Source organism: Pseudophryne corroboree, chromosome 3, assembly GCF_028390025.1.
Source record: "Pseudophryne corroboree isolate aPseCor3 chromosome 3, aPseCor3.hap2, whole genome shotgun sequence".
In the NCBI taxonomy this organism is placed as follows: domain Eukaryota; kingdom Metazoa; phylum Chordata; class Amphibia; order Anura; family Myobatrachidae; genus Pseudophryne; species Pseudophryne corroboree.
In genome coordinates, this window is record NC_086446.1 from 334,563,380 (window position 1) to 334,678,796 (window position 115,417).

The window sequence follows — 115,417 nt, forward strand, 5'->3', positions numbered from 1 at the left end:
ACTATGCTTTATAGCTTCACATTGAAAACACCCTGACCCTCCCTCCCTTCAAATGGTTATTAACACAATTTGTCATGCAGTATAGCCAATATGGAAAAGAGAAAACTTATCTCCATAATAAATCATCCAGATTTATTCTACTATGTAGCCCTTAGTTTGCCCTAAGCCAGCCCCCCTCCATGGCACCGCTCCTAGGAATATTTTGGATTTACACCTTTGTGCCTGGTTAGAGCTCTGTCCTCTCTCTCCCTTTTATACACCTTCCCTCCCTCACCCTTTTAATTTTCTATACTAGCATTCTTCTTTGCCTGAATTTGTTTACTTGCTTGGGTTGGGTCTGACATGCCGGCGGTCATAATACCAACCATCCTGATGGTGAGAATCCTGAAAGGGGCCAGGTTAGTATACCTACCTTTCACCAATGCCCCCCTAGCCCTAACCCTCCCAGTTGGTGCCTAAACCTAAGCCTCCCCCCCTCGCAACCTAAAGCCAACCCTCCCCGGTGGTGCCTTAACTTAAACCCCCTCCCCATAGCCTAGACCTATCTCTCCCCCCTCAGCAGCCTAACCCTAAACCTCCCCGGGGGTGTCTAAACCTAACCCCTCTCCCCTATGCCTAACCCTATCCCGGTGGTCGGGAATCTGGTGCCGGGTTTGTGATCCTAGTCGGGGTGCTGTTGCCGACATTCCGAGCTGTGCCAGGATTCCAGTGTCGATATTTGCATGCTGGGGTCTGCCCGGCTCAGGGCAAGACCACCCAGCATGCAAATGCTCTATAGCGATGTGATCACAACTCTATTGGCAGGCGCAGAATGGGCATTTTTTGGATCACAGTGTGTGATGTCATACAGTAACCCTGAACCTGTCCCCATTTTCGACATCACATGCCCCAATGCCATGTCGCTGCCCCCATAATGCCGTGTCACTGCCCCCAACAGCCTGGCGAGTGCCTCTGCCTGTCATTCAGGCAGAGGCGTTCATATAAGTGAGATGCAATCGCATCTCACTGTGTGCACACACTCAGTACAGCTCCTGCGTGCACACACTAGGTATAAATTGCGCTATCTTGGCGTAATCCTTGACTCCTCCCTCTCCTTCAAACCACACATTCAGCACCTCTCACAAACCTGTCATTTTCATCTCAAAAATATTTCCAGAATCAGACCTTTTCTCCCCCAGGATGCCACTAAGATCATTATTCACTCACTGATTATTTCCAGACTGGACTACTGTAATCTCCTCCTAACTGGCCTCCCTGACAATTACCTCTCTCCACTCCAATCTATCCTCAATGCTGCTGCCCGGCTCATCTTCCTCACCAAATGCACTACGTCTACCTCCCCTCTCCTACAGGCCCTTCACTGGCTTCCCTTCCCTTTCAGAATCCAATTCAAACTTCTCACACTCACTTACAAAGCACTCACCCACCCCTCTCCCATTTACATCTCTGACCTAATCTCCATTTACTCTCCCACCCGTCCTCTTCGCTCTGCTAATGCACGCCGACTCTCCTGTCTTCTGATTACTTCCACTCCTATCTCCAAGATTTTTCACGTGCTGCTCCCTTTCTCTGGAATTCTTTACCTCTCCCCCTCAAACTCTCCACCTCTCTACAAAACTTCAAACGGGATTTTAAGACCAATTTCTTTACCAAACCTAGCCAAATCTCATCCTAACCCTCTGTCCCATGCTCTCTATGTACCCCATCTGTGTCACCCCTGTCTGTCTACCCTCCCCTTAGAATGTAAGCTCTCACGAGTAGGGCCCTCTTCCCTCATGTGCTTATACGTTTCTTACTTTAATAATCCTCTACTGCCCAGATCCCGCAGTTTTTTGGTCACCTGGAACTTATCTCTATGTTTACTGGTGTAGATATGCTTAGTTACCCTGTACTTGTCCTATATTGTCTTCAACTGTAAGTCACTGTTTTCCTGTTTCGATTATGTGCATATGTACTCTGTAATTGGGCGCTGCAGAACCCTTGTGGCGCCATATAAATAAAGGATAATAATAATAATAATAATAATATAAATACTTCAGTATGCGATCGCATCTCACTGTGTGCACATGCGCAGTACAGCTCCTGCGTGCTCACACTAGGTATAAATACTTCAGTATGCGATCGCATCTCACTGTGTGCACATGCGCAGTACAGCTCCTGCATGCTCACACTGGGCATAAATACTTCAGTATGCGATCGCATCTCACTGTGTGCACATGCGCAGTACAGCTCCTGCGTGCTCACACTAGGTATAAATACTTCAGTATGCGATCGCATCTCACTGTGTGCACATGCGCAGTACAGCTCCTGCGTGCTCACACTGGGTATAAATACTTCAGTATGCGATCGCATCTCACTGTGTGCACATGCGCAGTACAGCTCCTGCGTGCTCACACTGGGCATAAATACTTCAGTATGCGATCGCATCTCACTGTGTGCACATGCGCAGTACAGCTCCTGCGTGCTCACACTAGGTATAAATACTTCAGTATGCGATCGCATCTCACTGTGTGCACATGCGCAGTACAGCTCCTGCGTGCTCACACTGGGCATAAATACTTCAGTATGCGATCGCATCTCACTGTGTGCACATGCGCAGTACAGCTCCTGCGTGCTCACACTGGGCATAAATACTTCAGTATGCGATCGCATCTCACTGTGTGCACATGCGCAGTACAGCTCCTGCGTGCTCACACTGGGCATAAATACTTCAGTATGCGATCGCATCTCACTGTGTGCACATGCGCAGTACAGCTCCTGCATGCTCACACTAGGTATAAATACTTCAGTATGCGATCGCATCTCACTGTGTGCACATGCGCAGTACAGCTCCTGCGTGCTCACACTGGGCATAAATACTTCAGTATGCGATCGCATCTCACTGTGTGCACATGCGCAGTACAGCTCCTGCATGCTCACACTGGGCATAAATACTTCAGTATGCGATCGCATCTCACTGTGTGCACATGCGCAGTACAGCTCCTGCGTGCTCACACTGGGCATAAATACTTCAGTATGCGATCGCATCTCACTGTGTGCACATGCGCAGTACAGCTCCTGCATGCTCACACTGGGCATAAATACTTCAGTATGCGATCGCATCTCACTGTGTGCACATGCGCAGTACAGCTCCTGCATGCTCACACTGGGCATAAATACTTCAGTATGCGATCGCATCTCACTGTGTGCACATGCGCAGTACAGCTCCTGCATGCTCACACTGGGCATAAATACTTCAGTATGCGATCGCATCTCACTGTGTGCACATGCGCAGTACAGCTCCTGCATGCTCACACTGGGCATAAATACTTCAGTATGCGATCGCATCTCACTGTGTGCACATGCGCAGTACAGCTCCTGCATGCTCACACTGGGCATAAATACTTCAGTATGCGATCGCATAGCTGATGCGATCTATACTGAATAAGGCCCAATATGTTCTAATTTGTTTTGGTTTGTTTCTACTCCTCTGTATCGTTACATTTGTCCTGCAGAAAATTTAAATTAAAAATCCATCTTAAAATATCAGGATGCTGATTTGCAGTGTTTCTGGTTTGAAAATACCTGTTTGGCAGCGATATTCTAACAGTTCTGTATTTCATACTGTATATACTGTAAGAAGGTAAACCAAACCATTACACCAGTGGTTCTCAAACTGTGTGCCTTGGCACCCTGGGGTGCCTCGGGACAGTTGCAGGGGTGCCCTGGGTTGGTGGTCCGGGACCAATCCAAATTATTTATAGTCATTGTAATAGACAAAACCAGTGCTAGTGGCTGTCAATCATAAAGTATGCGGACAAACATAAGTGAATCTTGTCCCTCATCACATAATTGAACCTAAGGATGACATATTACACAATTTACTTAATTTAATATTATATTCTAAATTTCTCAATAAGAAACTTTTACCCTAGGGGTGCCATGAAAAAACTTCTGGGCTCCATGATTCAAAAAAGTTTGGGAACCCCTGCACTACACAATACATTTACCCCCTGGATACAGAAAGGGATCTCAATCATGTCAGACAGAATCCTTATATTTAACTATTGGTGTAATGTTTTACTGTTCCAAGATACTGTGGCTGTGTTGATATCAGCTACAAGGTAAAATCTGCTAACAGAATCTGCTGGTGTCTCGGCCTCAGAGATGACATAATGACGCCAGTAACTAGTAAAATCAGGGCCTGAATAGTCTAATGAAAGCTTCTTAAAATATTTTCATGTACCTTACCTAACTAGATGTCCTAAATTGTTGTTAATGGGATATATAGCATGTTTCCATTACGGAGCAACAGGACTGTTTGGTCAAGAAACATATGAAATGACAACACTTATTTTCCCACAGATTAGCAAGAAGGATTAAGTTGCCAAAATACTTTTCCTAATGTGAGCATACAGGGATGGAGCATTTTATCCAAAATATTTCTCTGGATAATGGTTTTTTATGTCACTTGGAGCACCATGAAGAAAAAATCTGCTGTATTTCCAGGCACTTTATTCTCCTCCTTCTTACCTTGTCTAACCGGGAGTGCAGTAAGAGGACACCATCACCGGGCCAAAAGAAATAGCTCTCAGATCAGTCTTTACAATGGGGGTCATGCCGAGTTGATCGCTCGATAGCTAGTTTTAGCAGCCATGCAAACGCTATGCCGCCGCCCACTGGGGAGTGTATTTTAGCTTAGCAGAAGTGCGAACGCATGTGCAGCCGAGCTCTGCAAAAACAGTTTGTGCTGTTTCTGAGTAGCTCTGAACCTACTCAGCGCTTGCGATCACTTCAGCCTACTCGTGTCCGGATTTGAAGTCATACACCCGCCCAGCGAACGTCCAGCCACGCCTGCGTTTTTGCAAACATTCCCTGAAAATGGTCAGTTGACACCCAGAAACGCCGCCTTCCTGTCAAACTTCTTGCAGCCGTCAGTGCAACTGAAAACTTTGCTAGAACCTGTGCAAAACAACAAATGCCTTTGTACCCGTACGTCGCATACGAATGCACAGAAATGCAGATTTTTAGCCTGATCGCTGCACTGTGAACAACGGCAGCTAGCGATCAACTCGGAATGACCCCCAATATGTCTCATTTCATTTTGTAGTAACAGATCACAATGCAGCAATTTATAATATGGCTGTGCTCCTTAATCCACTATGATTGTACCTCTGCTGGATCACTGGATCATCCTGAAAAAGAAGTATGCATGTAGTCCTCTGGTGTAAAGTGAGTTATGATGTGCAAGGTTGGTGTAGTGGTTAGTATTACTGTCTCACAGCCATGAGAGCTTGAGTTCAGATCCTGACCAAGCCACTAACTGTGTGGAGGTTTTATGTTGTACATGTTTCCACCAGGTACTCTGGTTTCCTTCCACATTCCAAAAACAACTGGTAGGTTTACTGGCTATTAACAACTAAGGGGGACATCCAATTTACCAGGGCTAATTGTCCCACAGGGGGCTATCTGATTAGCCCCGATAAGCCTGCACGTGCCGGCTTATCGGGATTTTGTTTCACCTACCTCCGGCAGGCGAAGCAGTATCCCCTGAAACAGCCCCGTTCTCATCCGAAAACGGGGCTGTTTCACATGAAAACACACAGGTTTCACTGAACCTGTGTGTTTTCGGGAGAAAGGGTTTTTTTTTACAGGCGATCCATCTGGATAGCCTGTAAAAAAAAATCGGTGAAACATCGGAAAAAAGCCAGAAAAATTGCTGTTTTTTTAACCCGATGTTTTAACGGGGATAATTGCCCCTAATTTCCCTAGTGTGTATGTGTGTATCCATGTGGGGAATATAGATTGTGAGCACCTCTGGGGCAGGGACTGATGTGGATGTCTAAAACTTCTATGTGTACGCTATATGAATAACCGTTAAAAAATGTAACACCATAAAAAAATATAAACACCAACAGCCAATATCACGTTACAGTTGGTAAATGATGATGACCTATAAATACACATGTAACTTGAATAAGCAAGAGAAAATAAGAGATCATTATTTTCTCTCACTATACACAGCCAAATCTGTAAAAATGTATGTACAGTATTAAGCTAAATCACTCCACGCCATAAATCAGCAAGAGAATAGTGTCAGTAGAACTATATGTCATGATGTGTTTGTATTTATAATATACAGTTTTCTACTCTTACTCCAGAATAGAACCTCTGGGTTGCTACAACTCAGTGCCCTGTGTTATTGACGTACTCATCAATTCATGAATCTTTTGTGAATGGTTAAAAAATGTTGCATGAAAACATTTTAACAAATGAGAAACTTTTGAACTGTAAATTTTGTTTGTTGGATTTATTACTCAAACACATTTTTTTTTGCACAGCTACAGTACAGGCTTTCTATTCTTAAATACACTTACACCGCACTTGTCTACTCTCCCCCAAGTTGCCTGATTTTGGGGGTAATCCCCCGCACCTACAGAAGAATGGGCAGATCTTCCGCATCCTACTTGCTTTCAAGTGAACCGGGCAGGATGAGGAGATCATCCAGGGCATATCAATGCTGTATGGAGGGGATGGGGCTAAATGACGTGGATTTGCATCCTTTAGCCCCTCCCCATGGACCCGCGAATAACTTCAGTTTGAGAGTGGGGTCTAGTAATGTGACAGCCCCCTAAATAATAAGTTCTGTTTCCTCTCCGATGCTTCTCCCGGTGAGGAGACTTAGGGCCTAATTCAGACCTGGTCGCATGCAGGTTATTTTTTGCACTGCTGCGACCAGGTAATCACCGCCCACAGGGGAAGGAGGATTCGCTGTGCAGGGCTGCAAACACTTGTGCAGAGAGCTGCACAAACAAAAGTTTGTGCAATCTCTGCACAGCTCAGGACTTACTCACCCGCTGCAATGAACCAGGATGGAGCTAACGTCAGGATCCCTCCCTGGAAACAGCCAGACACGCCTGAGTTCGCAAGGGCACTCTCTCAAAACGGTCAGTTGACGCCCACGAATGGCCTCTTCCTGTCAATCTTCTAGCGATCGCCGGTGCGATCGCTTTCTTTGTTAGATCTGTTGCTCCCATGCGCAGGTGCACTTCAGACCTGATCGCACCACTGCGAAAAATGTCTGACTGACCCCCTTAATAAGTAGGAAACTATGACTTGTTACACTAGAAAAAACATTGACCTTTTATTACTTGTGCACGTGTTTATATTCAATAGTAAGCATACAAAGCTGGAATGGCAATAAAAGTTTCATCATTTGCCCCTATACTTACAGTAAGGAGATCTGGCATACAGAAATGTCTTTCAGGATCACAAGCTCAACTTCAGTTCTGATATACTCTTACATTACAGATACAGGCACATTTGGTAGCAGCAGCTCTTCAGTTCTTTAGGGGCTGCTATTACTCTCTCAGGGGTGAAACTACACTGAGGAGATCATTCAGACCTGGCCGCATTAGTGGTCCGCAGCGCATGCACCGGCTGCATTGCGGCTGCGCGGCCACACACATTGCGGTCACATTCTGCAGTGGGTGGATGCAACGGCAATGTGATTGACAGTGGTGGGCGTTTTACAGGGCAGTGGAACAGCATTGGGGGGGCTGGCCGAACGGAGGCGGACCGGGACCGTTTTTGGGGTGGCTGCATGATGTCACACGCAGCCACTTCAATCAAAAAAATGGCAGCTGATTGCCTGACAGCACAGCTGGGCTGCACTGACAGGGGTCAACCTTAGTTCCCATGCATCCACAATCTAATTGCTGACACATCGGAAGGCAGCCTCACACATGCGGGAGCGCGCATCAATAACGACATTGAGTGTACACAATAGACGAGATTGTAAAAGATCTTGCTCAGATTGGCTCTACTAAGCGATATCTTTTACTTTCTCGTCTAGTGTGTGTGGGCCTTAAGATTTCTGCCAAAGCACAAAGTGTTTATGAAGCATAAGATAAAGAAAGTGGACAATTAAGGGGCTCAGTGGAAAAGAGGCACATGCCACAAAATTACATGGACCCCTTTTCAATTAGTCTTGTCTTGAAATATAATACCAGGGATTTGAGTTTTGCTGCGGGTGAGAATTAGGCACATTAGAAGTTAGTGGAGTAGACGCTAGATGGCAGAAGCTACCTGATGGTAGCAAAAATGCAAAATCCATGTAGATGTGTAACATCCACGTATATGGAGTGAGTGCAGTGTTTGATGAATTTACCTTTTTAGGCCTACTTGATTTGTTAAAGATGATTGTCTCTTCAGAGTTTTTCATACAGATGCAACATTGTTTCATGTAACATGAAATTCCTTTTCCAACAACTCTCATGGAACACGGATACATTAAACATTGCAGTTTGATTCCTATGTAAAAGGATCTTAGTTATAACCCTACATTAACACAATTATAACACTGCAATGTTCCCTTTAATAGAGTCTATCCCTTTTGGCCAATTTATCTTTCATCGTGCGCATATTGGGGGCCAGGGGCGGATTGGGAACAAAAAGCGGCCCTGGAAAATTTTGTTCTAGTGACCCCACATGGGCAGCACCAGAGGTGTAAGTTCTAGCCATGGGCCATGGCAGCAGCACCCTCCCCCCAAGACTTTCCAGATAGTGGGCATGTCCTGCATCAAGGGGGGAGTTAAAAAGAAATAAAATTAAATATTATGAGCACATTATATGATACATCTTCAGAATTTAGGAAACTATATCATTCTTTAGAAATATATATTTTCTTGCTTATTACACCAACCGTATCCCAATCACTATTCACTCAATCTTATATGTCAGCCAAACAGGCAGACAGAGCATACACTAGATCACCTGCAATCACAGGCTAAGTGGCAAAGTCATTTTCATATATGCAAAATATTTTGCATCTTATTCATTATGTCTATAAAAATGACCACATGTCCTCAAACAAAACAGGCCCCACTGGTGCATCGGCCCACCAGGAATCTTCCCTGTAGACCCTATGGCCAATCCGCCTCTGTTGGGGGCTAATTCAGACCTGATCGCTGCTGTGCCTTTTTGCACAGCAGGCAATGAGGTCTGAACTGCGCATGCGTATGCACCGCAATGCGCAGGCTCGTCAGACTGCAGCACCGGGGAGCGCTCAGATGGTGCGACAAATCTGATCGCACCGGCGATCGCAAGAAGATTTACAGGAAGAGGGCATTTGTGGGTGGCAACTGACCATTTTCAGGGAGTGTCCGGAAAAACGCAGGAGGGTCCAGTCATTTGGAGGGAGGATTCGTGACATCAGCTCCGTCCCCAATCATCGCAGCAGCTGAGTAAGTCCTGAGCTGTGCAGAGACTGCACAAACTGCTGTTTGCACTGCTCTCCTGCACATGCGATCGCACACCTGCACAGCAAATTCTCCCTCCCCCTGTAGGCGGTGTTTACCTGATCACAGGGAAGCAAAAATCGCTGCCCAGCAATCAGGTCTGAATTACCCCCATTGTTTACATATGTTCCTCAGAGAAATTAGGATATGCCCGGTTACAGGAATTGAGTTAGACTGAAGATTTACAGGCTTTTAATGGAACCTACAAAAGAGCTGAAACCTGCTGGTAAAATATATTCTTTCTGGTTATGCTCACTGACTGAAAAGGCTAATCTTTCTTAGACAGTCTCCTCTAATGTCTTATATGCTGAATTATATATTTGAAGCAGTCTATTGTTCCATTTATTTCACCCAGAAGCCCAATCTCTACAGTACCTGTGGTTTGCCTAATTTGTATCCTTTGCTGCTGAGGGTTTTCCCAAACCTGCCTGAGGCTATTTTTCCATCTTTCTGTTCTTCACATTCTATTATCAGTATCAATGATTTGTTTTTCTAATAAATTGCCCTCAGAAATTATATCTACTTTTTCCAGATGTCTTTTTCCTCATTATAACACATCAATTAAAACGTACCTAAAGCTTTGTTGTTGTTGTTGTTGTTGTTGTTGTTGTTGTTGTTGGTTTATTTTTTATAGAAACTTCAAGAGACTACCACAAACAAACATCATTTATTTATTTTTTAAACACCACAAAAAAATTGTGGTTTTTGCTTTGGCATTAATTCACTGCTCCGAAATTGCTGCTTGTAGGCTTTCACACACCATGGCCCTCATTCCGAGTTGTTCGCTCGCTAGCTGCTTTTAGCAGCATTGCACACGCTAAGCCGCCGCCTACTTGGAGTGTATCTTAGCTTAGCAAAATTGCGAACGAAAGATTCTCAAAATTGCGAATAGAAATTTCTAAGCAGTTTCTGAGTAGCTCGAGACTTACTCTGCCACTGCGATCAGTTCAGTCATATTTCATTCCTGGTTTGACGTCACAAACACACCCAGCGTTCGCCCAGACACTCCCCCGTTTCTCCAGCCACTCCCGCGTTTTTCCCAGAAACGGCAGCGTTTTTTCACACACTCCCATAAAACGGCCAGTTTCTGCCCAGAAACACCCACCTCCTGTCAATCACACAACGATCACCAGAACGAAGAAAAAACCTCGTAATGCCGTGAGTAAAATACCAGACTTCTTAGCAAATTTACTTGGCGCAGTCGCAGTGCGAACATTGCGCATGCGCAGTTTGCGGAAAATCGCTGCGATGCGATGAAAAAGAACGAGCGAACAACTCGGAATGAGGGCCCATGTTTTTTGCTAATCTTTGCTGTCTCAATTTAAACAATAACCAGTTGTAAGAATAAGATTACAGCCCAGAAAGGCGTACATTTTTTTAAACAAGGAAACATACAGTACCACATAGATTTAGGAGACCCTTTATATTATTTGACATAATGGACTGGATACTATGGTAATTTACCCTATTGGGAAAAGGATGGTAGCCTCAGACTGTAAAGCCCAGAGCTATTCAATTACAGCCCCTTTTCCTCATGCAGGAAATTAGCTGCTAATATGAATTAATCTATAGAATCTGGGAGTTCCTGGTGCTGGGATCCAGTTAGCATACCAGCAGTCAGTCGGAATGCCGACGCCAGAATCTCAACACCGGTCAGAAGACCAGTGCGGGGATCCCAACATCACTCACAATGCTGGCAATAGATCCCGATTGTCGGCATCCCGATTGTAAGTATGCTGTGGAGAGTTAGGCTGCAGTGGGGGTTAGAGTCAAGCTGTGGGGGGTGGTTAGGGTTAGGCACTAAGGGGGTCATTCAGACCTGATCGCTAGGCTGCGTTTTCGTACAGTGGACGATCAGGTCTAAACTGCGCATGCGTATGCACCACAATGCACAGGCGCGTCGCATGGGTACAAAGCGGATCACCGCTCAGCAATGGGTTTGTTCGAAGGATCCATTTGCACCGGCGTTCGCAAGGAGATTGACAGGGAGAAGGCGTTTGTGGGTGGCAACTGACCGTTTTCTGGGAGTGTTTGGAAAAATGCAGGAGTGTCCAAGCATTTGCAGGGCGGGTGTCTGACGTCAATTCCAGCCCCGGACAGGCTGAAGTGATCGCAGCGGCTGAGTAAGTCCTGGGCTGTGCATACACTGCACAAAATCTGTTTGTATAGTTCTGCTACACATGCATTCACACACTGGCACAGCTAAAATACACTCCCCATATAGGTGGCGACTATCTGATCGCAGCAGTGCAAAAATTGCCTGCAAGCGATCATGTCTGAATTAGGCCCTAAGAAGGGAGGGTAAGGGTAAGGCACTAATGGGGTATGTATTAGGCTTAGGCTGCAGGGGGAGGGTTAGGTTTAGGCACTAAGGGGGGAGGGTTAGGGTCGGCTGCGGGTGGAGGGTTAGGCTGCAGGTAGGGAATACTAGGGTTAGGGCGGTAGGGGGGAGGGATTAGCATATGTACCTAGGTGTTGGGATCCTGACTATCGGGATGCAGCTGTTGGTCTTCAGACTGCTGGCATCCCAAGCGCTGGGATCCTGATACCATCCCCTGGAGCTATGGGGTTACATGTTTGCGGCAACTGCGATCAGGGCATTTAACATAGATTTCCCTCAGATGCAAACAAAAATCTGCATTAAGTGTAGCCTGTGGGCTGATAGCGGGCTGCCATGGGCTCTCACGGAATAGCCTGAGCAGAACAATTAGTCTGTGGTAACTAACTACAGCTAATTGAATCAAGCCCAATATGGGAGAGATCTGCACTTTAGATTCCTTTTGTGTATGGGCCAGTATGAGGGAGATAAGAAAGAATGGGGTAAATGTATTACAGTGGCACACATTGTGCTGCTGTAACACTTCCTGCTTCACCCTATTACCGAGACGAAGCAGGAAGGGACATCGACAAGATGTAAGAACATCTTGTCTGCCGAAGCCCTCCGGTGATGTCCCACTGAGCACACAGCACATTAGCTTAGTGCTGATGCGCTGTGTCTCCTTCCCAGTTGGCTCATCTGCAAGGGACCTCACTACACACACGAGATCCCCAGCACAGTCCAGAGTCAGCACCTGCCACAGCCAAAGACAGCTCTGTCCCTGCTGTGGTGTCTGGGCATCGACACCATGCAGCTATTGAAATCGACAGCTGCAGGTGTCGGAACATCAGCGATGCTGACCATTCATACATTGTCCACGCATATCGGCTTTCTATCTTTTATGAACAAGAAAATGTAGACATCACCTCTGCGCTCATCAAATCTCTAAAAAAATGAAATGTGCCCAATATGATGAATAGGTATGAAGTAAAAAGAAATCTGTGTATAATAAAAAAAAAAAAGTAATCTGTATATAATGGAAAAAGTCTATTGTCCAAAATCTTTGAAACAGTTCTGGTGCACTTTCTCCTTTTCTTAAATGGTTTTCTTAAGGGAACATGACGAAAAGTGATGGAGTGCGTACCGTACTCACGTGACAAAGTGACGTTTTCCTCATGTAAAGGTATCTTTCATTACTATGTTCTGTGATCCACGGTATTTCTTTCCTTCTCTAAACGGAAGATGGTGAGCTCTTCTTCTCAAAAATTAAACAGAAGGAGGGGAAACAGGAGGCCGACTAATAGTGTAGTATGTATATATCACAGATGTGAATTTATATCGTCAGACTCTTGCTCCCTTTATTTTCTTAAATCAATAATTTTCCTTTAAGGATGACATACGTATAACACAATTTACAAAATGTAATATCTCTTTTAAAATTTCTCAATAAGAAACTTTTGGCCTAGGGGTGCCGTGAAAAAAAATCTGATTCTCTATGGCGCCGTAAATGCTATATTAAAATCTCTCACATTAGGGCAAATGTATCAAGCCTTGGAGAGAGATAAAGGGCCTTGGTGAGATGTGAAGATGAGTAGTTCCCCAAAGCAACTGATCAGCCTCTGTCATTTCAAAGATTATGGGACCGATTTATCACAATCTGCATCTGAGGATGCAGATGTGTTGTGATAAAATTGGCCCAATTTGCAATGTGATTATTGATTATATTGCATGGATGTATCAATAATTGCATGCAGGAACAGATCTTGTGAGAAAACTCTGTCCCTGTGATGCCACTCCACAGACATATGGGGTATTTTTTGTGAAAAGTACCCTAAGTATGTGCTTCACATGCACAACCGCCATCGCTGCTACCACCGATACCATCGCCGGGTCTCCCCCCATTGCGACTTATTGAGAGCAACCCTCAGGGGTGCCAAAAGGTTAATATGATAAGCACTGGTCTCGGGCTTACTGGAGTTCCAAACTGGCATCGGCATGACTCACATATATAGCCACTGCTACATCCCGTTGCCCACACCCCTTCACCAGCAGTAGGGTCCACAAGAACTCTTAACAGTCCAGGTCACCCGAAGCTACATGTGTAGCTTTATCAACTTTGAGTACTGAACACGCAAACTAGGAGTGGTCTGAACATTCGGGCCAGTAGGACACTATGGGTGGAATTCAAATGTTTGTAAAGTCGGTTGAGTTTCTGTTCTTTCCTATCTAATAGACAGGATAAAACAGACACCCAACTGACTTTTGAAACATTTGAATCTCCCCCTATCAGTCTGCACAGTCACTTTTCCCTACATACAATCTGTCACAGATGGAGTGATCAATAGGATGTACTGAAATCTATAAGATTATACAGAAACATGATAATGTGGTTTAAATTGGAAATCTGGACATGTGCTATATATTTTCAATTTAGTTTCTTATACGTTATGTTTATAACTGAAATGTGAATGTATTTGTATTTCCTAACTTATTGGATACTTTTCTTCAGTGCTAACTAGAGTAATAGGTTAAGTTATTAGCAGTAATATTTATTGATGGCTCAAAGAGACAAAACAACTACAATGGTGACAATGGTTCATATCCTATTCAATGGATATCTGGTGGTTTCAAATTAATTTATGGACCAAATCACAAGGCATGATTACACAAGTATTTCTTTAGTTGATTTTTAGGGGTATATTTCAAAGCTTCTAAAATAGACAAGAGGTGATATTGCTCATAGCAGCCAATTAGATTCTAGTTATCATTTCTCTTTTACATTGTAAAAAAAAAGACAATGGGGGTCATTCCGAGTTGATCGGTAGCTGAATTTGTTCGCAGCGCAGCGATCATGCTAAAAAACGGCAGTTCTGTGCATGCGTATGCGGCGCAATGCGCACGCACGACATACGGGCACAACGAACTATGATATTTTGCACAGGGTCTAGCGATGCATTTCAGTCGCACTGCTTGCCGCATAGTGATTGACATGAAGTGGGCGTTTCTGGGTGGCATCTGACTGTTTTCAGGGAGTGTGTGGAAAAACGCAGGCGTGCCAGGAAAAACGCAGGCGTGGCTGGGTGGGTTTGTGACATCAAATCCGGAACTGAATAGTCTGAAGTGATCGCAAGCGCTGAGTAGGTTTTGAGCTACTCTGAAACTACACAAAAAATTTTTGCAGGCACTCTGCGATATAACCTTTCGCACTTCTGCTAAGCTAAAATACACTCCCAGTGGGCGGCGGCATAGCGTTTGCACGGCTGATAAAAACTGCTAGCGAGCCATCAACTCGGAATGACCCCCAGAATCTGATAAGTTGCTATGGACAACATCATCACTTAAATATTTTAGAAGCTTTAGTTAATAAACCGCTCAGTGTAAACTTGTGTATGTGAACTATAAGCTGTACAATAAGTCCACGAACTACATGGAAAAATGTGTATCATAAACAGTTTTTCTTTTCATCTTTTTAATTAACTTTGTGTTTGAAAAAGCATTAAGAATCATCCCAGAAATTCAAGCTGCAGACCAAAATCAATTCTAAAGCACATATAACTAAATTGTTGTTGTTGTTGCTGTTGTTGTTGTTGTTAGTAGTAGTAGTAGTAGTAATAATAATAATAATAATAATATCATAACTACCCTATTGTTATTTTTTCATTTGTAATATAGACATAGCAGTTCCAAATCTATAGGCAACTAACTTTAAATGAATGGCTTTAAGTTTGAATATAACATCTATGAACAGTATGTTAGGGCTCTGACTGACTCCCTCTACAGTGTAACAGTAAATGTGCTATTTCCAAGCAAGAAAACTCCTGTGCAACTGAACCGGGACAACTTTAATGCTAATCTGTGTTGTTCTTTAGGCTTTACTGCAGCAGTTCCAATTTCAAGATGGGAGGGGCTCTTTTTGCCTCCCTGAATTAAAAATCTGCACAGTTCTCAGTACTCTTCAAACCAGGGATAGAAAAGAGAAGGTGGACAGGTCTACAGTAAGGAACTTATATATTTATGTACACTTAAATGCTGATTTCTCTTTAAGACTTGAAAATAACCTATTTTTAATTTATTATGCAGAAACCTGGAGTAGAATACATAGGATAGTGTTGGTTTCAAATATTTCATATAAGTTTTTTTTTTTTTTGCTTAAAACATATTTTAATTATTTTTAGGAAACTGGTGTTATATTAATATTATAAAGTAAAAGCAAGTACAAGTTTAAGGGCAAAAATGCATATTGTACCAAAGGTATAATCAGGTACATAGTAGCTAGACTGTGAATTGGGAGATGGGGTACAAAGTGTGCAGTCTGTCCCAGCAGGATGCAACTGTTCTGGCTACACTTTCATTGGTCAAGGCATACTAAGGGCTCAGGAAGCATTTTTAAACACATGTAGTTGCTTTGGAAACACTACTTCATTAAAGCTGCTTTGATCACTCATTCATGGCAGACAGTCTGTGCTAATTTCTTATAATGGCTGTTTTCATTGTATTGCGAAAAAACTACTCACTTTCTACATTGCATACATGTGGTATTTAGAATGTGTGTTTGTAATATGCATAAGTGGTTCTTGCCTTTTACTGCTGTAAATTAACAACCAGGAATTGGAATTGTGAGACATTGGAAACCCATGACTTTCTACATGAATATATGTATGTATGTATCTGTCTATCTGTCTATCTATCTATCTATCTATCTATCTATCTATCTATCTATCTATCTATCTGTCTGTCTGTCTGTCTGTCTGTCTGTCTGTCGGTCTGTCTGTCTGTCTGTCGGTCTGTCTATCTATCTGGTTGAACTATAGTTCCCAGCATGCATTGCCAGATGATGTGAAACTGGGAAATCCAGAAGATGACTGCAATTAGGTCTACATGCATCAGTGGTAGCTAGTGTTCTAGCTGAACTACAAGTTCCAGCAGACACACTGAGATTTGCACTTTAGCAGCCATTAAAAGAACCACAGATTGCCTTCAATCATTCAAATGTATTTAAAGCAATAGCATCATATTTATATAGGAAACACTATTACACACTATCTGAAAAGTATAATAAATAATGACAAAATGTCATACACCTAAATTATTACCACTGTTAAGAACAGCTGCATATTACTGCTTTGCTTACATTTTCTAACCTATGGAAAGAAAAAGAAATGCAAATATTATTACAGAGCAATAACTCATAATTGAACTTTATTATACGATGATGAGGATCTCCTGTCCTTTACCTCTAGATATCTTCTATTTATTATACATAGCCATCTGTCTTTGGGCAGGCTGCTCATCAGTATTATAATTGCATTATACTTGGTATTTAAAATTGAAATGACACGTCCACTAATATGGTTTGCAACAGTGATAACGAAGTACAACAACTCCCATCATGCTTTACCAGGCACACCAGACAGAACGCGCTGTGGGTTGTAGCTACTCCTGAAATGTAGACGCCTTTGGTAACACACCCTGTTCTAAGTCTTACAAATGTTTTAGAGATTAATTAGTTACCCGCCTATAAATCTTACTTGATGCATGTCATAACTAGTGTCAATTAAGTCTTGAATGTACTGTACATTATTGCTGCAGGAATTCTTCCCATGAATCCTGTACGGCCTACTTATTCCGTGTGATGGTGATTGTATATATATATCGTGTCACTGGTTTCCTGTCTAATGCCATTATTTATTTATTTGGAATTGAGCACATATAGTGTGTGTTCTAAGAAACCTGAACCACTTGTAAGTAAATAAGATAAACAGTGCTCTGTACACTGGTGGCATTGTGTATTGTTGTTAATGAGCTATGCCTATTACACTCAGAGTATTCTGTTTTACCATTTTGCTTTAAATGCATCTTTGATACATTATATAGAGCCTTAGGGTAATTGAAAGTGACAGAAGACCTTCCATGGCCAGGAGGACATCAGAGAATGTAATAATTGTTTCCTTATGGTTTCTATATACAAACTATCCAGCTATTCATTTTCTAGGTATGCACTGTAGAGATGGGTTTTTTCATTCATATTATGTGCAATTGTCACTCATTTATTTTGTCTCGCAAGCAAGCGTATAAAGAGACATTATATTCTAACTTAAATCCTACACATTGCATTGGTTTTTTGCTATATGATTTTTTTCAGAATTTTCTTTTTTTCTGACAAAGTATAAAAGCAGTTTTCTAGTTCCTTTGGTATGTGGAAGTCTTCAGTTTTACAGACGGATTTAACACCCTCAGCTGTCTCCTAGTTGAGTATATAGACAGTGCATCTAAACGAGTGATTTATCTGCATAGGTTTGAATGGGCGCTTTTAACAGTAGGGGTCTGCAAATAGCTGGCTAAGACTGAAAGAATTTTACAGACAATATTTGGCAACTCATGTTACTATGACAACCACTAATTTACAAATTTGTGCCCATGTTGCTAAATAATAAGAGTGGACAGTATCATTAATCACAATTAGGTTCTGTTAGTCTATTGTGTACTGTTTTATATGTAGTGTTTAATATGGTCCAATACTGAATACACTTCTCCTTTAAGAGTTTCAGTATATATAGTATTATAATATATAGTATTAAAAGAAGGTACTCAGAAGGAACTTTAAAATAAAAGTTATCTATGGAACAAGACATAAGAATGAGAAAGAGTTGGTTTCTCTGATACGTCGCTGATAAGCCTGTTCCGTAATTTTAATTTTTAAAGTCCCTTTTAAATGCCTTCTTTTCTTACCATTATTAGTCACATCTGTCTGCTGTGATTGGACTGTGCACCAAGGAATGTTTATTATTCTCTCTCTCTCTCTCTCTCTCTCTCTCTCTCTCTCTCTGGGCTCTGAAGTGGAGGGAAGCGCCAGCTTTTGCTGGCGTTACCCTACAGAAGCCCGTGGGCTTCTTTTCGCATCACACTGTGTGAGGGATCCAATCCGTTCCCTCCCAGAATGCCCCGCGGCCACCTCATCCATCTGTGCATGCAGACCGACTCCCGTGGCCGATACCTGGAAGCCAAGGGACAGGAAGGCACAGCTTTGATCGCATATGCGACTTAGTGTCAGTGTGATGTGTGACTTGATGTACCACAGCAGGTTGGTACATCCCGCCCTCTCTCTCTCTCTCTCTCTCTCTCTCTCTCTCTCTCTCCCTTTCTATATATATTGGTAGTACTTGACAAAATATCAAAGAACTGTTGTCAAGCTCAGACCATATTAAGCACACCTCATCTACCAGAGCCAGCAGTACGATGGCCTCAATTGCCCTAGGAATCTCCCCATTATCTAATCCCATTTGAACCTTGTTATACATGTAGATTGTTGTATTGGAAGATACAGTGAAGCTGGATTCCAGATCAAGAGGCAAAATGACTGCAGTGCACTATTGTTTGCAACAAAATCTGTATAGGTATTAATATAGAGGTCCATCCGTCAGATATCTCCATCTTACCTTGCAGGCACGATACTGTCTGCAATCCCCATATATTAGTATGGGAACCTTCATTCATCAAACTCTGAAACTAAAAGTTTTCTGTGTTTGACAGTGCAACCTGCACATAGGGCCTAATTCAGACCCGTTCGCTCGCAAGGGTTTTTTTGCAGCGCTGCGAGCAGATTGTCGCTGCCCACAGGGGAGTGCATTTTTTGCTTTGCAAGTGTGCGAACGCATGTGCAGCTGAGCAGTACAAAAAAGTTTTGTGCAGTTTCTGAGTTGCTCAGAACTTACTCAGTCGCTGCGATCACTTCAGCCTGTGTACAGGGCCGGAATTGACGTCAGACACCCGCCTTGCAAACGCTTGGACACGCCTGCGTTTTTCCAACCACTCCCTGAAAACGGTCAGTTGCCACCCACAAATGCCTTCTTCCTGTCTATCTCCTTGCGATCGGCTGTGCGAATGGATTCTTCATAAAATCCACCGCACAGCAACGATACGCTTTGTACCCATATGACGTGCCACTGCCTGCACAATACGGTGCATACGCATGCGCAGTTCTGACCTGATCACAGCGCAGCGAAAAATCCTAGCATGCGATCTGGTCTGAATGACCCCCATGGTTCTCAGAGCCCTAATCCTCCCTGTGGGATCCCTCTGCATATAGCAACCTCATTTTAGTCCATAGTTACCTATTCGCCTGGATCAGCCAGGATGCTCCCAAAAATCGAGTGGCACTCCCAATACCACCCGGGAAAGAAAGCAAGTCTCCCGAAACTGGCCAACCCCCCACACCCCCCGATTCACACTGAATTGTGTCATCATAGCCCTGCCCCTTGCTTTACAATGCCAGACATACACACTAGCACTTCCATGTCAGACCAGGCAGCATAAAGTGGAATTTATTGTGTCCAGTAGCTGAATTCAGACATGTATTCAGAAGATTTTCAATCCAATTATCTTTAGTACAATTCTGTATTTTCACAATGTGTTCACAAATTTTGGGTAGCCATACAACTGTAATATTAACCAGTGACGTAACTAACAAAAATATAGGGGCGTGACTACATGGGGAATGGGCGTGACCACAAAATAATACAAATTCATATTACGCTGCACAGTCTTCATTATTAAAATTTCGCCACACAATAGTGCCACTTACACATTTTACACAGGTAGAGCCCCTTTCACACATTATGCCAGGTAGAGCCCCTGTTACACATTACGCCAGATAGAGTCCCTGTCACACATAACGCCAGGAAGAGCCCATTTTATACATTACTCCAGGTAGAGCTCCCTTTTACACATTATGGCAGGTAGAGCCCCCTTTTACACAGTACGGCAGGTAGAGTCACCAGATAGGGTTGGGAGGGAGAGAGGAAAAAAAGGTGGTATGTAGAGAGACATAAAATAAAGAGAGCATCACAGTAACTGCTGTTTTAATAGAGTGCTCAAAAGCAATCATACAATACAGAGTATTTCTGATACCATAAAATGTAATTGCCTCATAAGCAATTAACCCCCACTCAGAAAATTATTAACTACTACAGTATGATTATAACATAATTAATTAAGTTTAATTACTTTCTGCTTTCTTCCCATTTTTGTATGTTGTTCCTGTCATTTCTTCTTTATCTTCTCCTTCTGACCTGTCACTTCCCCATTTCCTACTCCTGAGTTCTGATCTGTCACTTCCCCATCTCCTCCTCCTGACCTATCGCTTCTTCTATATCTTCTCCTCCCCATCTGATGCTTCCCCATCTCCTCCTCCTGACTTGTTGCTACCACATCCCTTCCTCTGGACCTGTCACTTGCCCATCTCCTCCTGTGGAACCTGCTGCTTCTATGTCTTCTCCTCCCCACCTGTTGCTTTCCCATCTCCTCCTCCTCCTGACCTGTCCCTTCCCCATCTCCTCCTCTGGATCTGTCACTACCCCATCTCGTCTCCTCCCCCCCACTTGTCACTACCCCATCTCCTCCTCCTCCCCCCAAATCTGTCACTACCCATCTCCTCCTCCTCCAGACCTGTCACTACCGCATCCTCTCCTCCATAACTATCGCTTCTATATCTTCTCTTCCCCACCTGTTGCTTCCCCATCTCCTCCTCCTCCCAACCTGTCCCTTCCCCATCTCCTCCTCTGTCACTACCCCATCTTCTCTTCCTCCCCCCGACCTGTCACTACCCCATCTTCTCTTCCTCCCCCCGACCTGTCACTACCCCATCTCCTCCTCCTCCTCCCCCCAATCTGTCACTAACCCATCTCCTCCTCCTCCCGACCTGTCGCTGCCTCATCTCCTCCTCCTGACCTGTTGCTACCGCATCTTCTCCTTTAGACCTTTCGCTTCACCATCTCCTCTGGACCTGTCACTTCTATATCTTCTCCTCCCCACCTGTTGCTTCCCCATCTTCTCCTCCTCCCAAACTGTCACTTCCCCATTTCCTCCTCCTCCCCACCTGTCAGTTCCCCATCTCCCTCTCCTTTCGACCTGTCGCTACCCTATCTCCTCCTCTTCCCAACCTGTCGCTACCCTATGTCCTCTCACATCCCCATCTTTTCTTCCCAACTTCTTTTTACCCTTATACTAATAATACTATCATATCAAACGCACTCAGCACCCTCCTCCCCCTCCACAACTCTCATCACACTCACACTGACAGCTCCGTCACATGAACACCTCCACTGCTCTGCTTCAAACTCACACTGCCACACATATACAGTATATGCAAACACCTTCCTCCTCTCCCCCCTGACACTGACAACTCCTTTACACGCACACACAACCCCCCAAACTTACAGAAATCCTCTCTCCTCATCTCTCTATCCTCTGGTGTCTCAGCAGCGGCAAGCTCTGGCTCACAGCACAGTTAGCCCTGGGACTGTAACACAGCAATTACAAGGTCTTCACTATTCAGGGGCTCAGTCAGGGAAGCTGGATGCAGCGAACCGGTGTTTAAGGCCACTCCAAATGCCAAGATGTGCTGCTGCAGTGTGCTGCTGGCTGCTCAAAGCTCCTGCGGCCGTGTCTTCTCCATTCTCCCGTGGCCGCCCCCAGAATGCCATGCGCATTCCGGCCTGGGACCTTGGGAGGGAATGGCAGCGCAGCACTGCTGGGCACTCCATTTTACAAATATGGCTGTCAGCGGGCAGGTGACGGCACCTACAGGGTGAATCCTATTACCCTGCTTGCCCGCCTTTGGCTTCTTGTGTGTGCCAGCGGATGCGCCCTCAGTGCAGATGCACTGGCACACACCTAAATATGGCCCTGATATTAACTGTGTGAGATTAAGTTCAGGAATTACTTTCTTGTATTCATTAGACTAGAGGGCCAGATACACATAATGACCCCAGTAGACTGTCAGATACACATAATGACCCCAGTAGAGTGCCAGATACACATACACCCCAGCAGTGCCAGATACACATACGCACCCAGCAGTGCAAGATATACATATGCACCCAGCAGTGCCAGATACACATACATCCCCAGCAGTGCCAGATACACATACACCCCCAGCAATGCCAGATACACATATGCCCTGGCAGTGCCAGATACACATATGCCCCCAGCAGTGCCAGATACACATACGCCCGCAGCAGTGCCGAATACACATACCCCCAGTAGTGCAGTGCCAGATACATATAAGCCCCTAGTAGTGCAGTGCCAGAAACACATATGCCCACAGTAGTGCAGTGACAGATACACATACCCCCAGTAGTGCAGTGACAGATACACATACCCCCCAGTAGTGTAGTGACAGATACACATATGCCCCCTCTGTTCCAGTTACACATATTCTGCCACCACCGTGCTGCATACATATATATATATATATATATATATATATATGTATATGCAGTTGTGCTCAGAAGTTTACATACCCTAGCAGAATTTGTGATTTTCTGGCCATTTGTCATAGAATATGAATGATAACTCACAAACTTTTCTTTCACTCATGGTTAGTGGATGGGTGATGCCATTTATTGTCAAACAACTGTGTTTACTCTTTTTAAATCATAATGACAACAGAAACTACCCAAAACTCAAAAGTTTACATACCCTGGAGATTTTGGCCTGATAACATGCACACAAGTTGACACAAACGGGTTTGAATGGCTACTAAAGGTAACCATCCTCACCTGTGATCTGTTTGCTTATAATCAGTGTGTGTGTATAAAAGGTTAGTGAGTTTATGGACTCCTGAAAGACCCTTGCATCTTTCATCCAGTGCTGCACTGACGTGTCTGGATTCTGAGTCGTGGGGAAAGCAAACTAATTGTCAAAGGATCTGCGGGAAAAGGTAATTGAACTGTACAAAACAGGAAAGAGATATAAAAAGATATCCAAGCAATTGAGAATGCCAATCAGCAGTGTTCAAACTCTAATTAAGAAGTGGAAAATGAGGGATTCTGTGGAAACCAAATCACAGTCAGGTAGACCAACAAAAATTTCAGCCACAACTGCCAGGAAAATTGTTCGGGATGCAAAGAAAAATTCACAAATAACTTCAGCTGAAATACAAGACTCTCTGAAAAAAAGTGGTGTGGTTGTTTCAAGATGCACAATAAGGAGGCATTTGAAGAAAAATGGGCTGCATGGTCGAGTCGCCAGAAGAAAGCCATTACTATGCAAATGCCACAAAGCATCCCGCTTACAATACTCCAAACAGCACAGAGACAAGCCTCAAAACTTCTGGAACAAAGTCATTTGGAGTGATGAGACCAAGATTGAACTTTTTGGCCACAACCATAAACATTACATTTGGAGAGGAGTCAATAAGGCCTATGATAAAAGGTACACCATTCCTACTGTGAAACACGGAGGTGGAGCGCTGATGTTTTGGAGATGTGTGAGTTACAAAGGCACTGGAAACTTGGTCAAAATTGATGGCAAGATGAATGCAGCATGTTATCAGAAAATACTGGAGGAAAATTTGCACTCATCAGCCCGGAAGCTGCGCATGGGACGTACTTGGACGTTCCAACATGACAATGATCCAAAACACAAGGCCAAGTCGACCTGTCATTGGCTACAGCAGAATAAAGTGAAGGTTCTGGAGTGGCCATCTCAGTCTCCTGACCTCAATATCATTGAGCCACTCTGGGGAGATCTCAAACGTGCAGTTCATGCAAGACAGCCCAAGAATTTACAGGAACTGGAGGCTTTTTGCCAAGAAGAATGGGCAGCTTTACCATCTGAGAAAATAAAGAGCCTCATCCACAACTACTACAAAAGACTTCAAGCTGTCATTGATGTTAAAGGGGGCAATACACGGTATTAAGAACTGGGGTATGTAAACTTTTGATCGGGGTCATATGGGTAGTTTCTGCTGTCATTATGATTTACAAAGAGTAAACACAGTTGTTTGACAATAAATGGCTTCACCCAACCACTAACCATGAGTGAAAGAAAAGTTTGTGAGCCATCATTCATATTCTCTGACAAATGGCCAGAAAATTACAAATTCTGCTAGGGTATGTGAACTTATGAGCACAACTGTATATATATATATATATATATATATATATATATATATGGCCCGGCACTCCAATCCCATAAACAACAACTGCCACGGATGCCCTCTGTGGTATATAAACTATCAAGGAAAGATGCAGCGGCACTCCAATAGTCTCAATCATAAATCACAGTGTAATAACACATAAAGAAATTTTCCAAAGTTTCGAGGCTATTACAGCCTCTTTGTCAAGGCATGCCAGATACACGTAAGAGGTTGTCAGAGGTGTGCCTCTTACGGAAACCAATGATAAACAGCGTAGCCTGCCTAGGAACGAGCTGCATTTGTGAGATGTTGCTACTGGTGCCGCTGCTGTTGTTGCTGCGGGAGGCAATACATGTATCCAGTGGGCTGCCGCAGTCATGTAGTCCTTAGTTTGCCCTTCTCCACTTGTCCACATGTCCATGGTTAAGTGGGCACTGGGTACAACCGCATTTTTCAGGACACTGAGGACACTTTTCTTAATGTCCCTGTACAGTCCGGAAATTGCTTTCCTAGTGAAGTGGAATCTAGATGGGATTTGGTACCGGGGACACACTACCTCCATCAATTGTCTAAATCCCACTGCACCAATGCCGGATACCGGATGCACGTCTAACACCAACATAGTTGTCAAGGTCTCAGTTATCCGCTTTGCAACAGGATGACTGCTGTCATATATCATCTTCCTTGCAAAGGACTGTTGGACAGTCATTTGCTTAGTTGAAGTAGTGCAAGTGGTCTTCTGACTTCCCCTCTGGGATGACAATCGACTCCCAGCAGCAACCACAGCAGCAGCAGCAGCAGCAGTAGTAGGCGTACCACTCAAGGATGCTCCAGAGGAATCCCGGTTAGGAGAGGACTCGTCAGTCATGCCAGCGACATGGCCTGCAGAACTACTGATGTTCCTGACTGAGGACGAAATTGACATTGAGGAAGTTGGTGGTGTGGCTTGCAGGAGCTTGGGTACAAGAGGAAGAAGGGATTTAGGTGTCAGTGGACTGCTTCCGCTGTCACCCAAAGTTTCTGAACTTGACAATGACTTCTGATGAATGCGCTGCAGGTGACGTATAAGGGAGGATGTTCCTAGGTGGTTAACATCCTTACCCCTACTTATTACAGCTTGACAGATGCAACACATGGCTTGACCCCTGTTGTCCGGATTTGTGGAGAAATAATTCCACACTGAAGAGGTGGCTTTTTTGGTATTTTGCCCAGGCATGACAACAGGCTTATTCATCCCACGGACAACAACTGTCTCCCCCAGTGCCTGATTTAAACAAACCACATCACCATCAGAATCCTCCTCATCAACTTCCTCCTCAGCGCCAGCAACACCCATATCCTCATCCTGGTGTACTTCAACAGTGAAATCTTCAATTTGAATATCACAAATTTTACTGTGGGTGCTCCTTCCAGCACTTGCAGAGGGCGTGCAAATGGTGGAAGAAGCCACCTCTTCCCGTCCAGCGTTGGGAAGGTCAGGCATCACAACCGCCGACACACTTGGGCCCTCCTTGGGGATTTGTGATACCATCTTAGAACGCACAGTTCTTTGGTGTGCTTTTGCCAGCTTAACTCATCATTTTTCTAGTAAAAGTATAAGCGCGTCCATCGTCATGTGAAGCTGAACCACTAGTCATGAACATAGGCCAGGACCTTATCCGATCCTTGCCACTCCATGTCATAAATGGCAGTTTGGATTTTACATGCCCTCTACTATGACATTGGGCATCGGCCTTGGCAGGCATGGGCGGCACACTGAACAGCTCACAGTAGCTGGAGGCTGGGACTGCTGCTGACAGAGGCTCCCAATATTGACAGCACCAGTGGACCCCCTCATCTGTGTCACCAGAGGACCCCCTCAGCCCCCTCCCACTGGTGGTGCCCACTGACCGCACTCACCAGCTCAAGGGCATGCCTCCTCCTCCTGTGGACCATGGCAGGATCCACAGCGGGACTGCGCAGCGCAGTGTGACGTCATGACACTACAATCCCGCAGTGCTCCTCAGGGAACTGAGCCTGCCACCTGCCTGGCTAAGTTCCGCCCTCCTGCACACATGGGCGTGACAATCAACTGGCAGGGCCTACCGGTGGATCCCTCGGTGCCCCGGCAGGCCAGTACGAGCCTGGACACCCTGCTGCTTATTTAGGTATTATGACTGCTGATGTTTATAGGCCTGTCCATGTCTTGCAATGTTGTGCACTGTAACTCGCTTTAGTTTTAGTTTTGTTCATACTGTTTCTGTTTATCGGGGAGATTTATCGAAGCTTGGAGAGAGATATAGTGGAGAAAGATAAAGTACCAACCAATTAGCTCATGTCGTTTTTCAAATACACCCTGTAGCATGATATTATTTAAAAATAAAGGATAATATAATAATACAACATGAAATGATTGCTATTGCTTGAGCCTTTTGTTGTTTGGAACAAAAGACACAGAAATTATATAGCTGTGCTGTGGTTATTTTCAGAACATAAGAAGCTCCTGATAAAAAAAGAAAAAGAAAAAGCACAGCACTTACCTCTCAACTGTTTGAACCGAGAGTGACCATGCAATATCATGAAGCAGTGCTAACATATGATACAGTGCTGATATTTATGCAGTTCAGTGATTATCTTCCAACTGTGCATGAGTCACGGTCATACAGCGCATGCAACAAGGTACCTTAGGGATGCCACTTGCAGTGAGGATTTATTTGCAAACTGACTGACCGGGAGCGTTTGATGATCTGTCAGGGCTGTGTTCTCATATGCAGAAAACATGGCACCAGTGTCTCAGTTCTCACGGCCATTATGCACAACCATAGGGTTAATCAGATTGCTGGTTATCAAAGGGTCTGCGACCACTGCTGACTTTGGGGGTCATTCTGAGTTGATCGCTCGCTAGCTATTTTTTGCAGCGCTGCGAGCAGATAGTCGCTGCCTATGGGGGAGTGTATTTTCACTTTGCAAGTGTGCGAACGCTTGTGCAGCCGAGCGGCACAAAAAAGTTTGTGCAGTTTCTGAGTAGGTCTGAACTCAGCCGCTGCGATCACTTCAGCTTGTCCGGTCCCGGAATTGACTTCAGACACCCGCCCTCCAAACGCTTGGACACGCCTGCGTTTTTCCAACCACTCCCTGAAAACGGTCAGCTGACACCCACAAACGCCTTCTTCCTGTCAATCTTCTTGCGATCGGCAGTGCGAATGGATTATTCGTTAAATCCATTGCCCAGCACGATCCGCTTTGTACCCGTACGGCGCGCCTGCACATTGCGTTGCATACGCATGCGCAGATTTGACCTGATCGCAGCTCTGCAAAAAAAAAAAACTAGCGTGCGATCAGGTCGGAATGACCACCTTTAGCAAGAACTTGTTCTCTGTAAAAGTCCACCAGGACTCAAATGTTGGACATTGACACATTGGTCATCTGAATACTAGTGTATATGTACCCGTGAGTGCTGCCACTTCTCAAATACAGTATAATATTATTTCTATAGGTAGTATGGATGGTGTAATGGTTAGTATTACTGCCTCACAGCACTGTGGCCCTAACTGTGTGGAGTTTATATATTCTCCTCGAGTTTGTGCGATTTTAAAAAGTCTTGAAACAGGGTCAAAGCTTCCTAATAAATACGTGTGTGTGTGTGTGTGTGTGTGTGTGTGTGTGTGTGTGTGTGTGTGTGTGTGTGTGCGCATCCTCATGAGATTCTGTACCTAGCATGGGACTGGTGAAAGTTTTGATGGTGGGACCAATGTTAGTGTCTAAAGTGCACCAAGTGCTATTTCAATGTCTAAAGATGCCCAAAGCGAGTGTCTCACTCCTTGCACCTGCAATGTCATGGATGTACACCAGTGAAGGGCTTGTAGCGGTAGTCACATGTCACACATGCTACACTGGCAAAAGACGCACACATGTACACGGCAGCATACGACTCAGAGTCATCTTCATTAAGCAGCTCACTTAGGGGTAACAGACAGTATAAGGTACCCATTGCTGTACTACACATGTGCACCAAAAGTGTGTACATGTATAGCCACCATATATTGGGCCTGATTTAGAGGTGGACACAGTGGAAATGTCACACACGACAGGCAATGTTTTAAGTCTGCGCATGCGTCCAAGTTGCACTGTGCATGCTTGAAGCGTGCCGCTGACTGTGGCTGCACTTAAAGATGGAGTACTGCTCACATAGGACACCATGTACAGATGGAGACACTGCATCTGCCATGGGGCTGGTGCAAGTGTGTTGTATATCTATAGACGCATGGAGAAGGATGTGAACCACAGCCTGTGGGCGTCTCAGTAGGATCAGAATCAGTTGCGGCATTAGCATTAAGACACAGATGCGGCTGCGGCAAAGGTCACAGATGCATCTAAGCTGCGTCAGTTTGCTCAGAATCACTCACATTGCCTTTTATGTATTTTTTACTTGTGTCTCCACATATCTGGAGAAATGGAAGCGTCAGGCAAGATTAGACTGAGTACAGTAAGGGCATGTTTATGTTACTGGGACAGTTAGATCAGGCTTGGAGCTACAAGGGAGAGACTTGTACTGGGCCCTGAAGCAGCATCTCAGTGTAGCTCCACAGCCTGGCCCATATCTGCTGGGGTGGGATGGGAAGACTGCAAAAATATGAGTGTACTGGACCCCAAGATATCTATTACATCCACTGCTGCTGATACACCTACAGTATTAGGGAGTTTATCTCTGACAGTTACTAGAGGGCTTCTGCAACTATATGCAATGATGATGGTGACTATCAGTAGCTAGCACATCTAATTGGCTGATTGCATATTGTAGTCTCTAGCTGGAGTATTTTTAGTCTTTTGCATTACTTCAATGGATTAATCTGATGGTCAAGGCAAAAGTATTATGCTTTGAAAATCGTAACAAGGGGCATATTTGAATCAGGACTACCATAAGCCCCAAAGTGCTATATATTTACAAAAGAATGTTAATGCATGGTTTGATTTTTAATACCTGGTGAGTCTGTCCAGCTATCCTTCATGCAGGACAGGAAGACATGTTACTCAAGCAGGTGATTGTGCTACCATAGTGACTAACGCCTGCTTTATTTAGCACATAGCAAATATATATATTTTATGATTTTATTGGGGGGAAAAAAGAACTCTCATTCTTGTAATGTTTCTTTTAGCACCTGTCCTTTGACCACGATACTGATTTGAATTCCAGACAGAATAAGAAAAGATAGCAGAAAGTTCACCCAAAACACTTAAGGAAAAATTCTGCCAAAAAATGTGCACAAATTAGCAGTCAGATGCGGAAAGAGGCGAATGTTCCAGGGAAATGTTTTGGAGATGTAGTTAGTCTTTAATACTATCCAAAATAGAACTCTGCACACCAAACAGAAAATAACACCTTTCATTCAATGATTCATATTCATGTGAAACATTACATGCATGTACTTGCCATCTCTCCATGATTGTCAGGGAGACTCCCTCAAGTAGTAGCAATCTCCTGAGAATGACCCCTTGAAGTGTGTAGCAAGCTCCCTGATTGCACCTTCTCCCCATTATGTACTAGACGGTATCATTTAATCAGTTTTAATTATCGCCATGAAGTTATTGAGATATCCGGATGTAATTTGATCAACATAATCATTGATCCTTATGTGCATGATGTTGTAAATTACAGCTACTTAAGTCAACTTGTTTCGTTTGAGGAGCTGGTATTTGCCAATAACCTGCATGACACACAAAATCGAAGCCTGCAGTATTTTCACGTTCCTCCATTTGAAGGGTAACAGCGTCCACCAGATCCATGATGAAATGGTGGCTGTTTATGGTGATGAAAGTCTATCATTTGACACTATTGTCAAGTGGAAAAAGAACGTTCAAACTGGACACATGTTCCTCTCAGGTGAGCCTTGATCCAGGAGACCCTCAATCATGGATGATCTTGACACGCGGAAGAAAGTGGAGGCTCTTGTCCTTGAAGACAGATGACTAACCATTATAGTGATTGTGAAAGAATTGGTCTTAGTTATAGAAGTGTGTGGGAGATTATGCATGAGCAACTGCACATGTCTAAAGGGTCATCATGATGGATTTCCCACTTACGGAGCCAATTTCACAAGCGAGCTCTAAGTGAATTTCACAGCGGATGTCGGAGCAGGATGAATAGAATTTCCTTGCATGTCTCATGACTATGGTTGAATGTTGGGTCTACCTGTACTATCCAGAGATCAAAGAAAACACTCCTTCTCCCCCCCTTACAAAAAGTCTAAGGAGCGCAAATTTGCAGGGAAGGTCATGCTGTCAGCTTTTTGGAACTGTCGTGTCATACTCTTAACCGATTACCTTCTGAAGGGTCAGACCCTCACCAGCGCTTACTACTACATCCTTCTACAAAAATTGTGAGATGCCGTGAAAGAAAATACTGTGGTATGATCAGCAAAGGCATTCGTTTCCTAGACAACAATATACCCGCACATTCCACCCAAGCATCTGCTATGTAAGCTGACAGGTGTAGGTAGCTATGACATTTTGCCCCATCCCCCCTAGTCGCCTGATCTCACACGCAGCGACTTCTTTCTGTTCCCTGAGATGAAGAAGCCACATTGGGGTAGGCGATTTGACAACATAAGTGATGTCATTCTGGAAGTGGATCAGTGGTTCTCGAGGCAATCGCAGGACTTGATAATGATGGGTTGCGGAAAATTCAAGAAACACTGGCTGAAATGTGTGGCTCTACAGGGCGACTACATACAGAGAAGTTCAACATACCACATTCAGTGCCAATCTCATTCTGTTCATGGTGATAATGAAACTTTATGATACCCCCTCATAGCTGTTGTATTCTTGGGAAACAAAAGGAAATCAGAGATATATACTGTACATTAAAATGGTATCATCAGTGCCATTAACCTGCATTGGTATAAGGCAGTCATTCCAAACCTCAGTCTTCAAGGTACACTAGCAGCGCAGGTTTTAGTGATAACCAGGCTTCAGCACAGATGGTTAAATCAAAATAACTGAGGTACTAATTAAGTCATCTGTGCTCCAGCATGAATATCACTAAAACCTGGACCGAGGTTGGGAATGCCTGTGGTAGACAAATGCCTGTGGTAGACAAATGCCTGTGGTAGACAAAATAAATGAGGTAGTATTTTAGTCACCTGTTCTCAAGCATGGATATCATTAAAATCTGGACTGTTATTGTGCCTTGAGGACCGAGGTTGGGAATGCCTTGTATAAGGCACGATATCCCTATGGCTACACGCATTTTCAATAAGGTTTCTCGAGGCCACTTATATGGAGGCACTTGAAAAACACAATACATGAGCAAGACCTGATAAGTAACAGTGTATTTTGATCTACAAGTAGATCTTACTAACTGCTTTGGGGCTCATTTACATTTGAATGTAAGTCATGTTTATTACACGCCTCTCAGATGTCGCAGTACACGTCCACGCTGATAGGTGTTACTTTTACAATCTCCCTGATATGCTTTTTCAAAAGCAGGCAAGTACTGTATGCATTTAAATGTTGAATTACGTTTTATTTTAAACTAGCTGTTCTACCCATTCTTCGCACGGGAGTTTCTGATTTTCACGGTTGTATATGAGTGTTAAAAATTTGGTAAGTCTATAGAGATATAAATTTGAGACATATCAAGGTAAGTAAATATGAATCCATGGTTCTTGGCAGTACCCGAGAAGCACCCGTAGCAGATATGGTAAAAAAGTGACAGGACAATTTTTTTAGTTTATTAAATTCTAGACACTGGAGGTGCAATCCAAATTTTGATCCAGTTGTCTGTTTAGGCGTTATTGTTCATGCAACGCAAGCCACGCATGACGTCAATATGTCAATCCCCTTTCTAATTCTAATTACGTAGTTTTCCTATTTCCCCCCTGGTGAATATACATAATTTAAACTTCAGCTTCCTAACATATCGGAAAGTAAGAGAATTAGTGATGAGTGAGCGAGTGAGTGAGTGAGTGAGTGAGTGAGTGAGTGAGTGAAGGCAGGCTTTTCCATTTATATCTATAGATATGTGTATACATCAGAGTGTCCTTCTGAGTGTGCAGTATCCAACCTGTAATACAAAATGTACTACCTCCCATGAGGCAGATACAGTATGAGAGAAAAAGGACCACTTTAAAAGTAGTTTATGATGGTCCTGAATAATTAATACAGAATGGGTGGGATGTACTAAGCATCGCATCTTGAGAGCTTTTCAGAGGCGGACGCTGTTTTGCAAAAATCACAGACATCTGATTTGTGGCAGTCTGCACGTGTACCACAATCGCATTGCGCATGCGCAAGCTTTCACCATGCAATCGTATCCCAGAAAGCAGGATGTCAGGACTGCTTTGCATAATTGAAGGGGAAGGGCGCATGAAACGCAGGCAAGTCATGGCCATTTTGGGGGCAGCCGGATGACGTCGCCTGCATTTCCTCAAATAAGAAACATGGTGCCAGATCACCTGCACGCGCAGCCTGGCTACATATGCAGGGGGTCTACCTCTAATTCCTGATTCTGTGATGCAACCGCAATTGAATTGCGATCGCATTGCTGGGCGGTGCTGCACATGCTGGGTGGCCTTGCCCTGTGTAGGGTGGACCCAGCATGCGATTTTATCAGTAGCAGTTTTTGCTATTTTAGTAAAAACTGCTACAAACTCTGAATAACTCCCCCTTATGTACTGGCATAAATAATGCTAGCATGTTCCTAGCAATGCGACAGCTCTCCCGATAAGAGCTGTCCTTTGTGATAGAAGGTTCAGGACCAAAGAGTGACGTGGCAGCTGCAAGGGGTGCTGAGAGGGATCTGATTGGATCCCTTTCAAGGGGAATTGCGGAGAGAAGCCCATAGGCTTCTGTTGGGCAATGCCACATATAGATGGCCTTACCCACCTGATCCAAGCTCCGAAATTTACTGGGAAATGTGGCCAAATTCAGAAAACATTTTTGCATTTTTGGCCACATGTTCTCTTTAGTATGAGTATATTTGACCACCCTATATGAGTATATTTCAATTAATGTTTTAAAATGTAAACCTTTAGCAAAAAAAAAAAAAAAAAATCTTCCTAAATAAGTCACCATAGCAAAGACCAGAAAGACACCTAGTATATTTGTTCAGGTGGTCCTAACATGGTCTGAGCTAGTTTCTCATAAGGAAGGAGTGAGATTTAGTGAACAGTTGGATTTTATGGTCTGTGCTAAAAATATCCAGCAGTGTGTCTATGGCTAGAAAGGGTGATTGTTAGATAGGATTGGAATGTTGGTGCTGAAAACCTATTTTACTCTGAGAGCCGATGCTTGAATGCAGGTATTCAGTAGATGTCTGTGCATTGAAAGATATGTCACAGTGCTTCTACTGTTACTCATACTTGTGTGCTTTTCCTTTTCTAGAGATCCCTTGACCTGTACGCCATATTTTACTTATAAAGCTTTTCTGCAGAATGACTAGGAGTATCAGTAAACTGTATAGGATTTTATTCTTGGAAACATTACCCATTCTGCTTTTCCACTCCAAATGTAATTGCAGCATATATAATTACAGATGTAAACTGCTATAGAAGCCAATGGTGTATATAAATATTATTACTACTACTTATTTATAAGGTGGCACAAAGGTCCAAAGTGCAGAACAAAACAACAATGAATTACCCAGCACTGAGCAGGAGACGGGGGCAAGCTTGGAGTAGACCAGTGTGAGCAGTAACATAGATGCAGCATACAGCACAAGAAACGCTGTGTGAGTAGACATACTGTACAAAGTAGGCAGCATGTGCCTAGCAGGAGTGGGCCAGATGGACATGATCCCAGGAGCCGGGAAAACAAAAAGGAATAGGGTCTATGAGGGCCTATGACAGTTTACAATCTAAAGGGGAGGGACTGACACTGTCACAGAGCAGGTGAGTAGGTGGGGGGGGGGGTGATTATTTATAAAGAGGTGTGGTAGGTGTTGATTAAAAGATTAAGTTATAGGGTGGGTTGATAGCCTCTCTTGGATGGAGCTGATCCCACAGAAATGTGGGAAATTGTGGGGAGTCACAAGACCTCTCACCACAATAATACAATCTGTACAGGAAACAGAAATACCAATAATCATATTGTATATTAGAATCCCCTACCTGGAACAGTATAAATAAAGCTTCTAACTTCTGTACTAAATGACCTCCCAGTATAGACACATACATAACTTACACTGTCATAATCATGTTGTTAAGGTCTATATTCACAATAAAAATTTACTTAATTCTGTTGTTTCAATCTATAGGAAACACAGAAAAATGGCAATTATAGGATGAAGATTTGAATTTTAGTACCCAAGACACATAAATTAACCAAAACTCTAACACATACCACTAAAGTATACAGACAATAAAATATTTATATCCAAAAATTAAAAGCGGCAGTGAAATCAAGGAATAAGATCATCAGGCATTGCTCCATTACTGTAAAACTGAAAATGGTGGGGTATTTTAAAATGGGTTTTTAATTTATGTCAATTAATCATATAAACAGATTAAGTGAGTTGAGTGTATTAGGTCCTTTAGGTGCCACTGTGTCCAGTTGATTGATGTATCTACTTTGCCTCACGTTTTAATAGATTATGGTCACGATTACCTCTTCTTTATGTTTTTCTTTTAAGAAATGTGCAGACAATGGTTTGTCGGTTGTGCCATTGGCAAACACCAACCGAATGGATGACCGATGTTGGGTCGTACCTTCTTTTAATAACCATATTGTCTTCTCCATGTACATGCACCTTCCCAGTCAAATTAGGATATAAATGACATGATGAAAATGGCATGTGAGGCTATGGTGCAGAAAGAGTTTACTTCAATCATGTGGATGGCTAAAATACTGTCCTGTAATCAGAGCCGTACAGGTCATGCAGCCCAAGCACTTATATAACCATTCTGTTTATTAACTAGTTTCCTTCTGTGCTTCGCTATCGCGGCGACCGACCATTGCGGAGGCGATGCAGGGAACAGAGGTGGTTCAGCAGCATTTTTGGGGAGGCTGCAGGACGTCACATGCAGCTGCTCTGATCGAAAAAATGGCCTAACTGCGGCTACAGGGGGTCGTCCACAATTGCTGCGACCGCAATTTAAATTGCAGTCGCAGCTGGTGGCCGCCAGTTAGCATACTGGGCGGTCTTTCCCTGTGATGGGCGGCCCCAAGCATGCTACAGAAGGGATTGCAGTGTCTTATTTTTAGCAGAATCTGCAATACGTGCTCAATAACCCCCTAAGTCCTCTTTTTACACTGATAAGTAGAGGCCTTTTCCCCAGTTTCTTAAATGCTGGCTCAATAGACCAATTTTCTTTAATGGTTTTTGGTAAATTTCTGAGATTGGTGTTAATTTTTGAGGGAGTATCATACAATAAGCAATGGGGGCAGGTGGGGGGCAGAGCAGGCTGTGTTAGGGGGCATTATAGTATGTAGGGGCAGATCAGGCTGTTTGCAGGTACTACAGTTGATGGTGGCCAGAGGAGGGTGAGTTTGGAAAGCTGTAGATGGTCAGGGACAGAGCATGCTTGGTATGGGGTTGCTGCAGAAGGTCGTGGGAGCAGGCTGAGTTTCGGTTGCTGTTGGAAGTGCGCATATAAATATGGCAGACCGAGGGTAGGTCAAGAGGTGGTAGTCCCATCTCCCTAGTAGCGTTCATAGCGTTTTATATATCCTTTGCTTACAGTATATCCTTCGGGTTACCATTTATATTACAGTACAACTCCATTTTTATTTCTTTATAGAATGATGTTCTTTTAGAGTGTTGGAATATAGTATTACTGGGGGGTTTTAGCACTTTGTTCCACAACTAAGTTCACAGACAGCAAACTCTCTCAGACTGATTGTTATTGCCTTAAAAAAAATCAGTTTATTCATTATAAACAGACGTTAGCATGCCTTTGTGGCCAATGTCTTCATTGAAAAGAATCGGGCCTTTGTTTTGATGGCAAAAGCAGACATAGCTTTTAAGTGTCATATAACATTTTTCACCATTATGCCATGTAAAATAAGCTACATAACTGCTGTTGTTCTTACTCTACAGTATTCCTGGCTTTGAGAGTATAACACATTAAAACTCACAGTACTTCCATTAGTGTGCATTCTCGTAGTAAAGGATTGCATTGTGCACTGCAGACAGGAAGACACGTTTGTGGGGAAATGCATGGCTGGTGAGGTGTGACTTCTAAAATATAGTTATTTCTCAGTGAGATATAGAAAGGCAAACACAGAGCAATAGTTTACTGCTCTGCATGCCCGCAGAGCTTACGTTCTGACGGTTAACTTATTTGCAGTGTTTAATGGTCTGCGACAATAATGTTTTTGTTAGCAACATGGTGCTGGAAATGAAATGAAAAAATGTGATTTATACTTAAACCTGTGGTATAGTTAACATACAAAGAAGCTTTTATAGTTTTATGCACCACAATTACATTGACAAATCCTATAGCATATCAGAATTGGCAAATGTCCATAATTTCTCTGGACAGTGCCAGGTTTTTTAAAATGTGCACCAGGAAATATTTTAAATATTGACAAACTTCACAATGAAATTAATCTTTTTTGCATATTTGATACAATTATTGCTTCTTATTCTTATAAGGGGGTTTATATTTTACTTTTTTTTTTGGAGTATTTAAAATTAGAGATGTGTGGTTCAGATTTGGCTCGGATAATCTTTTGGCACCAAAATTAAATTTTTGTCCATTGAAGATGACATTTCCATGGATAAAAATTAAGTTTTGGCGCCAAAAGATGATGTTTTGGAATCTGAATTAGGCAGGAAAACAGCAGCCAATTTCGAACCGCACATCTCTATTTAAAATGCAATAAAATAGCCAATGAGCAATGTATTATTTATACACATGGCTGGACTGATCATATGACACTACTTGCAGAATGTCAGAAGGGCCGACAGCCTGACGAGCCGGTCCAGCCGCCCAAAAGCCTTGTTGAGTAGCTCCGTCTCCCGGTGTTCTGCTTTGCCGTTATTCAGAGTGATGGGGCATTCTGCAAAGCTATGACCCAGGGATGCCTGGGCAAAATTACAGCCCCACTCCATCCCTGCCTATACATAAACATTAAATGATGGGGACTATATTGCTCCATGTTTCAGTTGGAGCAGTAAAGGATTCGTGGAAACTTCATTTACAATGATAGTCTTTATTTATAAAATATTATATTCATATGGAGTAGAGATGGGGAATCTGAATGGTAGTGTTTAATAAGAAAGTTGCTGACTGTACACTTCTGTATTCCCCACATTCCTAGTCACTGACTTGTTTCAATAAATAAACTGCTCAGTCACAGTATTGTAATTTTTTTAATTTTTGTCTGTTTTTTTATATATCCTTTGCTTACATTGTATCCTTCGGGTTACCATTTATTTTTGGAACATATATAAGTAAATAATTAAATGCCCCTTTCATGGAGTTTTAAAGCAGTTGGAAATCCCTGTGCACTATTAAGCAGATACAAAATAAAGGTGTGTTCACAACATGCAATCCAGTGTGAGCCAATCATGTGATGCATTTTTGGTCTTATAACCAAAGATGTGTTGGTCTCATCAGTTGGTTTTTAGGCCTCTGCAGTGTCAACCAGAGGAACCTGTGACCTATAGTCATTGATTTATGCTTTGCAACCATGTTAATATTGATCTAAGTGTTAGGTTCAATTTCACATGGAATCTATCACTTTCAATACACAGTAGTGACATTCCAGGTGGAATTCGCCATATTAGAATATATTCTCCTCAAGAATGCCTGGTTTTGTTGGGATGCCCATGAATCTGCATGCCACAATGGCACGGTTTCTCACTAGTTTACACTGACAGGTTAGAGAAGTTTGGCAGAAGGAGGACTTTACTAGAGTTGTTATTAGCAGAACTAAATGTGATACAATGGGCGGGATATAATGAAGTCCGAGTTATGTGGCCGTGCGGGGTGCCGGCCGAACTCTGACTTTTTTTAAAGGGGCAATCATTTACAAGGCTAAACCATGCCTTGTAAATGAGTGCCCCTTTAAAAAAAAGTCTGAGTTCGGCCGGCATCCCACACGGCTGCTGACTTTATTACATCCCGGCCATATGTTACTACATTTCTTAAGCAGAGTGAATACAATTATTGACCATACATACAACTGTACCTTACCTTTTAACCCAGATTTCCATGAAACTATACCTCTCTTTAGTGTAACAGTGACCTTTTCATCAGTTAATATTAGTGCAAGATTTCATTCGATTAGATGCCCCTCAACATCTGAGCCTCCAGACCCTTGAAGTATTGTTGCTCTGTGGACCTTCTCATCTTGTAAATCTTAATACTGGGACTTGTGACTTGGAACCAGTCACATAAAGAGCATATTCTGACTTATGTGCTTCTACACCACTTGTTGTTTATTGACATTACAATCCCCAACATAAAGTGGAGATTATAACTGTGTGTCTAATGTAATATCCTGACAACTTTCCAGCATGAGAATGTGATACAGTATATTTCCTCTCTCAGTGGGAGCTAGCGCTGCATGTTAAATATCTCTACAGTATGAAAACAGTAGCAGATGAATGAGCTGTGCGGTACTGTAAGTCTCTTGCAGAGACGTGCCATGACCAATATTAAACATGCAGGACAGACTATTTTGTATATTTTCTTGGCAACTTTTCACGTTAACAATAATCTCAACCTCTAAACGTTTCATACAGGAACCTTGTGCTCTCATTTATTACATTAAGAATTTTTCAAAATTAAACTTAGACTTCATAAAGATCAAAGCTAAGCTTAAGCTTTGGCACTACACTGCAGTATGAGACATACAGAAAGGGCTCAGCTGCATTTGTGTTGCTACACATGCCATGCAAAGAGCTGCTGCAATTGTTTCAGCTCTCCTCTTGTTGGCAATAACGTGCGTCATTCTGGGGAGTTTCCTGTCATTTTACAGTAGCAAAAATTTTAATGGTAAAACCAAGTTGGTTTTGCTTTGAAATAGTTGCAGCTTTAAAATAAAAAGCTGTACGGGCAGACTCGCCGGGAATAGCGTCCGAGCCTCAGACTTTCACAGTACATATAGTCCAAGGTGTTCCAAAAAAGCAAATAATAAATAGGAATAAAAATGGCACATGTCCCACCCATCCTCCCGTGTGTTGTATGATATATTGACATGGACATAATATTAACATTGACCATGTCAACATTCATCATGTAGACACAGATGAAATGTTGACATGTCATTCCTGGTGGCCTAACAGGGACTTACCTGCTCCTGACAGCCGCAGTTGCTCCAGTGCCATCTTCTGGGTCCCGGTAGTCATGTAAGTGTGACCTCTAGTGCAGACGTCTGACAGAATGGCAGTTCCAGTGAATATTCTCCTCTATCCTTAATCCATACCCTTAACCCTAACCCTCCATTTATTGCAGTGGTTCTCAAACTCGGTCCTCAGGACCCCACACGGTTCATGTTTTCCATGTCACCCAGCAGGTGCACTGTGTATCACCAACTGTCACATTTTAAAAATCTACAGGTGACCTGCAAAACATGAACCGTGTGGGGTCCTGAGGACCGAGTTTGAGAACCTGTGCTCTATTGCTTAACTCTCCCCCCATCCTCCCCTTGGTGCCGTAACCCTCCTATCACACAGCCTAACCCTAATATCGACATTCAGACAATGTCGACATTTAACATGTCAATATTCTGAGAACATTCACCTGTTGAATGTCAACATTTTTAATGTTGGCCTAATGACTATGGTGGTCATTCCGAGTTGTTCGCTAGCTGTTTTCGGTCGCTGTGCAGCGATCAGGCAAAAAAAATCGGCAATTCTGCGCATGCATATGCGGTGTAATGCGCACGTGCGACGTACTTTCACAACAGCCGATGCAGTTTCACACAAGGTCTAGCGACACTTTTTAATCGCACTGCTGGCCGCAGAGTGATTGACAGGAAGTGGGTGTTTCTGGGTGTCAACTGACCGTTTTCAGGGAGTGAGTGAAAAACGCAGGCGTGCCAGATACAAACGCAGGCGTGGCTGGGGAAACGTAGGCGTGGCTGGCCGAACGCACGGCGTGTTCGTTACATCAAAACAGGAACTAAATGGTCTGCAGTGATCGCAAGCTAGGAGTAGGTCTGGAGCTACTCTGAAGCTGCACAAAATTATTTAGTAACCGCTCTGCGATCCTTTCGTTCGCACTTCTGCTAAGCTAAGATACACTCCCAGAGGGCGGCGGCTTAGCGTTTGCACGGCTGCTAAAAGCAGCTAGCGAGGGAACAACTTGGAATGAGGGCCAATATCCCCCTATTCCCTGACTGATTTGACCTGCTTACAATCTCTCCAGCTACTTGTGTTCCATGTACTGATGACAAAACCATTTCTTATTACAGTACTGGCATCTAATATTTGTCACTCATAGCTGCTAACTTCTTGGTTCTTGCTTCTGGGTGACACTGGAGGGGAAATCCCAGATTGAGCAGTGAATCGCTTCATCTTGGCCCTGTCCTTGCTCAGAGTACACCAGCGCCCACATATCCCCCCACCACCACCACCGCCAACCCACACGGATGATCAGAGCATGCCAGCACCGGCAGCCCCCCATTCTATCCTGATGGTCACATCACATTATCAATCCCCAGTCGCCAATCCCCCGTGTATCGGCTTGCTGCTACAGTGCTGTTTCCAAGACAACCGCAACAGGTCATTTGAATAACCCTGCCCATCCTGGTGACGGCAAACCTATCGCATGATCGTCGAGTTATCCATACTCACAGCATGATGCACCAGTATACTGTATCTACAGATACAGTATATTGGTCATCGGCTGTTCAGCACAGCCGATGCGATATGCCTGTAAATTATGTAGCTCACAGACATATCATTTGTACACACCTGCCGATCAGTGAAGCATATATTTTTTGTTCAATTGATCAGACGATATATCGGTCAGAGTGTACCCAGCATAAGGATAACAGGTACTGTAGGCACAATTTACTTAATATATTTTCTAAATGTATCAATAAAAAACTATTATCCTAGGGGTGCTGTGAAAAAAATGCTGATACTCTAGAGCGTCGTAATTCAAGAAAGTTTGAGTATCATTGCAATAAAAGGTTTATTAACAAAGCATCGGGTTGCAAAATCCTGGGCTTCTGATGGCAAGACACTGCTGGTAACAGAATTGCCGATTTCAATATCAGGAGTAAAAACGTTCAGAAGCGCCGAGTTGTTTCATAAATAACTCCTAAGCAATCTATTTATTATGGAGAGAAAAGAGAAAAACTTATTTGCAACGATAACTGGTGTTTTCTCCAGAGACAGGGCTTTTACCTATCTAGCACAAGTTACCGCCATGTTTTGTATGTTGTATTGGGATCCGGATTGAAAGTCGACAGTAACTAGGTCGACAATGTCTAGGTCGACCACTATTGGTCGACAGTAACTAGGTCGACAGGGTGTCTAGGTCAACAGGGTCTTTAGGTCGACGTGTTCTAGGACGACAGGTCAAAAGGTCGACATGAGTTTTTCACAATTTTTTTCTTTTTTTGAACCTTTTCATACTTAACGATCCACGTGGACTACGATTGGAACGGCAATCTGTGCCGAGCGAAGCGGTAGCGGAGCGAAGGCACCATGCCCGAAGCATGGCGAGCGAAGCGGTGCACTAATTGGGGTTCCCGGTCACTCTACGAAGAAAATGACACCAAAATAACATTAAAAACTCATGTCGACCTTTTGACCTGTCGATCTAGAACATGTCGACCTAAGGACCCTGTTGACCTAGACAGTCTGTTGACCAATAGTGGTCGACCTAGACATTGTCGACCTAGTTACTGTCGACTTTCAATACCACACCCGTTGTATTTTTCATTTTTTGGAATGGGAACAAAAAGCTCACATCAGGGCTTCCAGTTCCACTGTGCAAACACATATGCACCAATACTGGCAATGTCATTTTTCTTTAATTTTTAAGGCGTCCATGTGTTAAAGTGTTTGTTTGATGGCGTGTAATGCTGATCTTTAGGAATATGCATTCTGAGGGTCAATATAATAAAGTGTATAATCTGCCTCCCAAAGTAGAAATATAATTTGCACCTGTTTTTGCACACATTTAACAGGTATACATTTTATATGCTACATGAAATATAATGAGATCTGCATGGGTCCACCTTCTGATGGGAATAGCATAACAGTCTAGTAATGCACCAACCTGCATAAACAAACTAAGGAGCTGATGTATCAAGCAATGAAGTGGGTCAGTGGAGAAGTTGCCCATGCAACCAATCAGCTTTAAGGAAGCATTTATCAAGTACATTCTATGACATGATAGGTAGAAGATGATTGGTTACTATGGGCTGCATCTCCATTGGTCCTCTGCTTCACTCTTTTCACTGCTAGATACATCAGCCTCTAAGTTTTGTATGATGTAAGGTACCACACATAGCTTTTGCAGTGGCTACCCAATGCGGAGCTGTCACACCCCCGCCACCACCACCACCACCACTACCACCCCCTTCCCTCCCAGTATTGGTCCTGTCTGATCTGTTGGAAAGCCAGTTGCATGATATAATTAGTCAAATAAGATTAGAGGAGAGAAGGCCTATAATATTTCAAAGAAATAACCCCCAACACCTTCACTTGTTGCTAGACCTACAGCTATGCAGACAGACAAGAATGGGCTATATTACTCTCCTCATATGTATGTTTATCATTTCTGTTTCTCCATACACAGTCAATTCAGAACTTGAGGTTTTTATAACTGTTATTTGTGTGTCTGAGTTGGAGACGAAAAATGAAACCTCAGTGGTATTATATTTTGGATATTTTACACAGGATAATATTGTCTGTCATCCCATAAAATAAAAATATGTCGGACCATTCATTCACGGTTCATCTTATATACACTATCTAGGTTAAAAATGTGTTCTTCAGTTCTGTTTGTGAGACACCCGGGGCTCATTTTCAGTGTTTAGTCTCTGCTGCAATTAACCTTAGCACAATTCATTGAGATGTGTTAGACTAGGGCTACTGCACATCAGTATGTTGTCTTTGTAAGAGAGTGACTATTGGGAATTTGGCTTAATGAAAATGCAGGAAAAAAGTTCTTCTATGCTGCTGGTAACCAGGTCTTCCTTTATATCCAGCCTTTCACAGCACACATTTACAGTATCACCAAAATTAGGGGAAAGTGAAACTTTCAAAACTGTTCTGTGGAACATGCGATGGACATAAAGACTGACAGCTAGGCATAATCAGGGTTGGAAACAAACCAAATATCAGGATTGGGAGCAGAGGGGAGAGAAAGTATTGTGCAGCAGGGGGTGGGACCACAATTACTTACTTAACTGCAAATGATGGGCCCGATTCAGCATGGAATACATCTATGATGCGTTTGCATGCTGAAGCCCTTTTGCAGTGTGCGCACGCACAGAAGCAGCACTGCGCATGCGCACACAGTGGGATACGACAGCATCCCACATATGCAAATGCCTCTAACTGATTGACAGGCAGAGTCGTTCGCAGGTCGAGCGGGGTATATACTACGTGTTTTATGAGCGTCTATGCCACATTTGGGGGGTGGGGTCCGGACAATGCAGGCGTATCCGGACCATTTGTGTGATGGGCCATGGTGGCTGCGTGACGTCACACGCAGTAACTGCAACCCGAAACATGGAGGGTAGCCATCTGCCTTCGCAGCTAGGCTGCAGAGGCAGTGGGCTACCCTTATCATGCAGGAGCTTTGCTGCTGAGTGAAGCATTTGCATGTTAGCAGGGGGTAGGGAGGGTCCAGCATGCGGGGCTGACTTGCCCTGTGCTGGGCATTCTCTCTTCTGTTAGTGTATAAGGTTGTAGTTGTGCGATTTCTCGCACAACTACAACCCATGCTGACTAGGCCCTATGTCCACACATCCTCAATTCGGGAGTCTGGTCTACACTACTGGTAGTCCTAGCAAACATCCCTAAATTTGGGAGTTATTCGGGAAAGTAGGAAAATATGGTTTACAGTTGTATAGTGCCTTCTAAATTTTGGTTTTCTACATGCAAGCATGAGGCTGGCAGGTGAGCCTGTTCCTGAGTATATGTTCCTGAGAAACATCCCTTGACATCTTCAAAGAGAAAGAACAAGAAGTCTGGCAGCTTTCAACACATTGGCTATAAATGGTCACATGAGATCAGCACATACTTGCCTACTCTCACGGAATGGCTGGGAGGCTCCCAAAAATCTGTGTGGCACTCCCGGCCCTTCGGAAGGGTGGGCAAGTCTCCTGACCCACCCCGCCACCTGCCCGCAACCTCCCGCTGCCACTCACATCCTCCCACAGCCGAGGGGGGCCAATGACGTGATTTGCATAATTGTGGCCCCGCCCCCTTGCCGCACAATGCCTGTAATCTCAGCACTGAGTAGCGAGGGCAGTTCCGCTATGATGGGAATTTGTGGACTCGCCCCGTCCCTACCCAGCAGCAGCGCCCGTAGCCATGCCTCCAGTGTGCTGAGCAATGCCCCCCCCCCCCCCCCACCTTGCCAAGATGGTAGCCTCCTCCCAAAGTATGGATCAGCATCACTGCATCATTAGTCCACATGGTTGATGTATTATACAGGCACAATAAAACAGAGAGAAAGGGTCATTCTATTGTAAAGACAATAAAGCTGTACTATTGTTGTTGGATTTGCCAAATCTCAATGGTAGATACACTTGAAATAGAAGGTCGTATTTGTCTCTCTCAATACCGAAGCTTTTCCAAATAACTCTGCTTTATCTTTCTTTTATACCCTGCTGGGTCCTGCAATGTCGACAATCATAACCACAGTGTTGCTAGTTATTACAAGTTATGACGTCAACATTGTTGAAATGTCGACAGGCAACAATGTTTACATGTTCACAATATTAACATTTGACATGTTGACATGTGAAATACTGACATTGTCGCAATGTCAACATTAGGGTTAGGCTGTGGAAAGAGAGGGTTTGGGTTGGGCACTAGGGTGAGGTTATGGCTAGGCTGTTGGGGGGGAGTTAGGGATAGGCACTAGGGGTAGTGGGAGGGTTTCGGCTAGGGAAAGAATACTTAGCAGAACCGAAGCTCCGTCAGGGGTCTGCTCCACACATGACCATTTGGACCCAGAAGACAAGGCTATAGACACTGCTGGGGCCACGCCTCAAACACCAGGGATGGCTTGTCGACATTTCAGCAGTGTCCACATGATGAATGTCGACCTAATACACATACCCATCCTGCACGACAGCTATTATTAAACTAAAAGACTGGTTTAGAGGCCCTCCTTGAACTTGTAGCTCCAGAAGTAGCTGGAAAGCCACATGTGCCATGTCATATGGCTACTGCATTCATTAAATACAGGCACTGTGCTCATAAAGATTAATGCGAGGGGGAAATAATTGTCATTTCTGGTTATTCTGCACAGGGAAATCTTGTCTAAATATACAGAAGCCCCTGTGGTGTCACATTAAATAAGTCACCAAAAATATATATATATCAGCAAGACGCACATTTGCTGGTATTGAGCCAGTCAAAATGGAAAGCTGACTCCAGAGAGATTTTAACTAAAAACTGGACCAAAGTCAAAACACTATTCAATGTTGTAATGTTATTTAAGTAAGATAAGATCATGTGTATTGCATGATCTATTCATTTTGAAAGTGTAAAGGCAATAAGACTCCTATATTTACATTTTTAATACACTTTTAATAAGACTTATAGCCATCCAACATTCTGCATAAATAACTTAAATTACCGTCTCATTTTCACAAGTTTAATTAGTCAAAAAAAATTGTGTAAACATATTGACATTTTAGACTAATTCAGTTATAATGTCAAATTATAACAGAAATCTATACTTATCATAATTGAAACATTTATATGGTAAAAGTATTATAAGTGATCATGTTTGCGTTTTAGTTAAATACAAAAGTTGGATGAATCTTATAATTTGCTTATGTATATGTGTACATTTGATTTTGTTAGGAAATGCCATGTTGGGCAAGATTCAAATGTTTTATTGCGCCCGATCTCCTGTATAAAGTGATGGGAGATCGCAGGGCGATATTCTATTGTCCCCCATTATCGTGCTCATCACGCCCATAAGAGACAGGTTTAGCCACGTAAAGCAGCAGAACTTGACTAAACTCATGGGCGCGATCGCGAAAATTTCCATTTGGGCATCTAAACGGGTCACTTTCGCGCATTTCAGCTCGCCACCCCAGGGGGTCTTTATGAGGTTGCTTTTACTGTAGGCTAATATGCAATCAAACACTATACCATACTTTAGAGTAGCTTATGCAAGTGGATAACACTCAACCTTATGCAGAGAAACATACACGTTTATAGTCTCTGTGGCTCTTTAATTTTATGGAACCAAAAGCCACTTTGTAAATTGCCTCTAAATGGAAGTGCTACCCTTTCCGTCTCTAAACATTCATACTTCAAGAACCTCATCTCCACCTAGTCTTCAATGCCCCGGCGTCTCTTTGCCACTGTCAACTCCTTCCTCTGTCTACCCCCACCTCAATTTCATTCTTCACTCTCTGCCCTTGACTTTGCCACCTACTTCACATCCAAAATTGACTATATACTCCATGACATCACATCCCAACAGACCCTCAACAGCCCGCCATCTCCTTTCCTTAACCACCCATCCCCATCCATCTCACCAATTCTGACTGCTTTTTCCCCTGTATCAGGGAATAAAGTAATGGTCCTCATCTGGTCCTCCCCCTTCCACCTCTTTACTAGACCCTATCCCCTCCCACCTCCTCTGCTGCCTCTCTCCTTCTGTCTGTTCTCATCTTGCCCACCTCTCATTCTCTCTCTCTCATCAGATACTGTCCCCTCTGCCTTCAGGCATGCCCTTGTCTCCAATATTCTTAAGAAACCTACCCTTGATCCTAACACTTTCTCCAACTACCGATCTGTCTCTCTCCTCCCTTTTCCCTCCAAATTCCTTCAGCATATTGTCTACAAACTCCTTACTGCCTTTCTTTCCTCCCGTGCTCGACACACCATTGAAACTGCCCTCATGAAAGTCTGCAATGACCTCCAAACCACCAAATGCAAAGTGAGGCTCATTAGGTGAGCTCATTCACTCTTGTGACTTACAATATAATCTCCATGGTGATGATACTCAAATCTACCTTTCCTCTCTTGACCTCTCCTTCTCTCTCCCCACTCATAGCTCCAACTGTCTCTCTGCTATCTCTTCTTGGATGTCCCAGTGTTTTATTAAACTTAACATGTCTAAGATGGAGCTGATCATCTTCTCACCTTCCTGCATAACCTAATCGCCCACAATTTTATTATCTACTGATAGCACAACAATCTCATCTAGCCCCCAAGTATGCTGTCTTGGAGTTATCCTTGATTCCTCCTCTCTCTTTGAAACCACACATTTAGTACCTCTAGCAGTCATGCCACTTCCATCTCAGAAATATTTCCAGCAGTAGACCCTTTCTCACCCTGGATGCTACTAAGTCCCTCATCCATTCATTGGTCATCTCCAGATTGGACAATTGTAAACTACTTCGATCTGGCCTCCCTCACAAACACCTCTCTCCACTCCAGTCTATCCTCAATGCTGCTGACCGTCTCATCTTCCTCTCCAAATGTGCTATGTCCACCTTCCCTCTCTTACAAGACCTTCACTGGCTCCCCTTAGGAGTACAATTGAAACTTCTTACACTCACTTACAAAGCCCTCATCCATTCTTTTTACATTTACATATATGACTTTAGGTCCCTCTACACTCCCACCCTCCCTCTTCACTCCACAAATACAGATGTGTCCCCTTACATCCTTGCTGCAGTCATGCTAAAAAGCCCATCAAGTTGCGCCGTGCCGTAGCAGGACTCAGTAGTGCCAAGTGGTTTTTTTGCATCTTTTGCAGTGAAAATGCATCTTAGACGCAGTGTAATACATTAGGATGCACAAGCGTGTGTGACTGTGGCTGTATTTGTATACAAAATGCTATTCTACAGAGTTTTTCTGGAAAACACTGTAACGTTTAATTTCGGATGCAGATAGAGGCGCTATTACACACAGACTAAGGCATATTATTTTAATCAGCAGAAGCTGCTTGTATGTCCTAATACATTACATTGCGTCTAAGATGCATTTTCGCAGCAAAATACGAAAAAAAGAAGCTTAGTGCTAGGGAGTCACACGGCACTCACGCGTTATGTGTAACGCGGCTTGTAGCGCATGGAACAAAGTTGTAGGAGGACACATCTGAACATGCTGCCTCTCCTGTCACTGATTACTTGCTCCCATTCCTGCCTCCTAGAATCCTAGTGGTGCCATATAAATAAATAAATGATGATGATAATAAATAATAATAATAATAATAATAAATACAGGACATGAAAAGCATAGGAGCCTGTGGATGGGTGATCTTAGGCAACGGTTACAAATAGCACTGTTTAATTCTGTTGGCTGACAATTTTCCAAAACAAGCGATAGTTCAAAAGTACAATAATAATTTTCTTTTAATAGAGGATCCTTTGTTTATTACTGCTGTTGATGGCTTGGGGCTTAGTTCATCAAATGTCTAATGTCTATTTCCCTTCAGTTACAAATGTCCATTTTATGTCAATCCAGAATCCCTAAATTGTGTTCTATCTAGGTTTAACCTGGTACAAACAGTATTGATCAGATCGAACTTTTTCTAAAATTTTTCCTCACCAACTTGGTGTTTTGGTACTTCTTATATTGAAGTCACACCTCGCCACTTGCGGAATATATATACTGCATAAATGAAGGTGCTACGGCACCGAAACAGCTGTAGGAGCTGCCACTCATTCTGATACGCTGATATGCTGAACTGCTAAGCCTATGGCTATGCTTGCACATTGCACTTTTTAAAGATTTTTCATGGATTAAAATGAACTGAAATTGCTGCTATTCATGGTGTGCTGGTTTATGTGGAGGCTTCCACATTCTCTATGTATATATATAGATATATATAAATACATATATATATATATCTTACAGTAATCTATATGAGTTCAGTCAGTAGAGACGTTGAGTTATAGTAAAACTTAAGGATCATTATTGTTTTCAGAATTTGATTTCAAGCAAGGTTATCAGTTAGGATCCCAAAATGTGAAAGCTGTAATTCTTCTTTCAGCCACTAGACCAACATATCGCATTGAACGTCTTGCCCTTTGTCCATGCCTGCAAACATCCTACTGGGGAAAAACCTATTAAGATATCAACCTAGACCCGAAATGTGTAACATGAGCTGATAACTCCAACTTTACAGGCCACCTAAGTATTGGAAGTACTGGGAAGTATGGAATTGACTGGTAGTAAATAAAATAGAAAGGGTTTAATTCAATTAGTGAATTAAATCATGCAAGGCATTTTAACAGCAAATTAGCACCACAATTTTTATTTGCAATTCAATTCCTAATTTGCAAACCAGTTTTCCAACAAATCACATTTTTTTTTAGTGCTCAACCCCCTGAGCAAGGGAAAAGGTAGGGAAAATGTATGGATGCTAAATGGGTTTTTGAACTTGCAGATGGGAGTTACAAGTGTTTATTCCAACATTTCTCTGACGTCCTAGTGGATGCTGGGACTTCCTTAAGGACCATGGGGAATAGCGGCTCCGCAGGAGACTGGGCACAAAAGTAAAAGCTTTAGACTAGCTGGTGTGCACTGGCTCCTCCCCCTATGACCCTCCTCCAAGCCTCAGTTAGATTTTTGTGCCCGAACGAGAAGGGTGCATGCTAGGTGGCTCTCCTGAGCTGCTTAGAAGTAAAAGTTTAAATAGGTTTTTTATTTTCAGTGAGTACTGCTGGCAACAGGCTCACTGCATCGTGGGACTAAGGGGAGAAGAAGCGAACACACCTGCGTGCAGAGTGGATTGGGCTTCTTGGCTACTGGACATTAGCTCCAGAGGGACGATCACAGGTTCAGCCTGGATGGGTCCCGGAGCCGCGCCGCCGGCCCCCTTACAGAGCCAGAAGAGCGAAGAGGTCCGGAGAAAGCGGCGGCAGAAGACGTTCCTGTCTTCAAATAAGGTAGCGCACAGCACTGCAGCTGTGCGCCATTGCTCTCAGCACACTTCACACTACGGTCACTGAGGGTGCAGGGCGCTGGGGGGGAGCGCCCTGAGACGCAATAAAACACTATAAAAACCTTATATGGCTAAAGAAATGCATCACATATAGCTCCTAGGCTATATGGATGCATTTAACCCCTGCCAGTTTTCCTGAAAAAAGCGGGAGAAAAGGCCGCCGAGAAGGGGGCGGAGCCTATCTCCTCAGCACACAAGCGCCATTTTCCCTCACAGCTCCGCTGGAAGGACGGCTCCCTGACTCTCCCCTGCAGTCCTGCTACAAGAATCAGGGTAAAACAAGAGAGGGGGGGCACTATTGGCAGCTAATATATAATACAGCAGCTATAACAGGGAGTAACACTTATATAAGGTTATCCCTGCATATATATAGCGCTCTGGTGTGTGCTGGCAAACTCTCCCTCTGTCTCCCCAAAGGGCTAGTGGGGTCCTGTCCTCTATCAGAGCATTCCCTGTGTGTGTGCTGGGTGTCGGTACGATTGTGTCGACATGTATGAGGAGGAAAATGATGTGGAAGCAGAGCAATTGCCTGTGTTAGTGATTTCACCCCCTAGGGAGTCGACACCTGACTGGATGGTCGTATTTAAAGAATTACGTGACAATGTCAGCACTTTGCAAAAAACTGTTGACGACATGAGACAGCCGGCAAATCAGTTAGTGCCTGTTCAGGCGTCTCAGACACCGTCAGGGGCGCTAAAACGCCCGTTACCTCAGATGGTCGACACAGACCCAGACACGGATACTGAATCCAGTGTCGACGGTGAGGAGACAAACGTAATGTCCAGTAAGGCATTGAACATTTCTGACACTACAAGTACCACAAAAAAGGGTATTATGTGGGGTGTGAAAAACTACCAGTAGTTTTTCCTGAATCAGAGGAATTAAATGAGGTGTGTGATAAAGCGTGGGTTTCCCCCGATAAAAAACTGCTGATTTCTATCAAATTATTGGCACTATACCCTTTCCCGCCAGAGGTTAGGGCACGTTGGGAAACACCCCCTAGGGTAGATAAGGCGCTCACACGCTTATCAAAACAAGTGGCGTTACCGTCTCCTGATACGGCCGCCCTCAAGGAACCAGCTGATAGAAGGCTGGAAAATATCCTAAAAGGTATATACACACATACTGGTGTTATACTGCGACCAGCAATCGCCTCAGCCTGGATGTGCAGCGCTGGAGTGGCTTGGTCGGATTCCCTGACTGAAAACATTGATACCCTGGATAGGGACAGTATTTTATTAACTATAGAGCATTTAAAGGATGCATTACTATATATGCGTGATGCACAGAGGGATATTTGCACCCTGGCATCAAGAGTGAGTGCGATGTCCATTTCTGCCAGAAGGGCGTTATGGACGCGACAGTGGTCAGGTGATGCAGATTCCAAACGACATATGGAAGTATTGCCGTATAAAGGGGAGGAGTTATTTGGGGTCGGTCTATCAGACCTGGTGGCCACGGCAACGGCTGGAAAGTCCACCTTTTTACCCCAGGTCACCTCTCAGCAGAAAAAGACACCGTCTTTTCAAACTCAGTCCTTTCGTTCCTATAAGAACAAGCGAGCAAAAGGCCACTCATTTCTGCCCCGGGGCAGAGGAAGAGGAAAAAGACTGCACCAGGCAGCCTCTTCCCAGGAGCAGAAGCCCTCCCCCGCTTCTGCCAAGTCTTCAGCATGACGCTGGGGCTTTACAAGCGGACTCAGGCACGGTGGGGGCCCGTCTCAAAAATTTCAACGCGCAGTGGGCTCACTCGCAAGTGGACCCCTGGATCCTGCAGGTAGTATCACAGGGGTACAAATTGGAATTCGAGACGTCTCCCCCTCGCCGATTCCTGAAGTCTGCTCTTCCAACGCCTCCCTCCGACAGGGAGGCAGTATTGGAAGCTATTCACAAGCTGTATTCCCAGCAGGTGATAATCAAGGTACCCCTCCTACAACAGGGAAAGGGGTATTATTCCACGCTGTTTGTGGTACCGAAGCCGGACGGCTCGGTGAGACCAATTTTAAATCTGAAATCCTTGAACACTTACATAAAAAGGTTCAAATTCAAGATGGAATCACTCAGAGCAGTGATAGCGAACCTGGAAGAAGGGGACTATATGGTGATTCTTCTTCGAAGAGAAGGCGTCTTAATTATCCCTTACTTGGATGATCTCCTGATAAGGGCAAGATCCAGGGAACAGTTAGAGTTCGGAGTAGCACTGTCTCAGGTAGTGCTACGTCAGCACGGGTGGATTCTAAATATCCCAAAATCACAGCTGATTCCAACAACACGTCTACTGTTCCTGGAGATGATTCTGGACACAGTCCAGAAAAAGGTGTTTCTCCCGGAGGAGAAGGCCAGGGAGTTATCCGAGCTAGTCAGGAACCTCCTAAAACCAGGCCAAGTGTCAGTGCATCAATGCACGAGAGTCCTGGGAAAAATGGTGGCTTCTTACGAAGCAATTCCATTCGGAAGATTCCATGCAAGAACTTTTCAGTGGGATCTGCTGGAGTCCGCATCTTCAGATGCATCTTCAGATGCATCAGCGGATAACCCTATCTCCAAGGACAAGGGTGTCTCTCCTGTGGTGGTTACAGAGTGCTCATCTTCTAGAGGGCCGCAGATTCGGCATTCAGGATTGGATGCTGGTGACCACGGATGCCAGTCTGAGAGGCTGGGGAGCAGTCACACAGGGAAGAAATTTCCAGGGCTTGTGGTCAAGCATGGAAACGTCTCTTCACATAAATATCCTGGAACTAAGGGCCATTTACAATGCCCTAAGTCAAGCAAGGCCTCTGCTTCAGGGTCAGTCGGTATTGATCCAATCGGACAACATCACGGCAGTCGCCCACGTCAACAGACAGGGCGGCACAAGAAGCAGGAGGGCAATGGCAGAAGCTGCAAGGATTCTCCGCTAGGCGGAAAATCATGTGGTAGCACTGTCAGCAGTGTTCATTCCGGGAGTGGACAACTGGGAAGCAGACTTCCTCAGCAGACACGACCTCCACCCGGGGGAGTGGGGACTTCACCCAGAAGTCTTCCAAGTGATTGTAAACCGTTGGGAAAAACCAAAGGTGGACATGATGGCGTCCCGTTTCAACAAAAAACTGGACAGATATTGCGCCAGGTCAAGGGACCTTCAGGCAATAGCGGTGGACGCTCTGGTAACACCGTGGGTGTACCAGTCGGTGTATGTGTTCCCTCCTCTGCCTCTCATACCCAAAGTACTGAGAATCATAAGAAGGAGAGGAGTAAGAACTATACTCGTGGCTCCAGATTGGCCAAGAAGAACTTGGTACCCGGAACTGCAAGAGATGCTCACGGAGGACCCGTGGCCTCTACCTCTCAGAAAGGACCTGCTCCAGCAGGGACCTTGTCTGTTTCAAGACTTACCGCGGCTGCGTTTGACGGCATGGAGGTTGAACGCCGGATCCTGAAGGAAAAAGGCATTCCAGATGAAGTCATCCCTACCCTGGTCAAGGCCAGAAAGGATGTAACCGCAAAACATTATCACCGCATTTGGCGGAAATATGTTGCGTGGTGTGAGGCCAAGAAGGCCCCTACAGAGGAATTTCAACTGGGTCGTTTCCTGCATTTCCTGCAAACAGGACTATCTATGGGCCTAAAATTAGGGTCCATTAAGGTTCAAATTTCGGCCCTGTCAATCTTCTTCCAAAAAGAACTGGCTTCAGTGCCTGAAGTTCAGACGTTTGTCAAAGGGGTACTGCACATACAGCCTCCTTTTGTGCCTCCAGTGGCACCTTGGGATCTCAATGTAGTGTTGAGTCTCCTAAAATCACATTGGTTTGAACCACTCACCACTGTGGAATTTAAATATCTCACATGGAAAGTGGTCATGCTGTTAGCCCTGGCTTCAGCCAGGCGTGTCTCTGAATTGGCGGCTTTATCATATAAAAGCCCTTACCTAATTTTTCATTCAGACAGGGCAGAACTGAGGACTCGCCCTCAATTTCTCCCTAAGGTGGTTTCAGCGTTTCACATGAACCAGCCTATTGTGGTACCTGCGGCGACTAGGGACTTGGAGGACTCCAAGTTGCTGGACGTAGTCAGGGCCCTGAAAATATATGTTTCCAGGACGGCTGGAGTCAGAAAATCTGACTCGCTGTTTATCCTGTATGCACCCAACATGCTGGGTGCTCCTGCTTCTAAGCAGACGATTGCTCGTTGGATGTGTAATACAATTCAGCTTGCACATTCTGTGGCAGGCCTGCCACAGCCAAAATCTGTAAAAGCCCATTCCACAAGGAAAGTGGGCTCATCTTGGGCGGCTGCCCGAGGGGTCTCGGCTTTACAACTTTGCCGAGCAGCTACTTGGTCAGGGGCAAACACGTTTGCTAAATTTTACAAATTCGATACCCTGGCTGAGGAGGACCTGGAGTTCTCTCATTCGGTGCTGCAGAGTCATCCGCACTCTCCCGCCCGTTTGGGAGCTTTGGTATAATCCCCATGGTCCTTAAGGAAGTCCCAGCATCCACTAGGACGTCAGAGAAAATAAGAATTTACTTACCGATAATTCTATTTCTCGTAGTCCGTAGTGGATGCTGGGCGCCCATCCCAAGTGCGGATTGTCTGCAATACTTGTATATAGTTATTGTTACAAAAAAAATCGGGTTGTTTATTGTTGTGAGCCATCTTTTCAGAGGCTCCTACGTTTATCATACTGTTAACTGGGTTCAGATCACAGGTTGTACGGTGTGATTGGTGTGGCTGGTATGAGTCTTACCCGGGATTCAAAATCCTTCCTTATTATGTACGCTCGTCCGGGCACAGTATCCTAACTGAGGCTTGGAGGAGGGTCATAGGGGGAGGAGCCAGTGCACACCAGCTAGTCTAAAGCTTTTACTTTTGTGCCCAGTCTCCTGCGGAGCCGCTATTCCCCATGGTCCTTAAGGAAGTCCCAGCATCCACTACGGACTACGAGAAATAGAATTATCGGTAAGTAAATTCTTATTTTTACAGACATGTATAGAAACAGTGAAAAATAACAATAAGCACATTCAATGTACCCCAAAGTACTGCAAAAACTTTCATGTGCTGATTATTATTTTTTAACCATTAATAAAAAAAAATTTAAATTAACCATTTGACAACTTAAAAAAAACTCCAATACTTTGCTTGTGGCCAGTAGTAGATTTCTATATAGTCCTGCTAACAAAATTGCTGCAATTTGGGGTTTCGGAATGACTTCCCACGTTTTCATGCACTTCTGCCAGGTTGCTTCTTGTAGAGAAATCAAAGATGTATTAAGCCTGGAGAAGTGATAAAGCAGTGATAAGTGCAAGGTGATAACGCACCAGCCAATCAGCTCCTAACTGTCAATTTACATATTGGAGCTGATTGGCTGGTGTGTTATCACCTTGCACTTATCACTGCTTTATCACTTCTCCAGGCTTAATAAATCTGCATATATAGGATAATCTCGCGTTTCTCAGGTGCTGGCATTGTAACAGTGAATACTTACTGTATGGTGCAAATTTACTTTTCATACACTGACAACTCGCATCTAACTGAATTGATTCATAAAACTTTCATAGCTAAAACTTTTAGCACACTTCCTGTTAGTAATGTTTCAGTTTGAATGTTAACAGTTTTTGTATTGTTATTCCTTGCAGTAAATCTTAAAAGTATCCTGAAATTATAAGATGAAGCTGCTGTATTTCTCAACACTATTTACCATCTTTCTGATACAACTTGAAGCAAGACCACAAGTTGAAGGTAGGAATGTTGACATCTCTTAAAGAGATAATACCATAAAATCTACAGTAAGTTGTAGCCGATTCTGCGCTCCATAAACATGTAATCAAAAAAAGTACCAAACAATTTTGTGACTTCCTTCCCTAACAGTAATAAAATTACATGAAGGATTGATCTGAAGGTTATAGATTGATTACTGTAATTCCTCTATCTGACATTCATATATACCAATAGCTGTGTATTATTTAGCTGAATAATATATATTGCAAAAAATATTTATACTTACCTAAATATCTCCGTCATTCTTTCTTTCAATCCTCTCTAAAAGGCTGCAATGATTATATTACTGAGCTGGCAGAATGTGAATGACAGCTTTGCAGTATTGATCTGCAGAGAGTCACTGGGTTTATTGGTTAACTAATACATAAGGTTCAGTAACTCAATAGACTGTATTTCCAGATTTTGCATTGCACACAAATTGCATGAAGTCCTCTGTGCGTAACAGTGTGACACATGTTACAAAAAAACAGATACTGTATGCAGACTTAGGGATGTATTCGTCTTGTCGGAAAAATGGTACTTTCCGACTTTTTAGGTTGGAAACTGTTCCGACCAATTCAATTTGGCTGCCGTTTTTCCGACAAGTTAGCAAATCCGACAGGTTATAACCCTGTTTCCGACAATGTCAATACGACTTTAAAAAAAGTCAGATTAGCATTGTCGGGAACAGCCAAATCCTGTTGGAATTGGCCGCTAATTGAATACTCAAATGTCGAATCCTTTCCGTCGGAAAGAATCCGACATCAATTGAATATACCCCTGAATCAGGATTCATAAGCTATCTCCAAAATTAAGTATTACTGTCTTGAAATCCAAATGATCTTAAGCACCATGCCAATTTCACAATTTTTTTTTACAGTCACCCGCATTATACTGTTACAAACTGTGGATAAGTGTTGTATATTAAACAGTATTTGAAATCAAAGAGAAGGGTTGTTGTTGTTGTTGTTGTTGTTGTTGTTGTTGTTGTTGTTTTTTCAGGAAATTCTATCATAGTCATATTCCAAGTGTCCTAATAAGGAAGTATGAGGTCTGGCTGGTAACTTTAATAGAAGTTGGGCTAAGATCAGAATTGTCATAAAAATTCTATCATAAATTCCGCCACCAGAGATTATGATAGAATTTTGTTACAAACCTGGCACTGATTTAGTAAAGGCCAGTACTCACTGGCCGATGCGGGAGAGATGTGTGCTGAGTGAACCGCTCAGCACACATCTCTCCCGCCGCTCAGCACAGTGCGATGTGTGCTGAGCATGCGGGGGGATATGGGGAGGGCCGCTCATTTCACACAGCAGGCCAATCTAGCACTAGCGATAGCGATGCGCGGGGCTGAGCATCGCTATCGCTGTAGGGGGTACACACTGAGCGATCAGGCTTAAAATCTAAGCAATCTAGTCAGATTGCTTAGATTTTAAGCAGCGATCGCTCCGTGAGTACCCCCCTTTAGAAAGAAGACACCCTGAGGAAGTCTTCACTTAAGGCCAGTACTCACTGGCCGATGCGGGAGAGATGTGTGCTGAGCGAACCGCTTGGCAGGCCAATCTAGCACCAGCGATAGCGATGCGCGGGGCTGCGCATCGCTATCGCTGTAGGGGGTACACACGGAGCGATCAGTCTTAAAATCTAAGCAATCTAGTCAGATTGCTTAGATTTTAAGCAGTGATCGCTCCGTGAGTACCCCCCTTTACTCCATCACTTAAAATGCAATCTCGTCCTAATTTAATTAATTAAACTTAAAGTCAACAAATTTTTGCCTTAAACAATCATTGCTGACAAGTGATTTTTTTTCAGAACACAAACACAGACTTTTATTAAATGGTGTTTAATGTAAAAAGAAAGTAACAATGCTTATTGTATAAAAAATAAAATTACACAAAATAATTGCAAAACATTTTTAAATAACCAAGAATAAAAACAAAAAAGATCATATCAATTTACAAACACTGTTGAACATGAGAGTACTGGACTGCCTGGGCAATCTATCTAGGGAAAAGACTGAGCACCAAAAATTGACTACTACACATTACCTTTATAAAACCAGTTTTCCAGCTCAACCCAATGTCCTTGTGACACCAATGAAAAAGGTGTGCTGGTATACTGACTTATTTTACAACTGGTTTTATAGTCCTTTTCACACACACTTTCCTAGTGATGAATTCAATAGCTATAAAAAGTTTCCATTAAACTGGATAAGAATTTACACACATAGGTATATGAAACATCATTATGAAATTTGAATTCCTTAGGAAGATACGTCATTTCTGTGGTACTCATAAGACTTGTATTTATGGTTAATACATTTATCTTGTTTCATTGATTACAGATTGGAACAGATATCTCACAAAACATGGTTTATGAAAAATGTTTGTTTTGTTGTTTCTTCAATAGTATAAATAACATAAAGTCTAGGCAGAGATCCTCAGCCATTGTACTTTGTAGTCATAGCATCTATGCTGGCCATAAAGCATAGATGGCATGCTTATATTGTAGCTGGGTCCCAGGCATCTCAGCATATAAACATATATATAAGTATATATAGATGCTAGGCTCTGTAGTGGCCTTGTACTGTACATTATGTTTCTGTGCACATTAGCGGTAATTACAGTAATGACACTATTGATCATGTGCATGAAAGAATGACTGAAGAGCATTACCTAAACATTACAAGGAAACAAAACACATGTTACAGGACCTTGTGGCTTTATCACTTTTTCTCTATTTGACAGAGACCTTAGGATTTTTTTTTTTTAAATCAAACAACAATCCAATTGAAAAAGGAGTATCCCCTATTTGTGACAATGGCTTTATTTTCTCCCTAGAAATGCTAGGAAATAGAATAAAAGTTATTTCCCCTCTTCAATACTAATTTGTATAGTGAGCCCTTTTATCATTGGAAGCACAGGGAATATTTTGCTCCTTTATATAAAAACCTCATAGCTATTTAGTAAAGAGGGCAAACATGCGGTAACCTAATTATCAATTATCTTTGATTGATCTGAAGCAAGTTAGATCATTGTAAGTGTAAATGTTACATTCCCAAACCACATCACCATATATGAGTAAAATAAAGGGTACTTTGTGTGTGGCAGCAAATAGAATCCTCTTGATCTAGCATGAAAGGTGGTCTCTGCATAGTAACAGTTGATAGATAGATAGATAGATAGATAGATAGATAGATAGATAGATATATTCAGCTTACCAGATGTCATTTACTGTACAGTGTGAGACCCTGCAGGGAAAGGTTTGCAACCTCAAACATCTTTATTTATAGAGAACGCTTTTGTTTGTAGTCGCCACACTTAAGCTGAAAGCAAACAAAGCATCAGGCCAAGTTTGTGTCAATAATTTTTTTTTAACTTCCTTCCCTAATGCGGTTACATTTTGATGTCGGAACTAAGCTAAATTATCCAGAACTGTTCCATTAGGGAGAGGAAATAGAGTGTATTTTGTATAAGGGCGAGAGTTGTTAAATTAATATTTAGTTATTAAGAAATTAATACCTTAAATGTCTTGAAAAATTATTGTACAAATAATGGATATATATATAAACAAGGATTTAGGCCGGCACTCCCCTGCTGTATAGCAACTGCCGTGGTGCCATCCTATTATTCACAAATAGATACTGTATGGTCCAATAGAGAGGGATTGCTCTCCACTCCCACTACGAAAGAACCAGGCGGCACTCTGCGGACTTGGTGAAAATCAATTCAAAAGTTTAGTGCATATAAGAATTCAATATGGCATAGCTTGCTAACGTTTCAGTGCCGCGCAGCGTGCGGGAGCTGGCGCCGGTCCTACAATCACTTACACACTCTAACACTTATAAGGTAAGATTACAGCACTGTTCTTCTTGTTTTGTTCTACAGCATACAGCCTTGACAAAAGCGTCCTGTATGGTCCCTCTCTATTGGACCATACAGTATCTCTCTCTCTCTCTCTATATATATATATATATATATATATATATATATGTACGTTTTGTAGGTGTCCTCTTGCAGAATAAAATGTTTTTGACTGTAGTTTGCTTTTAGTTTCAACCAATACAGTAATTCCACAGCAGCAGAGGTAGAGTAGAATTTGCTGCAGTGAATTTTTTAAAATTAACTTTTGTACTCTTGATTTTAAGATGCCAATTCACAATATAATGGCTTTAAGCTGATCTGTTCAGATTTTTATAATCAGGTTAGTACACATAGCTAAGTCCTGTTTGCCTTTAAACCTATGAAAAAAATCAATTCCACAGAAAGTTGCTAATCCAAATATTTCCCTGTACACTTCATGCAAGGGTAAATCCACAAATATGCCATGCCTCTGCCATGTAGCGGCTGGTGCCAGTTTCATATTTGTGGTAACTGTCTCAATATTTGATTCAGCTTTGCAAAACTGTGAGATGAATAAGTGGGGTACAAGAAAGGTTGACTTGGAAAAGGGTTTATTCCCTTGGTTTTGACAGATGTCAGTATGGGTTAGCAAATGATTAAACAATTTGTTACTATCAATTTTATATCAAATGTGAAGTTATATAGTACTTCCATGTATTCAACATAATTGGTATTGATTTACCTGGCTGTACGGATGGAGTAATGGTTAGCATTACTGCCTCACAAACTGAGGTAATGTGATCAATTCCCACCATGGGCCTAACTGTGTGGAGTTTGTATATTCTCCCTGTGGTTTCATGGGTTTCCTCTTGGTACTCAGGATTCCTCCTACAATCCAAAAATATACTGGTAGGTTAATTGGCTCCCAACAAAATTAACCCTAGTGTGTATTTGTGTGCGTGTACATGTGCAGACTGGATGGATCAAATTCTATGTTTCTATGTGATTAGTGTGTACGTGGGCAATGAATGATCAGCAAAGTAATGTTTTAAATTCCTGGTACAGTATGCAGCAAAACACTGAACAATAGAGATTCTCTGGAGCTATAAGTCTTTATACAAAGTACAGATTGAGCTTTGCAGTATCACATTTATTATTTTATAAAATGATATGTCATGTTAATGTATGGATTTGTTTTATTTCTACTATTTTGTATATATTTGTAGTTTGATATTGTTACTTTTATCTCTTTTCCAGTGCCACAATGTAAAACTGGTCCAATGGATTTGGTCTTCATTATTGATAGCTCAAGAAGTGTTCGACCATTTGAGTTTGAAAGCATGAGAAAGTTTATGATCGATATGATTAATTCCCTTGACATTTCATCTATTCATACCAGGGTTGGAGTAGTCCAGTACTCTAGCCAAGTGCAAAATGTATTTTCTCTAAAAACATTCTCTAAAAAATCTGAGATGCATAAGGCCATCAATGATATCATTCCTCTAGCTCAAGGGACCATGACTGGCCTGGCAATACAATACGCCACGAATGTTGCGTTTACTGTTGAGGAAGGAGCTAGACCACTGTCGCAAAGAATTCCAAGAGTTGCAGTTATTGTGACTGACGGTAGACCCCAGGACCGTGTTGCAGAAGTGGCTGTACAGGCTCGGGATGCTCAAATTGAGATCTATGCTGTTGGTGTCCAAAGAGCAGATGTCAACTCTCTCCGGGCAATGGCCTCACATCCTATTGATGACCATGTCTTTTATGTGGAATCATTTGATCTCATTCAGCACTTTGCAATCCAATTTCAGGACAAACTCTGTGGTGAGTTGTGATATATTTTGTCACAGTTACTGAATAGACATCTTTTCTGGAATGTGTTTTATTGGATTCTTCTCAGTTTTCCCTATGTTTTTAAAATGATCAGGAATGGAAATGATTAGTAGATCACTTATGTGCCCTTCACTGGCTTAACTTGTGCTTGAAAAGGCACCTCCAACAGCTACCATGGTCTAGGCCCAAGTGTGCCTTATCTTAAGAAAAACTAGTTGGCTTAAAATAACCAGCACAAGTACTTTCAGGTACTTTATACCACAATATGGGAACTTTAGTTATACATCAGTGAATCCCAAACAGGATTTCAATGGTTAACTCCATGCATAGGTTATAATACTATATAATATATCTCAAAGGCACTAAATTACAACTACGCAGCAGCTGTGAGGAGGTGTGTCAGAGCCGCCTAATGGTCTCTTAGAGGAACAGGTAAATAATATGTGTTGTCTACATTTGTATAGGTTATAATATTAGCAGCAGCACTTCAGTAGGAGGGTGATAACATTGAGCATAGACAGGTTTGAAACTACTGTTTCAAATAACTTTTGCACTACTGATTGCAACCTTGCTAATATCAGATAGTAGTACTGGGGACAGCATGTGCAGATGTGATGCTTGCCCCTAAAGCAAAGATCCCACCACTGCATATAACATTAAAAACACACTGCTAAAGAATGCATCTACCCATCCACAATAGTTAGGCTTTACTTCCATTTAAATAACTGAACTTAGGACTTCCACCGATAATGCACCTTACATACCACAGCTTTAACTGTTTATAATTGCAATTTTCCTACCATAATCCTGATAATCCCAACATCATTAAGTGAATTCATATGATGCTATCTGGAAGAATACCTTTTCTTCTAAATTGAACTGGTGCCCTACTCACCTTTTCTACTAACCCTTCTTGCCAGAGGCGGCTGACCTAGTCATCCTTACCCAGGCATTGATCAGCTATAATCCTATAGTGCCATTACCAGTATGCAATCACTGCCCTATATTATATAAAACCAGTCTTACCTTTCTTTTTCAGGTGTGGACATGTGTACTGAAATGGACCATGGATGTCAGCATACCTGTGTTAGTGTGCCCAGCTCCTACTACTGCGAGTGTAACCCAGGTTACAGACTGCATGCAGATGGGAAGACGTGTTCTGGTAAGTGCAAACAACATTCAATATTCATGTTTCTTTTTTTATTTTTAAAGTGTCATGATATTCTGAAGCTAGACTAAAACAATCTACATAATATTCCACTTAGTAATCAAGTGTTTCAATTATTCAAGCAGTAATAACTTGAATGTAAAATGTTCACACTGCTTGGAGCCCATATCTCATAGTGTCCTGGTGGTTCAAAGTCCTTGTATTTCTATTTTAGAGTATTCAGCTGGTGCTCACTTGTAGTATGAATGCGTTTCCCCACCTACACAACTTGTCAGCAGCTTCCTCACAATATGCAGTATATGTATAATATCCTCACAATATATAGGATATGTACAGTATATCCCAGCTAGCTTTATTTATACCGGCACTTTCCAGTTCGCACATGTGCAATGTGGTGTTGAACCAAGTCTCTTTTCCTATTGAAGCGTATGCGCAGATAGCCGCTTTGTGTTCCACGGCTCCGGCTGTGTTTCACAGTACTTGAGATTACCACAACATCCAGTGTCAATGGAGTACTTTAACCCCAAAGTATTATAGCTTCATCCTATTCAGTATCATAGAGGCTGCATTATTATTACACTGGACACTTTGGGGGTTATTCAAAGTTGTTAGCAAACAAAAAAAGTTAGCAATTATTTATTTATTTATTACCAGTTATTTATATAGCACGCACATATTCCGCAGCGCTGTACAGAAAATATTTGCCCTTTCACATCAGAGAGATTAGATTTGGGTGGAGTGTGTTCAAACTTAAATCTAAATTGCAGTGTTTAAATTAAGCAGCCAGTATTTGCACTGTGCAGACACACAATAACCCACCCAAATCTAAATCTCTTTGCACATGTTGCATCTGCCCCACCTGCAGTGCAACATGGTTTTGCCCATTAGTGTGCTTTTTTAGTTTGCTAAAAACTCTCAATAACCCCCTTTGTTGTTACATTTGTTTGCACTGATCTTTATCTCCATGAAAATCAATGGGCTATATCTATATTTCCTTGTGCACATTTCACATATATGAAAAATGGGGCACTGCTAGACATAGGTAGTCTGTAAAGAATTTAGAATCAATAGAAAAAGGAAAAATAAACAAAAAAGATCAAATAATGCTCATATTCTAAATAAATATACTACACATATTCCAGAGAGATAAACTATATGCATGCTCAACCAAAAAAATTAAAATAGATATAGCCTCCTAAAGATAGGGGGCACCAAGGACGTAGCTACCATAGGTGCAGGGAGTACAGCTGCTATGGGGCCCAGAGCTGAGACGGGCCTACCTTCCCTGTTACAGGTACGGGTGTGGTTCATCAAATCGACAGTATCTAGGTCGACAATGTTTAGGTCGACCACTATAGGTCGACAGTCACTAGGTCGACATGGATGGAAGGTCGACAGGGTTTCTAGGTCGACATGTGCTAGGTCGACAGGTCGACATGAGGATTTTTTATTTTTTTTTGTCGTTTTCTTCGTAGAGTGACCGGGATCCCAAATTAGTGCACCGCGTCCCCTTGCATGGCTCTCTTCGCTCGCCATGCTTCGGGCATGGTGCCTTCACTCCGCTACCGCTTTGCTCGGCACAGATTACTGTTCCAATCGTAGTCCACGTGGATCATTAAATATGAAAAAATTCGAAAAAAGAAAATTTTTTTGAAAAACTCATGTCGACCTTTAGACCTGTCGACCTAGCACATGTCGACCTAGAAACCATGTCGACCTTCCACCCATGTCGACCTAGTGACTGTCGACCTATAGTGGTCGACCTAAACATTGTCGACCTAGATACTGTCGATCTTCAGACCGGATCCCACAGATACATGTGTTACATACAAATTTCACTATTGGGTGGTACATAGTGCCCCTTACAAACCTTTGCCTTGGGGACTGCAATATATATATATAGTTACGCACATGGACCGGCTCATTGTAATGTGGCATAAAATAAACTGGAGGGCATTTTAATGTTACAGAATATGTACTGGGGCACTGTAATTTGGCACAATATGAAGTGGAGGCACAATAGTGTGGCATAATGCAGTGGTTCTCAAACTGTGTGCCGTGGCACCCTGGGGTGCCTCGGGACACTTGCAGGGGTGCCTTGGATTGGTGGTCCAGGACCAATTAAAATTATTTATGGTCAATGTAATAGGCAGAACCAGTGCTGGTGGCTGCCAATCATAAAATATGTGGACAAATAGAAGCTAATCTTGTCACTCACTACACAACTGGCCCTAAGGATGATAAATAAAAACAATGTACTTAATCTAATATTTACTTTTTAATTTCTCAATAAGAACCTTTTGGCCTAGGGGTGCCGTGAAAAGAATTTTGATACTCTAGGGTGCCGTGATTCAAAAAAGTTTGAGAACCACTGGCATACTGTAATATGAACCAAGGGCATTGTATTGTGGCATAATATGAACTGAGGACACTGTATGCCATAATGGGAATTTGGGGTACTCTGTGGCATAATGTGTACAGACAGCCCTACACTGTGACCTAATGTGAATTAAGACACTGCTATTTTATTTTTCAGAAAATGACTATTATGACTATTATGACGCATAAAATGAACCAATGCTCTGGAAAGGTGTCTTTCTAGAAGCATTGGGACAGTTGGCCCCTTTTAAAAAGTTGCTATAGGGTCCATGAAGTACTGGCTATGCTCCTGAAGGGTAGTACTAAACACTAGATATTTAAATATTAATGTCTTTATGACAGGTAAGTCTATATAGACCCATATAGAGTTAGGCTGCAGGAGGGGAGGGTAGGAGTTAGGGGGTTAGGGGGAGGGTAAGTATACTTATAGAACCCCTGTCGGTATTCCCTTCATCAGGAAGCCACTATTGGTCTTGGCCCGAACATGCGTTTAACACCCCTTCACACTAGGGCAATCTATATCCCTATCTCTTGGGATTAACAAGTTCTAAAACAGCTCAGTGAGCATGTTCTTCTACAGTCTATGGGATGTTCCCACTCCCACACGATTGCAGTTTTATGTATGTTTAGAAATATCTGCTTTATAAATATATAAGTAAATAAATAAGTAGACTAAATAAAAAAAAAATATTTTTTTTCTTAGCAATAGATCTATGTGCTCAAGGAAATCACAGCTGTGAACAGATTTGTGTTAGTTCTCCTGGATCTTATTCCTGTGCCTGCCGAATGGGTTACAAACTAAACAATGATAAAAAGACATGCTCAGGTAAGTTAATATAGTTAGCACTAAACATATTTAGCACTGAAATTTGACAGCCACCAATGAACTTGCAGGGCCAAATGTAATAGCCCGCAATTTGATGGAGATGGCTCGATTTCTGCAAGGTAGCCTCCAGATCAGTGGTAACCAACCCTGGTCCCCGAGAGCTACCAACAATTCATGTTTTCCAGCTCACCTAGCAGATGCACAGGTTTAGTCATTACTAACTGACACATTTTAAAAGATCCACAGTTGGAGCTAATTACTTCACTTGTGATTCTGTGAGGAGATGTGAAAAACGTGAACTGTTGGTAGCTCTCGAGGACCAGGGTTGGCTACCCGTGCTCTAGATTTAATTAGTTGAAAGACAAAACCAACCTTGGTTTTGCATTTAAATAACTGTCGCTTCAAATCTGATAACTATCTCTATGGAATTGCACCAGACTCCCGCAAAATGCAGGCTAATACATTTAGCCCATACGCTTAGCGGACTGACAGTTGAGGAAGAGTGCACAGCCTGTAGAGTTCTAATCTAGAGGAAATGTGGGGAGTACAATCAGTACAAATGAAAGACACCAGCTATACCACAAGACATGCTGTGGTTGGCCAATAAGGATTAAAGGGAAGTAAATGACTGCTATATTTTCCAAGTTGGTAGAACTTGACAGAGACTCAGAGATTGCTTTGTTAGTTATTATTGTATAGTGTAAAGTAAACCTCACATTATAAACCATACCAATAAAGAGGAAATTGCCCAGTTTTGAAAGAGGTTATACCAACTATTTATACTCTGTCATGTATATAGATATATTTACATTTTGTATGCAGTATACTGTACAGGTATATAGCAAACATTATAATGATACTTTTTGTTTGGAAATGTCACACTGCCACGTAAAAAGGAGTACTGCTGTGCTAAATATGGGAGTGCTACATATTTTTCGATTCTCATACAGTATGTTAGTCAAGAGGGGGATTCTGAGCATCTGTAATCCTGCATTCTCAAATCTATTGCAATTTAATCAGATGGCTTTGACAATCCGGTCATGCTTTTATCATCTCTACATATGTTTGTAGCCTCTTACCTGATTGGCTGGTGATCTGGACAATGTCTCCCTACAGTATATGTGTGTGACCAAATTAGCCATATAGCTGACTGTTAGACACTCAAGAAAAAACATTTGGACATCGTATGTGTGAGTCGTATACAGGGGTACTTCAGCCAGCTAAAGGTTCCAGCAAAACGTTACTTTTAACAACAATCTCCATGTTACAAGTCCCAATTCAGTCATCACCAAAGGGATGACTTATGTCTGTTTCAATGGGCAACTTGGCTAGAAATATCTGGAGTTGGGTGGACTTCCGCTTTAATAATTGTAATAGGACTAGACAGATAATACATGAATATTATGTATTTGGTAGGAAGGCCCTTTTCACTCCAAGAGTAACGCAATTCATGATACATGTTGAAGAAAAGTTTTGAATATGGCAACACAAATGAATATAATAAGTAAAATATTACCAATACACGCATACACATTTATGTTATGATGTGTACTTAATACAATTGGTGTTTTTTTGTTTTTTTCAGCAATAGACCTGTGTGCTCAAGGAGGCCATGGCTGTGAGCAAATTTGTGTCAGCTCCCCCGGATCCTATTCCTGTGCCTGTCGTACAGGTTATAAACTAAACAATGACAAGAAGACTTGTGCAAGTGAGCTGATATTGTTATCATATGTTTAATTAACAATTCTTTCTAATTGTAGAGGAAATGTTGTTACTTTACAGTATATCTATGTTTTGAAGAGTGCATTTTGGGGGTCATTCCGAGTTGTTCGCTTGTTGCCAATTTTTGCTATGCTGCGATTTGTTACTAATTGCGCATGCGCAAGGCACGCAGGGCGCATGCGCTTAGTTATTTAACTAAAAACAGCAGTTTTGCTGTGGATCCTGCGGCGCTTTTCAGTCGCACTGCTGATCGGTGAATGATTGACAGGAAAGAGGCGTTTCTGGGTGGTAACTGAGCGTTTTCCGGGAGTGTGCTAAAAAACGCAGGCGTGTCAGGGAAAAATGCGGGAGTGTCTGGAGAAATGGGGGAGTGGCTGGCCGCACGCAGGGCGTGTTTGTGACGTCAAACCAGGAACTAAATGGACTGAGCTGATCGCAATCTGTGAGTAGGTCTGGAGCTACTCAGAAACTGCAAATAATTATTTAGTAGCAGTTCTGCTAATCTTTTGTTCGCTATTCTGCTAAGCTAAGATACACTCCCAGAGGGCGGCGGCCTAGCGTGTGCAATGCTGCTAAAAGCAGCTAGCGAGCGAACAACTCGGAATGAGGGCCTTTACCAGGTACCCTGATGCAATCAATTTCTTATACCTTAAGTAGTGCCTCCATGTATGCTTTGTCGTTAGACTAAACAAAATGAGCCTATCCCCAAGTTCCGTTTTCTTGGAAGAATTACCATATACAGTAGCTCCAATGTTTTGATTGCTGGTAGAAGACTGCCCAAGACAGAACATAGCACACTTAATAAGATGTTCTCTCCTGTGTGAACAGCGGCAGAAGGTACTTTGTAATAAAGCAAATATAAAATAACAGTCCTTATAAAGGTCCTTATAGATACAAACCAAACCAAAAAAATGTGAATGGAGAAATAGTGCATGTCCATATCATATCCAGATGTTTGAAACTATTGTAACAATCCAGATCCTTTTTAACAACAAACTCTACATTAAAACAGAGAACATACAACTTCAAATGTATTAAACGTTAATGAAAAAAGATGAATTAATGCTTATGGTAGTTATGGGAAACAGGCAGCTGGGTAGGCAGTACTTTTTAGGATGAACATAAGAATATTGGGGGTCATTCCGAGTTGATCGCACGTAGTGATCAACTAGACGCCGCCTATGGGGGAGTGTATTTTAGCATAGCAGGGCTGCGATCACTTGTGCAGCCCGGGTGTGGTATGGTATGCCGGTGGCCGGGCTCCCGGCGACCAGCATACCGGCGCCGGAAGCCCGAACGCCGGCATACCGAACGCGTGGTGAGTGCAAATGAGCCCCTTGCGGGCTCGCTGCGCTCGCCGCGCTATGCGCGCCACGCTATTTATTCTCCCTCCAGGGGGGTCGTGGACCCCCACGAGGGAGATAAACTGTTGGTATGCCGGCTGTCGGGATTCCGGCGCCGGTATACTGTGCGCCGGGATCCCGACAGTCGGCAACCTGAAGACCACCCGTGCAGCCCTGCTATGCTAAAAAAGTTTTGTGTAAAACAAGACTAGCCCTGCAGTTACTTACCCTGTGCGATGGATCCAGTGATGAAGGTCCCGGAATTGACATCAGACTTCCGCCCTCCAAACGCCTGGACACGCCTGCGTTCGGATCTTCACGGTGATGGCCATCACTAGGCAACAACACGCCTGCGCAATGCGGCCGCCACGCATGCGCAGTTCCGACCCGTTCGCACCGCTGTGATGAACAGCAGCGTGCGAACGGGTCAGAATGACCCCCATTCTGTAAACTTAAAGCGTAATAGACAAGTTATGCAACCATTAATACAGCATGTACAATATTACAGTATATGATTAATTTTCATTTGAAGCTTATGATTTAAGATTTCTCAAACATCTCCAGAGAAGGAGAGATGGAAATAATTCCTATAGTTATCACAAAAGTTTTATACTATAAAGTACTAATATATGTATATAACTAGTTACCAGCCAGTCAAAATGATGGAACAACATAACAGTAATGTCAGTGCCGGCGGCTGTGCGTGCCTAAACAGAGCAACACTTGAATTGCTCCATCGGGCTCCATCTAGTGGCTGCCAGTGCGCACAACACTTGAATTCCCCCACAGAGGTGAGGAGTAGTGTTAGCCTTTTATTATATACAGTAGTATATTATGAGAAGGCTTTGAACACACAGACAATATCTGACTGATAATGCTGATAATGTGGTAGGTAAAATGGGCTAATATTAGTGTGTGTAGACCTCTTATGATAGTCTTATGATGTTACATGTTAAGAAATATGGCTTAATTAACTTTCAAGGATATATTAGATTATCTTCCAAAACCCATGCAGTAAATTAAATAGCCTCTGAGATGCAGTCATTGACGAGATCCCGGCAAGTCTGCCAATATTTTAAAGTGGCAATCATATAAATGGAATATGCTGTTAATAAATAAATAAATAAATGGCAAAACCAGGTTCCTTTCACCTTTTCTTTTTAAACACTTTTTGTTTATCAGAAAAATACATATATAGTGCAACACGGCAGAGGTCAGAAAATAGCAACATGGACCAGACACCACTTAAGGGTAGGGGAAAATGAGACAAGAAAGAACACACAATGTCCAATTATTGGTCATAATAGCAAATACTGATAGACAACTTGAGGGTAAATTAAGTGGAAGCATCTAGTTGACAATAAATCATGTCACCTTTGAAATTATTGCAATTTAAAACATATAGCCTGTAACATGTAGACTATTACATTTGCTTGACTTGTCAGTAGTCAGTGACTCAAACTGTTCCCACACTTGAATAAGTAAACATGCTGTAATTCATTGCCTTAAGCCCCCACGAGTCTCACTCCACATTCCCGAACCAAACAGCAATATTCTCCCAAGTCTCATTTGTGCCCTGTGCTCTCTCCTTTAGCTTTATCTTCTGCTGTTTTCTCTCTGTCTCTTCCAGCTCTCCCTCTTTTTATTGTTCTCTTTCTCCTAAACAACCCGCCATTCCCTCCCACCCAGTTAAACCCTCTCTAGTCTGTCTGTAACCTCCGTGATGCCCCCCACCTGTCCATGCAAACTCTCTAACTCTCTATATATACCCCCTACTGCTCTCTTTCTCTCCCCTCAGACTCATTTTTCCTTTCCTGTACTTTTAAATTAAATGACAAAGCTGCATAGGCTAATCACAGCAGCTACATCTCATTGGCCACAGTTAGTCTGTCAGCTTATTGGTCATGCCTCTGTGACAGACTAACTGTGGCTGTTGTCAGTGGGGTGAAACAGATGCAGTTTACTCCTGTGCTGGAGTTGCAACACTGATGATGAGTGAAGGCTGCTGACAAGCCATCCTGCACCACATCTAAAACGACCCGCCTCCACTCCTCTTCTGGTCTGCCTTACCTCCACTCACATGGCCACTGGAAATTGCACTAAACTGCACAGTGCAGTGCTCTGAGCACGGGGGTGCCCTGAGAGATGGGGGTCCGAGGCATGTCCCCTACTACCAAACACACACACACACACAATCCAAATTTATAAATTTGTAACACCCATATCACTGCAAGGGGGGGGGGGGGCATTCACTATGTGGTGTTAGCTCCACCTGGGACAAGCAGAATCTCTTTGTGTAATGTGCTATCTCCAGCTCCACAGCCTGCCCGCTTGAACTGAATTACAGACAAGGCGATACATGTGGGTACGGGGCCTCCTAGTACTACTGGGCCCTTGGGGCCCACCTGATCTTCTGTAATGTAGTTATTCCCTAAATGGGGCACATGCAAGGGTGCAATGGGTTGGTTGCCCAGGACCAAATCAAATGATCAGTGTAATAGGCAAAACCAATGCTGGTGGCTGACAATCAGACTATCTGTGGACAAACAGAAGCACAGCTCTCTCCACCAACACATAACTGAAGCTAAGGATGACAAGTAAGGGACAGTTTACTTTATTTAATCATTTTTTCAGAATTTCTCAAAAAGAGTCTTTCGGCTTAGGGATGCCGTGAAACAAACATGCTGACTCTAGGGAGCCATGATTTAAGAACGTTTGGGAACCATGTTGTAATGTCATAACAATCTAAGCTCTGTCACTCCCTCTTTATGATTTACTCAAATGTTTTATTTGTAATATTTGTATGTGTTTTTCAGTGATAAACATGTGTGCTCAAGGAGGTCATGGTTGTGAACAGCTCTGTGTCAGCTCTCCCGGCTCTTATTCCTGTGCCTGCCGTACAGGCTTCCAGCTAAACAATGATAAAAAGACTTGTACAAGTAAGTTAACATGTGTATGTGTGTGCGTGTACATATATACATACATACAGTATATGTGTGTACATCTATATATATATATATTTATCTCCATGTTTATATATTTATATATAGTGTACAGTCCACATTCATATCAAATATATTAAAGCTGTGGTGTCATGCTTTAATATAGATTGAAAATAGGTGTAGCTTTATTGGCGTAACACTAGAACCCCAATAAAGATATATATATATATATATATATATATATATATATATACTGATCATCTAGCTATTTCTGCATTACTTTTGTTTCATTATGTCATGTTTGACCAAACTGGAATATCATTTATCTGGCAGGACTGTGTATGACCAGCAGAATACATCCCGTGACAATATATACACCTTAATAGCTTTCCTATAGACAACTTGTGGTTTCATTTATCCTTTTTTATTCTTTATGAAAATCTTTCTGTTATAGCTTTGTACAGTAAACTCTTTATTATTGTCGGAATACTTTGATCTGCACCTTTGATTAATAAAGGAATGTCATAGTCAAGTGACTCTTTTTAGACAACATTTTTCTGGTTTAAAGATGATCTTGTTCAAAAGCCAGAAGAACGTGAATACCATCAACAAAGAGCTTTTATTTCAATCCTGCATGAAAGATCTGTCTGATCTGGATACCAGTGTCGGTTTTAATAAAACAATAACTAGATGAACTTTCATGTTGATCTAATTTTAGGTAAAGCAGCCCAATTTACCTGACCTTTCTCTACAAAGATTTCTTTCTGAAATGTCAAATGATTGCGTTGTCTTCCATTACCTGAAATAATATAAAGAAGTTATTGAATAGATTGTGCCGCTGCAGTTTGGGTCCTGCTGTTGTTGGAGAGAGGTTCAAAATTCATAATGCTGTATTATTAATGTGCATTCTGGATTGTAGTGATTGACTATTGCTCGTACGGGAATCACAGCTGTCAGCACGAGTGTGTTGGTATCCTGAATGGGTATTATTGTCGCTGTAATGAGGGCTATACTCTTCAGAGTGATGGGAAGACATGTCTGGGTGAGTAGAATCCAAAGTGGTGTCTGAATTACTGGTATCCCCAGACAGGGCAGTCATTTGTACATGTGTCTATGATGGGTTGTTTAATGCATAAAAACAATGGTGGAAAAGAAAGGGAAGGAAAAGCTCTTGAGGAAATAGAGGAAATTGGATGTTTAACAGCTTGAGACGGGTCTTGGACACACATAATCCTGTAATCACACATGACATACAAAATTAATTTGAAATTAATTTTGTATTTTTAATTTCCAGAGACAAGATACAGTATGCTCTGCTTGCTTTTTAAACACTTTTGTGCTACAGCTAGACTAGTTGTGTTCATGAATAAATGGATATACGTACAGTATTATCTATATCCATAATACCCAGATATAATTGCTGACTATATTTGGACTTAATTATCATGATATAGGCTCATTCACTCTTATGTAATTATTTCTTAATATTTACTTACTGTATGTAGCACCAGCATACATTGTTGGGCTTTACTCTTATTTGTTTTATTATCATCCTTTGTTACATGGGTAAACCCTCTACCATGTATTAGCTCTTGTTGCATTCCATTTCTTTGACATTAAACAGAGGAGAAATAAGGTGGATCCCTATGAGAAAACTGCCTCGTGATTACAAGCTTGCTATAATAAGTTAGCTTATGGCTCATTAAAGTTTATGCAGGATAACAGTGAGATTTTCTCTTAAATGTACTGTAATATATCATGATCCTAAGCCACTGGAAATTGATGATACAATTAAATTATATATATATTAGTCTTCCTAGGTTTAGGCAGACATTTACATCCTATTTCAGTATATCCCATTTGATTTAGGAGCCCTTATGGTTATGATAAGTGCCTGATGTAATTTTTGTTGGCGAGTTTTATAGCCAAGCGTGCCTTTGGGCAGGAAATGGCAGGAAAAGCAGTTAACATAGTTCTATATTTAATTTTAAACTGGATATGGCACAAATGCTAATGCAGTCCATAAACAGAACAGCTTGCTCTGGAGATAAAAAGCCCCAATCCAAGGAATGTCATATTCGTTTCTAGTCTCTGTTTTCATCTTCCCAATTTATAAATTGTATTCTTGCATGGATTGCATTCATGGGATTTCCTGTAAGGGAATAAAAACTTCTAACGTGATATTTTAGTTGTTTTAAAGGCAACTTATGAAAACCACAATGCAATAATAATTGGTCAAGTATATTTTATCCCATTTAAATGGTAGTTTCATCACCTCTGTTTTTGGGAGGTAAAAGTAAAGCATTTTCACATATCAGAAAGTATGGTTCCCATTCCTTTACTATATTATCACACACCATTAGTAAAATGCAGAATCACACATTTTTTAATTCAGTTGGTTAGAATATGTTATCACAGTGCAATCGACTCAATACACTGTTACCATGGTAACTCCTGTAGAGAGACTGCGCAGTAATTTGACCGCTATACGCAATAATATTACAAGTTTGAAACTCAGACATTGATGTTTTTGCTCATGAACTACTGAGTATAGAGATTTGTTTATAGATATTATGTAGTACTTTGGTTCCCATATTGCATATGTTAATATTTTTTCAGTAACTGACATGTGCAATGTTGTGGATCATGGATGTGAATTTAAGTGTGTCAGTACACCTGGATCATACCACTGCATTTGCCCAGAGGGTCAAGATCTTGAAGCAAATGGAAAGACCTGCAACAGTGAGTATAAACCAAAAACCATAGACACTACTTTTTGACAAGTTGACAATTTATATATATATATATATATATATATATATATATACAGACACTCACTTTTGCAAAAGAAAAGAAAAAAAGACCAGCACTCACGTTTTGATGATGAAAAGAAAAAAGGGGTTTATTCCTTACAGAAGAAACATCTGGACATGATCCTAGTACTACAGCCCGACGGCCGTTTCACCTCTCCGTGGTTTTCGTCAGGGCCCCTGACGAAAATCACGGAGAGTTGAAACGGCCGTCGGGCTGTAGTACTAGGATCATGTCCAGATGTTTCTTCTGTAAGGAATAAACCCCTTTTTTCTTTTCATCATCAAAACGTGAGTGCTGGTCTTTTTTTCTTTTCTCTTGCAAAAGTGAGTGTCTGTATTAATTTCCAGGACCCTGCACCACCATGTCAATTTAATTTGATTTATACTGAGTACTGTCATTTTGCTATGTTTTATATATATATATATACATAGTGTGTGTGAGTGTGAGTGTGTGTGTGTGTGTGTGTGTGTGTGTGTGTGTGTGTGTGTGTGTATCTATATATATATAAATATATATATATATATATATATATATATACATATATATATATATATATATATATACACACACACACACACACACACACACACACACACACACACACACACACTCAGCCTGGGTGAAATGGAACTCCAAGCAGGACATTTTAATATGTTCTTTTTAGAGCTGACATGATATCTATGCATTGTACTGCATGGTATTTACCCCAATGAGTAGATATTTTGCTACCCAAAGTGGGTACTAAAATAGTGCTCTACTCGACCATTTTACAAACTGCCAGATATGTTTGCATTTTAGTTATGCACACTTTAAAAGATATTACAATTTACAATGTTTGCAGCATTTTCCTTCATTTCCCTGCCTCCAAACATTTGCTGCCTCAGTATAACATATTATATAAACTTCTGGTAGTGACATACCAATAAATGCAATAGTTAATAGCTGGTTTTATATATTTTTGTTACAAGCATTTACCCTAATCACTACTGTTAACATTCATTTAGATTTTAAAAAGATGTTCTTATATAAGTTTTACATTTCTTTACAAGGAGCTGTATGGGATGGTAAATGGTACATGTTAAATAATCTCTCACACTGTTGTTTAATTAAAATGTACACCCTGTATACAAAAAATATTGCCTTTATCTGAACTTTGTAAATAAAGTAGGTACACAAACAGAAATGCAAGCTTTTATTCTATATATTTATAGGCACTGTTTTACTAAAGCCACTTTTAATACTTCTGTCTATAAGAAGCCTTAGTCAACATCTACATGTACTTCAATAATGATCTCCTAGTTTATAGAAATGTACTATACACCATCAAATAAGTATTTTGCAATAAAAAAAGACCTATTTGAGGAGAGGTCAAATTGGTTTATTGTAGATGCCCCATCTGTTATCACCATTGTAGCCTAAACTGCCTACCCAACTCTTACCTAAACCCATGACCAGAACCTTATGCTTGACACCAGGAAGAGCAGTACGCTATTATTACTGATAAACTGAATCATCATCAAGAGTAGATTCTGCCAAGTCAGAATACACAAAATGAATGTGACACTTAATTGGATGGGTTAATGTGACACTTAATTGGATGGCTGCTTCTACTGTCTATTCAGGTCACACTGGCACACCTCTAGTCTTAAAATTTTCAATCGGATGCCCAGTTCTCTAGCGAAACCGGCAACTGATCTGCTCTGCCAGTTGTCAAACTCTACAGTTAAGGTCAATGTAATTGTGCAGGTACTAGGGCAGTTTTGTGACACCAAGATCAGCAAGAGGGGCTTTCCAATGATTGGTAAGTTTTGTTTAAGGCAGAATAAACTGTATCTAAATCTCCCATGAATATATAAATCAAAACAGGCCCTGTGCAGACTAAAACATAGATGAGTGAAAAAGATCTGACATTTTTATTTTTTCATCACCTATTTGCCCTATCAAAAAAATGACTGTGTGTGTTTCTATATCCCAGAATGCTCCACTGGCTACATTGATTTAGTGTTTGTCATTGATGGCTCCAAAAGTGTCCGACCCCAGAATTTTGAGCTTGTGAAGCAGTTTGTGATAAAGATTGTGGACTCCCTGGATGTCTCTGCCCATGGCACACACGTTGGACTAGTTCAGTATTCCAGCCGGGTGCGCACAGAGTTTTCCCTAAAGCAGTTTAAGACTGCAAAAGATATTAATAATGCTGTGAGGAACATAGACTACATGGAGAAAGGCACCATGACTGGACTGGCATTGAAGCATATGGTGGAGCACAGCTTCTCTCAACAGGAAGGTGCTAGACCCAATGTCCCCAAAATTGGTTTGGTCTTCACTGATGGTCGCTCTCAAGATGACATCTCAGAATGGGCTAAAAAGGCCAAGGAAGCTGGTAAGAATAATCAAACAGATGTAAGCTAGATAATACACTCCAACTTTTTAATGAAGCTCAACATTTAAAACTGCCTAATGGCGGGCATTTAGCATTGTGTCTTTTTCATTAATTTATGCAGACCTATGCAGTCATTTATAAACAGAAAGGGCTTCAGGCTGAGATCGTAGTTGTACCAGCGATCGGGTCTGAATTAGGCCCTCTATTTTACAGAATCTATATGTATACAACATATACGTAAAGTAAAAGATTAGTAAGTTAACCATTGTAATAAAAATAAGGGGGTAGAAGGAGGATACTGGAACAGTATATATTAAAGTATATTGGACTACATGGGTCTTAGACATGGGAATTTTCTTTCTCAACCTACAAACTGAAAGAATAATTCACTCTAAAGCTGAATATTCTTTTGGGAACCCTGGTCCCTATTGAGTAATTATCTAGCATATGGCGTTCAGGGTCTCCAGAGGGTCCTCAGGCATCCTTTCAGCCTGCTACTGGTGCCCATGCTTCTGTGTGCCCACTAAATGCCCAGTGGACCCTCTGGACTGTATGACCAGGGTAAGTAAACACTGTAGGAAAAAAAATTACTTAGCGCTGTAATGTAAAGATAATATTGTATATCTTTACACAGCATAACATGCAAGACACGGTAAGTGCAGTATCGCACACAACAAAACAACAAAGATTTGTAATACATGACAGTATACAAACCCTTCTGGAGCTTTCCATTTTATTTTTTGCAAACGTTACAGAGACTTACATTAATCAGACCGGAATCACACGGATTTGCTGAATTTCACACTGGTCAAGGAGCAGGTCACTGTTACAAGGCTCTCACTCTCTCATTCTTTGCATTGCAGGTATTACTATGTACGCTGTGGGCGTTGGGAAAGCAGTTGAAGATGAACTCAACGAAATTGCCTCAGATCCCGTAAACAAGCACTCCTTTTACACAGCTGATTTTACCACAATGAATCTCATTGCTGAAGATTTAAAACTTAACATTTGTCCAGGTATGATGTATTATCAGTGATGTCCATATTCTGAACAATGCCAGAATACTTTCTGCACATAATTAGATGTTTGAAAATGCGTACAGAGTAAAGTGTCTGAGAGGTTTATACATTATGCTTTTAGTGCAGCAGTTAAGCTTTTACAGGTTGAGTATCCCATATCCAAATATCCGAAATACGGAATATTCCGAAATACAGACTTTTTGGAGTGAGAGTGAGATAGTGAAACTTTTTTTTTGATGGCTCAATGTACACAAACCTTGTTTAATACACAAAGTTATTAAAAATATTGTATTAAATGACCTTCAGGCTGTGTGTATAAGGTGTATATGAAACATAAATGAATTGTGTGAATGTACACACACTTTGTTTAATGCACAAAGTTATAAAAAATATTGGCTAAAATGACCTTCAGGCTGTGTGTATAAGGTGTATATGAAACATAAATGCATTCTGTGCTTAGACTTGGGTCCCATCACCATGATATCTCATTATGGTATGCAATTATTCCAAAATACGGAAAAATCCCATATCCAAAATACCTCTGGTCCCAAGCATTTTGGATAAGGGATACTCAACCTGTATTACAATGTTGCTGCTGACGTCAATGAAGAAGAAAGTTTCTGGATAGGACAAATTGATAAGTTTAAGAGGGACCTTGGCAGGGTTGTAGGTATTTTACCATCCTTTCCATGACAAATACTATTTTTATAGGGCAAACAAAAAAAGGGTTAGTGTGTGTGTGTGTGTGTGTGTGTGTGTGTGTGTGTGTGTGTGTGTGTGTGTGTGTGTGTGTGTGTGTGTGTGTGTGTGTGTAGAGGAATGGTCAAGAGCCTGGCAATTACAGTTTAATGCCAAAAAATGCAAAATCATGCACTTGGGTCTCAAAAATCCTAAAGCTAAATACAGTATTAATGGCACTATACTGGAAACTACTGAGGAGGAAAGGGATCTAGGAGTCACTATTTCAGATGACTTAAAGGCAGGTAAGCAATGTAACAAGGCAATGAGGAAGGCTAGTCAGATGCTTGGCTGCATTGGGAGAGGAATCAGCAGCAGAAAGAAAGAAGTAATAATGCCACTGTATAGGTCATTGGTACGGCCTCATCTAGAATACTGTATTCAGTTCTGGAGGCCATATCTTCAAAAGGATATTAATACATTAGAAACTGTACAAAGGAGGGCAACTAAAATGGTGCATGGCCTACATCACAAAACATACCCAGAAAGACTAAGAAATCTCAATATGTATAGTTTGGACCAGAGAAGGAAAAGGGGGGACATGATAGAAACTTTCAAATATATCAAGGGTTTTAACAAAGTCCAGGAGGGAAACATTCTCCAAATGAAGAGAAGCAATAGGACACGAGGACATGCACTGAGACTGGAGGGGGGGAGGTTCAGGGGAAATTTGCGGAAAAATTATTTCACAGAAAGGGTAGTGGACAAGTGGAATAGCCTCCCATCAGAGGTGGTAGAGGCTAAGACAGTAGAGCAATTTAAACATGCATGGGATAGACATAAGGATATCCTTACAAAGAAATAAGGATCACATAAGGTTAGAGATAAAAATAATATAAAAAAAAAAAAAGGGGGCAGACTAGATGGGCCAAGTGGTTCTTATCTGCCGACAAATTCTATGTTTCTATGTTTCTGTGTGTGTGTGTGTGTGTGTGTGTGTGTGTGTGTGTGTGTGTGTGTGTGTGTGTGTGTGTGTGTGTGTGTGTGTGTATTTATATACATAATTTTCTGTACATTTTCAAAACAGGTTTCGAAAAAACCCAATATGTATGTTTTGGTAAAAGTAAGTGTGATACAAAAAAAATCAAACTATTATATTTTACATTTGCAGAAGAGATAATAGGTGAAACCGAGTTTAAGGACCCCTGTGACTGTGAGCATCTTGTCAGCTTTCAGACGAATACCCTAACATCATTAGGGAATCTTGCAGAAAAACATATCCTTTTTATATACTGGTAGTACTAGTACTGGTAGTATATTGTACACTGCTTTCAATTTTTGCAACCTCAAGGTAAGAATTTGGATAACAATATCATTATTGTAATTAAACTAAACTGCTTATTAACATCAACATTGGATTTCTGGTAGGAAGACCAAGAAAAGAGGATCTTTAGTATTCCATGCATTAATTAATAAATAAACAAATAAACAGGTACAATTTTATTATGACCAGACCTTAGGTAAAAGAAGATGAAATTACCCACTAGTAAAGAGAAAATCAATAAAATGAAAAAAAAAAAAAAAAAAAGTATATAATAGTATTAAAGGCAATCCATAAATTACCCATCAGCTCTCAAATAAGTGCATAAACTTTCCATAATATACATTTTAGGTAGTCCCACATATGTAGACGAAGTATCCTAACCCTCTCCTTCCCCATCCTCCCTACACAGAGTCACCTGTACAGTTTGGAGCTATAAGAATACACCAGGGGCCGGATGAACTGACACCCGAGTTCAGCAGCCGTGCGGGATGATGGCCGAACTAGGAAAAAAAATTTGATTAGGAAAATCAATTACAAGGCAAAACCATGCTTTGTGATTGCCCCTTTAAAAAAAATCCGACTTTGGGCGGCATCCCGCACAGCCGCCTAACTCGGACATCATTTCATCCGGCCCTTGGTTGCAGATTCTACATCCAATCCATGCCTACACACTTGTCCAATTTTTCAGCAGACATGCAATATGCACCTGCTGAAACAATTTGTGAAACAATGGGGGTCATTCCGAGTTGTTCGCTCTTTGCCGATTTTCGCTATACTGCGATTAGTCGCTTACTGCGCATGCGCAAGGTTCGCAGAGCGCATGCACTTAGTTATTTTACACAAAAGTTAGGTATTTTACGCACGGCCTAAAGAGGATTTTTCATCGTTCTGGTGATCGTAGTGTGATTGACAGGAAGTGGGTGTTTCTGGGCGGAAACTGGCCGTTTTCTGGGAGTGTGCGAAAAAACGCTGGCGTTTCTGGGAAATACGCGGGAGTGTCTGGGCGAACGCTGGGTGTGTTTGTGACGTCAAACCAGGAACGAAATTGACTGAACTGATCGCAATGTAGGAGTAAGTCTCGAGCTACTCAGAAACTGCTAAGAAATTTCTATTCGCAATTCTGCTAACCTTTCGTTTGCAATTCTGCTAAGCTAAGATACAGTCCCAGAGGGCGGCGGCTTAGCGTGTGCAATGCTGCTAAAAGCAGCTAGCGAGCGAACAACTCGGAATGAGGGCCAATATATTTGGCTGTTGGGGGAAGGGGGAGTTATTAATAACAATGGTAAAGGGAATTATTAACATTATGGGGAATAGGGACTGAGGATTTTAATGTACCCATATTAAAAAAAAAAGTGAAGTCCCCCCAAAAAATCAGTAACCAGCCCTGGACCCAAAACTGATTTGTTAATGAAATTAGGTTTCTTCCATTTTCCAACAACCAGCACCAGGCTGATCCAGCTAGGAGGATAATTCCATAACAGAGGGACACTCAGTGTGGAGCCCCCCTGCCATCACACTAACCATCCCCAAAACTGGGCTGGAATTCCTTGGAAAGTAGGGACCCCAAGCAATAACCAGCTGTGTGTGGGGTTCAAAGTATGTTAATATTGTTCTTCACAGGCAGCCTAGAGGTGCCAGCAAGCCAGCCCCAGCACGCCGCACTTGGAGAACCACAGCTGCCAGCATGCCCAGACATTAAGTGCCCACTGGCACCTGTAAACCACCTGTAAAGAAAATATTAAAATAAAGACAAGACACCTGATGTTGAAATAATTTATTAAACAGCACCTTCATCTGGAGGGCTACAGCCTTTAAGGACTTGCATTATCATCATCTTCTTCTGTCTTCACCTTTGGAAGGGTGGCCTGTAAGGTCTTTTGCATGGTCACCGCTTCCCCAGGGCTTCCGACGTCTTCTGTCTTCAGGAGCTCTTGCTTGCTCCTCCTCCACCATCGGACTGACACACGCTGCCTCATGCTGGCTAATATTACCCAGCAAATGAGGACAGGCCAATGACACAGTGAGACACAATTGGCTCACCACGGGCATCTTGAATTTTAAAAATGGCGCCATAGTGCCATTTTTTAAACAGGAAATCCTGCCATAGTACGCCCACTGCCGAACTTTGCAGTAATGGCTGATGGAGACTGGATACTGATGCAATGGATGCCGTCTCCATTGTTTCCCGCTTTCTCTGCCGGGTCCTGCCGCCATGTTCACCCCCTCCACCGGGTTCCACTACATTGGCGGACGGTGCCACAATCCCTCCAGATCCTGCATTGCCGCCACGCAGATAGTGTGTAAACCTGCTGGGACTGGAGATTGGTCTCCAGCTCCATTCTCAGAATCCTACACATTGCAACATTAGTCAGCTGGTCTGGTCTCCTAGTTTTTAAGCATGTTTAAAAACCAGGAGACCTGACAGGTGACCAGGAACAGGTGTGCGGGACAGTTGGTGGAAGGCACAAACTGAGTTATTTACAAACAAACAGCATAAATCGCTCCCAAAATTGATACCTGTAATTGAACAATGATTCCAAAGTGGTTTACAGTTGATACATTGTTATGTATATGTACAGTAGTGAGGGATGTTAAATTGATAGGTGCTGATAAAGCAAAACCTCTTGCATATCCATAGGTGAGGAAAGGCTAAGCAAAGGGACAATATCAATTAATAATTTTGTATTTGGAAGATGATGCTTGGTGCTCCAGAAGGCTGGATTGTTCCCTAGAAGGAACATTATTAGATTTTCCAAAAGCACTTGAAATGAGTAGAGAAAACACTATTGTTGGAAACAACATGGTGCTCTGTGATGTCCAGGGACCTACATGTACTTTGAAGGTGAGAGTGGCATAGGGCATATTGTGCCAAGTGGACAGCTATGCTATAATGCTTTAGAGTGGCTTCTTCCAGCTCATCCTTCCTCACTTGTCTCCGGAGAATATACATTCGCACTCAGGTTCCTCAACTAAATTGGATGAGCCTTTCAATCTGCTGTTGGAGTGAACTAATTTAGTTAATAGAAAAGACCTGACAAAAACAAACAACAATTTCAGTAGTAAATTCATATTTACTACATTGGCCTACCCAACCCAGGATCTCAGTAGACTCCTCTAGTTCTGGAGATATGTTTTCAGTGTATCCAGCAAAGAATGTTTAGTTTGCTTCTTTCAGTTGTTCCTATCATCTTGTTAAATGGATTAGAAAATGTTGTTGGTTAGATTACCAAAGAAATGTTAAATTAGTAGCAAATTAGCTGGTACTGTGACCTGAATGCCTACTGTACAATCTAATATCTTTTCATGGTCAGAGATGTACTTGTTGGCATGCAGCATGCTCATTATTTGCAGTACATTAAAATCACTTAACAGTTTTTACTAGCTCAGCTGACTGCAAGACTTGAAACCCTGGAAAACCAGCTGGCTGAAAAAAAATGAAGAACTGAAAATTGAAAATGAAAAGAAGCAGTGAAAAGATCTATGTGGCTTTTTATGTCACGTGGTATTATTTTGTAATCCTTTACAGAGGCATACAGCGGAATGCCAAGCAGAGTTGTAAAACTATCTATATTATAAATAAATGTGAATAGATTGTTGTTTATTATTATTATAATTATTTTACTATTTCTCACCTAGAAATTGGAAACCACGTTAGTGGTCTAGACTCTAGAATGTTAGAACATATTTTTATTTAATGATTTTTTTCCTTTTTAATAAAATTAAACAAAAACTATACAATATATTATGATGAAAGTACATATTCTAAATGCCTTCTTGGGACTTTATTTTCAGCATATTGCTTTTATTTTGGTGGTGATTCTAAGGATTAAATTTTTTCCAAAGTCATTATTTTTGTCAGTTTTCAAGTAACCCTCTTTGACACCTTAGACAGACATATCTTGGCTTAGTGTTACAAAATAAAATAAAATATCAAGCTTTTTACTTTGTTAGTTATAGCATTTTTCCTTAGCATAAATTGGGTTAAAGATGCTGTTTACAATGGGTGGATCTCTACTATTTAGCAATCAGACCATGTACCACTTTGATGAGGATCACCCCTTCCTCCCATTGTCCACCACTGTTGCCTGCACTGACAACCGGGAGAGGAGAGCATTGTTGGGGAAACTGAGGCAGGAGGTTCAAACTCCAGCTCAGAAAGTCATTTTTGTTTCTAGAGCCCATATTGTGACCAATCCTGTCCAACTTTGAACAAGTTGCATGATTTGGAGGAGCCAGCACTGTTATGAAATTCCAGCTATTAGGTGGCCACAATCACAATTGAATTCCACCAATTACATTGGTCTTTGGTGGATTAGGGGTCTTCTACAAAGGGCTAAATGGTGAGGAATGACTTTAAGTCACAGGAGTTGTCCACAGTAGGATTGCCGCTTTAAAGGTAAACTCCAGTTAAAAATTAAATTTTTACCTATCATCACTACTTTCTCCAAATAGCAGGACTATGACTGCGGCATAGCCATGTATCTACCAGTTGTCAAAGACTTGTTGTCAAAGCATTGTTGCTAGCATGGAGCCATCAGGGTTGTTGGGTAAATATTACATTTTACATTTAGTAACCCTTTTTAGAACCCTGGATCAAAGGTTCTCTGAACAATACATTATATATAAACCTGATGTACAAAGGAAATTTGAAAGGTATATTTTATTCATTGTCTTATGTTGAATGATCATTAAAACACGAGAGCCTATCATTTGTCTGCTTGTTTCTTTTCTGTTTGTTTGTTTGTTTGTGTTTGTTTTTGTTACCATAACCCATGGGGTTTATTTACTAATGGTCTTATTTAAATAAAAAAGTAACACATTTTCCAAATATTTATAAAAATAGAGCATTAGATTATAATTCTATGAATTAAGTACAAGTAAATTGAAAACTAGAAAAATGTGCTAAGGCAGACTGACACAGACCTTCATAATAATAATAATAATAATAATAAAAAAATTATAATAATAAATGATAATAATAACATGATTGGCTGAATCTGTAAATAAATAATGCAAAAATAGTGCGTCCTAATAGTGTAGTATGTTACTAAATCTTAAACCTAAGTTTAGCTAGCCTATAATTAATGTCTGCGTATCTATGAGTAAATGAGCGATGCAGACTTGCTGGAAGTGCCGAATGAGACTTCCAGGAGTCTCGCTTCCGGCAAGTCTGCAATGCAAGCTGAGAGATCCGTGGGGGGAGACTGTGACAGGATCCATCGTCACAGCATAGGGTAAGAGGGGGAAAGTGACTGCTGAAGCCTAATCAGGGTGATCCACCTCAGACTGACATCCCCACTTCTGCTTCAACCAAAATGACACAAAAAAGAGCTTAAACATTTACTGTCATTTTATTTTTATATTCATTATAATTTAAATTTTGTTTGAATAAGTATTGCTTTCTTACCTTAGCAGGTTACACACATATACACCTAGCGCTCGTTATTCCTGCTGAATTGGTTGCTAACATTTATTTATTCAACTGGGCAGCTTTACTCAATTTCCAGCAGAGCACATAATCCCCCTTTTTATATATGCATATATATTATAGATAAGCCGAGGGACCCCAATTCCAGTTTTGGATGGCAAGCTTACTCCATTGTAAACAAAGCAATATGACAACCCTGTTGCTGCTGTGAATCTGTCCAGCTGTTTCTTATGAAACTACTTTTACTCCAGGTAGCTACAGTAGTAATGTGTGTAATATCACATTTACTGTAAAATTATCCTCACTGGTATTCCTGTGTTGACTCTACGTTGCCTTGAATAACGATATATAAAGAATTTATATTACACAAACTGTCTGTCACTGGAATATTGACCTTAGCCAACCTTTTCTGTTCTTTGTGTCCTATAGTTCTGAGGAAAGTTATTAAAGTACCACAAAATGGAGCTCATGTGTCTTATAATTTAACCAGCAAGTGCAAAAGGAAGTTTGATATACTTGAGCAATGAAACGTGAATCCAATCTTTTGCCTCCGTACTGTTGTCAGACTGCCCCACAGTTACCTCATGACTGTTATTTTTAGTGTAAATTCATGACTTCATTATATTCTTGCTTAATATTATATACATGGGATATGTACATATCTATTTATTTATTTTGATGTCTTCCACTTGTACAGCATACTACTTTATTACATCTGAACTACAGTATTAGTAACATATTAAGAATAGGACTACTACTAACGTATTAAGCAATAGGCAATAGACGACATAGCAAATAATATACTCCAGATAAAAGTCAATGAATACAGACTTGATCCAATATGAAATAAAAAAATAAATATGTACTGTGGGATATAGCAATTCCTTAATTCATGTTCAGGATACCCACACTGCAGAGCTCCAAAGCTTATAGCATGGTAGAAGTTCTTCAGTAGTGGAAAAGTTCCTCCTTGCACACTGGTATGCTGACACGTAGCAAGCTCTTTATCAAGGCAGAATGAGGGTGCATTGTGGGGGACTCCTTATTTATACCTGCTGATCTGGGCATCAAATGGCGCTGGCTGGAAGTCCTCAATGCTGCTACTTCCAGTCTGCGGAACTTCCGATTGGCTGCAAATTCCATACGTCTGTCCCACGGCATTCTGGGGCTTCTGATCCGCGGCAATCTGGAACTTCTGTCCTGCGGTATTATGGGAATTCTAATCTCCATCTTTGCTGAATAAATGAAACATTGTTTTATATTTATTTTGGAATATATTCTGTTAATGTTTTCCCCTCTCTTTTCCACATATGTTCTACTGTTCTACAGAGTAAAATAAACTATACTAATACCGGATGGTATTGCATGATAGAGAAGTACATACCCGTATTTCTCAGCATAGAGGACACCATTAATCCTGACCAAATCCCCAACTCCATTTGCTGAAATGCCCCAAACTTGCAAGGATCCTCCACCATGTTTCACTGTTGCCTGCAGACACTCATTATTGTACCGCTCTCCAGCCCTTCAGTGAACAAACTGCCCTCTGTTACAGCTAAATATTTAAAATGTTGACATTAGACAGCTTCAGGCAGATTTCTAGGGCACCGGCAGCTGGAGGGCGCCTCTTAGTCAAACATTAAAATGAAGGATGTGTCTTTAACATCTTTCATTTACCTGATGCTGCTGTCAGTAGTGGGTCCCATGAGAGGCCACCACTTTTCCTCCAGCAACCCGCAGCACCGTTCTTTTTTCTATTCTTTTTTATGTTTTTGACATTTCTGTGGGTTCCGGGAGAGGGTTGAGGAGCAATCAGAGGCAGCAGCTGTCAACTCCTTACAAGCGACAGCAATGGGGAGCAGTGCCTCTCCATAAGCAGCAGCGCCAACCAAGCCAGCAGGACCCAAAGGCGCGGCACCCAGAGTAGTGGCTGCCTGGTGGAGTCACTCCCTGGGGCAGTGGTAAGATCACAGTGTGCCCTGTCAGGAGGCAGGTGATGGATATATGTATGTATGTATGTATGTATGTATGTATGTATGTATAGAGGCAGTGTATGGATGTATATATGTATGTACTGTATGTGTGTATGTATGTACATACGTACGTACGATCGAGAGAGACAGTGTATGGATGTATGCTGTATATGAGAGAGGCAGTGCATGTGTGTATGTGTACCAGCGAGAATGAGAAAGACAGAGTAAAAGTAGAGAGATGTGAAAGAATATGAGATGGAGAGGAGAGGCATTTAATATGCCGGTTGTCGGGATCCCGGCGCTCAGCATACCGGTGCCGGAATCGCGACAGCCGGCATACCAACAACTATTTTACCTCTTGGGGTGTCCACGACATCCCTGGAGGGAGAATAAATAGCCCACCATGCCCACAGTACTCACCCCGTAGACGGCATACCGGCGGTCGGGATCCCAACACCGGTATGCTGTGCGCGGGGATCCCGAGCGCCGGCATACCGTAGACAGAGAGACAGAATGAATGAGACATAGGCAGCTGTGTAGGGTGCCAGGATCTTGCGAAGAGGGTGCCACTGAGTGTGCCCATCAAATAATTAAGGATGTCCCTCACAGAGACATCCTTGTTGTACTCAATGCAGTCAGACTGCTGGAAACATACTGTATAAGAAGCAGTGACGGACCCAGCAGGGGGCCATAAGGGCGATTGCCCCCTATAAGTTAACACTGCTCAATGTGATGTCAGCAGCCACTCTCCAGGACAACAAGCCGTCCAAAGAGTTGTTGGAGCCCGGGGAGGAGGCAGTGGGCGGTACCTTCACTGGCCAATGAAGCAATAAGAAGAGCTGCACTGGCTTCAACAAACCGCCGGCTGATCTGACCTCCATCCCAGACGGCCCTGACCAGTGGCAGTGACCCTGTGCACCTTCAAGGGAGGGCGGCATCCACCTGCTGTCCTCCCTCATATGGAGCCACAGCATCAGCCAGAAGGTCGGTGCCTCGCACCTCATCTGGTTGTCATGTGACCAGGAGGAGAAGGTTCTGCAGCAGCTGCACCTCCCTACTGTCTGAGAGGTGTCAGCTGACTGTAGATGGTCATAAAACTATGCCAATAATGTGTTTGGGGGCAAAGTGTGGCATATAATAGGATTTTGATAACCTACCAGTAAATCCTTTTCTCCTAGTCCGTAGAGGATGCTGGGGACGACATCAAGACCATGGGGTATAGACGGGATCCGCAGGAGACATGAGCACTCTAAAGACTTTTCATTGGGTGTGAACTGGCTCCTCCCTCTATGCCCCTTCTCCAGACCTCAGTTGTAGGAACTGTGCCCAGGGAGACTGACATTTTGAGGAAAGGAATTACTTAACTAGTGGTGAGATATCAACCAACTCACACCCTCAACCATGCCTCACACATGGCATTCAACATAACACACGCCAACAGGCATGAACTAATTGCAGCAACATGCTGAAACCAAGATAACACAACTTGTGTAACTGTAATAACTAAACTGCAGGTAAAGTACGCACTGGGACGGGCGCCCAGCATCCTCTACGGACTAGGAGAAAAGGTTTTACTGGTAGGTTATCAAAATCCTATTTTCTCATACATCCTAGAGGATGCTGGGGACGACATCAAGACCATGGGGTCTATACCAAAGCTCCAGTATGGGCGGGAGAGTGCGGATGACCCTGCAGCACCGATTGACCAAACTTTAGGTCCTCATCAGCCAAGGTGTCAAACTTGTAGAATTTTGCAAATGTGTTTAACCCTGACCAAGTAGCTGCTCGGCAAAGTTGTAATGCCGAGACCCCCCGGGCAGCTGCCCAGGAGGAGTCCACCTTCCTGCTAGAATGGGCCTTCACCGACATCGGTAACGGCAATCCAGCCATAGAATGAGCTTGCTGAATCGTACCTCTGATCCAGTGCGCAATAGTCTGCTTGGAAGCAGGACACCCAATCTTGTTGGGAGCATACAGGACAAACAAAACCTCTGTTTTCCGTATTCGAGCTGTTCTAGCGACATAAATCTGCAAAGCTCTAACCACATCTAGAGACTTTGACTCAGCGAACGTGTCAGTAGCAACTGACACCACAATAGGTTGGTTTATGTGGAAAGAGGAAACCACCTTTGGAAGAAAATGTTGACGAGTTCTCAACTCTGCCCTATCTTCATGGAAGATCAGGTAAGGGCTCTTGTGGGACAAGGCCCCCAATTCAGACACCCGCTTTGCGGATGCCAACGCCAAAAGCATCACCACTTTCCAAGTGAGAAACTTCAACTCAATTTCTTGTAGAGGCTCAAACCAACCCGATTGAAGGAACTGCAACACCACATTAAAGTCCCATGGTGCCACTGGAGGCACAAATGGAGGCTGGATGTGCAGAACCCCTTTCGCGAACGCCTGAACTTCTGGAAAGGAGGCCAATTGTTTTTGAAAGAAAACTTATAAGGCTGAAATCTGGACCTTGATTGACCCCAATCTAAGGCCCGCATCCACACCAGCCTACAGAAAATGGAGAAAACGTCCCAACTCAAACTCTTCCATAGGAGCCTTCTTGGATTCACACCAAGACACATATTTTCTCCAAATACGGTGGTAATGTTTAGACGTTACTCCTTTCCTGGCCTGAATAAGAGTGGGGATGACTTCCTTGGGAATACCCTTTCGGGCTAGGATCCGACGCTCAACAGCCATGCCGTCAAACGTAGCCGCGGTAAGTCTTGATACACACATGGCCCCTGCTGTAGTAGGTCCTCTTGAGGAGGAAGAGGCCGAGGATCTTCCATGGGCAAATCCTGAAGATCTGGATACCAAGCCCTCCTTGGCCAGTCTGGGGTAATGAAGATTGCTCAAACTCTTGTTCTTATTATTATTTTGAGAACTTTTGGAATCAGTGGAAGTGGAGGGAAAACATATACCGACCGAAACACCCACTGGGTCACCAGTGTATCCACTGCCATTGCTTGAGGGTCTCTCGACCTGGAACAATATCTCTGAAGCTTCTTGTTGAGACGAGATGCCATCATGTCTACTTGAGGAACTCCCCAAAGACTTGTCACCTCTGCGAAGACTTATTGGTGGAGGCCCCACTCTCCTGGATGGAGATTGTGTCTGCTGAGGAAGTCTTCTTCCCAGTTGTCCACTCCCGGAATGAAAATTGCTGACAGAGCTCTAACATGTCTTTCTGCCCAGAGGAGAATCCTTGTCACCTCTGCCATTGCCGCTCTGCTTTTCGTTCCGCCTTGCCTGTTTATGTACGTGACTGCTTTTATATTGTCCAACTGGATCTGCACGGGATCTTGAAGAAGATGTACCACTTGTAGAAGGCCGTTGTAAATGGCTCTCAATTCCAGAACGTTTATGTGAAGGCAGGCTTACTGACTTGACCATTTTCCTAGGAAGCTTTCCCCCAGTGAGACAGCTCTCCAGCCTCGGAGACTTGCATCTGTGGTTATTAGGACCCAGTCGTGAATCCCAAACCTGCGTCCCTCTAGTAGGTGAGAACTGTGTAGCCACCACAGGAGCGAAATCCTGGCTTTGGGGGACAGGATTATTTTCCGGTGTATGTGTAGGTGGCATCGGGACCACTTGTCCAACAGGTCCCACTGGAATACTCTGGCATGAAATCAGCCAAACTGTATGGCCTCGTAGGCCGCTACCATTTCCCCCAACAACCGAATGCATTGATGGATCAACACGCTTGTTGGTTTCAATATTTTCCACTGGAAGAAATATTTTCCATACTTCTGTGTCCAGAATCATCCCTAAAAAGGACAATCTTGTCCTCGGTTCCAACTGCGACTTTGGAAAATTCATGATCCAACCGTGTTGTTGGAGTATTGACAGGGAGAGTGCGATGTTCTGCACCAACTGTTCCCTGGATCTCGCTTTTATCAGGAGATCATCCAGATAAGGAATTATATTGACTCCTTTTTAACGAAGGAGGACCATCATCTCTGCCATCACCTTGGTGAATACCCTCGGCACCGTGGAGAGTCCGAACGGCAATGTCTGAAACTGGTAATGGCAATCCTGTACTGCGAATCTCAGATAAGCTTGGTGAGGAGGATAAATGGGAACATGCAAGTAAGCATCTTTTATGTCTACTGACACCATGAAGACCCCCTCTTCCAGACTGGAAATCACTACCCTCAGGGATTCCATCTTGAACTTGAACCTTTTCAGGTAGAGATTCAGATTTTCAGGTTTAAAATCGGTCTGACCGAGCTGTCCGGCTTCGGAACTACGAAGAGGCTTGAATAAAAAAACCTCCTCCTTACTGTGCCAAGGGTACCAGGACAATGACCTGATCCTGACATAATTTTTGAATTGCCGTTGTTACTGCCTCTCTTCCCGGAAGAGAAGCTGGCAAGGTCGATTTGAAAAATCGGCATGGGGGGACGTCTTGAAACTTTAGTTTGTACCCATGGTTCACTATTTGTAAGACCCATTGGTTCAGGCCAGATTGAATCCAGATTTGGTTGAAAAGTTTCAGATGTGATCCCAGCCGAGCGGACTCCCGCAAGGTAGCTCCAGCGCTATGCTGCAGATTTGGCAGAAGCAGGGGTGGACTTCTGCTCCTGCGATCCGGAAGACGCTGCGGATTTCTTTCCTTTTCCTCTTCCCCTACCTGCAAAAAAAAAAAAAAGGGGAGACCTTTGGCCTTTTTGTATTTGTTGGGCCGAAAGGACTGTATGTGAGAGTGATGTGTCTTTTTCGCCGGTGTAGGAGCATAAGGCAAGAATGTCGACTTACCTGCGGTAGCCACCGAGACTAACGCATCCAGCCCATCACCAAACAAGGCCTCACCTTTATACGGGAGAGCCTCCATATTTTATTTTGGAATCTACATCAGCATTTCACTGGCGAATCCACAACGCCCTCCGAGCCGATTCTGCCATGGTAGCGGTACTTGATCCCAAGAAACCAATATATTTCATGGATTCTAGTACGTACGCAGAAGCGTTTTTGATATGACCCAACGTTAGGAGTATCTCGACTCCATCTATAGTGTCAATGTCTAATGACAAGTTTTCTGACCACTTTTCAATAGCACTACTCACCTACTCACAGACAATGGTAGGCCTGAGTAGTGTCCCATTGGCCACATCAATAAATCTCACTCACTTGCGGTCTGTCGGCTCCTTAAGTGAAGCCATTCCAGTTGCAGGGAGAAACACCTTTTCTCTTTTTATGACAGGGCTCTGTCTAAAATGCGGGGTGACTCCCACCTTTTTTGGAAAAAGGTAAGCTGCCTGAATTCCTTTTGGGAATCTGAAATTTCTTTTCAGGTTAAATCAGACCTGAGGTGGAGGGAAAATTACATTACTACTTTATTAAAGTAAACCCTTTCCTTGTGGTAAAAGAGGGGGCTTCGTAACTTCTAACACCTCCTTTATAGCTAAAACATGTTTTGAATGCTTTTTTGCTAACTTAGGACTTATTCCCCTGAAATCACTAGTGTCGACACAGGAATCAGAGTCCGTGTCGGTATCAGTTTGTACTACTTGTGCAAATTTGTATGTGACCCAGAAAGGTTCCTGTGGATGAAAGGCAGAACTATTAAAAATCACATCTTCAACAGATTATTTTCATTTTCTGTATGAGATTCAGTCCAACCTCTTACTGATATGATTCACACTATCATATAACCTTTCACCCAGTCAGGCTCTTGTTGTCATATTACATCTCTGTGTCCCTAACATGTCTCCACAGAGTTCCCTGCCACAGACATGTCACACAAGTCCAGAACCACACCACAGACACTCCGGGACTTATAGGGGGACAGACCCACAGTAAAATCGATATGTCTAAAATTAATTAAACAAAAGAGAGCGCATAGATAATATATACCAATTTATTATTGGATAAAACACTTAAAATGTAATATACTGATCATTTAAAACATGAATGAATGAAACCGCACAAAAGGAAACCACTGAACTAACAATGATATATGCTTGTATTCCCAAGTGATTGTGGGAAAGAGAACGTTCTCAATGTAGCTGAGAGAGGTAATGTTCAATGTCCCACCAAGCAGGTGATAGCTAATGAGCAAAGCAATAGAACCATAGCAGGTCCACTTGATCCTCTTGAAAGATAGGTAACATTTGTAGAAATGCAGTATGAATATAACCGATTCCTCCCACAGCAAGTGGGTAGGCTACAACCCCCCGCCGCAATTCGACAGTGTGGTATCTCACCGCTGCAGATGAAGAGAGTGGTGGTCCGCTTCCAGAGCTCCTGGGCAATGCGGTAAACACAGGCGCGGCGGTCAGATGCGGACAACGTCCCAGCAAGGGAGAAGGGGGGGAACCCACACCACGGCTGGAGCTGGTAACTGGAGGTGGTAATGAAGGTGCTGGATCAGCGCTGCGGCTGTAAAGTGCAGTAGTCAGGGCTCACGATGATGCGGTTAACGTCCCTTATCCTTAACGCGTTTCTCCGACGTAGGGCAAGTCGGTTTCATCAGAAGGTAATTTTGAGGCACAAGAGTTGCACTATTTAAGGTGATTGGTAGCCTATCAGCATTTTTCCTCACCATAATTGCAATTGAAGTAACAGGTGCATAACAGGTGTTTCTAATCATTACGGTTTCCAATAGTTTCAAGCATACTTATATTTATGCATACAAAGGAAAACACAAATGTAATAAAAGACCTTATAACAGACTAATTAAGTCTGATTTAAACACACAAAACATATAACAATAATCTTTTTTTAGAATATATAATAATATGGCATCACGGAGAGATCATGAAAAGCCTAAATGCATGTAAAGTATATCATCCAGCACATTTGCTGTATCATTAATCCGTGTGGCTCACCACACTAATGCTTAAGACGGAAACTGATACTGAACTGTAGAGACCCAGGTTCGAATACCCCTTCTCAATCAATTATTTTGCCATGCATTAATCATAAATATAGAAAGAATTCACAATGTATATAATACGTACACAATCCCAATTTTTAAAAGCATACTTAATCATGAATGGTAACCATAATACAAATAGTAGATGGTATAGATGGTATAAGACAGAATAATGGAATAGATAAATAGAGATGAATAAATAATCCCATTTATATATTATTCATCTCTATACAGTCATTAAGACCCCTGCGGAATAGGGTGCCCAAAGTATAGATCCAGAAAGCCTCCCGTTTACATAATACATTGAATCTATCCCCTCTTCTGGTGGTGGGTTTAATGTGTTCTACCCCCTGCACTTTTAAACATTTAATATCCCCATCATGTTCCTGTAACACATGCCTCACCAGACTGTGTTGACTAGTACCCCTACGTATATTACCCCTGTGCTCTAAAAAACGTGTATGTAGCATACGTGTGGTGCGACCCACATATTGTGCACCACACATACAACTGATGACATAGACAACATAGCTAGTGCGGCAATCAATAACACTACATAAATCAAAGTAGGTCCGTAATGTCGATGAGTATACCTTGGTAGTTTTATCAATAATATATTCACATGTGGTACATTTGTATCTATTACATTTATAGCACCCCTTCAGTTTTGCCATATTTCTTAACCCAATAGTTCTATTAGATTCTATATTTGATTCCGTTGAAGAAAAATGGCTAGGAGCTAAAAAGGTTTGTAAATTTGACGCTTTTTTAAAGATGATACATGGTTCATCATCTAATACAGTAGACAGGATCCTATCCGTTTTTAAAATCGGATAGTTTTTCCGAATAATATTTTTAAGTTCTCTAGATAATGTATTGAATTTAGTCACAAACCTAGGTTGATGTATGTTGAAGGAGGATTCCTTTATATCTCTCCGAACTAATAGGGAGTCCCTATCTTTTTGACGTGCTTCCACTAATGCTTCCTCTATAATATTAACGGGATAACCTTGGTCTTTAAACGATGTAGTTAATTCAGATGCTTGTGTCTCAAATTGTTCAATATGCGAACAGTTACGTCGGATTCTATAATATTGGCGTTTCGGGATATTATTAAGCCATGGACGAAAGTGGCAACTTCCATAATTCAAGAAATTATTAGTATCAACTTCTTTATGATATGTTGAAGTGACCATTTGCTGATTACAGATAGAAATATCAATATCTAAAAAATTAATACGTGATTTATGTGTAGTGCTCGTGAAGTGTAAACCAAATTCATTAGAATTAAGGTGCTCTAAAAATGATACAGTGGAAAGAAAATCCCCCTCCCAAATGAAGAACAGGTCGTCGATGTAGCGACCATAGAGGACCAGGTTCGCCCCGAATGGGCCCCCCCAAATGAGGGATTCCTCAAGGCGGCCCATATAGAGATTGGCAAAGCTCGGGGCGAACCTGGCACCCATCGCCACACCGAGGACCTGTAAATAAAAGTGATCATCAAACGTAAAATAATTGTGAGATAAAATAAATTGAATCGCATCAATAATAAAGATGCGGAGTGAATCTTCCATAGACTCATCCTGTTCCAAATAAAATTTGGTAGCCAGTATCCCTTGATCATGAGGTATATTACTATAAAGGGATTCCACATCACACGTCATGAGCCTATAGTCTTTTTTCCACTCCACATTTTTAATTAAGTTAAAAAAATGAGTCGTGTCCCTAATATGTGATTTAAGTGCAGTGACATGCGGCTGTAAGTAGAAATCAACAAATGACGACAAATTAGAAGTGAGGGACCCTACACCAGAAATAATAGGGCGACCAGGAGGTGCTTGGAGGGACTTGTGTATCTTAGGGAGGTGATAATACGTGGGGATAATGGGATATTTATTAAATAAAAAAGCATATTCACTTTTAGAGATTGTGCCAGCTTTAACAGCCATATCCAAAAGAGATTTACATTCCAACTGAAAAGCTTTTGTAGGATCAGTTTTTAACTGTGTATAAAATAAAGTATTAGTTAATTGTCTATAAGTTTCCTTCAAATAATCAGCCCGATCCTGTACTATAGTCCCACCCCCCTTATCCGCTGCCTTAATAACAATATTTTTATCTCTCATAAGACTATTAAGGGCAGCTCTCTCTCTAGGATGTAAGTTATCCCTTTTATGGTTTTTGGATTTTGATACAGCACATAGGGCTTGGAAATTATTTAGTGTAAGATTATAAAAAGCTTCAATATTCCCACTCATATGTTGTGTTGGGTAAAATTCTGATCTATTTTTAAACAGAGCATCCTTCTTTTGAGATCTATTGATATCGTACACCTTCAAGATTGATTGGTCTACAGACCCACTTTCTTCCTCTAATTCTAAAAGTGTATTGAGACCCACTATATCTGTGGAATCTAGAACGATGGAGACGCCCGACTCATGTCGTTTCTTAAGATTTTTCTGAGTAAAGTAACGTTTTCTACAGAGATCCCTGGTAAACCTATTTAATTCAACAAAGAGCCCGAATAATTCAGGGCTCTGTGATGGAGCGAATTTAAGACCTTTCGCTATTATGGCCTTTTCACTCTCAGTAAGTATTCGAGATGACAAATTAAATAAACCTTTATGTCTTAAACGTTTCTTGCATTCTTGGATGCATTTCCTTCGGCCTCCTCTGTTTCCTCTAACTCTAACTCCTTTCTTTTTGGTGTATCCTGTTGTAAGACTCTGTACCTGTTCTTGTTCTTCCAAATGGGATAAAGGTCCTGATCTAAAAAAGTATCAGTATTTGTTCGTTTGATACTTGGTTGTATCTTAGGCCTGGCACCTTGTTGATTAGTAGGAGATATGATTGGATGGAGCAGAACCACCCAATCCTTTCTCATTCGTCATATCTCTGACTGCCTGGTAGAATTTGGGATGGTTCCTCTCATTCTTACTATTCACTTCAGGGCCCCTAGGACTCCTAGTGAAAGATGTAGAATTTCTAGGTTCCTGATATCTATTCCCCGACCTCGACCTATTAGAATACTCCCCAGATGTGAACCGATTGGGTCTCTGTAATCTATTATAAGTTCTAACCTGACCCCGTTTATAATCAAATTGATCTCGCTGAAATTTTTTATTTTTAATTGCAATTAATGATTGTTCATATTCTTCAATCCTACAGTTGACAGTATAGTCTAAATCTCTATAGTCTGACCTCACATCGAATGGTTTAAGTAATTTCTGAATCTTACTCACTTCCACAGAAGTGGATACTATTTTCTCCTCTCGATGTGAAATCAATAGATCTATTAGAGCAAAAGAGCAATCATCCAACAAACCATTCCATTTATTGGTTAATTCCTCATCATCCTTAAAGGAACATGACTTGAACAGCCTGAGCCCTCTCGGTATCAGCTTCTCATTTTTATATTTTAAAATAACATCTTATCCAACCAATGTCGTGTTTCCGTTTTCAATAATATTTCAAGTCTAGCAAATAATTGATGCATATCCAGTGGGCTCAACTGTTCCACCTCAGACTCCTTATTTATAGATTTGTTAAAAATCAAATTCCGTCTCATATTCCTATCACTAATATCTCTCCGTGATGCCATAGTAGAGCTACCTGAATATACACAGAAATAGATAACAAAAAAGAACCTCACTAAAGAGGGATATATCAGGCGCTTGTAGTTAAGCAATGATATTTAAACAATGCAAATACACATACACCTGTAAAAGCACAATAGCTGCTCTCAAGAGGTGCTCTGAACACCTAATACACAAACCAATATGTCTAAAATTAATTAAACAAAAGAGAGCGCATAGATAATATATACCAATTTATTATTGGATAAAACACTTAAAATGTAATATACTGATCATTTAAAACATGAATGAATGAAACCGCACAAAAGGAAACCACTGAACTAACAATGATATATGCTTGTATTCCCAAGTGATTGTGGGAAAGAGAACGTTCTCAATGTAGCTGAGAGAGGTAATGTTCAATGTCCCACCAAGCAGGTGATAGCTAATGAGCAAAGCAATAGAACCATAGCAGGTCTACTTGATCCTCTTGAAAGATAGGTAACATTTGTAGAAATGCAGTATGAATATAACCGATTCCTCCCACAGCAAGTGGGTAGGCTACAACCCCCCGCCGCAATCCGACAGTGTGGTATCTCACCGCTGCAGATGAAGAGAGTGGTGGTCCGCTTCCAGAGCTCCTGGGCAATGCGGTCAACACAGGCGCGGCGGTCAGATGCGGACAACGTCCCAGCAAGGGAGAAGGGGGGGGACCCACACCACGGCTGGAGCTGGTAACTGGAGGTGGTAATGAAGGTGCTGGATCAGCGCTGCGGCTGTAAAGTGCAGTAGTCAGGGCTCACGATGATGCGGTTAACGTCCCTTATCCTTAACGCTTTTCTCCGACGTAGGGCAAGTCGGTTTCATCAGAAGGTAATTTTGAGGCACAAGAGTTGCACTATTTAAGGTGATTGGTAGCCTATCAGCATTTTTCCTCACCATAATTGCAATTGAAGTAACAGGTGCATAACAGGTGTTTCTAATCATTACGGTTTCCAATAGTTTCAAGCATACTTATATTTATGCATACAAAGGAAAACACAAATGTAATAAAAGACCTTATAACAGACTAATTAAGTCTGATTTAAACACACAAAACATATAACAATAATCTTTTTTTAGAATATATAATAATATGGCATCACGGAGAGATCATGAAAAGCCTAAATGCATGTAAAGCATATCATCCAGCACATTTGCTGTATCATTAATCCGTGTGGCTCACCACACTAATGCTGAAGACAGAAAATGATACTGAACTGTAGAGACCCAGGTTCGAATACCCCTTCTCAATCAATTATTTTGCCATGCATTAATCATAAATATAGAAAGAATTCACAACGTATATAATACGTACACAATCCCAATTTTTAAAAGCATACTTAATCATGAATGGTAACCATAATACAAATAGTAGATGGTATAGATGGTATAAGACAGAATAATGGAATAGATAAATAGAGATGAATAAATAATCCCATTTATATATTATTCATCTCTATACAGTCATTAAGACCCCTGGGGAATAGGGTGCCCAAAGTATAGATCCAGAAAGCCTCCCGTTTACATAATACATTGAATCTATCCCCTCCTCTGGTGGTGGGTTTAATGTGTTCTACCCCCTGCACTTTTAAACATTTAATATCCCCATCATGTTCCTGTAACACATGCCTCACCAGACTGTGTTGACTAGTACCCCTACGTATATTACCCCTGTGCTCTAAAAAACGTGTATGTAGCATACGTGTGGTGCGACCCACATATTGTGCACCACACATACAACTGATGACATAGACAACATAGCTAGTGCGGCAATCAATAACACTACATAAATCAAAGTAGGTCCAAAATGTCGATGAGTATACCTTGGTAGTTTTATCAATAATATATTCACATGTGGTACATTTGTATCTATTACATTTATAGCACCCCTTCAGTTTCGCCATATTTCTTAACCCAATAGTTCTATTAGATTCTATATTTGATTCCGTTGAAGAAAAATGGCTAGGAGCTAAAAAGGTTTGTAAATTTGACGCTTTTTTAAAGATGATACATGGTTCATCATCTAATACAGTAGACAGGATCCTATCCGTTTTTAAAATCGGATAGTTTTTCCGAATAATATTTTTAAGTTCTCTAGAACATGTATTGAATTAAGTCACAAACCTAGGTTGATGTATGTTGAAGGAGGATTCCTTTGTAGAAAACGTTACTTTACTCAGAAAAATCTTAAGAAACGACATGAGTCGGGCGTCTCCATCGTTCTAGATTCCACAGACATAGTGGGTCTCAATACACTTTTAGAATTAGAGGAAGAAAGTGGGTCTGTAGACCAATCAATCTTGAAGGTGTACGATATCAATAGATCTCAAAAGAAGGATGCTCTGTTTAAAAATAGATCAGAATTTTACCCAACACAACATATGAGTGGGAATATTGAAGCTTTTTATAATCTTACACTAAATGATTTCCAAGCCCTATGTGCTGTATCAAAATCCAAAAACCATAAAAGGGATAACTTACATCCTAGAGAGAGAGCTGCCCTTAATAGTCTTATGAGAGATAAAAATATTGTTATTAAGGCAGCGGATAAGGGGGGTGGGACTATAGTACAGGATCGGGTTGATTATTTGAAGGAAGCTTATAGACAATTAACTAATACTTTATTTTATACACAGTTAAAAACTGATCCTACAAAAGCTTTTCAGTTGGAATGTAAATCTCTTTTGGATATGGCTGTTAAAGCTGGCACAATCTCTAAAAGTGAATATGCTTTTTTATTTAATAAATATCCCATTATCCCCACGTATTATCACCTCCCTAAGATACACAAGTCCCTCCAAGCACCTCCTGGTCGCCCTATTATTTCTGGTGTAGGGTCCCTCACTTCTAATTTGTCGTCATTTGTTGATTTTTACTTACAGCCGCATGTCACTGCACTTAAATCACATATTAGGGACACGACTCATTTTTTTAACTTAATTAAAAATGTGGAGTGGAATAGAGGCGAAGTGATTTCTTACTACTCACATCTTAAGAGAAAGCTTAACCAGTCATTCTTGGAAGCCCAAAACAATCTAACAGAGACGTATCAGTCTTTTAAAACAAAACCCTCGCTGGAAACCAGAACAGCTTATAATTTAGCTAAAACTACCTTTAATGACATCTTACATTTAAATGGGGAAAAGTATCAGTTTAATGTTAGCTATAAATTTCACCGATACGGAAACAAAGCAGGCAAACTCCTCACCTCACTATTGCAGGGAACCAGGAAGCCAATGGTGGTCCATCCCCTAAAAAACCCGGATAACTCTCATACCTCCTCTAATGCCCAGATTGCAGCCATTATGCGTGAATATTACATATCCTTGTATTCTTCGCCTGATCAAAGAGATGCACTTTCCCCACATGATAAATACCCCCCACATTTTTGGGATAGTCTCCCATTACCCCAAGTACCAGAGACAATGATACATGCATTAACTTCTCCTATTACTCTTTCTGAAATCCTAACGGCTATAAAAAGGCTTAAACCTTGCAAAGCCCCAGGCCCAGATGGCTACACAAACGAATTCTACAAATTTCTGTCACATAAGATTAGTCCCCTCTTACAGGCGGTTTTTAACAAAATCATGACCGAGGGGATTCTTCCTGACAGATTCACTGACGCAGTAATCAAGGTGTTACCCAAAGCTGGTAGAGACCTCTCCTTACCAGGCTCATATAGGCCGATTTCATTATTAAATGTGGATTTTAAAATTTTTACATCTATCCTCACGCAGAGACTAAAGCCAGTCATGCCTATACTTATCCACAAAGACCAAACAGGATTTATAAATGGTCGACACTCGGTAGTGAATCTGAGGAGGGTCCTCTCGGTCATCCAACAATCCAACATCCAACATGCCAACTCTTCTTCAACCTCTCCTCCAGCGCTTATCTTATCGATAGACGCAGAAAAGGCTTTCGACCTTTTACTATGGCCCTATCTCTTCCAAATATTACACAGATTTGGTTTCCCCGATTCCTTCATTTCTGTTATCCGTACACTGTACACAACTCCGTCTTCCTCCATTTCTTGCAATGGCCTTCTCTCAGATGCCTTTGTTTTACAGAGGGGGACGAGACAAGGCTGTCCTCTTTCCCCACTCCTTTTTGATCTGTCAATAGAGCCTCTCGCTATAGCTGTTCGTAATTCCCCACTTATAAATGGTATCACAATCGGATCACAAGTTTTGAAAATAGCATTATTTGCGGATGACACACTTTTGTTTTTATCAAACCCAGAACAATCCCTACCGTCCCTATTACAATTGATTTACTCCTTTGGAAAATTGGCAGGTTACAGAATAAATGTTAGTAAATCGGAACTCCTGTTACTAGGCAATTTAACTCCTTCTATATTGTCCCATCCTGATATCCCATCCTTTAAAATAACCCTCTCCCATTTTAAATATCTAGGTATTAACATTTGCTCTGATCTCCTTAATCTTTACAAAATTAATTACTCTCCTATCATAAAGAACCTGGCCCTGAAGTTAGATTCCTGGATGGATTTACCATTATCTCTCATGGGTAGGTTAGAAGTGTTAAAAAGTGTCATCTTCCCCAAGTTATTTTATTTAATGCAAATGCTTCCTATTTCATTGACTGGTAAAGATACCCTCAGGCTTGAAGCACTTTTTTCTAAGTTTCTTTGGCAAGGCAAGAGACCACGTATAGCCAGACAGAAATTAAAATACCCTAAAGCAAAAGGAGGTTTTGCGGCCCCTGATATTCAAGCATATTCTTTATCTGTCCAGTTTCGCTATATTGTTGATTGGCTCCATGCAACATCCCACTATGTGGACTACGATCTTGACTTAGCAATATTCTCTCCATACGCCCCTAGTGCGCTAATACTTACGCATCACTCCCAGATACCTCCCCAATTAAAAAACCATATACTATTCAAAGACACTTACTATGCATGGTTGGCCATTAACAAAAAATGTCACAGAGACCCTCATTTCTCTAAATTTATCCCGTTGTGGGGCAACCCAAATTTTCCGCCCTCGCTCCACAATGCCACGTACTCCCTCTGGAAGGAAAAAGGTCTTGATTCCTTTCACAAGGTGTTTGACCCAGGAGGAGTCTTGCTCTCCTTCTCTGCGCTGTGTCAAAAATACGATTTATCTCCTCGACACTTATACATGTACTTCCAGGTGCGTCACTTTGTTCTTTCATATGATGCCTCGACCCATGCAATATCTCCCTCTAAGGTCAACTCTGCATCTCAAGATATTGAAACTCTCCTGCATTCCTCCCAGTCGCGTCCATTTAGGATAAAATATCTCTATGCCATTTTGATATCCTGCCTACCCACTGCGCAATGGGATAACTTAATGCTGAAATGGAAAGGAGACATTCCTGATTTAGTTTCCATTTCTGACATTACACAACCCTGCGAAAAATCATTGAGATTTTTGTCATCAGCTTACTTCCAGGAAGTCCACCTGCGATTTTTACACAGGGCTTACATAACACCGGCACAACGATCACATATGTTAACTGTCGAATCAGGTGACTGCCTTAAATGTGGGAAAGCCTCTGCTTCTTTTGCACACTGCGTGTGGGAATGCAGAAAAATCAGAAAATTCTGGTGCAAACTTTTTGCATATATTAATAGTATATTTTTAATAAACATAGCACCAGATAAGCTAGCCTGCCTCACATTAAACTTCACAAACTGGCAGATCACTGCTGAACATATCCCGTTCCTCAGTGTGATCCTCACACTTGGGAAAAAATGCATACTGATTAGGTGGGTCAAACGTTCTGCTCCTTCCCTTGCGGAAGTCAAGCAGAAGCTTTTACAGTTATTGTTTTATGATAGAAACTCGGTTTTATCATCTCCATCTTTCAATACGCGAAAGTTTTGTCGCAAATGGAGCCCACTCATAGAATCGCTGGCAGTATCTACCAAACAACATATCTTGGAAACCTTGGACTGCTCTATGCTAGCTTATGAATCATTTATTAAGGTTTAAGTACACTGTTATATCTGGCTAACCTTACAATTTACATATCATAATAACTTTATTTCTTTTATCTATTATTTTTTATCTTTAATGGCACTAGTAACATGATGCGGTTAGGAGTGTTATGGGCAGGCCCTAATACTCACCCTCTGCTGGTCTCATCTCCCCACCCCCCCCCCCCTCCCATCTCGGTTACCCTTATGTGTTTCCCCCCCCTCACGCGCATATTTCTCAGGCCTAATACGTATTACTCATTTGTTGTATGTACATTTCTTATTGCATTTTATGTATCTACATGTATATGCTTGAAAACTCTTCAATAAATATATTTAAAAAAAAAAAAAAAATGTGGAGTGGAAAAAAGACTATAGGCTCATGACGTGTGATGTGGAATCCCTTTATAGTAATATACCTCATGATCAAGGGATACTGGCTACCAAATTTTATTTGGAACAGGATGAGTCTATGGAAGATTCACTCCGCATCTTTATTATTGATGCGATTCAATTTATTTTATCTCACAATTATTTTACGTTTGATGATCACTTTTATTTACAGGTCCTCGGTGTGGCGATGGGTGCCAGGTTCGCCCCGAGCTTTGCCAATCTCTATATGGGCCGCCTTGAGGAATCCCTCATTTGGGGGGGCCCATTCGGGGCGAACCTGGTCCTCTATGGTCGCTACATCGACGACCTGTTCTTCATTTGGGAGGGGGATTTTCTTTCCACTGTATCATTTTTAGAGCACCTTAATTCTAATGAATTTGGTTTACACTTCACGAGCACTACACATAAATCACGTATTAATTTTTTAGATATTGATATTTCTATCTGTAATCAGCAAATGGTCACTTCAACATATCATAAAGAAGTTGATACTAATAATTTCTTGAATTATGGAAGTTGCCACTTTCGTCCATGGCTTAATAATATCCCGAAAAGCCAATATTATAGAATCCGACGTAACTGTTCGCATATTGAACAATTTGAGACACAAGCATCTGAATTAACTACATCGTTTAAAGACCAAGGTTATCCCGTTAATATTATAGAGGAAGCATTAGTGGAAGCACGTCAAAAAGATAGGGACTCCCTATTAGTTCGGAGAGATACAAAGGAATCCTCCTTCAACATACATCAACCTAGGTTTGTGACTAAATTCAATACATGTTCTAGAGAACTTAAAAATATTATTCGGAAAAACTATCCGATTTTAAAAACGGATAGGATCCTGTCTACTGTATTAGATGATGAACCATGTATCATCTTTAAAAAAGCGTCAAATTTACAAACCTTTTTAGCTCCTAGCCATTTTTCTTCAACGGAATCAAATATAGAATCTAATAGAACTATTGGGTTAAGAAATATGGCAAAACTGAAGGGGTGCTATAAATGTAATAGATACAAATGTACCACATGTGAATATATTATTGATAAAACTACCAAGGTATACTCATCGACATTTCGGACCTACTTTGATTTATGTAGTGTTATTGATTGCCGCACTAGCTATGTTGTCTATGTCATCAGTTGTATGTGTGGTGCACAATATGTGGGTCGCACCACACGTATGCTATATACACGTTTTTTAGAGCACAGGGGTAATATACGTAGGGGTACTAGTCAACACAGTCTGGTGAGGCATGTGTTACAGGAACATGATGGGGATATTAAATGTTTAAAAGTGCAGGGGGTAGAACACATTAAACCCACCACCAGAGGAGGGGATAGATTCAATGTATTATGTAAACGGGAGGCTTTCTGTATCTATACTTTGGGCACCCTATTCCCCAGGGGTCTTAATGACTGTATAGAGATGAATAATATATAAATGGGATTATTTATTCATCTCTATTTATCTATTCCATTATTCTGTCTTATACCATCTATACCATCTACTATTTGTATTATGGTTACCATTCATGATTAAGTATGCTTTTAAAAATTGGGATTGTGTACGTATTATATGCGTTGTGAATTCTTTCTATATTTATGATTAATGCATGGCAAAATAATTGATTGAGAAGGGGTATTCGAACCTGGGTCTCTACAGTTCAGTATCATTTTCCGTCTTAAGCATTAGTGTGGTTAGCCACACGGATTAATGATACAGCAAATGTGCTGGATGATATACTTTACATGCATTTAGGCTTTTCATGATCTCTCCGTGATGCCATATTATTATATATTTTAAAAAAAGATTATTGTTATATGTTTTGTGTGTTTAAATCAGACTTAATTAGTCTGTTATAAGGTCTTTTATTACATTTGTGTTTTCCTTTGTATGCATAAATATAAGTATGCTTGAAGCTATTGGAAACCGTAATGATTAGAAACACCTGTTATGCACCTGTTACTTCAATTGCAATTATGGTGAGGAAAAATGCTGATAGGCTACCAATCACCTTAAATAGTGCAACTCTTGTGCCTCAAAATTACCTTCTGATGAAACCGACTTGCCCTACGTCGGAGAAACGCGTTATGGATAAGGGACGTTAACCGCATCATCGTGAGCCCTGACTACTGCACTTTACAGCCGCAGCGCTGATCCAGCACCTTCATTACCACCTCCAGTTACCAGCTCCAGCCGTGGTGTGGGTTCCCCCCCTTCTCCCTTGCTGGGACGTTGTCCGCATCTGACCGCCGCGCCTGTGTTAACTGCATTGCCCAGGAGCTCTGGAAGCGGACCACCACTCTCTTCAACTGCAGCGGTGAGATACCACACTGTCGGATTGCGGCGGGGGGTTGTAGCCTACCCACTTGCTGTGGGAGGAATCGGTTATATTCATACTGCATTTCTACAAATGTTACCTATCTTTCAAGAGGATCAAGTGGACCTGCTATGGTTCTATTGCTTTGCTCATTAGCTATCACCTGCTTGGTGGGACATTGAACATTACCTCTCTCAGCTACATTGAGAACGTTCTCTTTCCCACAATCACTTGGGAATACAAGCATATATCATTGTTAGTTCAGTGGTTTCCTTTTGTGCGGTTTCATTCATTCATGTTTTAAATGATCAGTATATTACATTTTAAGTGTTTTATCCAATAATAAATTGGTATATATTATCTATGCGCTCTCTTTTGTTTAATTAATTTTAGACATATTGGTTTGTGTATTAGGTGTTCAGAGCACCCCTTGAGAGCAGCTATTGTGCTTTTACAGGTGTATGTGTATTTGCATTGTTTAAATATCATTGCTTAACTACAAGCGCCTGATATATCCCTCTTTAGTGAGGTTCTTTTTTGTTAACCACAGTAAAATCTGTCAGAGGGACACAGATGGGATTTGCCAGCTCACAACCCAGCACCAGTAACACAATGTCTGTGAACACAAAATGCCCACTGATATTCAGCGCTTTTATAATGTTAATCACACAATTATATAGCACCAAATTCACTGTGGCCCCCCCTGTTTTGCACCCTGATACTTGTTCAGTAGTGGAGGAGGACCAGCCTTGTCTCTGCAGCCTGAGGGGAGAGAAAATGGCGCTGAGCAGTGTGCTGGCTGACTGAGGAGGAAGCTCCACTCTTCAATGGTATGTTTCTCCTCAGCTTTTATGAGGTAATTTTATATACAAAGCCAGGACAGCCTCCAGGTATACAAGAAAGTGTCTGGGGATGGCTTGGGAGGGTTCATTTACACTCCCCAGCGGCTGCCATTGTCTGCAGCCGCTGGAGGGGGGGGGGGGGGGGGGGTCCTCTCCCGTGCTGACCGATCAGCAGTGATCAGCATCATGGCAATCAGTGGGGGAGAGTGCAGGGAGACAGAGGGACCTTCCGGTTCCTCTGACAGCAGCAGCGGCGGGAAGTTTCTCTTCCCTGGTGCTGCTAACACTCTCTATCTGACTGGGCGCATCCTGTGCGACCAGGTCAGATAAAGCACTTGCAGGCATGGTCGCATCTGATGCGACCATGCCAGGCAAGTGGTTAAAAAAAAATACAGATCCAGAGGCATATTCACTATCCTTAGATTTGAAGAATTTTTCAAAATTGGTAATTCTCCAATCCTTATTCATCATAGCTGTAATAAAGGAGATATGACTATAGTATGGGGATGTAGAAATTGGTACATTCATCAATCTCTGAAAAAACTTTTTTTATTTTTAGTTTCAAAGTTAAACTGTTTGCCATCCTGAGATGACGTTTCATGAACGTGCACAAGCTGCTTGCAGTGGGTGTGTGTGTGTTCTATGCCACTGCCAGCACATAGTGACAGGATCTAGGATCTATGCTTGTCCCACTGCCCCACTGCCGCGCTGTAGTGTCAGCTCCTCCTCCCCTTCGGCTTTCCTCCCTGTGTATTTACGCTGGCGCCGGTCTCAACTGTCTCTGCCTGTCATGCAGGTCCATCCTCGGTGTCCCCGGGATTGCATGTGGCAGCGTGTCCTCTTTCAGTGGCGGCTCCAGGCTCACGTTTCCCAGCATTAGCAGGTTCCCACAGGTCCTCCTTTCAGCGGCGGCTCCTGCTCACTCCGGGAAATGAGCATGCGCAGTAAAAGAAAAAACAGTCAGAACATTGAGCAGCACAGTGACAATATATTGATTTCTGAAAAGCTGCAGTTTTTCGGAACCTATAAACTTATTAAAGGATTATGATGAATATCGAAAAAATTGTGAAAGAGAAGAATAAGAAACTAAAACTAAAAAATCTAATTTCACAATTTTTTCATAATGAATATGCCCCTTAAAACCAAAACACTTGAGGGTGGTTTTTGCAAAACCAAAACCAAAATACAAAGTTAATCCAAAACCAAAACTAAAACACGCTGGGTGGCGCACATCTCTAGATCAGTATCATACTGATTAAACCATTAGATGAGCACAGGTACCTACTGTCATCCTGCAAAAAAATCCTCCTATTAACAAATGCTGTACCTGTAAGTAACAATTACAGTTGATCTTTCAGTCTAGGGACTGCACCCATGCCATGTGTTCATTTACATTATGGAACCACAAAAAAAACTTTATTTTTGGAAACATGCTGAAGGATGCCTAATTACCCCATATTACCTTCCTCACTCCTCCATATACTACTGCCTGTACTCTTCGCACCACTGACCGCGCAAACATGCATTGCAAGGTGTGATGGGTAGTTTATAGACTAACTGCACAATTCCCTATTATGATCAAAAAGAACACAACAAAAATATATGTTATTCAGGGGCATAACTAATACTATACTGAGTGGTTAAGCTGGGGGAGAGGGCATGGCACATGCACCAGTGCTGGTGGGAGCGGGGAGGAGGGGGTAGCAGAAGTGCAGTCCCACCACAGCAGGGGGAACGAGGATGGAGGACTCTCAGCAGCATATACTGTAGCATCTCCTCTCCCAGGTGCTGTGCACTGCACCAGCAGGTACGTATACCTCCCAACTGTCCTGAATTCAGCAGGACAGTTATGGTTTTCAGCTGGCGTCCTGCTGTTCCCCTTGCTGCTGCAGAGGTGTGGGGGGGGGGGTTGAGCGTACACACCGGTGGCACACGCAAAACCCAACGGTCAATATTCAAAAGTTGGGAGGTATGGGCAAGTTAGGTTATAGGCAGAAGTTAGGGTATAGGTAGGAATGTGTATACAGTAGCTTAAGGAATGTAATATCATCAGGAATAAGGGTGTACTTATGTGGTAGTAACTGTGATGCTCTTTGTATTCTATGGCAGTCACCGTGATGCTCTTTGTATTATATGGGACAGCTGGTGATGGGTGAGGTAGCATAGTAGCATACCCTCCAACATTTAACACACAAAAATTGGTACAAATTAGAAAAAAGGGCGTGGTCACGGGTAAAGGGGGTGTGATCACGCCCCTTTTCCTATACTTTTAATGGAAGTTTGGAGAGCCAAAAATAGGTACAGACCATAAAAAAAAGGTACTGTACCTATTAAAAAGGTACAGTTGGAGGGTATGTAGTAGTACAGACATCCATACTTATCTATGAGTTTTAAGACAGTGGATCCTGCACTGACAGTCACTGCACCATACTCTTCTTTATTTTTGGTAGAATATATACTATAAGAAGGGAAGAGAGTATAGAGGTACAATACTATTATATATTACAAAATATTTGAGAACATAGTGTTTGCCCAGCAAAAATAAGAATTTACTTACCGATAATTCTATTTCTCGTAGTCCGTAGTGGATGCTGGGGACTCCGTAAGGACCATGGGGAATAGCGGCTCCGCAGGAGACAGGGCACAAAAGTAAAAGCTTTAGGATCAGGTGGTGTGCACTGGCTCCTCCCCCTATGACCCTCCTCCAAGCCTCAGTTAGGATACTGTGCCCGGACGAGCGTACACAATAAGGAAGGATTTTGAATCCCGGGTAAGACTCATACCAGCCACACCAATCACACTGTACAACCTGTGATCTGAACCCAGTTAACAGCATGATAACAGCGGAGCCTCTGAAAAGATGGCTCACAACAATAATAACCCGATTTTTGTAACAATAACTATGTACAAGTATTGCAGACAACCCGCACTTGGGATGGGCGCCCAGCATCCACTACGGACTACGAGAAATAGAATTATCGGTAAGTAAATTCTTATTTTCTCTGACGTCCTAAGTGGATGCTGGGGACTCCGTAAGGACCATGGGGATTATACCAAAGCTCCCAAACGGGCGGGAGAGTGCGGATGACTCTGCAGCACCGAATGAGAGAACTCCAGGTCCTCCTTAGCCAGGGTATCAAATTTGTAGAATTTTTCAAACGTGTTTGCCCCTGACCAAGTAGCAGCTCGGCAAAGTTGTAAAGCCGAGACCCCTCGGGCAGCCGCCCAAGATGAGACCACCTTCCTTGTGGAATGGGCATTTACATATTTTGGCTGTGGCAGGCCTGCCACAGAATGTGCAAGCTGAATTGTACTACACATCCAACTAGCAATCGTCTGCTTAGAAGCAAGAGCACCCAGTTTGTTGGGTGCATACAGGATAACAGCAAGTCAGTTTTCCTGACTCCAGCCGTCCTGGAAATCTATATTTTCAGGGCCCTGACAACATCTAGCAACTTGGAGTCCTCCAAGTCCCTAGTAGCCGCAGGTACCACAATAAGCTGGTTCAGGTGAAACGCTGACACCACCTTAGGGAGAAACTGGGGACGAGTCCGCAGCTCTGCCCTGTCCGAATGGACAATCAGATATGGGCTTTTGTGAGACAAAGCCGCCAATTCTGACACTCGCCTGGCCGAGGCAAGGGCCAACAGCATGGTCACTTTCCATGTGAGATATTTCAAATCCACAGATTTGAGCGGTTTAAACCAATGTGATTTGAGGAATCCCAGAACTACGTTGAGATCCCACAGTGCCACTGGAGGCACAAAAGGGGGTTGTATATGCAGTACTCCCTTGACAAACTTCTGGACTTCAGGAACTGAAGCCAATTCTTTCTGGAAGAAAATCGACAGGGCCGAAATTTGAACCTTAATGGACCCCAATTTGAGGCCCATAGACACTCCTGTTTGTAGGAAATGCAGGAATCGACCGAGTTGAAATTCCTCCGTGGGGGCCTTCCTGGCCTCACACCATGCAACATATTTTCGCCAAATGCGGTGATAATGTTGTGCGGTCACCTCCTTCCTGGCTCTGACCAGGGTAGGGATGACCTCTTCCGGAATGCCTTTTTCCCTTAGGATCCGGCGTTCAACCGCCATGCCGTCAAACGCAGCCGCGGTAAGTCTTGGAACAGACATGATCCTTGCTGAAGCAAGTCCCTTCTTAGTATCTCTTGAAGTTCCGGGTACCAAGTCCTTCTTGGCCAATCCGGAGCCACGAGTATAGTTCTTACTCCTCTCCGTCTTATAATTCTCCGTACCTTGGGTATGAGAGGCAGAGGAGGGAACACATACACCGACTGGTACACCCACGGTGTTACCAGAGCGTCCCAGCTATTGCCTGAGGGTCTCTTGACCTGGCGCAATACCTGTCCAGTTTTTTGTTCATACGGGACGCCATCATGTCCACCTTTGGTCTTTCCCAACGGTTCACAATCATGTGGAAGACTTCCAGATGAAGTCCCCACTCTCCCGGGTGGAGGTCGTTCCTGCTGAGGAAGTCTGCTTCCCAGTTGTCCACTCCCGGAATGAACACCGCTGACAGTGTTATCACATGATTTTTCGCCCAGCGAAGAATCCTTGCTGCCATTGCCCTCCTGCTTCTTGTGCCGCCCTGTCTGTTTACGTGGGCGACTGCCGTGATGTTGTCCGACTGGATCAGCACCGGTTGACTTTGAAGCAGAGGTCTTCCTAGGCTCAGAGCATTGTAAATTGCCCTTAGCTCCAGTATATTTATGTGGAGAGAAGTCTCCAGACTTGACCACACTCCTTGGAAATTTCTTCCCTGTGTGACTGCTCCCCAGCCTCTCAGGCTGGCATCCGTGGTCACCAGAACCCAGTCCTGAATGCCGAATGTGCTGCCCTCTAGTAGATGAGCACTCTGCAGCCACCACAGAAGAGACACCCTTGTCCTTGGAGACAGGATTATCCGCTGATGCATCTGAAGATGCGATCCGGACCATTCGTCCAGCAGATCCCACTGAAAAATTCTTGCGTGAAATCTGCCGAATGGAATCGCTTCGTAAGAAGCCACCATTTTTCCCAGGACTCTTGTGCATTGATGCACTGACACTTGGCCTGGTTTTAGGAGGTTTCTGACTAGCTCGGATAACTCCCTGGCTTTCTCCTCCGGGAGAAACACCTTTTTCTGGACTGTGTCCAGAATCATCCCTAGGAACAGCAGACGTGTCGTCGGAATCAGCTGCGATTTTGGAATATTTAGAATCCACCCGTGCTGTCGTAGAACTACTTGAGATAGTGCTACTCCGACCTCCAACTGTTCTCTGGACCTTGCCCTTATCAGGAGATCGTCCAAGTAAGGGATAATTAAGACGCCTTTTCTTTGAAGAAGAATCATCATTTCGGCCATTACCTTGGTAAAGACCCGGGGTGCCGTGGACAATCCAAACGGCAGCGTCTGAAACTGATAGTGACAGTTCTGTACCACGAACCTGAGGTACCCTTGGTGAGAAGGGCAAATTGGGACATGGAGGTAAGCATCCTTGATGTCCAGGGACACCATATAGTCCCCTTCTTCCTGGTTCGCTATCACTGCTCTGAGTGACTCCATCTTGATTTGAACCTTTGTATGTAAGTGTTCAAAGATTTCAGATTTAGAATAGGTCTCACCGAGCCGTCTGGCTTCAGTACCACAAATAGTGTGGAATAATACCCCTTTCCTTGTTGTAGGAGGGGTACTTTGATTATCACCTGCTGGGAATACAGCTTGTGAATTGTTTCCAATACTGCCTCCCTGTCGGAGGGAGACGTTGGTAAAGCAGACTTCAGGAACCTGCGAGGGGGAGACGTCTCGAATTTCCAATCTGTACCCCTGGGATACTACTTGTAGGATCCAGGGGTCCACTTGCGAGTGAGCCCACTGCGCGCTGAAACTCTTGAGACGACCCCCCACCGCACCTGAGTCCGCTTGTACGGCCCCAGCGTCATGCTGAGGACTTGGCAGAAGCGGTGGAGGGCTTCTGTTCCTAGGAAGGGGCTGCCTGCTGCAGTCTTCTTCCCTTTCCTCTACCCCTGGGCAGATATGACTGGCCTTTTGCCCGCTTGCCCTTATGGGGACGAAAGGACTGAGGCTGAAAAGACGGTGTCTTTTTCTGCTGAGATGTGACTTGGGGTAAAAAAGGTGGATTTTCCAGCTGTTGCCATGGCCACCAGGTCCGATGGACCGACCCCAAATAACTCCTCCCCTTTATACGGCAATACTTCCATGTGCCGTTTGGAATCTGCATCACCTGACCACTGTCGTGTCCATAAACATCTTCTGGCAGATATGGACATCGCACTTACTCTTGATGCCAGAGTGCAAATATCCCTCTGTGCATCTCGCATATATAGAAATGCATCCTTTAAATGCTCTATAGTCAATAAAATACTGTCCCTGTCAAGGGTATCAATATTTTCAGTCAGGGAATCCGACCCAGCCACCCCAGCGCTGCCCATCCAGGCTGAGGCGATCGCTGGTCGCAGTATAACACCAGTATGTGTGTATATACTTTTTAGGATATTTTCCAGCCTCCTAGCAGCTGGCTCCTTGAGGGCGGCCGTATCTGGAGACGGTAACGCCACTTGTTTTGATAAGCGTGTGAGCGCCTTATCCACCCTAAGGGGTGTTTCCCAACGCGCCCTAACTTCTGGCGGGAAAGGGTATAACGCCAATAATTTTCTATCGGGGGAAACCCACGCATCATCACACACTTTATTTAATTTATCTGATTCAGGAAAAACTACAGGTAGTTTTTTCACACCCCACATAATACCCTTTTTTGTGGTACTTGTAGTATCAGACATATGTAACACCTCCTTCATTGCCCTTAACATGTAACGTGTGGCCCTAATGGAAAATACGTTTGTTTCTTCACCGTCGACACTGGAGTCAGTGTCCGTGTCTGTGTCGACCGACTGAGGTAAATGGGCGTTTTAAAGCCCCTGACGGTGTTTGAGACGCCTGGACAGGTACTAATTGGTTTGCCGGCTGTCTCACGTCGTCAACCGACCTTGCAGCGTGTTGACATTATCACGTAATTCCCTTAATAAGCCATCCATTCCGATGTCGACTCCCTAGAGAGTGACATCACCATTACAGGCAATTGCTCCGCCTCCTCACCAACATCGTTCTCATACATGTCGACACACACGTACCGACACACAGCACACACACAGGGAATGCTCTGATAGAGGACAGGACCCCACTAGCCCTTTGGGGAGACAGAGGGAGAGTTTGCCAGCACACACCAAAACGCTATAATTATACAGGGACAACCTTATATAAGTGTTTTCCCTTATAGCATCTTAATATATAATAATATCGCCAAATAAGTGCCCCCCCTCTCTGTTTTAACCCTGTTTCTGTAGTGCAGTGCAGGGGAGAGCCTGGGAGCCTTCCTAGCAGCGGAGCTGTGTAGGAAAATGGCGC

General features: G+C 42.3%; 1 protein-coding gene across 2 annotated transcripts; it reads left to right on the forward strand.

Moving 5' to 3' along the window:
• The first annotated feature begins 15,520 nt into the window (after positions 1 to 15,520).
• Positions 15,521 to 85,273, forward strand: MATN4 (matrilin 4). Of its 2 annotated transcripts, XM_063959576.1 has the most exons (13): positions 15,521 to 15,590; positions 56,171 to 56,273; positions 61,391 to 61,960; positions 63,009 to 63,131; positions 66,220 to 66,342; positions 67,928 to 68,050; positions 72,224 to 72,346; positions 73,269 to 73,391; positions 74,969 to 75,091; positions 77,139 to 77,543; positions 78,407 to 78,559; positions 80,412 to 80,514; positions 83,942 to 85,273. In XM_063959576.1, exons 2-13 carry the CDS (start codon positions 56,201 to 56,203, stop codon positions 84,000 to 84,002), a joined length of 2,103 nt encoding a protein of 700 aa, XP_063815646.1. In that variant the 5' UTR covers positions 15,521 to 15,590; positions 56,171 to 56,200; the 3' UTR covers positions 84,003 to 85,273. The 2 variants fall into 2 exon arrangements, with proteins under 2 accessions (XP_063815646.1, XP_063815647.1); XM_063959577.1 differs by lacking the exon at positions 73,269 to 73,391.
• The last annotated feature ends 30,144 nt before the right edge of the window (positions 85,274 to 115,417 follow it).

Bases quoted from the DNA above. Each gene is read 5' to 3' on its own strand.
- MATN4 (XM_063959576.1), top strand. From the start codon at position 56,201: ATGAAGCTGCTGTATTTCTCAACACTATTTACCATCTTTCTGATACAA. The intron at 68,051-72,223 runs GTGAGCTGATAT...TGTGTTTTTCAG, and splicing joins TGACAAGAAGACTTGTGCAA to TGATAAACATGTGTGCTCAA. The intron at 73,392-74,968 runs GTGAGTAGAATC...ATATTTTTTCAG, and splicing joins TGATGGGAAGACATGTCTGG to TAACTGACATGTGCAATGTT.